Source organism: Myotis yumanensis, unplaced genomic scaffold (assembly GCF_028538775.1).
Source record: "Myotis yumanensis isolate MYYU_CA2020_CCGP unplaced genomic scaffold, mMyoYum1.0.hap1 SCAF_10, whole genome shotgun sequence".
Lineage (NCBI taxonomy): Eukaryota > Metazoa > Chordata > Mammalia > Chiroptera > Vespertilionidae > Myotis > Myotis yumanensis.
Window position 1 is genome coordinate 8,692,726 of NW_027223761.1, and position 124,941 is coordinate 8,817,666.

Sequence of the window (124,941 nt, forward strand, 5' to 3'; positions counted from 1 at the left end):
CGATCCTCTTTTTTAAAAACAAAAATATTTTGATTTCAGAGAGGAAGGGGAAGGAAGACTGAAACATCAATGATGAGAGAGAATCATTGATCGGCTGCCTCCTGCACACCCCCTACTAGGGATCAAGCCCACAACCGGGGCATGTGCCCTGACAGGGAATCGAACCGTGACTCCCGGTTCATAAGTCCACCCTCAACCACTGAGCAACACCGGCCAGCATCCTTTACCCTCTTTCCAAGTGTGACTTCCAGGGCCTCAGAAGCTGGGAAGTTAAAAATTACAGTTCTCTGGCTCCAGTACAGGTAGGGTTCCGGGTGTGAGCGACAGTCAGCCAAGCAGAGGCACTTCCACGATACCAGGAGCAGAGGCCACATTCCTGCAGCTGCCGTCTCTCCAGGCGAGCACAGGCGTAGCCGTATTGGCTCCTTTTCGGCCGTATCCCAATTCTTCTGTGACTCTGGGTGTGTTCTTGGAAGCACTGTCACTAGCAGCCGTTTCTGCAGAACTCCCAGTAAGACCCTTAAGCCACTTATCATCCCTGGTAAGCCCTTTCCTGCGTACACTGGCTTAAACTGTGCAATGGAAGTCTGACGGCTACATGGGGACGGTGATAGCTACTCCGAGTGTTGGGAGGATGAATGAGGTAACGTGTGAAACCTCATTAAGTGGCTGGCCCTCGGTACACTTCATTTCTTTCCAGAAAGGAACAAAACTTCAACTAGAAGACATTGTTAACCTTTCTAGCTTAGGTTAGTCATCTCAGCTGTCTTAGCTCTCACTTTCCCACCTGACCAGGAATTAAACCTATAACCTCTTGGTCCATGGGTTGATGTTCAACCACTGAGCCACACCGGCTGGGCCAGCCAATTATTTTTAATGGTCACTATGTACCAGGCACTATTCTAAACCCTTTAATGCATTGTCTCCTTTAGCCCTGTCAACTACGTGAGGAAGGGAGTTCACAGGTGAGAGAACAGGCACAGAGCAAGGTAAAGTGACTTGCCCAGGGTCACAGTGAGTTAAGTGTAGAGCTGGGATTTTCATCTGGGTCTGTCAGATCCCAAGGCTCTCCGTTCATACCCACTGAGATTGAAGAGAGAAAAGGAAACTAAGAAAATTGCACCCATTGGCTGTGGCTCCTCCCCCATCTCATCATGTGGTGCAGTTGACCTCAGGCATGAGGGACAGAGAACACTGGCAGCACGTTCTCCCAGGTGCTCCCCACGCAGTGCTCAGAAGTGTCAGCTGGGAAGTTTTCCTTTTGATTTCTAGATTTACAATAAAATCTCATCAAGCATCATAAAAAAAGCAGATTCCAGATGCTATGAGGTGTTTGGGACTGTACTGAGCTGTTCACAGATAAACTACAAAAATAGGGTAAAAAGAAAAGAAAACAAATATTTTCCAACTCAACAGAAAATCCTCTGGTGGGGAAGTGGAATCTCACCCTGGAGGGATGGGCATTTTTCCTCACGGAGATGAGGTGGAGGTGTCTTGAATCATACATAAGGTTTGGATGGTCATCGTCTTTGGTTGCCAGTATCTCTCATACTAGCTGGATCAGAGATGGGGGCGGGGGCGGGGGTCTTATTGGAAGGCTGCAGGGTTACATTGTGGTGAGAAGAGAGAGTACAGATGGGCATGATGAGAAAAGAACCATCCGATCCAGGTCCCGCCCTCTCATTCTATTGTTTGTCTCTGCCTCTCTCTCTTCCTTTCTTCTCCTCCCCAAATTCTCTCATTTCATTCTCTCTAGTCTTCTCCTATATGTTTATCTGGAAACTTTCTCTGTATCCATGGGACAAAGAGCCAACCTGAAAAGGCAGTATGGAGCCCCGTGTCCCACGCACAACCAGCAGAAGTGCTCTGTGGCCCAGGGATGCCCTGTTTGCTGGGAGGCCAAGGGTGATTGGCTTCCCCTGGTGCAGGTGTTCACTCTTGGGACAATCAGAATTGGAGCTGGTAGCGAACCAACCTCATGTTTCAGGAGAGGGCATTTCTAGAGAAGGGAGCATGTGTCGGACAGATGCTCAAAAAGGTGTCTTCCACATCTGGACAAAATGATGTCTGTTTATTGGTCATTGACCTTGCACAAGGCTTTCTACTGCTGAAAATGAAAATCAAAACGGCCCCAACTATTTTATATTATTTTATTTATGCCCCAGTCTAAGGACTCTGGACAGGTAGGTGTCCAAGGAGGTAAATGACAAGGAAGATGAAGCTACAGCTCTCTGCACCAGTTACAAGGGTACCTCCCTTAGACAGGGTGAGTCGTATTGCAGTGTGAGCTGCACATCTGCTCCTCGCTGTTCCAAATATCTTTTCTCAAGCACCCAGAAAAGCATTAGAGGCTTATCTCTTTAGAGATTAAACATTAAAAGTAAAGGAAGAATAAACTCAGCAAAACTAGAGTGGTATTTTATGCAAAATCACCAAAAAAATTTTGAAACTGAAAAATTTAGTTTGGAAAATTGGTTTTCCCAGAATGTGTACTGGAAGCAAGCCATGGACCAGTGAATCCTTTACAAGCCTCGTGACTTCTGCAGGTCTGCACTGACCAGTGCTGGTCGTGGTGACATCTCCACGTTCTCATGTTCTGTGCCACCTGTGGAGGATTTCATCAAAAATCCAATCCCCACAAAAGTGAATTGTCTTTTAAAAGAGTTTATTTCTCCCGACTTCATATCATTTGCCTTCATACAAGGAGACTCTAGAGTCGTCTTTCAACAGGCTTTGCCTCATCACTTGCTGGTGCTTTATTTATTCATAGTTTTAGGAGCTCTTCATACACCGCCAGCCAATTTTACAGGCCCGGAATCTTGATCAGACACTGATTTTTCCTGCAGTTGATTTTAAAGGCTTTACCATGTGGGATTTTTAGTAATTTGTGAACAGAAAATGGATGCCATGTTCTCAGGATTTTGCAGCCCAAACGCTAGGGTTGTTGTGCATGAAATATGTGTGGTAGTAAATTAATAACATAAACTTGTTTCCCATTTATTTCTGAAGCTAATCATCAAAGTAGATTTTAAGTAGCCGCTATCTTGTTTAATTTGATCTGTTGCCTAAATGCCTTACTTGGTGGATAAAAGTCAGTACTATATCATTGCAAAGGTTAGCATATTCATTTGGATTTTCTGAGAACATTTGACTTTTAATAGGGAACCACTTCTCATCTCTCCCTCTCCCTCACACACAGCAGTGTTACTGTGTTCATAGACAATGATAAACAACCAGGGTTCAATTGGCCTAACCAGTGGTCACATTTGCTTTCAGGGAACAGAACCCACCTGAGCTAATTGAAGCCAAGTGCTGGTTATATTTTGGAAAGCATGAGGTACCTCACGAAACCCAGTGGTTCAGAGTACAGCTGAGTCCCCCTATATTGTGGAACTGGAGCACCTAACCTCCCTGACTATCTCTCTCAAGGTCACATGGTCTCTTGCCCCTGCTGCTCCTTGTATCTGTCTCATTCTTCTCGCTCTCTCTCTTCAATCGGCATTCTCTGTTGTGGTGTGTATGTGTGCCAAACATGGCTTCCTGCTTGGTATCACATCCCTAGTCAAGCACCCAATATGGAATGACAAGTGTCTCCAGGGCCCAGTTTCAGATTCCTGGGGGAAAGTTCAATTAAACCAGCTCAGACCAGTTATCCGTTCTGGGCCCAAGCGTTTGGTCCACGTTCACATGACCAGTGGTGTGCTCAGCCAAGGCTATGACAGCTCAGGGATGGAACTGGGAGGTGTGTGTGTGTGTGTGTGTGTGTGTGTGTGTGTGTGTTACACAAGTAGATTTTCTCAGGTGGGTGGTGAGGAAGCGTCAGTATCTTTGATTTCCCAGGTGTGGAAAGAGCTTATTTGTGTACCAGTTGCAGCCTGGAAGTCACACCTGTTTGCTGGCCCAGTCCTGCTCAGCTTTTCCTCTTTTCCATTTGGTCCCTTCATCATTGTTTCACCTTCTCCCTTTGCCCTCCTCACTTCATTTTCCCTTCTCTGTCTCCCAGTTGATGCTTCAGAAAAGTAACATGGTACATCTGGTGGTGGAACACTGTCACAGGGAAGCCAAGACTTGCCCAATGCCGATAACCCTTGGGCAAGTCACTTAGCCACCCTTGGGCCTGGTTTTATCTTCTGAAAATGAATGGAGCTAGGCTAGACGCTGGCAGAAACCTTAGAGCTCCTCTTGTCCAGGATGCTAGATATCTGTCCACTCCTGCTTCCATTCTACAATACAGCCTCCATGGCAGATGTAACTAATGGATCCCAGCACACTTACCTACTGATTTGGGATTGTGCTTAGAATCCTCACAACAGTCCAGACAGCCAGCCAGTTGGAGGTGACCCGCCTTTGTAATGTAACCAATTGGCTCTCTCTAAGCAAGAAATCTAGACCCACCTCCAGAGCTTCAGGACCAGGCACAAACATGTCTAAATGGGGAACCCCAGGAAGAGGAGCATCCAGGACTACTGGAACCACCTCTCAGTGAAAAGGAGTTCAGGTTCTGCTGGACATCCTGTAAAGATGACCAGGGCCTCAGCTGTGGGAGGAGGAGGGCATCAGTCCTTCCACCCCGAAACGGGCCTCTTTTCCAGGATTGCAGATCCAGAGTGACAGAACGGAGGAGGATCCAGGAGCACTCACCAGGTTCTGGAGCAAGACGAAGTAGCCATCTCAAGGAAACCCAAAGAGTGTTTTTCCATCTCTGTCCTGTGGGTGGCACTTTATTGCCTCGGAGATCATTGCCAGGCTCCACAGGGCCTCTAGAGGCACCATGAGTGCCAAGAGGCAGATGCCCGAGGCAGATGCCCAACGCAGAGTCTGAATGAAAACAAAAAAACCTCTCATGACAAAGTTGATCTCCTCTCTGCCATTACCACCAACTGTGCGGCCTGGGCAATCCCAGAACTGAAACCAAAACAAGGCAGAGAGAAGAGCGTGAGAATAACTTCTCCATATGGATTTTTGTTCTGCTGAGGTCAGGTTGGTGTGTGTAAAAGGAGGGGATGCTGCAGGTCTTGAACATGTGAGTCCAGGATTATGAGTGCTGTCAAAACTGGAATAGGCAATCAGGTATAGCTTTAAACTCTGCCTGTGAATGATTGATTTAAAGGTGAAGTCGAGCAGACCTGTGTGGCTCAGTGGTTAAGCATCAACCCATGAACCAGGAAGTCATTGGTTCGATTCTCGGTCAGGGCACATGCCCAGGTTGCGGGCTTGATGCCCAGTAGGAGGCATGCAGAAGGTAGCCAATAGATGATTCTGTCTCATCATTGATGTTTCTAGCTCTCTCTCCCTCTCCCTTCCTTTCTGAAATCAATAAAAACATATTTAAAAGACAAAAATAAAGGTGAAGTTGATAATACCATGGAGTCTGTGTATGTGATTTTTCCTTGAAGCATCTAAAACATAAAGACTATGGCAGGTAAAGAAGATACAATAGAAACTCTAAGCAAACAGTCAGGAAATCGTCGTAATTTCACTCTTTCCATCATCCTAGCATTTTAAAAAATGTATGGGCGTGCATATCTGCCCATCATTTTTGAATAGTTCTATTAAGAAGAAACTGTAACTTATCTCTGAACCTCCTGCTGGTCTTCCTTCATCTGTGTCTCCTCCCTTCCTTTCCACTGTATCTTTGAAAAAAGCCTCTTGGATTTTTAAAGCAGAATGTGGCTCTCCATTGGTACAATAAAGCTGTATTTGAAAACTCAGAAATAAAAGTTGAGGTCCCGATGTCTACCAGCTTTCCTCCTACCTTTCTTAGTGGGATGGGATATTTCAAGCTGTTATTTCTAAGTCCCCGAAATTTTGAAGGGAATGTAAATGCTCTCCTCCGCCTTTTCTTTCTAGTTAATCATCCTTTTACATCATGACCTCCATCCAATCCAGCCGTTCATTTCTCCTGTGGCCGAAGAATTGGCAGTTATTTCAGCAAAGATGTGGAATCAGCCACGTTTATCTAAGAGCCTCAGGATTAGACTGGCTCACTTTGCACTGGATGGTGGCAGGCAACAGTGAGAGTTATTTTACTTCTTCAAAATATGTTTTCTGCAGTTATATTTGGACTGGAAAAAAAGATCCTTGCATTCTTAGCTCCAATTATATTCAATGTTCTCATTGCTGTTATCCTCAAATATGATATTGAGTGAGGTCACATCTTTAATTCACATTTCTCATCTATATTTACAAATGATACAGCTTTTGGAACATCTGCTCTGCCTGCGGAACACTCATTTCTGCAGACGACCCAGCTGTAATGGCTGGTGGCAGAATTGTTTCCTCGAAGACGGTGCTAGGAAGCACCTCTCCCTTTCTGCCTCTCCTGCAGGCTGCTGCTTTTTAAGGCGCCTCTTGGAGTTCATTTCCCCAGGAGAGACGGGCTTAAGCTTCTAAGGCGGCATATGTCTATTATTTCTGCTGAAAGGCTGCCTCCTGGAAGAGGTACTGCTGCAGTCTCCACGTGACAGGGCCCCCTTCTGTAACAGCTGTGTAGGTAGGGGAGCTGAAGGTCTAGAAAGAAAGGAGAGGAATGCAAATAGAAGGATGAAGGGAACTTGCAAAGACTGGACAAGGGATAAAACCCTTATCTCTAATGCTTAGGAGCCCAAAGTTGGCTTTCTAATAACAAGAATCCTTGGTGTTGGTAGAGAAGGGGCCCTTCCATTTTATTCTTCCTCAGAAAGGGGGGGTAGCGCTCTCGGCGAATGAGGAAGATTGCGAGACTCCGTTCATACAGACTGCTTTTGTTGTTATGTTCTTCCCGTTTTACAATATTATAAATTAATGAAAATGAGAACTTGAATGCTTCCATTTCTGTCATTTGCAGGAAATGCAGAGAGCATACGCATCTGAGTGTGCATCTGTCCGGTGCAGGCCTTGGGAACGCCCCAGGTTAAGGGGCCCAGGCTCTTTATCAGATGCCTTGTAAAGGAACAAAGGGGATGGAGGGAGGTATCTGGAGATTAAAGGGATTAAAAGATGTAGCAAATTTTTTTTTCTTTGCTGGGCAAGATTAAACTATGGTCTAGGGGTGATAAAACGATTGAAAATCCCTTTCTTGTTTTAAATCATAGTGTAATTGAGGAGCTCTTATGAGTTGACTTGGTTTGATCCTCTCATGTTACTGAGCGGGGACACGGGGACCCAGTCAGGCAAAGTGATTTGCTTAACATCCAAAAGGGAGCAGGTGGGAGAACCCCGATCAGACTCCAGATCCCAGGCCCATGGGTGAGCTTTCTACTGCTACCCTCAGTATGAACTTTATCATCTATTAATTTTATCTGTGTGTTCACTGACATAGATGAAATCGCAGCAGAATTGACTACATATTGGAGACTACTCTGTGTTAATCTGTTCTGTTCATTGCTTTTCAGGCAGCATTGGCTCTCCCTTTGTCCTGTATATAGTGGCAGTGAGCCCAGGAACTGTGACATTCTCTGGTTTTTGGATTCATAGAATAAAGTTATTCTTTTGCTTTCTACTTGATTATTACAAAGTTGGTTCCATTGTTCAGCAATATTCAAATTAAGGCTGGAAAATAATTTTTAACTTTGTTATTGAGTTTCATTTTTCCCCATTCTCCTGACACTGATTAAAATCACTTATGGCTACGTGCATAGCGTTTTTTCTTAGGGAATTCACTCTTAGGTAGACTGGATGCTTTGAAAATGGGAGCTATCTGGTGTAGGTTGTGCCAGTTGGATGACTGTAGAAAGGAGGCTTAGACTGTGGACTCTTGTCTTTCAGGTAGGTGGCAGTTAGGTAGACACACGTGGCCTCTCCTTCCTGACTCCCACCAAACCGTGTCCCAGGCTTCTCCTGGAATCTGTGTTGGATAGGCCAAGTGGCAAGAGAGCCAGCATCCTGGCTCCCTCCTGTGGGCACCCCTAGTTCCAGCCAGGCATCTTGAAACACTGTTGCTAGGCATAGATAGGCCTGGAGGAGACTGGAATGATGAAGGAAAATCCATCGCCAATACTGAAAAAAAATCATGTCTAGTAATTTTGTTTATTACTAGGGAAGCACTGGGAGATAGAAATGGAACTTTTGTTAATTGAATAAATTGAAACTGAATATAGATAGATCTTATTAATGTATACCAAGTGAAAGAAATTGTAGTCTCAGAAATGTCTAAATTATAGAATTTTAAAAAATAAATGCTATGTTGCTACGGCCACATATGTAAACATTAAGGCAAATAAAGTATAAATGAAACTTTTCAAAAATAGATTTTTATTGGTTTCAGAGAGGAAGGGAGAGGAAGAGAAGGATAAAAACATCAATGATGAGAGAGAATCATTGATTGGCTGCCTCCTGCACGGCCCCCACTGGGGATTGAGCCTGCAACCCGGGCATGTGCCCTGACCGGGAATCAAACTGAGACATCTTGGTTCATAGGTCGACACTCAACCACTGAGCACACCAGCTGGGCTAAATGACATTATTTACTATGAACATATTGGCCATCTTTTTTAATTTAGGTGCTTCTCAAAGGTTTGAAAAATAAACATTTTTAAAATTTTAGAGTCAATTTGTTTAAATCATTATCCAGTCCCACTAGAATTTGGTTGATCATTTCTTTTTATAAGGATATGTATTAACAAATCCTGAACTAGTGATATTCATAGGCTTCTGCCTAAATCAGTCATCAATGAATATTCATTAAGAGTTAATAATAATATTTGTTATTAACATTGGCAACATATTCTGCTTTTTTTTGGCTCCCACATGGACACCTGCAGGTTTTCAGTGTCTGATTGTAAGAACATCAGTATCCACGAGGTATCACACAGCCTTTCCCAGTAGAGCATTTTTCTTGTATGTCTCCCGTTAGAAAAACCATCAAGTTATTGATATTATCATTTTACCTAAATTAATGTAATGCCCAAGATGGCATTAGAGCCAACCAGTATAATGATGGTGGTCCTTTACATTTACAACAGCACTTTCCAGTTTTTCTGGTGCTCACCCCGATGCTATCGCAAGTGATGCGCATCCAGGGAAGAGGTCATGCGTACGTCTGATAAAAGACACTGTGAAACAAGCAAACAGGAGCAGAATTTGCCAACCGCATAATGACAAAGAACATGTTTTCTTCTTCCGTAAGGAATCCAGCCCACCCATCAGTTCTTCTCTGGGTTTTCTCTGTGTCTGAAATTGCCCAAGGGCAACGACTTGAAACTCTGAAATGACCAGCTAGAATTTCCTCAAGGTGTTCTTCAGAGCAGCGGCTCCTGGGGACATTAACTGGTATCGTGCAGAAAAAGAAAAGAAGAAAGAGTTCCACAGCCAGCCAGTTTGGGGATTTTCTAGGTTAAACAGGACTTTGGTTTACTACCCGGCTTTCGTACTGTCTGCACTGTCACTCTCCTGTTAAGAGATTTCCTGAATGGTTTCGAATACGGAAATTTTCCTCCTCAAATCATTGCTTAGGGCCAGTATTTATTGGAACAGATGTTCTGACATGGTTATCTTTGCTTAGTCTCAGTTTTAGAGTATGTCAGGCTGTCTGGATGTCCTTAATACAGGTTTGGGTTTTTTTCAACCTCACGAACTATCCTGTGAGATACAAAATGAATGAGAAGGTCCCTGCCTGTTGTGAGCCACACTGTAGATGGTGCAAGGTCGGGGTTGCAAATGATAACCTTCAGGAATACATGAAGAGTTCGGAGTTTGGCCTAGGATCAGACCATTTGGCCCTTAAATGCAGTGAAAAGCCTTACATCCCCCTTTTGTGTGTATGTAGGTTTTGTGTATGTGCTGGTACATGTGTCTGTGTTGACTGTCACAGACTTTATAAAAAGTGTTATCTATTGATAATTTATGCATTGAATAATTTGTTATTATTTACGTATGCACATACATAATTTTTGTGTAATTGCATAAATGTGATCCTGGAGTACACATAAGTTCCTATTTTTTATTACAATCTTCTCCCCTACACACACACATTTTTGCTTGGCTGCCCTGTATTCATTTACATATTTTGATTATTGTTTCATATATCTTTATTGGACTTTGATATTAAAGCAGGACTGGTTTCATATATTTCAAAGGCCTGAATTGATTTAATAACATTAGAGTTACCTATTTTTTAAAAGTTAGATAGAACTCAGTTGAGTATTACCAGTCCTGGTGCCTTTTTCAATAGTGGCTCCTCCTTTATATTTTAATTGGTGTAGTTTTTTCATTTCTGGATTAATTATCAAAAGTATTCTCATCTGATGAACAAAATAGATGCAGAGGCAGAACAGCATTAAACAGACTGTCAAACTACAGCAGGAAGGCTGGGGAGGGTTGCGGGTGGGGGTAAGAGATCAACCAAAGGACTTGTATGCATGCATATAAGCATAACCAATGGACACAAGACACTGGGGAGTAGGGGATGCTGGGAGAAGGTCAAGGGGGAAAAAAAGGAGATAAATGTACTATTCTTTGTAATATTTTAAGCAATAAAAAAAGTATTCTCATATACACATATGAGAATATATATGAGAAGCTCTTGTTCTCTCTCTACTTTCTCCTCTCAGCATCTCAGCTAGAGTTGTAGTTAGATTTGTAAGGAATATTAATGGGAAAGTGAACATTTTGCCACTATACTGAATAGTTATCTCCAAAACCATGTGCTTGCTTGTGGAACTAGGCAGATTTCAGGGGAGAGATCTCATGCAGGAGTCTTTCTAGAGCTAAGAAAGCCAGCGGGATTACCCAGGTACGGTGGAGAATTACAGTCGGAGAAAAGGGATTCATCGTAAGAAATGTGAACTGTTCCCAAGAAGATAGAATACTATACACGACAAAAGTGGGAGTCTAAGAATTTCTTTTTGTCATAATTTAGGACAAAGATATGACTCCAACACCTCTTAATTAGATTCTGTGCTCCTTGATGGTAATATGATAACATCTACTGACTGCTGGCCGCCTACCAGGGTGTGTTTGTTCCAAAGACTCTACCTGGATCAATGCCTTTAAGCCTCAAATAATCGCCTGTGAGACAGCGATTATTGCTTTCTCACGTTAGAAAAGGGGAAGCAGGAACTGACAGGTGCGTAACTTGCCTCAGTTCACACAGCTGGAGCAAGGCAGTCAGGCTATGAACCCATCAGCTCTGACCCCAGATCCCACACACTAGCCCAGTGATGGCGAACCTTTTGAGCTCGGCATGTCAGCATTTTGAAAAACCCTAACTTAACTCTGGTGCCGTGCCACATATAGAAATTTTTTGATATTTGCAACCATAGTAAAACAAAAGATTTATATTTTTGATATTTATTTTATATATTTAAATGCCATTTAACAAAGAAAAATCAACCAAAAAAATGAGTTCGCGTGTCACCTCTGACACGCGTGTCATAGGTTCGCCATCACTGCCTAAACAGTGGCATCAACCACCTTTTCTGTGAGAATTACAGTTTGTTAACCTTTGTAAAGGGGTGACCATCAGATGAAGCATTCAATACGTATTTGTGGGATTCATGTTAAGTGATTGTCCCAATAAGGGAGATAATTGGCTATAACACTAAGCAGAAAGGGAAAGTACCCTATAAATAAAGATTGTGGGAAGAATGATAACTTAATTCTGGGACTATTACTGAGAAGTGGTTTATGTCTAAACCTTTCAACATGGTGTGAAGCCTGGTAATATGCTGTTATTTTGCCCTGTGACTGATTTTCTCTAGGTACAGACTTTTCTACATCTCCTGTCTTTCTTGCCTAATGGGTTTTAATGGCCTCAGCTTCCCTTAAGGCCATTAGAATGAAATGGTAAAAATTAATATGAGAATTTGGAAAGGTTTGCTAATAGGATTGTCCTAGTTATGAAGATCAGTTATTGGTGGTCAATTATGGGTGGTTTTTTTTTTTTTTTTTTAGGTTGAGTTTATGCCATCTTGTGGGATGAAGTTTTTAAACTTACAAGTGACCCCATCAGAAAGATCAGAAGGGCATAGGGGGAGGAGAGAGAACCCCAAGTCCCATTGGTTTACTTCTGATGCGCATGAACTTGTGTGTGTGTGGCGGGGGGGAGGGTTCTAGACCCTAAGAGGAAGTCATTGTGTCTGTCCCACCTGCCACGGAGGGTTTGTGATGACAACATTGGAAGGGGATGAGGCCATTATTTATAACTAGAGGCCCGATGCACGAAATTCATGCAAGGGGCTCGGCGGCTGCCCTTGGCCCTTGCAGCCCTGGCTTTGTCTGGAAAGTCGTTCAGCTGTCCAGTCTAATTAGCATATTATGCTTTTATTATTATAGATACTGAACTTTTATAAACAACTGCACCTTGACAGTTGGGGGATGTTTAAACAAACAAAAATACATACCACATCTTAGCGGAAATAATATGCATCCTCATCCAGTATGGAAATATGCTGTAATATACTGTTCAAAGAGAAAGAGCAGGTGCAGAGTTGGGAATGCAGTGTGGTTACAGGTCTGCAAAGCAAGCAAACCAAAGCTTTTCCAAGGATGAAGCCCGGACGTGCAGTTCACCTCAGTGTGAACCTGGTTTTCTCCATGTGGTGGGCCCTGCACGTGGAGAGCGCTGAGGGAGGACTGGGATTCTTTTTCTCTCCCTTCTACTTTTCCGTCTTTGCTAAGTTTTCTGTAATGATCACGTAAACCGAGGTTTTAAAAAATGAAAGTGACATTGTATATAATGGGGGGAAAGTCAAGTTGATCTCTAAGCCTGTTTCACAAAGGATTCGAAAGCCGTAAACTTCTTACAAAAAGAAAACCTCTGTGAACACAAAAACGTTGAATGTCAAAGCATTAAACAGAATCCTCTTATTTGCTGGCAGCGCTTCAAGGAATGGCAATTTGATTCTATTAACCGGTGCATTTTGTTTTTGAAAAGCCCCAAGAGAAATCATCTTAGGCAGGAATGTCCCCGGCGCCAAGCTTCAGAACTGCGGGGTGTGGGATGGATGCCTCAGCACAGCCATGGCGCTTCTTCCATCTCTTTGACCTTCGGGGAGTCAGAGCCTGACGGGTCTCTGTGATGTGGAGCTGTGCTCAGTGGTGTTTGCCCAAGCGGCGCCAAAGAGGGACACACCATCCAACTCAGGAGGGAGAGGGAGCTCCTGCGTGGGCTCTGGTCTGGGGGGGAGGGGGTCCCCTCTGGGAGGACGGAGCCCAGCCCAGACCGGAAGGTGGAGGAAGAAAGACCTCCTTCCCACGCACAGCACTGGGGAGACTTGGGCTTGACGTCGAAAGAAGTGAGACATACTCGACTATAGAATAACTCTCTGTGTGACCTGGGGCAAGTTAGCACTTGCTCCCCCCGAGCCCTGGTTTCCTCAACTGTAAAATGGGGGTCATAACCTTTCCTCTTCCTCGAGGTGGGATCAGGGTGTGACAATATTCTGCAGACTCTAAGTGCCCCCACAGATGTGGGGGATCGCGACAATGAGTTCTAACTGGCATCGGCTTCTCTGAGGAAGCTTCTGAGTGCGTCCATGCCTGCCTTGGGCTGAACAGATAACCAGTAGCAACACCACCAATAGCTAGCATTTGGGGAGCACTAAGCACTGTCCTAAGGACTTTAAATGCATCACTTCACTTTAATCCTTAAGAGAATTTCAGAAGGTAGGTACTGTCATTGCCCCCATGTTACTAATGAGGAAATGAGGCACAGAGAGGTGAAGTGACTTGTCCAAGGCCACACAGCTAGCAGATGGAGGAGTGGGATTTGAATCCAGGCAGTCTGACTCTGGGATCTGACAGAAAGCTGCAGATGTCTTTCTCTGGCAGACGACGAGGAGGGGTTTGGGGTATTTATTAATGTTTATTAGTTGGTTGGCTTAGTTTCCTACATCTAAGAGCTGTTGGTGGTTGGGTTTGCTTTTCTGTAAGGGCTGCAAGTAAGAAAACCCACAGGTGGGCAGTGAGTGGGACAGAGGGAGGGTCCCATGACCGTGGTTGGAAACCTAGGCTGACTTCTCCTCGGGGTCTCCAGCAGCCAAAGGAACAGCACTGAGTGGGAAGGGACGGCCATTGTCTGGGTTACAGAAGTAGTTTCGAGGAACCCAGGAGGCAACCGAGGCAGCATTGGGAGGCCCTGGCTTCTTGCCGGCTGTTAGCTGGAGCCACCTTCTGCTAGGAGAGGCCACTCATAGTTCCCAGAGACTTCTGCAGCTCCAGCGGCCACCACAGTTTGTGTTGCGTGGGCTTTCTCAACATGGCCTCTCAATTCATCAGGCCATCAGGGAGAGTGAGTCTGCTCGTAGGGACCCCAGCTGATGAGGGGGTGTCTCTGGTCCTAGGTTGGATGGGAACAGTTTTTCTTGCAGAAGTAGCCTAACCTGAAAGAAATCCCCTGTGCTTTTGACATGAACGATAGCATCAGGAATCCTTTCATATTCAATAAGACACATGTCTCCTTGCTGCCATCTCTCCAAACACAGGCAACCCCAGTTATTCTGCTCGAGATGCGATAGGGTCCTAAGCAAAGACCTGCATTTGGATACGTGGTCCTTTCGTTGGGCGGTTTGGGTTTCGGATGAGGTTTGTTTTGGTGTCAGTGGCCATGGCAGGGAGCCACCTTTGTCTTTGACTTTCTAGATTGGGAGTTTCCCAGTCCAGCTGTCATAGGTGGTGTAGAAAACAAAAAAGATTTAAAATACACAACTGTGTCCCACATCTTTGCTTAAACATCACTTCACAGGGACAGTTTGTCTCCATTCCTGCCCTGTAGGTCAGCTGCAGCATTTGCATATTTCTAATTACTGATGCATTGAGAGTGTTTAATGCGTCCTCAGTGCGGGGGTGGAAGAGGTCTGAGCAGCGCCTTCCTGCCCACGCCGTCTCTCCAGGACCTACCACCGCAGGCACTTACTGGCTGATGTCTGACCGCTTGGTGTTTTGTTTCACAGGAACAGACAACCTACAGATAACTGTCACCCCAAACCCGGAGTCGTTTCCTCCCGGGAAATTGTCCCTGATTTCACCAACATGGCCTTTCTCCGAAGTCCAGTCTTCCTCCGCAGTGGATAGAATCAAGGATGTGCTGGGCCCGACCCCTGACAACACCAGCGTGCTGCCGTTCACCCGAACACCTCCTCCCAAGACACACCGCAGGCCTCGGGCTCACGGGGACCTCTCTGCTTCCCCTCACCAAGGGAGCGGATATAGCGCCTCCCTCGAGCCTTCCAAGGATTCCACCGAGTCACCGGTCCAGCCAAGACCGCCAGGGGGAAGAGAAACAGCCGGTGTGTCAGGTTTGCCTCACACTAGCATGCTCCCCACATTGCCCACTGTCCCCTCGGGGACGTCCTTGAGCCCTGTCCTCCCGTCTCAGCCAGTATGGGTAGGGGCTCCTTCCATCTCAGAACGACATTCTCTGAGGTCAGACATCCTCCCGCTTCTCCCTCCATCTCCATCCCCTTCATTGGCTCCTGACTCGCCTCATTCCATCATCTTTTCTAAGCCAACCGGGCGACCCACCACAGCGCCTTTAGTCCCCCAAACAGCTCCAACTGACTGCTCTCCAAGTCAGAGCGTGGCTAAACCCCGAAACCCACTTACTGATGAAAGGAACCATACTCCATCCCCAAATGCCCAGGATTTAATAAGCATCCCTCGTCTAGGTTTCTCTGGATCTTCAGCAAAGCAGTATTCGGAGCTGTCCCCCACGGAGGATCCTCGCACAGCAGGCTCCCCCACACCAGAGTTTCTGAGGTCCGGGCCAGACCTGGCCCATCGGTCTCCCCCTCCCCCAGCACTTGGAAGTCTTCACCTGCCCCATGGAACTCCCTCCTGGTCAAGCTTGGAAGCGGCATCAAGGCCTGCATCCACCCAGCCAGTCACAGCGGAGGTGGCCGAAACGGTGCACAAGGGGGCGTCTCTGCCAGCTCTGAAGAGTGGGGCTGTGCCCTCACTTTCCCAGACCGCTGAGTCGGGGGCAGTGGAAATGACCAACAGGACACTAGCCCCCGCCACTGCAAAGGACTCCACTAACCCGCTGCACCTGTCAGCAGCTCCAGAGAATTCTGAAGGGCCCGTCCTTTCAGCAGAACACACATCTTCCTCTTTGGTGCCTTCTCCTCTGCCTCCCACCACAGCCGGCCAAGGACAAGCCCTCCTTTCTGGGGAGGTTCCTGCATCACCCTCCAAGGGCGCAGTGGCAGATTCTCCCACTGTCTTGCAACCGGCAGGGAACCATGCCTCTCCATCCACCCCGCCCCGAATGCCAACTTCTCAGGGAGAGGGCCACGGTGGACCCCCTCCTACTGCCGCTACCGACTTCCTCCTCTCAAGCACATTTCCTAACCTCCTTGCCGCCTCTTGGATGTTCTCGCTACAGAAAGAAGGTGGCAGGACAGCTGTCCCAAGGAAAAACGAAAGGGCAAATTTGACAGTTGCTCTCCAGACCTTCCAAAGTAAAGAGATTCCGAGTCTTCACACTCTAAATGGATTCACCTCTGCTTTCAGCACTGATCCTATTTCATCCACTGTCCGTACAACGCCAAGAACAAACCTTGCTTCAGAATTATCTCCACGTTCTCTCCCCGCCACACGAGTTGCCCAGACTGTTTCCCCATCTCCCGGCTTTTCCAGCAGCAAGCCAGAGACGGATGCAGCTGCGGCGGGCCATTCGGAGCTGCCAGTTTCAACTTCCAAACAGGTGACGGCACTTCCCTCCTCCACTGAGGTCTATGATTTCTCAACAATGGGAAGCGTGAAAAAGCCAGCGGTCACAGATGTGTTCCGGAGTTCCCTTTCCGCAGAAACTGGATCCCTTTCCACAGAACCAACGATATCTGGCTTGCTGCAGCAAACAAATTATGCTATAAATGGGCACACAATTAACTCCACAAGTTGGAAACCTCACTCAGCTTCCTCTCCTGCCCCCAGTGTTTTAGCTTCAGCTGTTAATACAATAGACCCCCAGAATCTCAAAGACACGGCTGGGCATGTAGCAACTGCAGAAGGCTTTAGCATTCAGGATTCAGTCCTTGATACAGGCACCGACCAGCCCATCCAACAGTCAGATGTTACCATGGTTGGAAACCATACAGCTGTCTTGTCTGCAAGTAATAACCATTCCAGAGACTTCCGAGCAACTGAAGTTGAAGATGATCCATCCACAAGTCAACAAGTCATTTCTCATCCCCATGTACAGCGGCCTGTCCATCCAACATGGCCTCTCTCGCTACCCTCTCCGAGTCTGCCTTCCGCAGCTGGTTTGCAGGAGAAGTTTTCAGATGGAATGGATACAAGTTCCAAAATTTCCAGCAACTTCTACCCATCTCCTGCGGTACATGCTTCCACACCATTCCAGAGTATCCCGAGATATCACTCTACTGCTGAATCTCCTCTGTCAACCAGGGCCTCACTCAGGACCCCATCCAAAGTGCTTCCGCCTTCTCAGCGCCCCAAGAAATGGACAGGTGCAGCCACTAATGCAGGAAGTTTGTTTCCTGGTACCCAGAAAACAGGTATGACTGCTCCTGTGGCCAAAGCATCTTCAAGCTCAACACAGATACCCAGCTTTGCTCAGGAGCAGACACACCCTTCCACGCTGGTGAAAGACTCAGCAGCCCCAAATAGTCATGCCCTTGACCCTCTGCCGACTTGGTGTTTTTGAAAGTATTCAGAATTTAAGTGTCCTTATTACCGACCATAGCTTTGCTATAACTGGCATTCTCATTGTGCTTAATTGACTTAATGAGCCTAAGGTATGTGGCCTGAATTTCAGAGCACAGAGACTTCTCATCCCAGCAAACTCATCAGTTACATCTATTCATCACCTCAAGGGATGTGGGCACTGTGGGCCAGGGACAAACTTTGCTTTTTCTCTCTTTACAGTGGACTTTGCAGTGGCGTCCAAGGCAGAACCAACAGCAGCTGCAGCAGCATCCACGTTGCTCCTGAGGAAACCAAGTCTGGCGGCGCTGTCTGCAGCCCTGGTCGCTAAGGGCACTGGCAGCAGCCCTTCGGCCGTGGCCTCTGGATTAGTCAAGAGCAGTTTGACCACTGCTCTAGCTAGACATGTCACAAACAACACGGCATCGGGCCCAAAGGCGACACCAGGGGCAGGCCACCCAGCCTCCTCGTTCACGCCAACCTACATGTTTGCAAAATCAGCACACACCACGAGCACTCACACAGCCATGCCAGGGAACACGGGCACCGCCTCCGGCCTGTTGTCCACAACACACCTCCCCAGGAAGCCACAAGCCATGCACACGAACCTCCCAAACCCCACCAACCCAGACCTGCCCAGGGCGTCCACCACACGCTCGCTGACAATCACCGCAGCCTTGACGTCCGTCACCGCACCAGTTAGGGCCACGCGGTTGCCGCCTCTGCTGGCAGAAAACCCAAATGCCGCTCTTCCCGCGGTGTCGACGGCTGTGGTCACAACTGGCAAAATGGCGTCCAACCTGGAGTGTCAGATGTCCAGTAAACTCCTGGTGAAGACAGGTAAGACTCCACTCTCCTGACTTGACTTGGAGCAGCAAGCACATGATGGCTTCAGAGAGGCAACAGAATTATTAGATTTCTTTGAGATCAGTGATTTTCACCAGGGGCAGTTTAGCTCCCCCTCCCCCGGGGATATTTGCACATCTGGAGATGTGGGGGGGGGGGGGAGGTGTCTTGAAGGGCAGGGAGGGTGCGTTGGCACCTGATGAGATAGAGACGAGAGAGGCTGCTAAGCATCCTACAATGCCCAGGATGCTTGACGACAAAGAACAGTTCAGCAGCCCAAAATGTCAGTAGTGCCAGGGTTGGGAACCCCTGATCTTTATCCAGTGACGGAGGGTAAGACAAGCGTTTTGTGACACCATCTAGACTCGGGACCAGTCCTGAAATCAGAGGCCCCTCGGAAACCAGTTCGGCCAGGGGTCTGAGGAAGCACAGGTTTTGCCTGCAGTGATGTTTCCCAGGCATGAATGCTGTGTTAGTAAATAGACAACTTCGGGAAGCACCACGGAATTCAGAAAGCCTTTGTGTCATGGGTTTTCTCAATCAGCAGGTACTAACAGTACGGCTACGGTACACTGCGTGGGCACCTGGGCTTTCTTTTGATGTTAAAAAGGAGGCCTTGAAAATGTTGGGTGGTGGGTGCTATCTTTTCAGCCCCACCTCTCAGTGGCACCAAAGCAGACCAAGAAGGCACAGGGTCCTTTTCATAGTGTGGTAGTGTTTGCTACAAAAAGCATCAGATACAGTGTTTGAAAGAGCATGCCAATGTCGAATGCCTGCATCCCTCCTTCCTCTTCACCCCACAAAGAACTAAATGAGATTATTTCTTGAGGCATATCCTATGCTACGGATATGAAACTAGGCATAGCAGAAAGTACAGTATTTCTTCCTATATCTCAAGAAATTATACCATCTGGTTTCCCACTTCCCCTCCCCCTTGCTCTCCAACTCTATGCCACCTCCTCTGAGTGACAACCTCAACCGCCTGGATGCAGAAGTCTGGAACATTCTCCCCCTCCCATCTTCCCCAACCCCCTGGCTCCCCAGCCACACCCTGTCAGTCACCAGTTCCTTTCAGTTCTCCTGGAACACGCTTTCTCTCCATCACAGCTACCACTTCCCTAGTTCACCTTGTCACGATCGCTCACCTAAATTTCTGCAACAAATGGCCAAATTTATCTCTCTGCCTTCAGACTCCATCTCCCTCCGCCCACCAGCCTGTTCTCCAGTCTGCAGTTAAAGGAACCTTCTAAAATGCATGCCTTTATTCAAAACCCTTCACTTCCCGTTGCTCTCAGAACCAAGCCTAAACACATACACTGAAATACTTCACTCTTCTCCCCTGTGCCTTTGCACATCTAGTTCAAGGAACCACACTCCCTCCGCTGGGAGTGGGTGGGAGTGGGTTCCCCCCCTGGCAAGCTCACTCCCATTATCCTTCAGGACTCAGCAGAAGCACCAGGAACCCTTCCTAAGTCCCCACGCCCTTGCCCAAGTCAGGGCTGGATGCTCCTCCTGGGGCCTCCAATAGCATCCTAGGCTTCCCTTCAAATAACACCTGTCAGTCAGTCACAAATGCTCTGGTCTCCATCCCCGTCTCTGTTGCTCTTGTGAGGTGGGGCCTGCCTTCCTGACTCAGGCTGCAGCACCTAGCTCAGCCCCTGCCCCTAAGCCAGCTCTTGGGGATGCTGTTGAGGGAATTCCCTTGTATGCAGACCCACCAGGGGCAGGTCCTGCTGAGCACCCTCTTCCCAAGTCAGAAGCAGCGTTGGTCTGAAATGAAGTGCCACCGGCATGATGGCTGTCTCTCCGCACAAATGGCTGGCAGGGCCTTCTTTCCTTAGGACGTGAGTGGGGCCCGCAGAGCTGCTACCCCAGCTCTGCCCTCATTGGACCTGCACTCACCGGCTTCGCGCAGAACTTGTGGGAGGTGTTGGCCGGGGAGGAGAGGAGGGCTCATGTGTTGGGGCGTCTGCTGCCTTACCCTGATGACCATACTTCGGTTCTGTCCCACAGTTCTCTTTCTGACGCAGAGGAGAGCGCAGATCAGTGAAACCTTGAAGCTCAGTATAGCCAAAGGGCTCACGCAGGCATTGCGCAAGGCTTTCCACCAGAATGACGTCTCGGCTCACGTAAGCCCCTTGCTTTGTCATCCGTCTAATCCGGTCTAGTCTTCCTCGGGGGACCAGAGTAGGTTCAGATCATTTTCCTCCCCCACTGGGTACCATAGCCACGGAGCATCTTTTTTTTTTTTTTTCCATTTTGGCAAATAGTTCATGTGTTGTTGTTGGGGGAAAAGGTCAAATCTTGAGGTGGAAAATTGATTTTTCTTAAAGCCTGGATATACTGTTTTAATCGGTCCTATTATCCCATTGTCTGGGAAAAGTATTTAGTAATTGTTCGTGTAATTCTCCAGAAATCATCCATTACTTCTTCCTTTATCTTCCCCGCCATTGTAAATAGTTAATGATTTATTTCGGGACATTTAAAAATTACTCTGACTTGTAATTGAGTCCAACTTTGCTCAAATTGCCAGCAGCAGACGGGGAAGTAAACACTTTTTTTTTTTTCCCCTCCAAACACTCTAATGCCAAGTACTATTTAACAACTGCTCGCTGTGATGGAAGCCTCACTTTACACGCTTTTGGTTTGATTCCAAGTTTTAAAGCAGTAAATGCAATTGGCAGTCGGTGGGCAACCCTTTGCAACACTTGGAACTGTTGCTCTGGCCTCTTCCTTTGATGTTTTGTTCTGCAGCTGCAGTTGGCTTGGTGGCCCTCTCCCCCCACTACCACACCAAGGACTAGGAATAAGGTTTGGTACATAATTTGCTGGCCGTTGTCAGTCTCTTTTATATAATTTTGAAAGAGAGAAAAAGAAAGAAACGCATTTCATGTGGGGCATCTGTGGTTTCTGTGGCAGAAACGTTATTTCAAAGTGGAAAACGTGGCCCAGCCAGCGTGGCTCAGTGGTTGAGCATCAACCTATGAACTAGGAGGTCATGGTTCAATTCCTGGTCAGGGCACATGCCCGGGTTGCGGGCTCAAAACTCAGTGTGGGGTGGGCAGGAGGCAGCTGATCAATGACTCTCTCATCATTGATGTGTCTATCTCTCTCTCCCTCTCCTTCTCCCTTCCTCTGTGAAATCAATAAAAATATATTTTTTTTAAAAAGAGAGAGTGAAAAATGTGAATGTTTCTATTGGTTGCCTGATAGAGGTTCCACTAAACTTCTCTCATTTGCAAACGACCTTCATAGTTTTTGCCTTTTCTGCATCTCCTCACAGACTGCTGTGACAGAATGTATAGTTTTTTTAATTGGCTCATTCTTAAGAACTTCAATACATACCTTTTGAAAGGATGTTTGATATTACCACCACAAATGGAAGTCCCTAAGAAAAGGGAATCATAAAAGTGAGAATAACGGAAGCAGCTTGTTAAATTCAAGCTAGACATGGTTGGCAAAAATGTGATTGTAAGGATTAGAGGGGTGTTAAAAGTAAGTACTCCCCAAAGTGAGACTCGGTCCTTAGGGTAATGAGAAGGACAGGGGCAGGAGTCACTTTCTCTCTGGCATCCCTACTGCTGTGTCCATGCTCCATCCAGAAGTAGCTTGTTCCACCGAGAGCCACCTTTAAACAATTTTTTTTTTATTTTCCAGTGACAGTTTATATTCAATATTACTTTGTATTAGTGTCAGGTGTACAGCATAGTGGTTAAACAATCATATATTTCACAAAGTAACCCTCCAATATTTCCAGTACCCACTCGGTGCCATACATAGTTATGACAATATCATTGACTATATTTCCTTTGCTGTTCTTCACATCCACGCGACTCTTTTGTAGCTACCAATTTATACTTCTTAATCCCTTTAACTCTTCCACCCAACCTCCAACCCCCCGCCCCTCTGGCAACCATCAGTCACCTAAAGCCGCCCGTCTGGAGCACCACCTTTGGAAACCAAATGTGGAGGAACCAGAGGCACACCCAGCCTGTTGCAAAACCAGTTTTCTTGATCTCTTGGGCAAAAGCATGTGACATTACTAATGGAGATGCCAAAACAAGGGGGGAAAGTGGGTGTTTAAAACACCCTGACTTATAATGAACAACATAAACTGATGAACAAAGACAGACCCAGAGACAGAGAGGCATCGATCAGACTGTCAAACTTCAGAGGGAAGGCAGGGGAGGGTGGGGGTAAAAGGGAGAGATCAACCAAAGGACTTGTATGCATGCATATAAGCCTAACCGATGGACACAGACACCAGGAGGGGGAGGGCCTGAGGAGGGGGGAGGGGAGGGCAGTGGGGGAATAAGGACACATATGTAATACCTTAATCAATAAAGAAAATAAAGAAACCACAAAAGAACACCCTGACTTGTTAATATAAAACACGAAGAAAGCAAAAATAAATAGTAGAATCTAAAGCCTCAAAACCTTCCAGTTGGGTTAAGAAGAGCTCAGATTATCATATCTCTTAGGACTCTCGGCTCTAAGAGAAACTTTCTCCATGGCCCACCCCCACCTCAATCTTGAACCAACTACATGTCAAGAATGGGGTGGCGTCTAAACCATTCTTCTCTCAGCTTCTAGAGAGAGGAAGTCACCTCATATACTGTTTGACCCCTGTCCTGAAAGTGCCCCCACTTGTTCTCTCACTTCTGCCTTTTAATTTCCGTAAATGATGAGCAATATAATAAAGCTATTTTTTAGCATGCCGTTTCCTGGAAATCTGTTTTGCCTGCCATCTTGGGAGATAATTGGTGCTCACAGGAGTATCCTGAATCCCTTAAGGAATCAAAAATGCGCAGATTTAATTCTGTTCCATGTAGGTTCAAAATATAGTTTATATTTTGTTGTATTCTGATATTTTGAGTCTTGCCTATCTATGTCTGCTTTATAGGGTTGTTAGAATATTTGTTGAACGAGAACATCCTCTTCCCCAGACATGCTAAATGGTCCTAGGAAACACCAAGAACTTAAAGTGGAAACGAGCACTGAGTTCTGTGGGTCCGTTTGTTTTGCAGGTGGACATTCTGGAACATTCTCATAACGTCACAGTTGGTTACTATGCCACCAAAGGGAGGCTGGTGTACTTGCCTGCCGTGGTGATCGAAATGCTGGGTGTTTATGGGGTCAGCAACGTCACTGCAGATCTGAAGCAACATACCCCAAGCTTGCAGTCCGTGGCGGCACTCGCCTCCCTGTGGCATCCCCAGCCTGCAGGCCACTTCCAGCTGAAAACAGGCAAGTAGCTCAGGACGAAAGGATTCTATCGGTTCTGGGACCAGGGGCAGTGCCAAGAAGACACCCGTTTAAAAACTCCATTGCTAACTGCTCTGTCATCTCTTGTTCCTTCCCCAAACGGCGTGCTAATCAAATGCCCAAGTGCCCTGCACATCAGCCTAATTTTTTCCTGGATTTACTAGAAATATTTCTTCACAGGAGCCTTTCTTCCTACCGTATATGATTGGTACTTTTGTGCACCAAGTACTGTAGTTTTTATTTTGTTTTTTGTATTATGGGTACTGATAAGAGCTAAGTAGCCATAAAATCTATGCTTTGGAGCAACACATTGCAGATGCCACTGAATTAGAATCTCTGAGCTTCTGCCTTGGGATCTTTCTTCCAAGGTTCCTGCTGATTCCAAGCCACAAGCAAAGAGAAACCATTGAAATGGAAAGACTCAGTCAACTTAGTCATGCAGGTTATTTGATTATTTTCCCCCTCCAAAGAATCAGAAGGCATTTTGATGCCTTGGGTTATTTTTTTAAAGTATCTTGGAGCAGATGTCTCCATACTCCAATCAAATGAAACCACAAAATCTTTTGCACTGGGAGGGCCTCGGGTCTCATCACACTTCCAATTCTTCTTCTAAATCATGTTCAGAGCCACATCTGAAACTACAGCCAAACCTTGTCTCCCTTCCTTGCCTGATTGCTCTGATGTAAAAATTGTGGTTTTATATTATGACGGCTATTAAGCCCGAGTGCGGATTTATGACTCTCGTTCTAGTGCTTCAGTTTGTGAGCCAGTCCGACAACATACAGTCCTGCAGGTTTGCTCAGACGATGGAGCAGAGGCTACAGAAGGCCTTCCAGGATGCCGAGAGGAAGGTGCTGAGTACCCACAGCAACCTGACGACTCAGGTGAGGAGGGCGCTTGAGCCGTGTGGTCGACGGAGGCCAGTCGTAATGCAGATAGATGTTGGCAAGAGGTGACTTGGTCCCCCGTTTCAAAGCTTCCTGGGGTGGATGTTACTTTGTGCTTAGGGCGTGTGATGTAGGCAGGAGACGGTGCCACTCTGGGGCCACGGAGTCGAGTCAGTCCCGGCACCGGTGAGGCTGTCTGGGATATGGGTGCTGTGTCGCTCTCTACCTTCTGTGGTTTGGGATTTTATATCTATTTTCCCACATGAAGATGCCTCAGGCCTTTCCAATTCATTCATTATTTTTAAAAATTGAACTGGAATATACTATATAAGATATGTCAGATGTCTCATATAAAATGAATCATTTTTAATTAACTCACTAAGATGTGCCTATTCTGTGATTTTCATTGAGTCATTTTACAGATATCCATGTGAACAGTCACCTTACTTTACACACACACACACACACACACACACACACACACACACACACAGTATATTTAGGGCTTCCTGTGTGCCAGGACTGTGCTAGGTGTTTAATGAATGCTTTGCTACATAATACTTAAAACTTCCTTCGGGGGTTTATCATCACCATTTCACAGACGAGGACATGGAGAGAAAGGTGAGAAACGTCCAGAAGGTCACATGGTTGGTAAAAAATAGAACAAAGACTTGAGCCAAAGCCCATACTGTGATTCATCGTGCTACACTGGCATCAATGCAATGCAGAAATGGGGCCCTTGGTGAAACTTTCGACAAACACATGGATTATTTCCCAGGAAAATCCTACTCCTGGTTTACTATATTTCAGTTTCCTGGATTTTCAGTAGGTATGCTATGAAAAGTCTTTCTCAGACCCCCCCCCCTTTTTTTTGCAATTGTGTAGATACCATCCCACTAAAGACAGATGCTTCTTAATGGTATTTATCCAGCCACCAAATTTCTCTAATTAACTGAACAAGCCAATGTCTCTGTTTTCACTAAACCAAAAGCCTTTGCAATAAAACCCAGTGGTTTCGAAATTGACATTTAGCATAAGTGAATTATCAGCAAAGCCAAGACGATGTAGAAAGCATTCAATTTAATTTGAATGAGAAGCTTTCCTTTTCTAGATCAATCCAAAGTGCAAGTATCTCATTATGATTTGGTTTATTTTAGACTAAGATTTAAAAACGTGTCACAGACTTACGATTTATGTAGGGAGTATGACTCAGCTCTTTGGTGGGAGATCTTTTTTTCTGATGGGATTTGGAACTCATAGGTACAACCTGCTTAGAGCTAGAATATGCTCTGTTCAGGAAGCACAGACCTACTGAGCACCTGCTAGTCATCAGGCCCTGGGAGGGACGCCGAGATAAAAAAGCGGCCCTTGGCTTTAGCAAGGAAGAGACCTTTCTTGGAAAAGACTACAACAGGCAATTTGAAAATTGTATCTAAGTAGATTTTGAATGCTCTTGAGAGTATCAACAGCTTTTTTTTAAAAAAATATGTTTTTATTGATTTTTAGAGCGAGAAGAAGGGAGAGGGCTAGAGAGCTAGAAACATTGATGGGAGAGAAGCATCATCGATAGGCTGCCTCCTGCATGCTCCCTTCTGGGAACCGAGCTCACCACCCGGGCATGTGTCCTGATCAGGAATCGAACCCTGACCTTCTGGTTCATAGGTAGATACTCAACCACTGAGCCATGCTGGCCAGGCAACAGCTCTTTTTAAAAAATCTTTATTGTTGAAAGCATTACATAGGTCCTCCTTCACAGCTCTAGAAATGAATGGCTAACTAGGTGAATTGGTTTATTAAGCCCATTTCTCTTCTTGCCTTGGCTGATAGGAAGCCCAGAGACAAAGTTGTTGCCTGGGTTTAGTAACCCTCTTAGCCCCTATGTCATGCATAGAAAGCTGTATGATAGCCATTCCCCTGGGATTGTCTTTAATCTGTTTTTCCAGAACCTGGTTTTGTAATTATAACTTTCCATTTCATTGTATTAAATATAATTTGTGAAGCACTTTGGATTCTCTGTGGAATAAGACCATGTAAATATTTAATTAATTTGTTTAGAGAATTATTGAAAACGTGACTTACAATTATTTTTTTTACTTGTATAGCGTTGATATTAGAGGGTAGATTACAGTTGACTCGATTAAGAAATTTTGGTGCAGCCGTAGCTGGTTTGGTTCAGTGGATAGAGCATCAGCCTGTGGACTGAAGGGTCCCAGGTTCGATTCCGGTCAAGGTCACATGCCCAGGTTGCAGGCTTGATCCCCAATAGGGGGCGTGCAGGAGGCAGCCAGTCATTGATGTGCATGTACTTCATGCCACCAAACCGTACACTTAAAACGGTTAAAATGGTAAAGTGTATGCGCTTTACCACAATAAAAATGTATGAAACGGATGTAATGTCATATGACAGTTATACTTCCATAAGAATATTCTTAGCTTAAAAAGGTATAATCGTTATCAGAGGATTACACACACGGGATTCCTCCATTGCAGTGGGACTGGCATTCTTGGGATGCTGCTGGATGAGTATTTCGAGAGGTCCCCACGGGAAGATGAAATGTGGTAAACGGCTTCTTTTCCTGGAGTTACATTCCTCTGCTTGTATAAAGTCCCACGTCCCTTAACTCAGTCCTGAAAACGGAGCAGCTGGGGCTTTCGTAGAGCTGAAAGCAAAGCCGGTGTCCAGAGTTTTCATTCCATGGTGGAGGGGGGGTCTGAGGTAGCATCAGACTAGATTCAGTCCATCAGTCTGTTGTGTGGGTCCCACATGGCCGTGAGCCATGTGGGTGAATGCAGGGTGTGGGAGCCCCTGCAAGCCAGGAGTTAGGCTCGAGCAGCAAGAGGGTGGGGGTTGGGGGGCGGGGAGGCTCCTTTGTTCAGGAGCCTAGGTAGCAAATCTTCTCCAGCTTGCAGTGGCCATGCCTATTCTAGCCACTGACTTGTTCCCAGGTGTGACTGACAGGTAAGCACCTTCCCACGGCACCCAGACCTTACTGGGCATGCGTCTGTTGTCCAGTCCCTTCCCCAGCAATCTGCAGGGGATAGACTTGGAGAATGTTAATTGCAGCTTTCTGGCAACGCTGCATACATGGGATGCCTATATTTTCTAGCCTCCCTTTTACTCCTTTCCTGTTACTAATAAACAGCTTATTGTAACGGTATCATAATTACCTGTTCAAGTACAGTGTGCACAGAGGCACCCGTACTGCAGGCTGTTTGGGACCCAGTGGGTTTTGTTGAAGAGCGGAAAATAAAATGTTCACAATAGAGATAAGGTTGGAGATAAAGGCTGTAAAGTTATTTTAGTGGTTACTTTTATGGGTCACAGTACAGTGAGGTCTTTTGAATTGTTGAGAAAGAAGTGGCTTTCTTTTTAGTAAGTTGAGAACGAGGCATCAATACCTGTGGCTAAAACCACATTCTAAAAATACTTCGCAGAGAGGAGAGCTGTAAGAGTTGACCAGCAATGTTGACTCTCTAGGTCATTAATGATGGGACTATATTATGTACTCTGTGACTATAGAAGAGAATTTAAAAGGAACTTCCATGCATGGGGAAAGGTCGGAAATAACGTGAAGAAGGTATTCTTGACCGTCTTCTTCAAAGTAAGGTTAAAAGGAAAGTTGCAGACATATGTATGTCTGAGCACACAGAGGCCTGGGAAAGACAGAGAGCAGCCAGCCCCTGGCAGGAAGAAAGGGCACACTCAAATGAAGACAATTTGAGGAGAGTTCAATAGAAGGGACCCTTTGCAGAAGCCTGGGCAGGCACTCGGGAAACCACAGGGACGGTGCAGTACCCGAAACAGGAACAATTGGGGCTGAGGGGGCAGGGAAAGGAACCGTTACAGGAAGTCAGAGGCTTGAGTTGCCTAACGGGAGCTTTGACCCCACAGGGATGGAGTCCCCAACACCAATGCTCTGATCTCACTCTCACTCTCTCCACATCCTCCTGATCTCCCTTTAAAAAAAAAAATTCTCACCAGAGGATATGTTTTTTATTGATTTTTTTTGAGAGAGAGAGGAAGGGAGAGAGGAAGAGAGAGAAGCATTGATGTGAGAGAAACATCGATTGGTTGCCTCCCATATGTGCCCTGACGGGGAATTGAACCTGCAACCTTTTGGGGCATGGGATGATGTTCCAACCAACTGAGCTACCCGACCAGGCCCTGACCTCCCTTTAGCTGAAGCCAGAGGACAAAGGAACCCACTGGGGTGGTCTGGCCCACAGGGGTCTGCCTCTGGGGTCGCTGAGCAGGACAAGAAGGGTGGCAAGTGGATGGGGAGGAGGAAGGAGCAGACAAAGGCTGTCTCACCAAGTGGAATGACTTCCTACTGCATCTGTTTTTCAAATCTCATCTGTGGGATATTTTTGTCCGTACCCTGACCCAGAAAACCTCGTTTTCCAGTAACGAAAAAACCGACTTAGACAAAATGCGAGAAGAAAAACACACCATTTCATACTTATATTTGCATGCTCTATATTGAACTCATAGGCCACAAGGAAATGCAATCACTCTCTAAAGAAGCTGTTGATGTTTCTGAATTTCTTTGTAATCGGGTTCAGTCACTGTTTACTAGGCTGGTGTTCATTTCCTGTCCTTCCAACTTAAAAATTCCCCCCAAATTTTACTTGAGCTTTTTCTATCTGAGCACGTGAGTCCTCCTTAAATTGAACATATCCATGCTGCAGAAGTGAGACAATCTAGCCCTTGGGGAAAATACACAGCAGGGGTTAGAACCTGAAAGACTGCCTAGGTTTGAATCCTGGCTCCCTCACTTCTTAGCTGTGTGACCTTGGGCAAGCCCCCTGATCCTTCCGGGCCTCAGCTTCCTCCTCTGTAAAAGGGAATCCTAATCAGGTACACCTCCCGGGGTGGTGGTGAGGGTGAAATGAGATAAGGTGCCCTTCGCACAATGCCTGGCACGCAGCCCGCAGTCAGTGAGTGACGACCGCTGTTATTCTTGTCTCTTCCTCGCTCTTTCCCCACCTCCCTTTCAGTCCTACCCTCAACTTCTGCTGAAACGTCTTCTCCCACGGCCTCCGTGAAACAGACCCTCATCTTATTTGGCATGTCTCCCTCCCCTTTCCTCCTGTGTCGATTCAGATTGTGAGCACATCCAACGCCTCCCAGACCGTCACCTTGGTGTACGTGGTGGCCAACCGGAGCTCTTTCCTCAATGGCACCGTCGCCAGCAGCCTCCTCCGCCAGCTCTCAGCTGAGCTGGTGGGGTTCTACCTCACCTACCCGCCGCTCACCATTGCTGAACGTGAGTATGTCCCCGTCACGCTGGGACTTTGCCAGTTTCCCCGGGGGCCTTTCTCCATTGTGCAAACATCCATGGTGCCAGGCTGCATACTAAATTCTTAGTCATAAAACAACTGGAATATGTGATAACACGAAGATAGAATTGATGACAAATTTATTATTGCACATTGAAAAAAAAGCACTTGCTGGATGCCTTTGCTCTTCACATACCTCTTGTCTCATTTACTCCTTACAACCACCCTATCAAGTAGGTGCAAAATTATTAGCACCGTTTTGCAGATAAGAAAGCTAAGTTTGTTCAGTTTAATAAAGCGTCCACACTTACACGGCTGGTCAGACATGGAATTTGAACCCAAGCAGTCTGCCTCTGAGTTTATAAGCCCGCCTGGCAGGGCACTTGCCCTTGTGGCGATAGGGATTGCTATAATTTCCCCCGCTTCTATCATCAGCAGATGTCCCAGGGCCGTCAGCTCTGGCTATAGATATCAGTGCAGCTAATTTGCCATCAGTATCATGACTTCCCTTGATGAAGTCCCGATAGCCTTGTGGCCTCGTCTTCCGTTAATGCCTCATGCATAATCCTCACCACCATGCAGCAGGTGTAAGGCTTCGAAGACGATGCAACCTACATTCTGTCTCCTGACACTTGCTTGTACCCAAAGGAAGTAAAGGTTTGTGCTCTTAAATGTAAGGATTGATCCTTTCCCAAGGTCACTGAGCAAGCTTTTTATAAAACACACTAGAGGCCCGATGCACGAAATTCTTCCCCCGGGGTGCCAGTACCAGCTCCCCTTGGGCACCTGGAACCGGGCTTCCCTCGCAGCCCTGGCTTCATCTGGTAGGTCATCCGGAAGGATGTCCAGTCTAATTAGCATGTTCCACTTTTATTATTATAGATATTAGCCAAATTCTTTCTATGTCCTTCTATGGTTGCTTTTGATTCTGTAAACAAAGGAGAGGATGTGTGTGGTTATGCTTTAGCACAAGATAGCCATTCTGAATTTTTTTTTGAACCTTTGTTTAATAGCAAGCTTTTGTGAATTTCCGCACAGTGAGGAAAGATAACTGGGTTTAATGGGAAAGGTGGTGTCATAAAGGAAGGCATCATGTCACCTGTCAGCAAGTGAAGAATTTGTTTTCTTTCATCTTGATATTTTGATAATCACAACAGCTAAGGTTTGCTGAGCACTTACTGTGTGCCAGGCGCTGTGCTAAGCCCTTTACATGTATTAACGCTGATGGTCACTGCACCTGTCAAAAGATGTTAGTTAATGAGCATTTGGCTGCTAAACTTAGTCCTTGACATTGGAAAAATACATGCGAGAGAGAATCGTTCCTAAAAATGGTAGTGCCGGTTGGATATTTTACAAGAGAAGGCTCCAGTTAAGACGGGTTCCACTTAAGAGGTTTTGATGGAAAAACTGAAAGAGCAGAAATCCACAAACCCTAGGAAGCTCTTCATCTGAAAGTGAGCTCGTTACTGAGCATTTTCGATTTCTGAACAGCAAGGCTGTTCGGGCCTGTATGTCATAGAGCTCCTACGGATGATAAAGCAGGACTCACCTATGTTCATGTCCCGTCACAGTGTTTACATATAAAACTCGTGAAAGTAATTTGGTGTGTTTCTTACTTGTTTTAGCGCTGGAATATCCCAACCTTGACATATCGGAGACAACCAGAGACTATTGGGTAATTACAGGTAATCTCTTATTTTATTTCCCCTTTCACCCTATCAGGTTGGTTGATTGTTGTGTGTTTTTTTAAGCTGCATGTCAAAAAGAAAGAAAGCTAAAAAATTAAAACTGCATGTTATTCGGAGATAGGATTGGCATCCTTTTTTTGGTCCTGTCCTATGAGTCAGAGAGTTACTTTCACAGAACCAGGAGTGGGTTCTTGTTTTTCAAAAGCCTGACAGTAGTTCTGAAAAGCCAAGAAGCGAGGATTGGCAGCAAAGAGAGAAGGCAGGTGTTTATAGGAGGAAAAGTGAGCAGGCCAGCCATAAACGGAAGGGCCAGGAGGGGAGGTAGTGGTCTGCTAGGGCTGCCATGGAAAGGTCCCCAGACTAGGGTGTGTGGGGGCTTCAGAGTAAGCTGAAACGAGAACACACACACACACACACACACACACACACACACACACACATCACCCTGAAGGTGAACATTAGATAGGCCATTCAAAATAGCAAGTTGCAAGGCCCAGCTAGGGGCCCCCTCTTTGCAGAAAGTGGACCGATCAGAAGGAACAGCATTTACCTGTGGATGTCCAGGGCGTGTCCATGTGAATGGTTGTCTGTGTCAAGACTGTAGGCCTTTCTGCACTGCCCTACAGAATGCCAGTGGGCGTCAGGGGAATGCCAGCGTGCACTCTCCTCTCTCCCCGGGCACGAGGCCCACGCCCACGCTAATCCTTTGGAGCCCCGGCGTGTCCTGACAGGGGGGGTGGGTGGAAGTAGAAGGGTGTTTGGGTGGCATTTTCTTTTTTTCCCTTGACATTTCCCAGCTGAGCTTTATGAAACAGCAAAACAGTTCTTGTTTTTCAAAAGCCTGACAGTAGTTCTGAAAAGCCAAGAAGCGAGGATTGGCAGCAAAGAGAGAAGGCAGGTGTTATAGGAGGAAAAGTGAGCAGGCCAGCCATAAACGGAAGGGCCAGGAGGGGAGGTAGTGGTCTGCTAGGGCTGCCATGGAAAGGCCCCCAGTCTGGGGTGGGTGGGGGCTTCAACGACTCTAGAGGCTGGAAGTCCGAGATCAAGGTACCAGCAGGGTTGGTTTCTCCTGAGGCCTCTCTCCTTGGCTTGCAGATGGGCGTCTTTCCTCTGTGCCTTCACGTGGTCCTCCCTCTGTGTGTGTCTGTGTCCTGATTTCCTCTTCTTATAAGGACACCGTCATATTGGATTAGGGTCCACTTATATGATCTCATTTTACCTCAATTCCTTCTTTAAAAGACCTGGCTCCAAATACAGTCGCATTCTGAGGGTCTGGGGGTTAGGCCATAACAAGGAGGGAGGGAGGTTCTGTAAGTCATGGCAGATGTGCCTGGGCGAGCAAGCCCATCTAAAACCCGCTTCCTCCCTCCCATCTCCTCCCTCACACACTGCGCAGGCGAGATGGGCCACTGCCTACCCACGGACACAGGAGCACAGCCTTGCGAGGGGGCCTGCTCAAGACCGCTCCTAAATTGCAGGAAATTGCTTTTCTTTCTCTCCTGCAGAGATTTTTTTTTTTTTTACCTGCTAAGTCAAACTAAAGAAATGTGTTTAAAAATTTTAAAAATAAACCTCACCAGAGTTTATGCCCAAGAGAGAGACAGTGCTAACCCAGCAACACATTGTCCAAACCAGCAGGTTATGTAACATTTACAAAATCATTTTTTCCTCCACCAGAAACGCTGCTTTTTAATTTGCAGAGGTTTGCCCCCTTCTGTTAACTTTAAGGTTTTCACTCTTGAATACTGCATGTCCGAGACGACCTCCTGTTTCAGCCTGCCCTCGTGTGCCTGTGCCTCTACTGTAGTGACATAACCTTAATAAGGAACTCCACACATGGTCTCGTTCTCAGGATCCTCCTGGGACCTAACGCCTGTCCCCCCCCACCTAGGTAACCCTCATTTCTTATTGCTGCTGTGGCTGTTGGAGATCAGAAGAAACAGTGGCCTCCATCACAGTGTTTGAGGCAGTTGGATCAGTTAGTGCTTGCGGGGGCGAGGGGGGTGCGGGTGGCGAAACCAGCCTTGGGACAATTTCAGGGTTTCTTCTGGCCTCAGCTCTGCTACATATGAACTGAGTGTGTCCTTGAGTCAGTCACTCAGACTCTGTGGGCGTCACACTCTCACCCTTAGAATCAGAAGATATGAGATGAACATTTAGGTCCTTTTGGCTCTGAATGTGTCGGATTCAACCACCAATAAAACAGTTCTGATCGAATACAGGAAGCTGAACCAGGCCTGATCATTGGAACTTTAGGCCTAGCTGCCTCCTAAGGGCGTAGTCTCTTTACACATAGAACAAGGAGGCACTGGGAGCTGTCCAGGTGCTGATTCCATGTAACCCTGTGGGAGGTTCCCACAACCTCCTACACTTCCCCCACCCCCACCCACCCCCCCACACACAACTTTTACAATTGTGGTAAAATACACACAACATGAACATTTCCGTTTTGGCCATTTTTAAATGTACAATTCAGTGGCATTAAATACATTCACAGTGTTGTACCACCATCACTCCTATCTACTTCTGGAGCTTTTTCATCACCTGGCTATCCCTTTCTTTGACGTCCCTGGGATTCTCACAAAGTAATCAACCCATGATGAAGTCCTCCATGTCCTGTGTCCTCTCTCCTACTCTCCTGGTCAGGAGAGGCCAACTCAGAAGTAATCCTTCAGCAGTTGATTATGACATTTTACTAGAGGGGCAGCTCTGAATCAGCAAGAGCAGGGGCTCTCCTGTCTGGGGCCCAGGGGTAGGCTGTGTCAGGGGGGTTCCGGGGGCTTCTGTGGGGCCTGCCCCAGTGGGAACAGCACCTGAGCCTTTTCTCTTTGTTGGCAAGAATTCCGCTGACAGCTGAGCTGGGAGTCCCTTACAAGGGCCCTAGAAAGAGAGCTGCTTTATGCCCTCCACGGAGATTATTCGGTATTTATGGCCTCAAAGAAGTAATTTCTGAGACTCAGCTGTGGGCTTTACTTCTCTCTCAATCAGTTAAAAATAAATCTCTGTATCTCAGTGTCCGTTGCTTGTTCTGGCCCTGAGCAGAATGCAATCATAACGGCACGTTCTTTATACCCAAGCTGTGTCCATATCCCAGTAGATGGCTGCCATTAATGGTCCTTAACTGGATCGTGGTAGATCAAACTCCCCAGCCCACGTAAGTTTTGGTTTCTTTAAGATAAGGATTGTTTTTAGCATTTTTTAATTTCCAGGATGGCTGTGTTTGAAGGCAGTGTTGTGTGTTTGGGATGAAGTGTGCTTCCCAAGGAACTTGGAGGAAAGACTAGATTTGGGGGGTTGACAGCAAAAGACCATCAGTCACTCCCATAGTAAGTGGCTTCGGCAGTCCTAGCCCTGGTGTTCATTAAAATCCTTCCCCAGGCACCAGCCACTGCCTGGAACTCCATCACCGATGCCTTGCCTGTTGATTGCAGATGCCCTGGAGTAGATGAAGCTCTGCCGTGGAGGACAATGGAAAGAGGAGCTTTGTGTGCCTTCCATGTGCTGGGCACTGTGCTAAGCTCCCTATACACCTGGTCTCATTTCACCCATAGGTCTCTTTAGGAATATCCTTGCTGTGATGTGGACTTACGCCCTTTCTACAGAGGAGGACTTGGACGCAGACAGGGCCAGTTGCTTGCTGAAAGTTTCACACTGGCAAGAGCTCTTGCTCTTTCTGTCCCACTGTCCTGCTCTCAGATGGAAGGGTACCCAAGGGGCCTGGGGCAGCTTTGGGGTGGCTCTCAAAGTGACCACACAGGAGGGAGAGATGAGGACATGGAACAGGGTGGTTTGCCAGGTTGTAAGGGGCCAATGTGCAGGATGGAGCTTAGATTCCTCAGCAAAGCTGTTGAGGAGGAAAAATAAAATAAGGGTAGCCCGGAGCCCAAGTTTCTGAGTGGGAACCAGCAGAAAATCCAGTTAGCCAGACCTGTGTCTAGGCTGTGTTCCCGTATGAACTCTAACAACACGTAATCTTCAATAAGGTTTGGATTTACCACAGCAGCATTAGACGTGTCTCAGCCCATGGAGGAGAGAGTCCAGGCTTTGTCTGGGTTTGAACCCTCACTTTTCTAGTTACTAGCTGTGACCTTGACAAGTCACTTAACCTTCCAGCATCTATAACATGTGGATAGCGATTCCTACCTCCTGGGGCTGTTGTGAGGGCAAAGTGAGGTCAGGGTGACCAAGCCCTCACATGAGGTAGGGCCCATGGCGCCCTGTGGCTGGGGCAGGGGTGGAGGGGGTTGTGGTTCTGAGTCAGCAGGGAGCCTGTCCGCTGAGCAGCCCTCTGCCTTCTGCACCCGCAGTGCTGCAGGGCGTGGACAATTCGCTGGTGGGTCTGCACAACCAGAGCTTCGCCCGGGTCATGGAGCAGCGCCTGGCCCAGCTGTTCATGATGTCCCAGCAGCAAGGCCGGCGGTTTAAACGGGCCACCACCCTGGGAAGCTACACCGTGCAGGTGGGTGTGCGCGAAGCCTCTGGGGTCTTCTCGTACCTGGGGGAGGGGGAATGTGCTGCCTGAGACTAAGTCATCATGCTGCGTGCAGAGGAGCAGGAACACTGCAGACGGACCGAGCCATTTAATCAGCGTGCGGGGTCAGGGGTCATAACATCAAAATGACGGGTGAGAGTTAGCTGCTCTCACTACTAGATGATAAGGAAAGGAGGTTTCGGAACAAATGCTGCACACGTGCAGATGTTTATTCAACAGACAGTTGTAAGGAAGCAGGCACAGGCTACTCAGCAACCTGTGAAGTCCCAGCTCTCAGGACTCCCAGGCCCTCTCACCACCACCACTGTGAATGGCAGATGCACCCGTCGGCATTGCAGGTGCCGGGTTCTGTTTTCCTTATTTAGTCAGTTTGGACAAGTAGAGCCTTGCAGGCTTATAACGGCCACTTGGCCACACAGGGATTTAGGCTAAAGAGCCGTAGCAGACGCTGTTGGTGCTCTGCCCAGATCCCCTTTCCGTTTCTCTCAGTGCCAGCAGCCACCTCTGAACCTTTACGGAAGGATTGCTCTTGAGATGCAGGAACCCACCTAGCCCACACCATGGCGGCCGGAAGTGCCTGGGGATTAATTAACCAGTGGGGTGGGGGTATAAATACCCCAGCTCCCTGGTCTCTTAGCTAGCAGATTTCAGAAATGTATCCTTTCCATCACTTCCAGAGCTTTCCCACAGAATTAAGCTTTCATTACCCACTGTGGTGACTGGCTTAATAACACACCCTTTTAAGCTCCCTCCCCTCGCCCCCATCACCCGCTCACCTTCCCACCAGCTCCTTTCATCTCTCAAATAAACTATAAACACTCAACTCTTCCGAGTCTGCTCCTCAGGACCCTAAGGGCAGACAGTAGCCATCCCCAAAGTGGGGACTCTAAGCCTCTAGATCAGGGATGGGCAAACTTTTTGACTCAAGGGCCACAATGGGTTCTTAAACTGGACCGGAGGGCTGGAACAAAAGCATGGATGGAGTGTTTGTGTGAACTAATATAAATTCAAAGCAAACATCATTACATAAAAGGGTACGGTCTTTTTTTTTTTTTTTTTTTAGTTTTATTCATTTCAAACGGGCGGATCCGGCCCTCGGGCCGTAGTTTGCCCACTGGCTGCTCTAGATTCTTTACCTGGTTCAAGCAAGAGTGAGACTGTCTCTAGCGTATTCTAGCCAATCCACATGTCTTGCATAGCCCTAATTTCACCAAAGGAGAGCCCATTTCTAACATTTGTGAGCAAGATAACACATTACAGAAGGGCACTCCTGGTGGCTGCCTCCCGAGTGGAATTCCCAGTTGGAATCTAGCCCACTGCCCTGGGGTGAGAACTCCTGATTGTCAGTTCACCACTCGGCGGGTGTAAGTAAACCCAAACATACATGCATGGCATCTCACTGTCTATGAAGAAGCAGAGAGGAAGTGTTTGAAAGGAAGTTACAGGCCTGACCACAATCTGTCTGCAGATCATGCCCCAGGCAGTCTTGTAAGTACAAAGAGCCCCTCTCCTGTGGAGTCAGCTGTGCCCCCGAGGGCGACTCCAGGCCTCTCGTTCACAGTGGGTGACTTTGGTCCCTTGTCCTGTTGGATGTGGCTTTGCTTCTAAAGGTCTCTGTGGCCTGTGACAGCCTGGTCCTGAGGTAAAGGGAGACAGTTAATTTCGCTGGTTAATTTCGCAGTGCCTGGCTGCTGATTTCCCCTCTGTGGGTTCCGTGTAAACCCTGTAATTCACACTTCTCCCAACAGCAGAAAAGAAGTCGCTCAGAAGACAGTGACATGGGATTTGCCTCCGCTGAAGCGGGAGGCAAATTATTTACTAATCACACCTACAATCTTGGTGTGATTAGCAAAGCTAACAATCTAACAACATTCTCTGCGTTGAAAGGGGCCCCCAGTGAGATGTGCATCTCTCTCTTCTGAGTACCCAGTGTGCTCGGCCCCTCTAGTCGCCAGAAAGGTCTGAGCGAAGCAAGAAGGGATTGATTTCTGCAAATCCCTGATTTGCAGGGGCTGTGGATCACCTTCTAACATTACCCTTGGAGAAATCTTGCTAAGAAGGATTTGCTAATAAATTGAAATGGAGTGAAGTTATTAGATATTTGAAAGCTCATTCACCTTCTAACTGGTTGTACGGACACTCGCCCCACCTCTGCCCTGAGGGACAGGAATAACGTGCCCACATTTCGCAAGTAACATTCACTCCACGTGTAGAGACCTTCCTTTGGGGAGCTGCTTATTTTAAAAGATGAGCCACTTTCATGAATACAGAGATATAGAGGTCTAGAATTTAAAGATATTTCTCTAGCAGGTATATTTGAAAAAGTGAATCCAAAGAAGAAATTCACTAATAAATATTTTATTTATTTTAATCCTCAACCTGAAGATATTTTTTTCCAGAGAGTGGAAGAGAAGAGAAGGTGGGGGGGGGGGGGGGGGGACAGAAACATCGATGTGAGAGAGACACATCGATTGGTTGCCTCCTGCAGACACCCTGACGGATTCGAACCTGCAACCCCAGGATGTGCCCTTGATTGGGAATTGAACCTGCGACCCTTCCATGCAGAGGCTGGCACTCTATCCACTGAGCCACACCGGCCAGGACCAAGAAACATTTTTACATGTTTGACTCCATTTGTCATGAAAGTAATGCAAGTTTTAACTACCACAAGATTACATTTTCACCTACCAAAGATCAGTGAGTGGTACTACCCAGTGTTACGGAGGATGCAAGGAGATGGGTACTTTCTAAGTGTCAGCGGGTCTGACCTTTCCGGAGGGCAAGTGAGCAATTTAGACAAGAACCTTTTAGATGGTCACGGACTTGCTCCTAGAGACTCATTTTGAAGAGAGAGGTAAACACGGAGACCAAAGGGGGAGAGCAGTGCTTTTCAGACGGTGTCCAGGAAACGGTCCCATAAGGTGCCCTGGCAAAGGCGCTCTGGCCCCGTGAGTGTGGGTAAGGCTGCGTCCCGTAGCCCCTTCTTGATGAGTCCCAAGGCATATGGGCAAACCAGACACTCTAAAAGACCAGTAGCAAAGAAATCGCCTTTCCACATATTATGTGGTTTCTACATTTAAATGCCAACAAGACCCTTGTTTGTTTGTTTTTAATATATTTTTATTGATTTTTTACAGAGAGGCAGGGAGAGGGATAGAGAGTTAGAAACATCGATGAGAGAGAAACATCGATCATCTGCCTCCTGCACACTCCCTACTGGGAATGTGCCCACAACCAAGGTACATGCCCTTGACCGGAATCGAACCTGGGACCCTTGAGCCCGCAGGCCGACGCTCTATCCACTGAGCCAAACCAGTTAGGGCAAGATCCTTGTTTTTAGTAATATCTACATTTCCACACTATTATAGAATTTTATAAAAATGGAACCCTATAATATGTTCTCTTTTGTATAAAGCTTTTTTGACTCAGTGCAGTGTTTTTATTGTTGTTTTTAATCCTCATTCAAGGAAATTTTTTTTATTGACTTTTAGAAAGAGAAGAAGGGAGGGAGGGAGAGAGGGAGGGAGAGAAAGAGAAACATCGATCGGTTGCTTCCCATACATGCCCTGACCAGGGACCAAACCTACAATGTAGGTATGTGCCCTGACCCAGAATTAAACCCATAACCTTTTGGTGTACAGGATGGCACTCCAACCAACTGAGTCACCGGCCAGGACTCAGCGTAGTATTTATGAGATTCATCCATGTTGTTGCTTATTTGGAAGTTTATTTTTGTTATTGTATGAATATAAAGTTTACTCATTCTTTTGTTGATGGATACCAGGGCTTTTTCCAATTTTTAGCTTTTATAAACAAAGCTACCATGTTCATTCTTCTACAGGTCTTTCTCTGGCCATGTGCTTTCATTTCTCTGAGGTATATAATGGGAGTTGAATTGCTGGTTCGTGGGTTGGTGGATGTTCATTCTGCCCCATCCTTTCCCGAAGTGTACCGTTTTACACTCCCATCAGCCAGATGTGGAGTTCCAGTCACTCCACATTCCCATCAGCACTTCTCATTTTAGCCATTCTGGGGGGTGATAGTGGTGCCTCAGGGCTTAAGTTGAATTTCTCCACTGAGCATTTTTTTTATATGCTCATTGTCTACCTTGTTTTGTGAACTGTCCGGTTGGAGTTTTTTAAACCCATTTTAATTGGGTTGTAGAAATATCTATTTTTAATTGTTATATATAGCATATATACCAAGGGGTATAAAAGCATGTAGAGTTTAAAGACCACTAATAAAAAGAACCACGACTCAAAGGATGAGAACATTATTCTTAGCTTACCAGAGGAGCTTTTTATGTGTCTTCTTTTACTATACACATTCCCTTTCTTCTATCAGAATTGAATGTGCCTGTATTTTCTGTATATATTTTACCAATCACGTGTATCCCTAGACAGTACGTCATCTGGTTTTGCCTGTTTTTAAATTTTATATTCTGTGATTTGTTTTTTGTTTTGGATTTGTGTGTGTGTTTTGTTTGTTTTGTTTTGTTTTTGCTCAATGTCAGACTTTTGTATTGAGCCAAATTGATGCAAATAGCCAGAGTTCATTTATACTACCCTATAACATTTCATTATGTGATATACCATACTAGAATAGTAGAATAGTAGACTACCCATTCTATTAGTGAATTTTGACTTTTTAGTTTTTTTGCTCTTAACAATGCTGTTGTAAACATTTTTTGCAATATCTTTCAATATCCTGTAAAACTCATAATCTGTAACATATACTTTGGAAAGACACTATACTGTACCATAATGTCTATTAGTTGTTAATTATTATAGTGAAAAGTTGGTAGCAACCTAAGTGTTCAAAATGGAGTTTAGTTAATGTGTATGAGGCATGCATACAGTAGAACATTATGTCAGTATTAAAATGTATGCTTTACTTATTTGCAATGATTTCTAGTTGTTAATTACAGTGCTGAAAAATGAGTAACAATTTAAGTGTTTAGCAATAAAGGATTTGCTAAATAAATGTATGAGGTCTGAGTTAGAATATAGAAATTGACATTTTTGCTTTTGTTATATTTAAGGTCATTTAAAGATACAAGTAAAAATTGCAGTATGTTATACTATAGAGAAGGTGCTGTAAATAATTTTGTAAAATAATAAATAAGAGGTTTGTGTGGGAGAAAACAAAGAATAGAAGCAAATACTCCAAAATGAAAATAGTCATTAGCTTGTGGTGGAGGGAGTACAGATTGTTTTTATTTTGTTTCATTTCTTGATGCTTTTCTGCATTTTCAGATTTTCTGTAGGGAATATGTGTAACTTGTATCATGGGAAAAAGCAACAAAGGTTATTTTAGAAAAAGAACTTTGAGTCTCCAGGTACTGCTTTTATCATCGGTCTTTTGAATTGCAGACATATAAGTTCATTCCCCACCCCTCTCTGGCAATTGCAGGAATTTGTTGTTGTTGTTGTTTTGTCTCCCCCCCCCCCCCCCAACTCTTTTATTTTTCCAAGAAAAATGATTTTAAGTGTAATAATGTTAAATGCAATAAACATTAATGTTTCAAGAAAAACTTTTAAATATAATAATGTTACTTGCAATAAACCTTAGTATTTAAAGAAAAAATGACTTTAAATATAATTATATTACATGCAATAAAAATTAATATTTCAAGAAAGAAGGATTTTAAATATAATATTACCAAAACTGTACTAACATAGTATAATTTTGCAGGAATTAGAAATCTTGCTTGAGAATAACCTGACGTGCCCTGAATTAATGTGCAGGCCTATTTTTAAATGAGGCCAGCGTTCTCTGGAGGCTGGAAGACATCTCCATTTCAGTTTTCTTCTGCAGCCTCAAACTGTGCTGCCCAGATGTTCATATTTCCTCCTCCCTGTCTCCCCCGCCAGCGACAGCAGGGCTTCTTACGGGTTTGGTGATAGGGAGGTACATTAAGGTTGATGTCTGAAATGTACACTGTGGGTCCACTTGGCCACGGAAAGCTTCAGCAGCCAGGAGAGAGCCTACCGATCGCCCGAGGGATTGCAGGGTCTGTGCAAGATGCCCTATAAACATGGCCTCTTTTTTCCTGAAAGATGGTGAAGATGCAGCGGGTGCCGGGACCCAAGGACCCAGCGGAGCTGACTTACTACACCCTGTACAATGGGAAGCCTTTGCTGGGGACCGCGGCTGCCAAGATCCTGAGCACCATTGACTCCCAAAGGATGGCCCTGACCTTGCATCACGTTGTCCTCCTGCAAGCTGACCGTAAGGGGATAGTCTTTCCATTCATTATTTTTAACGCCATGAAATGTTTCCTGCAGATGAAAGTGATTCCCTACGCTCCTGTTAATGGACCCAGAGAAAAACATTTCTGTACTAGAAGCTTTTTAAATCAGTCAGCTGTGTTTGAAGCAATAGGTTTTGGGTAAGGGATATGTTTTCAATATTAGAACGATAGTAATGATATTGCTACACCCAGATTCTACCCGCTCTTCCTCCTCAGTGAATAGCTGGAGAAATCACCGTAGCTGAGATCATAGTCGTCCGCTGGGGAATTGAAGATAATTTGGTTCACTAAGTATCTGTAGAGTCCTTGGTGCTGGAAGACATACAGAAATGGCCAAGAGCTGGGCCCTGCCCAAGAGCAGAGAGGGAACTAATGCAGGATACAAAGGCGTGGACTGCAGGGAAGTGCTACAAGGGGGCAGTGTGATGCCGGTGTCAACCCAGGGAGGTTCGCTCTGAAGGGGCATCTGAAAAGAGTGAACAGAGAAGGGAAATTAAAAATAATAGCTGCCTCTTTGAGTACCTTCCCCTGTGGCAGCTGCTATTTTCTTTTTAAATATATTTTTATTGATTTCAGAGAGGAAGGGAGAGGGAGAGAGAGAGAGAAACATCAAGGATGAGAGAAAATCATTGCTCAGCTGCTCCCTGCAGGCCCCCTACTAGGGATTGAGCCCACAACCCAGGCATGTGCCCTTGACCTGAATCCAACCCGGGGCCCTTTAGTCCACAGGCCTACGCTCTATCCACTGAGCCAAACCGTCTAAGGTGCAGCTGCTATTTTCATTGCTTTATATAGACTTTCTCACTCTTTCCTCTCATTGGGGCAACTTTATTCAGCTGCAAATTACAGGTGAGGAAACCGAGGCTCGAAAAATTAACTAACTTGGTCAGTTCTGCAGAACTAGTACCGAGGTTGCCAAGATATAAACCTGTCTGACTGCAGACGTGTTCTTAGCTGTATCACATGCTAAGATTTCAGCAGAGAGAGGGGAAGAGTTTTTTTTTCCAGAAAGAGGGAGCAGCATGAAAGAATGGAAGTGAAAAGCACCAGGTGTGCTTGAAAAGCAAGGAGTTCAAATAGCCCGGAGTGCAGAAACCTGAGGAGGAGTTGATGGGCTTGGAGATATGTATTGCTTCAGAGTCTGGCCTTGGTGGGAGGGGAAGGAGACTGTACATAATACAATTCATTTACTGAAGATTTTTTATCTGGCTCTCTGTCTCTTCTTCTGCATTGCTTCTCCTGTCCCAGTCCATCCTCTACTCTGACCTATCAGTGCTGTGGCCTCCTCACTTCTGTTGAAGGCCTGGGGAAGGGACAGAAAAGCGAGAGCTGGTTTTATGTAGAGCAAGAGGTAAATGGACTGTCAGGGGGTGTGGTTGAGACTGAGGGGACTTGGCTGATGGCGGTTGAAGGGGAACAGTGGAAGGTATGAGAGCACAGGTGGGAGAGAGATCGTATCAGAGAAGATGCATGAAGCCTTTTGGAAGTGAGAGTCCAGGGGCCATCTAGGGCCATGGTTGGCAAACTGCGGCTCTCCAGCCACATGCGGCTCTTTGGCCCCTTGAGTGTGGCTCTTCCTAAGCCTTAGGAGTACCCTAATTAAGTTAATAACAATGTACCTGCCTATATAGTTTAAGTTTAAAAAATTTGGCTCTCAAAAGAAATTTCAATCATTGTACTGTTGATATTTGGCTCTGTTGACTAATGAGTTTGCCGACCACTGATCTAGGGGACTGCCCAGAGGTGTGGCTACGACTCCGAGAGCCAGACTCCAGACCCTGTTAGCCTGGCTCCAAAGCTGCTGTCCCTCAGTCTTGCTTCTTTGTCTCCTCCGAGTCCACGTGGTCCTCTCAGTTCCCTTCTACCATGATTCACAGTCTTCGCTCCTTTTCTCTGTTTCATAGTTATGTCCTCTCGGACTTCGCAGGTACTTCCCAAATAACTCAGCCTCAGTCACTTTGTCATTAATGCACCGTCCATACCGCAAATAGAATCACTATCTATACTTTGGGAAACACAGATTCTGATCTTACATCTACTCCATTAAAAGGTGTATATCGGACGGGTCTTCGCTGTTCACAGAATAAAATCCAGACCCTGTAACAGGGGTCTCCCAAGCCCTTCACAGCAGGCACTCCGCCAATGTCCAGCTCACTTCCCAACCTGGTCTCCGGGCTGCTTTTCCAGCTGTACCGCCTACTTTTCCCTCCTTCCTGCCTAATGCTTCAGCCACACAGGAGGATTCCTCCCTCACTTTCCCTGTTCCTCTGAAGCCTTCCTCGACCCCTGAAGCAGAGTCCACTTCCCCCAGTCCTTCTTCGTTCCAGAGGCTTCCATTGCCCTCATCACATTGAGCAAACAAGTTGTTGTTGCTCTCTCCCTCTTGAGCCCTTTAAAATCATCTACCACATCTCATTTATCTTTGGACATCCAGCCCCAACAACTGCCTGGCTCTGTTCTTGTGAAGGCAAAAGACCAACCTTTGCTAAATGCCTGTGCCAGGCCCCGAGGGAGGCACACAGTTGGAAGACACCAACGCAGAGCAGTTGAGAGCAGAGACTTTGCGTTAAGACAGACCTGGATTCACCCCACCCACTGCTCTTCCACTTTGTAGCTATGGAGCTCAGAGACCAATGAATGACCTTCCCTGACCTTCATTTTCCTCATCTGTAAAGTGGTAATATAAAAATCAGACCTAGTAGAACTACTCAGAGGACTAAAGGAGATAATTATTGCATGGAAAGGGCTCAGTACAATCCTGGGGCACCTACTAAGCATTTACTCAGTGGTGGGTGAATGTCTCATTTATCCACAAGGTAGAAGGACTAAAGGAGAGAGGGAATGAAGACGGAAAGGTGATTTGAAGGTTAAGAACCCATATAGTAATTCATGGAATAGAGTGCTAGTAATGAAAGTAGAAAGGGAATTGGAGAGGAAAGGCATTTTTAAAATGGAAAAGTAATTTATTCTGTCTGGGCCACGTTGAGTTTAAAGTAACGAGATATTAAGGGGTGCTTTGGGGATATCAAGGAGGTGCTGATAAAATATTGAGGGGGTATTGATGGGATATTGACGGCTGAAGTTAAGAAAGTTGGAATTCAAGCCTGGATCTCAGGAGAGAGGTTAAAATTAACTCTAGATCTTGAGACTGTCCCAGATACAGGATAGAGTTAAAATCCCAGAAACAATCCGAGTCCACGGGGAGAGATATAGCTAGAGGACAGACCCTGGGAAATGCCTCCATGCCCAGGATTGGATGAGGAAGAAGCTGAGGCCAGTGAAGAAGAGAGGAACAGAGATGTTTTAAATCCAATTTTCTCCTAATGGTTTTGAAAGCAGCCTGCAATGTGAATCTGAGGTCAGCACTTTGAATAGTCACAGTGTTGAATGAACACCTTGTCCCTCTGAGGGGGGTGTTAACATTCTGTTCCAGTGTCTTCTTTTTTTAATTTAATTTTTTTCCATCACCATTTATCCCCTCTATGCCCTCATATACCTGCCCCCTCCCCACACCACAATCACCACTCCCCAGTCACCACACCATTGTGGTTGGAGCATTGGCCCGCCCACCGAAGGGTCATGGGCCTGATTCCCGGTTAATGGGCATGTACCTGGTTTGCAGATTCTGTCCCAGTTCCCAGTCTGGGCCCGTGCAAGAGGCAACCGATCGATGTGTCTCTCTCAGATCAATGTTTCTCTCTCTCACTCTTTTCCCCTCTCCCTTATCTCTTCTGCTCTCTCTAAAAATCAATGGAAAAATACCCTCTGGTGAGAATTAACAAATAATAAAATAAAATAAATGGCCAGTTCTGGGCCAGTGTGCAGTGCCCTTCAGTGGAGCGTGCAGTGACACTCGACCCTCACCACCTCTAGGTAATGAGGCAGCAGTGAATCCTAAAGAAGCAGCTGCGTTTCCTGTGAAGGTTTTCACCTGCTCCCTGTGCAGGATCTGGAGTGAGAGGCCTTCGTAGTGGTTATCTAGCTGATGGAGTAGAAAAGATTCTCCCCACACAGACCCAGACCAGAGCAGGAACGGGTTTATCTTACAGGACCATCAGGCATTTATCCCAAAAATGTCATTTACAGAAAGCAAGGGACTCACGATCATTCATTTTTCAACAAATTCATTTTTTTTAGGCGCCTGTTATGTGCCTGGAACTTCCTAGGCACTGGAGATGCAGCAATGAATGACACAGACAAAATCCAACCACGTGGTGCTCACATTCCTCAGTGGGCAGATCAAGTAAACAAAACACATAATATGTTAGATGCTAATAAGTGCCATGGAGAAAAATTAAGCAGGGAAGGGCTAGGGGATGTCCAGGAGATAATGGTTGTGATTTTAAATTGTTGCGGGGAGGGTGTCAAGAAGAGGATCACTGAAGTAGTAACTTTTGAGTGACCACCTGAGGATATCTGGGGACAAGGTTCCGGGCAGAGGGGAGGGTGTGAGACCAGCCAGGAGTCACTGAGGGAAGCAGCAGTGAGGCCAGAGGCCCCCATGAGCCTCGTGGGCCACACCCCGAGTGGAATGACAGCCGTGGGGTGGTTTGGGCAGGAGAGCAACGTGGGCGGAGCGCTCACAGCTGCTGGGCCCTGGGCTCGGCCCTCCTCCCCACCCACTCACACCAGTCACGAGCTTTCACAGCCACAAAAAATGAGCAGGAAACGTTTTTTGAATAGATTTCTTCCCCTTTCAACATTTGTTCCATGTAAGAATAATTTATTTTTAGTTTAGATTATGTGGATCCTTTGACCTCATTCTTTCTGACAAATACGTGTGTGTGTGTGTGTGTGTGTGAACTCAGAACTGACTTCAACTGTGTATTTCAGGGAGATGATTTTTCAAAAGCACCTCACCCTTTGGGACTCAGTTTGCTCACCTGCAAGTTGGGGATAAGAAGAGCCCCAGGCAAAGGTCCTATCACAGGGCCTACCGCACAGGAGAGGCTCAGCGCGTTGTCTCCTTTTCCTGCCCTTCTCTACTGCAGTTCTTGCAAGTTAAATAGCCACTTGTTTCTTTTCACCTCTGTACGTGACTTTGTAGTTCTAGATCATTTTGCCAATGAATATATTGTGTTTGGATGACTTCAGTTGACCTCACTTTACTGTCTCTTTGACTGTTAAATCTATTTATTAATGTACATAAGATCAATCAATTCTCTCCTCATTTAAATAGAGGTGAAAGGATTCTACAGGCTGCTCTGAGAAGGAACGTATCCACCAAAACCATAAAGCTGAGTGAGAGCAGAACACATGTCAATATTTCATTCCTGCTAATGAAAAAAATTAGATGTCTGTTTAGCGTATCATGTTCTAATGCACTATACGTTTTCCTTTATCGGGATAGAATAGCACAGCCCCAAAAGAGGCATATTGGTATTTTTCACAGCGGGTCTAAGCTTTAAAAAACGTTGAAGGCATAAAACTATAAATACCAAATGACTAAAAGCAGCAGCCAATTAAATGTTTAATGTCAACAGAAGCACATTATCTAATGAGCTGTTTTCAGAAGTTAATAATGTGATTAATCACCGATTGACAGAAACCGGGGAAAAGAAGTTCTTCTGCACTAACAGCACTTCAGACCTAAGTGCTGCCTGGTGAGAGGCAGATCTTGGCTGTCACGACACCAGTTGAAGTCAGGAGGTGGTGGCAGTCAGAGAGACAGGCGGGCTGGCTCCCCGGGCAGGTCCTCACCATGGGGCACTTACCGGCGGGTCTTTATATTCCAGAGTCTGGTCCTCAGCTCTGCCAGTCTAGTTCAGCAGGATCAGGAGGGTCAACTCATGCTAACCAGACTTGCCAAGATATTGATGTATAAACCAGATTGGCAGTATGTCTATTTAAAATATCGATTAAAGCGGCCCTAACCGGTTTAGCTCAGTGGCTAGAGCGTTGGCCTGCGGACTGAAGGGTCCCAGGTTCGATTCCGGCCAAGGGCATGTACCTTGGTTGCAGGCACATCCCCAGTAGGGAGTGTGCAGGAGGCAGCTGATCGATGTTTCTCTCTCATCGATGTTTCTAACTCTTTGTCTCTCTCCCTTCCTCTCTGTAAAAAATCAATAAAATATATTTAAAAAACAAACAAAAAAAAAAAATAAAATATCGATTAAAGCTATCAAGGAGGGGGTATTTCTCCTTTTAACTGCCCATTACTCTATCCTGTATGAAAATCTGCATGGGAAGCCAAATTGCAACAGGGGTAAAGGTAATTCATTTAGATTGTCATTCAACTTTAAATATATATATATATTGACTTCAGAGGGGAGAAGGGAGAAGGAGAGAGAGATAGAAACTTCAATGATGAGAGAGAATCATTGATCGGCTGCCTCCTGCGTGTACCCTACTGGGATCGAGCTCACAACCCGGGCATGTGCCCTGACCAGGAATCGAACCCTAACCTCCTGGTTCATAGTTGACGTTCAACCACTGAGCCTCACCAGCCCGGCCAGCTGGATCCTTTTGACTAGACGGAAGCATTTCCAAGTTTCCCCAGCCAGCCATTTGGGAAGATGGAAGGGAGGCTTCCACTGATTACACTTTAATCATTGCTCACTCAGAGGGTGAGTTCACAACAATATTTAGAGTCCTCTCTCTGTGGCCTTTGCCTTCTGACTCCAGCACTACTCTAATGCTCAGATTTATTCTCTCTTCTTCTCTTTTGATTCATGGACATCACCAATGAGGAAAATTGACATGTCTCCATCTTCCTCCTCCTCCTAGTCATAGTGAAGGCTAGCATTTTATTGAGCAGCTACCAAAGCACCATGTGTCTCGTCTCACTGATGCCTCTCAATGTGATAGCCCCATTTTACAGATGAGGAAACTGAGACTCAGAGACCTTGAGTCACTTGCCCAAGGCAAGAGTCTTTCTGATCCCAAATTCTCTTAACCATCCCAAGCCTTGGGACTGGGGGGTGGAGGAAGATTTCTCTCCGGTGGCCTTCCCCTTCACAGTGCTCCTTGTCATGTGCTTCCCGCTGGCTCTTCCCTCAGCCGTGGTGAAGAACCCACCCAACAACCTGTGGATCATCGCCGCGGTGCTGGCGCCCATCGCCGTGGTGACGGTCATCATCATCATCATCACTGCCGTGCTCTGCCGGAAGAACAAGAACGACTTCAAGCCAGACGCCGTGATGAACCTGCCTCAGAGAGCAAAGGTACGTGGTGGCAGCGGGGAGGAGGGGAGCAGGAGCCCGGCCTGCAGGGCGGCTCCGCCTGTCTTCCCTCTCTTGGCTTTGGAGACATTGAAGTACCTTCAGAAACATCCTAACAAGCCCTGATTTTGAAGAAGACCCTTTATTCATTAATTTATGTGTTTTAATGTTTAAAAAATTATGGGAAAATGTATATAACGAAATTTACCATTGTGACCATTTTTAAGCGTTGGTAAGTAGAGTTACTTTATTGCACACCCTTTAATTTTATAATCAGGACACAATAGCTAATGCTTATCTCCTGCTCACTCTTCGCCAAGTGCTATACGTAGAGCAGCTAATCCTCGCAGCAATCCTAGCAGAAGGGCCCTTGTTTTACAGAGGAGGAAACTGAGGCACAGAAATCTGGGTAGACCTCATCTCTGACACCCTCTTCTTACAAAGATGTGACTCCTTCAAGATCGCACAGTTAGTACGTAGCAGAACTGATAGAATTGGGTCTCTTGGCTCATAACACAGGGCTCTTTGGGGCACCTTAGACCCTCAAAATATTCCTTCTTCCATTGGCCAGAGTGGCTTATCCTCACAGGCTGCCATGATGGGCAAGCTGCAGAGCCTCGGCCAGTCCACCGTCAAACTCCAGTGGCTCCAGTGAAGCCTGGCTAGGAGCCCCATCCACGCCCCCAGCCTCCACAGGCCTTCCCTGGCCACTCTGCTGACTGGAAGGGAAGTGGACGGAGGAAATTCCAAAGGCTAATTTTCCAGTCACGTAGCTCCCTCCATGATATTCCATAAAGGAAATATAATAACCTCCAATACCCGATGTTTAAATAATGTCTTACAATTTGTGGGGCTCTTCTAGGTCTGTAACCTCGCTTGCTCATCACAGCAACCCTGTGAGGTAGGTGGTAGTCAGGGAAGGTTTTATTTTATTGCTAAAGAGAGACTGTGGGGGCCCAGCCAGTGTGGCTCAGTGGTTGAATGTCGACCTATGAACCAGGAGGTCACGGTTTGATTCCCGGTCAGGGCACATGCCTGGGTTGCAGGCTTGATCCCCAGTGTGGGGCATGCAGGAGGCAGCCAATCAGTGATTTTCTCTCATCATCGATGTTTCCATTTCTCTCTCCCTCTCCCTTCCTCTCTGAAATTACTATATTACTATATATATATGTATATCTACACTAATAAAAGAGAAACATGGTAATTAACGTACGACCGCTACCCTTCCCATTGGCTAATCAGCATATCCTTATGCAAATCAATTGCCAACTAAGATGGCGGTTAACCGCCAACAAAGATGGTGGCTAATTTGCATACGGGAAGCGAAAGGGGAAGGACTGAAGAATGGTGATCAGCAACCCAGGCTGCAGGTAAGAGCTAGGGGGTGGGCAAAGGCCGCCTTCCCCCACCCCCCAGCCGGTGATCGCTATTGGAAAACCGGGCGGCAACCCCGGACCCCACTGGGGCTGGCCTGCAGGGAGCGATCCCCTTGGTGATCGGAGGGTGGGAGGGCCCGGGCGCAGGCCAGGCGGCAACCCCGGACCCCACTGGGGCCGAGGTTGCAGGCTGGCCTGTGCCCAGGATCGCCATGGCATCGGAGGGCGGGAGGGCCCGGGAGCAGGCCAGGCGGCAACCCCGGACCCCACTGTGCGGTCTGGGGTTGCCGCCTGGCCTGCGCGGAGCGATGCCATGGCGTTTGGAGGACGGGAGGGCTCGGGCGCACACCCGACTGTGTGGTCTGAGTTTGCTGCTGCCTATAAACCGAGAAAAAGTTGTAAAATGAAGTACTAATCTCTAGGGTTTAGGTCAGACCCAGGAGTAGTGCCAGTCAGCCAGAAGCTGGCTCATGGCTGGCCAGTGCGGAGGTGGTGGCAGGAGCCTCTCCCACCTCCATGGCAGCACTAAGAATGTCTAACTAACAGTTAAGGCCCGATCCCTTGGTGGCCTAAGCCTTTAGTTGGACAGCCCCCGAGGGCTCCCTGGCTACCAGAAGGATGTCTGACTGCAAACTTAAGCCTGATCCCCCGGGGAGTGGGCCTAAGTCAACAGGTGGACATCCCCCAAGGGGTCCTGGACTGCAAATGGGCACAGGCCGGGCTGAGGGATGCACCCCCCCCCCCGCCCCACCGAGTGCACAAATTTTGTGCACCGGGCCTCTAGTCCTATCTAATAATAGACAAACATGGTAATTAACCATACCTCCGCTATGCTTCCCATTGGCTAATCAGGGCAATATGTAAATTAACTGCCAACCAAGATGGCGGCCGGCAGCCAGGCAGCTGAAGTGAACATGAGGCTTGCTTGCTCCAGTGATGGAGGAAGCCAAGGCTCCCCGCCTGCTGCAGCCGGGCTCTGAGCTCCGGATGCAACAATGTTGCAATTATAGAAGCTAAACAAACCCAGAAACCTGCTTTCAGCCAGCCGGCCTTGGAGCTGGAGCTGCAACAAAGTTTCAATTACAGAAGGTAAATAAATCCCAGAATAAAAAAAAGAAAGAAAGAAAAAAAGGAGAGACTGGGAGCTTCAGTTGCAGGCTTGGCCCACCTGAAAACAGCCATCAGCCCCTCATCCAGGCTGGCCAGGCACCCCAGTGGGGACCCCCACCCTGAAGGGGGTGCGGGCAGCCTGAAAAACAGCCCTCAGCCCCTCATCCAGGCTGGCCAGGCACCCCAGTGGGGACCCCCACCCTGAAGGGAATGCGGGCAGTCTTAAAACAGCCATCAGCCCCTCATCCAGGCTGGCCAAGCACCCAAGAGGGACCCCCATCCTGATCCGGGACACCATTCAGGGCAAACCAGCTGGCCCCCACCCGTGCACCAGGCCTCTAGCCTATATAGTAAAAGGGTAATATGCAAACTGACCCTAACAGCAGAACGACTGGGAATGACTGGCCACTATGACACACACTGACCACAAGGGGGGAGACGCTCAATGCAGGAGCTGTCCTCTGGTGGTCAGAGCTCCCACATAGAGGAGCTCTGCTCAGCCACAAGTCAGGCTGATGGCTGCCAGTACAGCGGTGGTGGTGGGAGCCTCTCCTGCCTCCTCAGCAGCACTAAGGATGTCCGACTGCAGCTTAGGTCTGCACCCTGCTGGCAAGTGGACATCCCCTGATGGCTGCCGGGCTGCCAGAGGGATGTCTGATTGCCAGCTTAGGCCCAATCCCCTGGGGAGCAGGCCTCAGCCAGCAGATGGTCATCCCCCGAGGGGTCCCAGACTGTGAGAGGGCACAGGCCGGGTTGAGGGACCTACCCCCCACCCCCGAGTGCACAAAGTTTTGTGCACCGGGCCTCTAGTGTATATATATATATATATACACTATATATACACTAGTTTCAATATATATATACACTAGAGGCCCGGTGCACAAAACTTTGTGCACTCAGGGGGGGTCCCTCAGCCTGGCCTGTGCTCTCTCACAGTCTGGGACCCCTTGGGGGATGACCACCTGCTGAATTAGGCCTGCTCCCCGGGGGATTGGGCCTAAACTGGCAATCAGACATCCCTCTGGCAGCCCAGGAGCCCTTGGGGGAGGTCCACTTGCCAGCAGGGAGCAGACCTAAGCTGCAGTTTGACATCCTTAGTGCTGCTGAGGAGGCAGGAGAGGCTCCCACCACCACCGCTGTACTGGCAGCCATCAGCCTGACTTGTGGCTGAGCAGAGCTCCTCCTGTGGGAGCGCACTGACCACCAGGGGGCAGCTCATGCATTGAGCGTCTGCCCCCTGGTGGTCAGTGTGTGTCATAGTGACCAGTCATTCCCAGTTGTTCTGCTGTTAGGATCAATTTGCATATTACCCTTTTATTATATAGTATATATACTTTTTTTTTTTAACTGAAGGACTTGTCCAAAGTCACATAACTCTCAGCAGAGGGGCGACTAAGGCCCATGTCTGAGTCTTTGGGCTCTTTTACTTTATACACCTCTCTGAACCCTGGGCTTTGGCAGGTAGAATCCCCTTCCAGCTCTGAGCTTCCGAGCTTTGTCTATCAGTGCAGGAACGAAGCGGTGAACGGAATTGCACATCCATTGGAATGCATGTCATGGAGATCATTCTTGCCGGGAGTCACACATGCTCATTCTTGCTGGGTGATCAACCCTCACTTCAGCCAAAGAAATGAAATGAATTTGGTTGTTTATTAAACCAATTCACTTGTTGAGAAGCTGCAGCCTGAGCAGACGCCCTGATACGGAAGAGCCAAACCCCGAAGAATGTTGTTCTGATTCTGTTGACAGAAAGCAAGCTGCTTCCCAGATGCATCACGATGTTGGTAACGATCCAAGCAGCGAAAATTGAAACTGTTCCAAGTAGGGGTGCTTCATTTCCATCGGAGCTTACTTACAACCTGAGCCTCTCAGACACAGCAGTAATCACCAGAATGTAATTGCAGCCCAGTCCAGGGATGCAAAACATGCCACACTGAGGTTGTAAATGCCACCTTTGTGTTATAGGTGAAGCCAACATTTTATTAATTTTCCAAGATGACTTGGCCGGCGCATGATTTCAGCATACCTTCTGACTTGCAAGCTACCTGAAGTTGGAACAGATTAATGTTTGTGGGTTCTTGTAGCCCCTTTTTATGTTCCTACCTGGTCATTATGCTGATGCTGAAAGTCAAGCAACTCTCTGTTGCACGAGACGATTGAATTCACATGTGTGTGGTGATGCTGGTTGTTTTCTCCCTCAAGGGGGCTGGACTGTGCACCTTCATTGCCGAAGCCCTTTGATCATGGGGAACCAGGGGGTGGAGATCTTTCTTACCGCATCCTTCTGCCCTTGCGACCCAGCGACACTGCTGTGTTTGCGAGAGGAGAGCCACCTGCATCACTTCTCATGCCCTGTGTGTGAGCAGAATGCATTGAATGCCAAGGGACTGGGTGGAATGAGAAAGTTAGCCCTTGCCACCAGTCCACAGGCCAGGAGGGTGGTCTCCCTGTCTCCTGGACATCACTGCGTCTTTAGAATGCAGGCCACAGTGCCAGAGGGCTCTGGGGATCTGGCTGAGACTCAGTGATAGACTTAACACGCTAACAGGAGGTGATGTGGCTGTCCTGGGCGCTAAGGCCAGGGTGTGAGGCCCGTATCCTTCAGAGACAGACCTGTCACCATTGTTGTCAACTGGGCTTTTGCAGGTAGAATGTTGAGAGGATGATAAACAGGGCCAGGCAGTCACCTCCTTCTTCCTCGCTCGCTTCTCTTTACTCCCTGCCATTGAGTTCACAGCCTTTTCCCAGTCGTTCTCTTCATATACTTGAAGGGAACATGGCTCCGAGGGACAGGCAACTTAGGAGACTCTAGTCATGTACACCGTACACCGTATCCAGGTGTACATGGAGCTCGGGGGGCCTGCAGTGGTTGGCATGGCCATCTGCTCAGGTGAGGTCAGTCACCCCCAAAGATGCCCAGCTGTTTCCCCGCTCTCACATACTCTTTGTGCCCCAGTTTCCCCATCTGTGGAAGGAGGATGGTAGGAGGTTGTGAGGATTGAGTTATGTAAATTACTTGGAGCTGCGCCTGGTATATAATAAATATTATGTACAAGTTGGCTTTTATTATTACAATGCTTTCCTCTTAAGATATCTGGGTAACGCGTCTACTTTTGAAATTGTTAGAGATAATTTGATTTGGTAGTTTTATAAAATTCAATGAAGTAACTATAAAGACTTCATGATGATGCGTTAAAGGGGTTGGGGATCGCTAGCTGTATCTAATGGGGAATTCATCTCGGGCAGTTTCTTTGTTGGAGGTTGAAAGATCACTACCCTGTCGGTCAGAAGAGTAAGGGACTAGGAGTCTTTCACCACTTAGCTTGTGATCTTGAGCAAGTCACTGAACCTTTTAAGCTTTTGTTTTCTTACGTGTAAAATGAAGACTGATGTTCGCCCTACTTACCTCATGGGACTCTGTGAGGACAAAGTGAGGTGTCAGTGTTTTGCAGGCTCTAAGTACTGAACATATGCAGGGGCTGTTATTAACCTAATAACTATGACCACCTCTTGTCATTCCTTAATGTCTTTATTTCTGCTTACCTGTTATCAGCCCAGGCTCCTGAAGTATCCATCAGGGAACTTCAGCCCAACGTGAAGGGTGAGGAGCCAAATCCAGAGAGAGGTTGGGGTAGGGGGAGAGGGCCAGAGACAGCTTGTCCTCCTCACTCGGTTCTTGGGAAGTCTTGGCTGCCATTGGAGACGCCCAGCTACTCACTGACATGCCAGGAGTCTCAGCACAGAAGCAAGGCCAAGTACAGTAGGAGATGTCCAACCAAGATGGCAGGCAGCAGAAGGAAAGGAGAGGCCATGGGAAGAATCAGCAGCAGTGGTTAGGTATTTGGGCTCTGGCTCCACAGACCAGCTGTGTGAGCCTGGGTGGTTGCTTAACCTCTCTGAACCTCAGTTTCTTCATCTTTAAAATGGGGAATCATAAGAATGCCTACCTCGCTGAAACCGGTTTGGCTCGGTGTATAGAGCGTCGACCTGCGGACTCAAGGGTCCCAGGTTCGATTCCGGTCAAGGGCATGTACCTGGGTTGCAGGCACGTCCCCAGTGGGGGATGTGCAGGAGGCAGCTGATTGATGTTTCTCTCTCATTGATGTTTCTAACTCTCTATCTCTCTCCCTTCCTCTCTGTGGAAAATCAATAAAATATATTAAAAAAAAAAAAAAAGAATGCCTACCTCTTTGAACTGTGGTGAGAATAAATGACAAGTTTATGTAATGTGTTTGGTACTGTACCAGTAATAGCAAGTGAAGCTGCAACTGTGGAGTTCTTGAGGGTAGGGAGACAGTTATTATTTATCTTTCTATCTCCAGCAGCAAGCCACTGCTAAATAACTATAGTTGGGACAAAATCAAATAAGATAATAGTGGGGAGTGGGGGAGTATTGCAGAAAAGGGGCCAGCAGGAGATGAGGCTGGGCAGGTGGGTTCAGCCAGAATGGGAAGGGCCTTGAATGCCTTGTCGTAGAGATTAGGTGCCATGAATCATTGTTAATGACCTGATGTGGTTCAAGGGAAATAACTTTGAAGGCTTGTTAAGGGCAAGCCGGCAAAGGAGCAGAATGGAAGTGTTGAGACCAAGGCAGGAGTCAGTAAGACAGTGGACTTGGAGAGCAAAGATCAGCTTCTAGAAACATTTCAGTTGAATGCAATTGGTGACCAGTTGGTTGTAAGAGCTTCTAAGAACACTGTCAGTCATCCAAAAGCTCCATTCTGTTTCACGTGGCCCCACGGATGGGGAGGGAAATGAGTAGACAAACACTCGTGCAGAAACATTCCCACATCCTGGCAGAGAATGTCAGTGGCTTGTCAAGGGCGGGCTACATGGGTCAGAGTGTGAGTGTCTCAGAGAAGAGGGAGGGGTGAGCACACTGCCCAGAGAGACTGTCCCAGGGAATTGGGGAAACTGTGGAAAAACTATAGACAGCTTAAAATAAGGAAGCTTTGCTGGGCTTAGCAATAAAACTCCCTTCTGTTCTGAGATTCGGTTGCTAGATTTGACCAGTTGGGCCACAGCCCTAGAATATTAAATCTAGCTGGAGCCTTCCTGTTTTATTTCTCAGCTAAATTAGATGCTGAAGGAAGAGCTTCTGACCAAATCAAGTTCTGTCAGAACTCAAATGGTGGAGATTGAGTTTCACCCCCACATTTTCATGAAGAGAATCACTGATGTCCATTCCATCTGGGCTAAGATTTAGTAGCAAGGCAAACAATATTGGCTAATAATTGATTGGGCACGTACTGTGTGCCAGGCACTTAGCTAAATGCTGGACTTAAATTTACTTATTTAATCCACACCGCATCCCTTCAAGGGTGGTTGCATATCACTCTCACACCCAGGCACATTTTATCCTGTTTACACTGTTACTATCTCCGTTTTACCAACGAGGAAACTGATGTGCAGGGAATCTCAGTTACTTACCTAAGGTCACCCAGCTAATAGGTGGCAGAGTCGGGATTTAAACCCAGGCAGTCTGCTTTCGGAGCTGTCGCTACTAACCACCCCGTTGTCCTGCTTCAAATGTGTATTGTGCTCCTTTGGAGCATAAAGCAGGATGGAGACACTCCCAGGAATTGTTTTAACAGGCCTCTTGGCTTTTTATTAGCGCGCTAATAGATGTCTGTTGGGTTTTGCTCACGGCTGCCCTATTCACTTGGGCTTTCAGACATGGTGCAGTAAAAACCTTGCTAATGTCTCCGGAGCAAACGGTAGGACAGCCAGCTTGCTTTAGGCAGTGCTCTGGATTAAATAGTGATTCCGTAAGTGCCGGCATGTTTCTCTCCCTGTTTTCAGATCTGTGATTCATTCCCCTTTAATACTGAAGCGTGGTGGAGGTGAAGCAGATAGGATCGTCTTCGTTTCTCAGATGAGAAAATTGATGTTCAAAGTTCAAGTTACTTGGCAAAGTCAAGTGACTTCAAGTCACGCACCTTTTATTGTACGGGAGTTAAGGGATGATGGAATAGTCCTAGGGAGGAGATGGCAGGACCTGTTTAACGTATCAATGAAGAATTTCTAATTAGTCGTATCCAGAGACGTAAAATGAGTGGCCTAAAAATCCTTAAATGAAGTGTGTTCCCACACACGTTATTTGCATCTTGTTTTCGCTATTCATTTTTTCTGAGTAAGTCTTGTATAGAGATTCCGAAGCTTGGTGGAATCCACACGGACTCTGATTTTGCAAAGACAAATTATGATGGAGATGACGGAACTCCTGTTGGTTGGAAAGCTAAGTAGGGTCCTGACACATGCACTTTCCCTCCCGACTTCTCCTAAAGCCGCTGTTAGAGTCACCCTTTACCAGAAATGTGACTGCAGATCTGTTTCCTCTTTGCAGCCTGTGCAAGGCTTTGATTATGCCAAACAGCACCTGGGCCAGCAAGGGGCGGACGAGGAGGTCATCCCTGTGACGCAGGAGACGGTGGTCCTCCCGCTCCCTGTCAGAGATGCTCCTGCCTCGCAGGAAAGGGAAGTCGCCCAGGACGGAAGCACCATCAAGACGGCCAAGTCCACCGAAACCAGGAAGAGGTAGGCATGGGGCCAACTTTGGCCTCTCCGTGTCAACAAGAGAAATAATGGATGGTGAGAGGAACCAAAGCCCTCAAGTGAATCCCACTGTCCTCTTTACAAATTCCCCTTGACGCTCATTTTGAATATTTGAAAAGGAGACTGAAGGAGATGAGGAGAATCATAATACCTGCTTCTCCTGAGCCACCCTTTGTAAGGTTTTGTGTTGCAGATCAACCACGACAGCAGAGCTTTAGCTCTTACATTTATTATAATGAATTTGGCACTGATGTCACCCTTACACGTTTTAACTTACGGTAAAAGCAGTTGCTTCGATTTTAGCACGCGTAGTTGTAGTTTATCAGGCAGTTTCCCCGTGGTTTATGATTTCAGTTCAAGACCATTTATTGAGATTTCACTATGAAGAGAGTTCATTGACATGCATTGGGAGGACTACAAAGAGGTTTACGATTGATCCCTGACCCCAAGAATCTTGTGATGGAGAGACAGAGAGATAAATAGCTGGAATCCAAGCATGATCTGCAGAAGCCCACCGTGGAGTCTGAACAAAGTGCTATGGAAAAGAGAGGAGGAAGAACTTAATCCTGAGGAGGGAGGGCATCGTGGAGGAGGTTGTGTTTTAGCTGAGCCTTGAAGGGTGTGTGGAGTGTCAATAGGTGGAAAGAGATGAAGGCATCCAGGAGAGATAAGGCACAGCCACGTTCACTTAATGGTGAGTTTTCTTGAGTTTAGAGTTCGTGGGGGCCGGGATGTAGTGAAGGATGAAACCAGAAGACAGATTAAAATTGTAGATGGTTTTAATTTGTGCTCTAGCCAATGGGAAGCCACGGAAAGTTCTTTAGGACGACAGTAATGTCCAGCCTAAAAGATGACTCAGGTGGTAATGTGGAAGATGGAAGGGAGAGTTAGGCTAGAGGCCAGGAGACTCACTAGAAGGACTCTGCAGTCGCCTTGTAAAGAGGTAATGAGCCCTAAGGCAAGCCCTGTTGGCTGGCTTAACAAACTCCCATTGCCAACCCCCTTCTCCCTTGCCTCGAGACCACAATGGCTGGAAAAGCTACGTCCTGCCTGCCTCCTTCCCTCATTCCTTCCCTTCACCTCACAGTGCTGTTTACCAGGCACTGGGGATACTGCAGGGAACTAGACAAATTTCCTGCTCTCTTGGGATTTACAATCTAGTGAAGAGATAGACAACAAGCAAACAGAAAGATACATAGCAGGTCTAGTGGTGGTGAATATGAAGAAGAAAACCGAAGCATGGTAAGGACACAGAGGGCTGGAGAGGGGGCCATGATGCTCTTTTAGCAGGATGTCAAGGGAGGCCTCTCTGATAGAGGGACATTTGAGAAAGACCTGATGGAAATGATGTGTGAGCCTCAAGGCTATCTAGAGGAAGAACGTTCTAAGCAGATGGAACAGTATATGCAAATCTGAGGCAGGAACTTTTTGATTTGCTTAAAGGAGAACAAGAAGTTCAAAGAGGCTGATATGAACCTTGGAGGAAGTGGTAGTGGATGAGTCAGAGTTTGAGAAGTTGTTATGGTAAAAAGAGATCTATAGCAAAATAAACTAGAAAATGCTGAATTAAACAAAATGCGATGAGTCTCTTTATGACAGGGCAGACCTGAGCCTTTGACGTGCTCACGTGCCTTAGGAATAGAGTAAACATTTCCCAAACTTATGCTCATCTGTGAAACTTCGACAAGAGCATCCCACCTGGACTATGTGTTCCGCTCTTGGTAGATTCTGCCTTGGCCCATGCATGGCGTGAGCGGGCACTTCCAGTGTTCATGATTTTTGGGGTGCTGAAGTACGTGGAAGTGTACAGAACTGAGAATTCCAAGTTCCCACAGGATGAGGAGGGAGCAAGAGGAGCATCCACTAGCAAGTGCTGCATTTTATCCAGTCAATTTCCATGGATAAAGGGGTCAGATGCCATTAGGTTCTGAATCTGGACAATTGACAATAGATGAACAAGGGGTTGGATGAGGCCTCTGGATACCTGCCCCCCCGTTGTCTCCCTGTTGTCTCTGAAAGCAGTTGGTCTTTATGCTCAGCCCACCCACAGGCTGGCGTGATCTAAGGCCCCAGGGAGCGTGAACTCACTCAGCAGGGGCTCTCCAGAGCCCATTTTCCCACTGGGTCCAGAAGGCCAGAGTCCAGCCGTAGGGAAGGCGAGAAGGCCCTGTGGCTTCCCTTGTCTAAACGCTTGCCACAGCTGCTGCATTGTAGGAGAGACTGTGAAGAGAAGGTGCTGCCCTAGCCCGTTTGGCTCAGTGGATAGAGCGTCGGTCTGCAGACTGAAGGGTCCTAGGTTCGATTCTGGCCAAGGGCACTTGCCCAGGTTGCGGGCTCGATCCCCAGTGTGGGCGTGCAGAAGGCAGCTGATCATTGATTCTTTCTCATCATTGATGTTTCTATCTCTCTCTCCCTCTCCCTTCCTCTCTGAAATCAATACAAATAAAATAAAATTTTAAAAATAAATAAATAAAAAAGAGAAGGTGCTCCAGCGTGTGGGGAAAGCCACTACCTGCAGGGGGAGTTCCGGCTTCCAGGGCTGATTGGCCACCTCCCTCTATACGTGCCCTCTATACCTGTATACCTGGCACAATGCCCAATACAGTGGGTGCTCATTTCCTGAATGAATGAAAATAGCTCAAATTGATAGTTTCAAATGAAAGTAGTTAGCAGTTAGCACAGTTAAGAATGTGTGTGTGTGTGTGTGTGTGAGAGAGAGAGAGAGAGAGAGAGAGGGAGAGAGAGTTAGAGTGAAGAATTTAATGGTGGAGTGACTTCATCTTCAGTAGCTAAGGCATATTCTGTATAGAGAATAGCCAAAGAGAACTGTGATCCCTACATGTCCCTGAAGATGCCCTGTGAGTCAGACACTCGGCAACATCTCCGAAGTGCTGTGTTTTCATAAGAGGGCATGCTTAAGCCATTTCCATAGTCACTGGGGGTTAATGAAAAAGAGATGGGAACTGAGGGCTGCGCTCACTGAACTTCTCTGCCGAGCTAAGCAGCGGTCAGCACACTTCAGGACAGCCAGCTACATAACCCCGGCTGCAGTACGGGTGTTTTTTTAAATTTCCGAATCATTTCTCTTTTTTTGTAGATAAAACTGAAAAGAAAGGCTACAGACATAAACTGTGCAAATAAAATAACCTTGAGAGGAGGCTGTGCGAGTCGAAACTTACCATCTCCTTGTTGCTATGGTTACCTCCAGCAGGTCACCCAGTGAGAATGGCTCTGTCATCAGCAACGAATCAGGGAAGCCCAGCTCAGGGAGGCGCTCGCCCCAGAATGTAACGGCACAGCAGAAAGTGACCAAGGAGGAGGCACGGAAGAGAAATGGTGAGAAGCCTTCCCTGCCAAGTACCGCCCTCGAGCCTGTCCCACATATGCGTGCACACACCCGTGCACACAGGCCTGCACACACTCACACACCCCAGTGTGCCACCCTCATTTCTTCTTTCTGTTTTGTCCTACAAAGACCACGAGTCAGTTTCCTTCCTACCTGTTAGAGTATTGCCTGACCCCTGTCTCTGAATTATCCTGGCTCCTGTTTTTATGGAATTGTGCAGGGCCTCAAAAAACTCTAATGCAGAATGAACTGATGTTTGCTTAGAGATTTTTCGATTCTGGGGTGAATCGGCATTTCTAGCACCACGTCCTCTTGGGTGGCAGGTCCTGAAGATTCCCCCCGTTTTCTTTCCCTGACTCCCCTGATAGGTTCCAGGGGTTCATTTTAGGCCAGTGAGTCCAGATGCTGTAAATTCCCCTCTCCCAGGAAAAACAGCACCATGATAAATATTATCATAGACATCAGCCTATGCTCCTGCCTCTGTTTTCCAGGGAAGCTTAACGGTTGAGTTTCTCAAACAGATCTTCTCCCTCCTTATAAAGGTTTGGTGTTGGGGTTTGTTGGTAAGTCCTCGGAGCCACCTGGCTGTGCTGTGCACCATCTATGTATAGCTCACATCTGCCGGACCCCAGGGTGCAGCCTCCCTGTCTTCCCAGTCCCACCTTGGTTCTGATCCTCCTCTCCACTCTGTCCTTCCATGAGTGATGCTGGCGTCCTGAGATCAGATTCAAGTACCCCATGCCGCCACCCGGATCAAGGAAGGTACCTTTAGGACAGTGGTTCTCAACCTTCTGGCCCTTTAAATACAGTTCCTCATGTTGTGACCCAACCATAAAATTATTTTCGTTGCTACTTCATAACTGTAATGTTGCTACTGTTACGAATTGTAATGTAAATATCTGATATGCAGGATGGTCTTAGGCGATCCCTGTGAAAGGGTCGTTCGACCGCCAAAGGGGTCGCGACCCACAGGTTGAGAACCGCTGCTTTAGGAGTTCCAAGGGTTGCAGGCAGAGTCCTACAGAAATGCCAGGGGGAGAGCCCAACCATCTGGCAGTCTGCTTAGTTGTGCTTCCTTTTTAGAGGAATTGGATGAGGTGTGGCGTAGGGGCTCTCTCTGGAAGCTAGTGCCAGAATATTCCTTTGCTTTCAAATGTCGCTTACTTATTTCTTTGTTTCTGACAAAAGAAAGAAGAGAGAAAGAAAAGAAAGAATGCCACAATAGACCCCATGCCCAGCTATCATATAAAACACTTGTTTAGAATGTCATGCTGATTTGATCCTTGAGTTTTTTCTTCTCCTGAACTCCCCTGCCCTGTAAAACGGAGACTGCTGTCCCCTCCAGAACCAGGCTGTGACACGTGGGTTTTCCTGGGACATCGGTCCTCCTTGGGGCCAGAAGTCCTGCCCAGAATCCGCTCTCGGCCAACCCAGCTCACAGAGGGCCCGAGCTCCGACATGTGAAGGGGGATGTGAACTTAGCAACTTTCTTCTCTTCCTTCCCAGGGCGAGGTGCTAAGAACGAAGGGGAGAGGGAGGGAGGGAGGCCACACAGAGACAACGGACAGTGAAGACACAGGGGAAAGTTGTTTTAACCAAGTGCAGAGACTGCCATCACCACCCAATCAAGGGACCCTCTCTGCTTCTCTACTCCCTCCCAACCTCCCTGCCTGCCTTCCTTTATATTCTTCCTAGAAATATATAAGGTCAAGTCAAAGTCCACCCTCATCCAGATCCCCCATCACCTACCCCAGTCCTCAAATGACCTTGAATAACTTAGCGTGTCTTTTTTATTATGCATATGACAACACACCGTATCTTTGTCTTCTGTTGTGTAGCTTTGTTTTGTTTTGTAAAACGGGATCAATGTACATACTGTTCTGTGGCCTTTTTCTTGCAAAAGAATGTGCAGCCTACAGACTCCTCTGTCAGTAAATGCACACGTACAACATGATGCCTTTCCCCGTCCCCTGCATTTATTTCATAGACAAGGAGGAGCAGGGCCGGTTTCAGATCCCATCGCTCCCCATGCCTCTGAGGAAACACTGACGTGCTCGAAAGGTCCCTGCTGACCTCCCCCATCCTTGTTCTGCCACCTCCTCTGCCTGCCTCCTTATTCTGTTTTGGTCACTGTGATTATTTAAACATCAGGTTCAGAAATGACAACAGCATGGTGCACAAGCAGAATGCAATTACCGGCCAGGTTGAGGTTTTCATGCAATAGCTTTATCTAAACGCCATCCTTTCTCCCGGTTCCCAGTGCTTTGCTGCGTTGTCTTTTTGCCAGAAGTCAGCCCAGTGAATTTTCAGGGTTGGTGGCTTCTGTCTTACCACTGGTTCCCACCCAGTGAGGTTTCCGTTTGAAATTTTCAAATAGAAGCGATAGCACCAACACATTTAATGAAAACAGATGCTGAAGCACATCACAATTCTAGGATGGACCTTCAACGGAACCCACACTTGTCCTTTTTATCAAAGGGCTCCACTTTATCATAATGCTAGGTTATAGTCTACCCCCAAAAAAATCAGTAGTGTATTTTATTGGATTGGAAGATGAACCTAAGGAAGGGGAGAAAAAGAGGGAGGGAAGGAGGAAGGAAAGAAATAACATTGAAATTGTGGAGAAATATAAAAAGGTATATTGTCAGCTTGCGAAAGGTATTTTAATGTGTGACTGTGGTCTCTGAGAATGGACTATTGTATGGAATATTCAGATACTGTTGTTTCATGGCTCGGTATCCATTCCAGAGGTTAGAGTTACTAAGGTTAATGAACAAATGTTAACGTTCCAGGCTGTCATTCTGAAACTGTTTGGTTCCCACCAGTTTTGTTGCATTTGTACCTTGTGATTTTCCACTTTCTCGAAAATAAGACCTTTAAAAGGGAAAGACATTATCCCTCCAGGAATGCGGCTGGGTGGGTCCTTGTAGCTCAATGGCCTCATTAGCTCCCTGCTTTCGAGTCTGTTTCACGATGATGTTTAAATACAAATGGGAAAGACAGAGAGGACAGCTAGGATTTTGAAAGCAAAAGAATGTGGAATTTTTTTCAACCAAATACAGACATTTCAACTTCTGAATTAAAACTAATATCATCCAGCCAGTGTGGCTCAGTGGTTGAGCGTTGACCCATGAACCAGGAGGTCACAATTTGATTCCTGGTCAGGGCACATGCCTGGGTTTCGGGCTCAATCCCCAGTAGGAGACGTGCAGGAGGCAGCCAATCAATGATTCTCTCTCATCATTGTTGTTTCTATCACTCTCTCCCTTCCTCTTTCCGAAATTTAAAAAAAAAAAAAAAAAAGAACCAATGTCACCTTGGAAAAAGTGTTTTCTGGGAAACGAGTTCAAAATGAGTTCAAAATGAGGACGTAATATATATATTTAAATGTTCAGTCATTTAAAAGCAAAAATTTCCATAAACCCTTAATTGCACACCTTCCTTTAAGACACTGAGAGACAGGTCAGATATTAGCTCAGAAACACAGCTTCAGTTTTCATTCTTTCTGTGCCTTCTCAATGAGAGGTGAAGACTTGCTTGTTATCTGATAAACACCAGAGGGCGGTGACGCTAGTTATAAATCTTCTCTGAGCTTTAAGGGAAATTCCAGAAAGAAAGAGCGTGCATTGTTCAAGAGCATTTTCTGCCTCAAATGGGAGGGCTTGCCCCCTCCCCCGCCATGCCAATGTAAAATAAACATCAAGAAACGAAATCTCCCTTCCTAGCCTGATTTGCAGAAGTTCAAACCAACACAACCAGATCCGCATGGCGGCATTTACTGGGATGACTGCGGTGGTATCCAGGACACTTCAGCAGTTTAACGGTGGCCCTTTTGTTTAGCATTCTCTGGTGCTTTTTCTTTCAGGACTGATTATGAATTAAATATTCCCATGAACCTGCTGGGCTTACACAGCATTTTAGTATTAATATTTAATGTAATGCCCTTTAATGTATTTTTCCATATAGTCTTTTTTTGAGGGTGGGGGGAGGATCACTAATTATTTTTCTCTTAAACCAAGAGGAATTATTGTGCAAATCTGAATCTGACCATTCTGACAGTGAGAATGAAAAATGAACTGTAGTTTGTACATCCTTTTTCTGTCTCCTCAGAGTTATGCTCCTCCCCTTATCCGGTCCATGGGGCGGGGAGTGAGGATGTCACAACCCAGAAGCAATAAAAGTATTAAGTACCATCTCTTTGCATGTTTACCTGTTCTGCAGGTACATCTCCTTTCCAAGTCAGGAAATTTTAGTCATTCCTTTATTCATCACTTATTCAGCAAATCCCTATTGAAAGCCAGCTACCTATAAGATGTTATTAAAGGCAGTCGGTATTGCCTTTAAAAATATGGGCAAGAATGGGGCTCATAGTCTAGTGTCAGCACACAAATAAAGAGCATTGCATGCTGTGGAGAAAATATAACGGGGATGAGGCAGGTTGTTTTAGGCGGGTGGACAAGGAAAGTCTTTTTTCAAGCAGCAACTTGAAAAATAAGAAGGAACGAGGCATGCAAAGACCTGGGGAAAGAGCTTTCTGAGCAGAGTGAACAGCTAGTACAAAACCCCGAGGTGGGAACAAGCCTGCTGTGTCCGAGAAGCCGTTGTGGCTGGAGAGGGGATGAAGGGGAGAGGGAGGAATGAGCTCGGTAAGGTCGCCAGGACCAGATTGTACAGAACCTGGGCGGCCTGAGTTTTATTCTGAGAGACATGAGGCCTTCAGAGGGTTCTGGTCAAGGGAGTACTGTGACCTGGTTGTCTTTTAAAAAGATCCATCCTGGCTGCTGGGGGAGTATGCATTTTAGGGATAGGAGGACAGACTGGAAGCTTGGAGGAGGGAGTCGTTTAGGAGGTGTATTAGTTACTTATTGCTGCGTAACAAATCACCCCCACACCTAGTACCAAAAGCGACAATCTGCATTTATGGTGTTGGATGATGTCTGTGGGTCAGGAATCCAGGAGTGGCTTAGCTGGGTGGTTTGGGCTCAGAATCTCATGAGGTCACAGTCTGGGCTATAGTCATTTCTGAAGACTTGGCTGGGCCTGCCGAATCCACTTACAAGATGGCTCATACGTAGCTGGCCATTTCTGCAATTTCCTTGTGGTTACACAGGTCGGTCCTATTTATGGTGTTTGTGACTCTGAGGAGGTAGCCATCCGGGCGGGTGGCTACCAGAGATGGCGTTCATAGCAGGTGTCCAGGTGGGAGATAATGGGGGTCAGACAGGAGTGCCCCACAAAACTCCTATGCATCCGGTAACATGTCTGAATAGAGATTGTCCTCTGTCATTGGCAGTTCGGTGGCCTGCTATTTGCCAGTAAGTCCACAGAACCGAAAAATACTCCAATTAGAGCCATTGTTGGACTCTGAAGCGTTTTAGCCACAATTTACTTGGCTTAATTTGACAAATGTTCGGTGATTATGGCAAGCGACAGAATGATACAAACTATGTGTTTCTCAATGATTTAAATAACATCCCAATCTCTTGAGCAGACAGGAGGAAAGATAAATACACTTCTATTACATTCGTATTTTAATAACACCTATTTTGTTCCTAAATTGCCTGCTGGTTTAGTTGCTTGAACAGGCTTAATTTATCTCTCGCCCAGCCATGCTCAACAAACTGTCATTCTTATAGTCAGTTAATGGGAAGATGCTTTAAGGAGAAGTAAATCAGCAAGTACCACTGGCCCTGGAACTCCTCCTGTCGGCTTAGTTCTGGAAGCAATCACAGTAGAATTATCATCTGTCAGAGGCGAGAATTAATGCAAAAGAGTGTGGGTGAAAATTGCTCTATTTAATTAGGGGAGTTGTCTGTGGCTTTAAATTAGTTTTTCTGGTGGTTATTTCTTAGCTTTCTTTTGTTTTAGACTGAACTCAAATCATTGAGAAGCAGCCTTTAGGGGGAAAAAAAAAGTGTCAGCTGCAATTACTATGGCTGGTTGACCAGGGAAGACTAGTCACCTTAACATCGTGCAAAAATGGGTAACTCTGGTGGCAGAGACTGAACTGAATGCTGTTACTCAATGGATTGTCATATTTTAAGAAGAGTTCCACGTTTGGCCAAGTGGAACTTGCAAACATAGCAAATATTTTCCCATCTCTGACTCAAACTTGGAGAAAAAAATTTACTTTTTTTTTTAAAGGTTTTTTTCACAAGTTTGAAAAAAAAATGGTTTTTACCATTTACATTCAGACTTAAAATTCTTTCCTACCCATGGAGAACACAGTAGGCCTTACGTTTAAAAGAAATGCATGAGTAGCAGTGAGCCCTTGGCACAGAACTGTTGCTTCTGAGGTCGTTTTGAGTCAATGTCCTTGGGCTGTTAGCATCACACATAAATCCCCCATGTTCCTGAGGCTTCCCTCCGGCCATAAAACCGATGTACTTATTTGTGCTTTAGTGCCCGCAAGTGATGAAGAGGAAGGCGCAGTTCTGTTTGACAGCTCTGGCAAGGCGGCTGCTGATCCCTTTGACTCGTCCTCTGGATCCGTGCAGCTCATCGCAGTAAAACCCACAGCCCTCCCCGTGGTGCATCCCACCCCGGACCGGAGCCAGGAGGCCGCAGCGCTCAACGGTGAGGTGAGCACCTGAGCACCCAGAATGGGAGGGAGCCCAGGCAGCCAGGAGCACCACCTGGGGACACCGGGGGCAGGCTGCGTCCAGGTATATAGGGCTCCTTCAGTCATTTTCACCTCTGCGTGCACAGGCCTCAGCGGAATGAATCAGGGCACAAGTCACCCAAAACAAATTTGTTAGGTGATGTTTTCAGAGCATCTTTTTTACCTTCATTCTAGGAAGTCTAGAAGGGGCTTTTTAAAGACTGTAGTTATGAAGAGAAACCTCAGAAACTCCTCCCCACATACAGTCTTACCTTTCTTGATAACGCTCCTAAACTGTTCATTATCAGATGCCAATTGCCAGGGGCTTAATGTGAGAGGGCACTGGAGAGGATCCTGTCACTCGAACAGGGATGTGCCCACTCTACAGGCTTTGAAATGAATTTCACTCCTTGGAGCAAGATTGAAACAACCCTTTCCCTGCTGTTAGAAGGATATCTGTGGATATCATGTGGTCATTAATTTTCCTAAGAGTCTGAAAAAAATTGTAACATATATAGGGAATGATGGTTTCACAAAGATTTTTTTTCTTTTCTTTTTTATTTTATTTTATTTTATTTTTATTTTTGCTAAAAGTATTACAAAGGGTATTACATAAGTGCCCTTTTTATCCCCGCCCCCCCTTGACAAACCCCTGCCCTCCCAAGAAAACATAGCAACATAGAAAGTTCAGAAAATAAGAGAGAAAAATCACTGTAATTTCACGACTCTAGCATATCCTCTGTTTTCACTCCTATACCTTTTCTTCAAGCTTTTGACCAAACTCATTTATATTTTCGAATCCCATCATCTTGAATGTTAGACATTGGCTGTGTTGCTCTTGTCTTGCTGATGATCATTGTTAATGACTTAGTTGAGAAGGTATGCCGTGGATTAAAAAACTCACCTCCCATTGTTCAAACCTTCCAGGTATGTTTTTGTTTCCAGTTTTGGTTTTGGTTATTATAAATATCACTTCAATTAATAATTTCAAAAGCTTTTTTAAAAAAATATATTTTATTGATTTTTTACAGAGAGGAAGGGAGAGAGATAGAGAGTTAGAAACATCGATGAGAGAGAAACATCGATCAGCTGCCTCCTGTACACCCCCCACTGGGGATGTGCCCACAACCCAGGTACATGCCCTTGACTGGAATCAAACCTGGGACCTTTCAGTCCGCAGGCCGACGCTCTATCCACTGAGCCAAACCGGTTCCGGCAATTTTAAAAGCTTTTATTTTGAAATAATTTTAAGCTAAAAAAAGAGTTTTAGTAATAGTACAGAGTTCCTATACACTTTTTAAATTTTTTTATTGATTGATTTTGAGAGAGAGCGGGGGGGAGAGAAGGGGAAAAAATATATATCAACTTTGTTGTTCCACTTGGTTGATTCTCATATGTGCCCTGATCTGGAATCAAACCTACAACCTTGTCATATCAGGATGATGCTCTAACCAATTGAGCTACCCAGACAGGGCCTCCTATACACTCTATACATAGCTGCCCTAATGTTAACATCTTATAGAACCATAGAATAATTATCAAACCCAGGAAACTAACGTTGGTACAATACTATTGACTATGGACCTCTTTGAGTTTCACTCGTTTTCCCACTGATGTCCTTTTCCCATTTCGGGATCCATCAAGGATCCTCCATGGCATTTAGTTCTCTTCTTAGTCTCTTCCCGTCTGGGATAGTCATTCTTTGTGACCATTCTTTGTGTTTCATGACCATTACTCTTCTGAAGAGTACTGGCCACTTGTCATGTAGAACGTTTCTCAATCTGAGTTTGTCTGATGTTTTCTTGAGACGGGACTGAGGTTATGTAATTTTTGGCATAACCAAAATCCCACAGGGGTGATAGGCCTTTTTGTGGGCGCCATATCAGGAAATACCTGATCCTGATATGTCTGATTACTAGTGATATTAACTTTCATCTCTGACTTTGAACCTCTCATGGAATGTTGCTTTAGTTGAGATTCCAGAAATGGGATTCCTGGCCCAGAGGATGTTACTTACCCTAACTTCCTTCTTTACTAGTTTTTGCAGTGGCAAGCAGAATGAAGGAACAATGAAGACTTGTTAAATTCTTCCAGTCTAAAAGTAGAATTAGGGCCCCAATTGGGGAAATCCTTTGCAAAAGTTAGGGGAAAAAATGTCTTCCAGTTTTTATTTCTTCAAACATTGTAAAACTAAAATATCTAAGATAGTGAACCTTGGTCCTCATATTGTGTAGGTTGATATATGCACCAGGTGAATTTTCCTTTTATGAATTATAGGAAATTCTTTTAAAGATTATTTTAGCCCTGGCCAGCATTGCTCAGTTGGTTGAGCATTGTCCCATACATCAAAAAGTTGTAGGTTCAATCCCCAGTCAGGACACATGCCCCTGTTGCTGGCTCAATCCTCCGTGGAGGGCGTGCAGAAGGAAGCTGATCAGTAGTATTCGCTCATCGATGTTTCTCTCTCTCCCTCTCCCTTCCTCTCTCTGTAAATCAATAAAAACATATTTTTTTAAAAGATTATTTTAAAGAAAGCATAATAACAGCACTACACATGGTTATATTAATATAGTCAAGTCTGATTACAAACAGCACTAATGGTTCTCCATGTCATCCAGTAAGTGTCGGGCAGATATCACCATTCAGTTTCATTCATGGGTGTAACATCTTCATCCTTTGTTGTTTATTTAGCATAATCATCTGTTTGTATCTTTTTTGAGTATATTTTTTATTTATTTCAGAGAGGAAAGGAGAGGGAGAGAGAGATAGAAACATCAATGATGAGAGAGAATCATTGATTGGATGCCTCCTGCACGACCCCTACTGGGGATTGAGCCCGCAACGCAGGCATGTGCTCTTGACCAGAATCGAACTGGGACCATTCAGTTTGCAGGCTGATGCTCTATCCATTGAGCCAAACCAGCTAGGGCTGTTTGTATCTTTGAAGGTCAAAAGGTATGTTCCTTTTTAGAAGACCAGACTGGCTTTGCCCTTTAGAGCAGAAACTGGTTGGCATTAGTGGCCATACAAGGCTTCAAAATTCCTTATCTCTTGAGAAAAATATAAATTGACAAAAATAAGCACCCAAATGCAGATTGTTAGTGTGGAGAGACCTTGGGGGCAGGGTGTCTGCTGCCCCTTCCCACCCCATTCATCTCAATTCAGCCTCCTCAGGAACCGCCTGTCTTATCCAGGTGGGCACCAACTGAATGGCCAAGGGAGGTTATTGGGTTCCTCAGGGCTGCACCTAGAATTGGGCACCAAGATCCAGCTGGGCTGCTCAGTCAGAGGCTCTCATGCAGGGGGGACAAAAAAGGTTTAGGTGGGATTAAGGCCCGTGCCACAAAGCTAAGAGTGGACTCAGGCCTATGTCTGAACAGACTCGGGTAGATTAGGGAATAGGAGGCTTTGGTGGAAGGTCTCAGGCAACGTAGGTGTGGGCCAGACTCCATGTTGTCTGTGGCCCACTGTCCTGAGCTGGTATTGGAAGGGATCACAGTTGGGTCATGGCTGGCTCGAAGGCCCGGACATGAAGCCTAGGATTACTTCTCCTGGAGTTGTGACCCTCCGCTGTGCAGGGTTAGGTGTGGACTTGAGACGATCTCTCTCCCCAGGTGAACAAAGCCCTGAAGCAGAAGTCAGACATCGAACACTATCGGAACAAGCTGCGCCTCAAAGCCAAGAGGAAGGGGTATTACGATTTCCCTGCAGTGGAGACAAACAAAGCTCAGACGGAAAGAAAAAAGATGTATGAGAAAGCTTCAAAGGAAGTCGAGCACGTGTTGGATCCAGACCCAGAACTGTGCGCCCCATTCGCCGAGTCTAAAAACAGGTGCGGTCTGTAAGGGAATTATTTGAAGGTCGCTGCGCCATTGGTGGGATGAGGGTAGCGGGTGCCTTGGGCAATGCAGTCCTGGTCCCTTGATCTGTTAGCTTAGGACTATCATCTCTGAAGGCCGCTGAGCCAGACCATTCTCTTTTGTGTGAGCATGTGCTCCATAATGAGTCTGAAAGAGAATAAAATTGAAGCCACAAATACTTGGGTAAACAACCATAATTGTCCTTTAGCTTAGGGATATTTTCAAACTTTAGCTGTTTCAGAGCTGGGTGAAGATATAATTATCACCTACCTGGTTATGCAACTTCCAGATCAAAGGACATGGTATTTTTCAATTATTTTAGAGGCTCTTGCATAAGAAAAGCAAATTTCATGCCTCACCTTTTCATTCAGCTGCAGCAAGTATTTACCACATGGCTACTCGGAGCTCCGCGCTGGGTTCATCTCTTTAATTCATAGATTTGGTCATGTATTTGACATTTAGTGTCACCTACTATGTATGAGCCACCACGCAAGATGCTGAATACTGTCACAGTCCTGTTGCTTTTTCTCACTCATTTATTCACTCATCCGTTCAACTCATTCAACATTTTATGGCAGACCAGACAGCCCAATTGCTGCTCTTAAGGTCCGAAGTGGGAGAGAAAGATAACCACCTCAAAAGTTTATTACGCACATGTGTGATGGGAGTTGGAATGTGAGGTGCTATAACAGTCTATCAGGGGACCCGGCCTCCCAAGGGAAGGTTAGGCCCAGGGATTTGAATTAGCATCCTCCCAAGCTTTGTTGCCAGCTAAGCAGAGGGTGATCTCACCGCCTGGGTAAAGGAAGAGAGGTTCTAGCAGAGCTGTGCACGCCCATCTTTCTTCTTTTCCTCCCCACCCCGAAGCACTTCTTCAGAAACACTCCTTCATGATTTGAGACCATGGCTTTCAAATACACATTCTCCTTGGTGACGGCCCCTTGGCTGGGAGTATGCCAATGCTCTGACCCGCCCCCTAGCCTTGGCAGACACACTCTTCCCAGACTGGGTGGGACAGGACCGTTCCCTGCCTGAGTGGGTGTTTATTAAAAGCAGACTTGACCATGTGACAGGCTTGGATGGGAGACACAAAATCCAGCTGGGAGGTGAGGCTGAACTTTTTGAACGGAATTGACAGAATTTATTTTCAACAAAGAAACGAGGGATTTTTAAACCAGTGCTTCATTTCACATGCTTCTCATTAGGCTCGGGAGGGACAGCAAGCTATTGATGTGAAACCACACTGTGACAGGGAACACAATGCAGGTGTCACCATGTTGATAACTGTAGAAAGAAGAGAAGGTAGGGATTTTATGGGGAGGCTGGGGGCTTCTTTAGAGTTTACTTAGCATGTTGAGACCTTTCAGTTCAGCAGTCTTTTGTAGACAGGGTGGGAAGTTGTTTTTTCTGGGTTTCCTGCTGACACTCAGAAAAGGAATTGAAGATCATGTGCCAATGAGAACTTAACTTGGAAGCTATTTGAGAAATTAATAAGACTTTCAGTTGAAGCTTTAAAACTTTTTTTAATTTTTCAATTATAGTTGGCATTCAGTATTATATTAGTTTCAGGTGTTCAGCCTAGTGGTTAGACATTTATTTCTATAACTTGTGAAGTGATCCCCCTGATAAGTCTACTACCCATCTGGCACCATACATATTTATTCCAATATTACTGACTGTATTTTCTATGCTGTCACTCAGCGTCTAAGCTCTCACCCACATCTGTGGTTCCTGAAGGGGCTTCCACAATCTCACTTTGTATTTCTAATGCTTCCAAAATAACCTACTTTCCTAATCCTAGGGTTTTATCCCCAACCACCCATCTTAGTAAATCTTTTCTAAATGGGCTAATTGGCAATCTCAGGGCAGCTGTGAAATCTGCTTTTAAAAAAAGTCTATAATTAGGTCAAGGAAGAGAGCTTTGTGGGGTCTCAAAGTGTGAATCACTCAGGACGGATTCTGTTTTACAAAGTTGTGCTCCATTCCTAAAGGAAGCCCCTCACTGCAGACAACTCTAGGGCACGTTTCATTATGGTAGGTTTAAACTCTTACATTAGTCAGGATTCTTTTGGTTGCAAGTGATGGAAATCCAGCACAAATGGGTTAAGTAAAAGGGAATTTATTACTGAACATAATTGAAAGGTCAAGGCTTCCGGTGTGGCTAGATCCCAGGGATCATGCCATGTCTCCCATATTTATCTTGCTCTCTCTTCACTCTTTGCTGGCTCCTTTTCAGGCAGGCTGTTACCTCTTAGCGGCAGCAGCACCTCTAGGCTTGTAGTCTATCTTCTTAGAAACCTCCATGCCGAGAGAATGCCTGTTTCCTGGTTGCTCTAGCAAAAGCCCTGGGATTCAGTGTCCTTGGACCACCTCCCTCTGACCAATCAGTGTGGCCACGGGGGTGTGATTGTACAGCCTGATTCTCATGCCAACCCCTGGAGCCAGCGAATGCCACAGAGAACAGCATATGGGTACCAGGCAAACAGAGATCACAGGTGCTCTCTACATAGGTGTAAGCCCTCGCGGTGAGGGAGTAGGTCTGTTGGTGTCTGTGTCATTCATTCCCTGGGCTAATTGCAAGGGTAGTGTTTTGCTTTGGGAGTCCTAATGTCTGTTCTAGACTAACAGGGTGTGGCTGCCATGCTGTGACATGCTGGGTGTGTGATCCTGAAAAGGTGTGTATACCTGCCAGATTTCTGGTTTCCCACAGAGCCACTGAGAACAAATAAAGCAACTGTTTTACCTTCAACCCGTGAGTAGATAGAATGTTAGAATCAAGACATAAAATAGGTGGTATTTGGGGAGTTCGCTCAAGATAGATGCTCTGAAATGCAAGTTATTAACAGGGGGAAACTTCTTGTTGGATGAGAAGGAAGTTGGTGATTTTGTCATTCAAAGGATCACGTGAAAGTCGCCTGTCCCCACTGGGCCTCACTCCCCACTTGTGTTACTTCCTGTGGAAAAAGCAAAGCAAAGCCACAACCTTCCTTCGTTGCTGTTGTTTTCCTCCTCAAAAAGTTCCTCTCATGACAAGCGGAAACAGGACAGTGTTGGCAAATGTTGGCGTTTCCGAGGGGGAACTAAGGGGAGCCTCTGACCGTGCTGCTCCCTGGGACTGACGTGCTTGGTGCCCAGGTGGGCATGTGGCTGCCCGTAGGTCTCGGCTGAACTGTCACCTCTCCTGGGAGGCCTTCCCCGCCGTCCTACCTAAAGTTGTCCCCCATCATCATCACCCTCGGTCACATCCCCTTGTTGTTTTTCTGAACATTAACATAAGGCTTTTATTGACAACAATACTATACTTTATGGTTGATTAAACACACACATATGAATATTACATATAGAGGGTGACCCCTCCCAAAATGTATACATACTAGTACACTGAATAATTATAAAGGCAGTGTTTATTAAAATACATTTCATGTTCAAAATTGAGCTATCAGCTATTGAAGTGTGTGTCACGTTTTTGAAGTCTAGATGAACAGGTGTGTGTGTGTGTGTGTGTGTGTGTGTGTGTGTGTGTGTGTTTATTTTGGCTTTAAAAATTTTTTCAATTACAGTTTATTCGATATTATTTTGTGTTGGTTTCAGGTAGACAGCATAGTGGTTAGAAAATCATATGCTATATAAGTGTTTCCCCTGATATTTCCAGCACCCAGCCGCTACCATACATAGTTATTACAACATCATTGACTGTATTCCCTAGGCAGTACTTTACATCCCCACAACGGTTTTGTTGTGCTTCTCATCTCCTTGTTTTTCTTACGCAAGGGGCTTACACTATTTAGAGAGCACTTATCACTCTGAAATTATCATGTGGTTTATCTGTCTCTCTCATTAGAATGTAAGCTCTGTCTTGCTCACTGTGGACCTTCATCATCTTTCATGGTGACTGGAACATAGTAGGTCCTCAGTAAATATTAGGTATGATGGACGGATGGACCAATGGATAGAGGAGCCCCAAATTGCCTCTAGTTTATAACTCCTTAGGCCAGAGGGGAAACCACTGTGGTGAAGGTAGAAAAGAAAGTCTATCCAAGTGGTAGTATTAAGCATCCCATTAGCCTCCGGGTTTATTAACACATCATGGAGCCCTGCCTGCAGGATCGGAAAGATGAATAAGAACAGGAGGCTGCTGAGTCAACAGTCAACAGAAGCAAGTTTGTTCTTCCAGTGTTAGCTCTTTTCAAGGGTCAAGGGAAAGCCATTGGCCTAGCCATCAGCAGGATTTTAGATGAGGTTGCAGTGTTGCAATTGATTGTAGTTACCAGATGAAAAGAGCATTTACAATTCAGCCAAATAGTTACAGCATCTGGAAAAAAAAATCTTTATTCCACTATTTCTATGGCCCCTGGTGACTGGGGAGCAAATGCCATCAATTCTGAGATTTGTGAGTCAAATCCAACCAGACCCTTCATTGGTTGCCTGTATTTTGGATCAGTGGAGAATTCCATCTGTCAGGGCATTTGCTGCATCATAACAGTTGTTGGATTTTCTACAGGCAACAGACGAAGAACTCTGTCTACCGAAGCCGGCAGTCTCTGAATAGCCCAAGTCCGGGGGAAACGGAGATGGACCTTCTGGTGACACGGGAGCGACCCCGGCGTGGAATTCGTAACAGCGGATATGATGTAAGTCTCTGTTGGGCCAAGCTTTTCTTTCCCTGAATGCAAAAGGGATAGAGTATCCCATATGTTTCAGTTTAGTGTATAGCTGTGGAATTTAAAAATGCAGTAAAATCTTTCCTGTTTTATTATTTCTTATTACCTATTTGCGAAGTAAGACTATTTGGAATGGCCAGAGTAAGAATGATTGGTACAAGGGTCTCAATTTCCAAATGCAGTCATTTAGAAATAGTTCAGTATCGGCCTTAAACTCAGAGATTCTACACTCTGTTCTTTCCCCCTCTGTTCTTAGAAACTTAGTATGAGCCATGGCCATGGGTTAGGACTCATTTGAGGACAGGCTGCTTTTCATCCATAGCAATGCTGAGGAGTTGGATTTGTTGGTTGCATAACTTCTCAGTTTGCCATGGACACGGTGAGGTGTCAACAGGGAGATTGGGTGATTTCATGTGATGAAGTACATGTGATGTGCAGTGATATCTCCAAACTGCAAAAATTCTGCCAATCCCATCAAACTTCCCCAGACGATCAGTTATGATTTGGTGCCTCCTGTCACATTGTGCATCCTGTCGCATGTCACTGCACCCGTTGAGTTGCGCTCATGTGAACGATACCCTGCTGAGATACTCAGTAAGCTTTACCCAGCCCTGGAATGTCAAATGGTCTTGAATATATTCTTAGGTCTTATGAAAAGTGTTTCTTTCCCATTCTTCTAAAATGTTTCTCTTATTACAAATAAAAAGTTTTCTGTAATAGAGCTATGATTGAAATATGTCTGGATAAAGCTTTGTCATAATTTGTGAGGTTGTCATTTGAAAATGACACTTGATTTCTTAAACATACCATACTAATTTAATGGCAAGAATATTCCCTCCTCCCCCCCTCCCCCCTCAGGATTGGTCATTGTTTTCTACAGTAGCTAAAAATGGAGTTCTTTAATGGTCCAATTAAAATCAGAGATAGCCTACCTAATTTGAATTTTTAATTACCTTCCTTATGTTTAAACTTAATGTTTGTGTTGGTGGTGATATCCTTCTCTCTTATTTCTTTTTCCTTTTTTAATATAAGATAGTTTCGTTTTATAAAATTCTAGATGCTTTGGGCAAATCATTTTTCCCCTCCAGATTAAAGTGTTCAATATTTTTTTTTTTAAGTGTTCAATATTAATTTTTCTCCTCGTAAAAGTATTTCTTGTACTAAACTCAGTCATCAATTGAATAATCAGCCTGTGGTTGACTATTGGGCATTGGACTTTTCCTGTTCATCTCTCCCTACCGACAGTGCATGTTCTTTCTGGCTGCTGGTAGCTGGGGGAGCTTTTTCTTCTGCTAGGCCCTAGGGCATCTCTGAGGTATGACAGGATTCTTAAGTTATCTCAGGTTTAGTATTTATAGGTTTCTTGTGAGATTCGAGGCACATAAATGTTACTATTTGAGGAAATAGGCCAGAGGTTTCCGTATTTTGAAAAGAGAACATTGCAGATTTTTTTTAACCACTGTGCCAAGAGCGAGTACTCACTTTTGGAATGTCTTGTTAGTAAATTACCTGGAAGGAGAGAGATGATTTTTAAAAGGAGGTTGCTCACCCCTCACAAACATGTATAAATATCCCAATCATCGATTACATTAGGAAGGCACTAATAGATTTTTTTTAAAATATACATTTCTTTGCAGTGTGCATATGATCTCAGAAATAATAAGCAAATACGTTTCCTTAAGAGAAAATGATCATCTAGGGAACGATTTTTAAGAATATAGAACTCGCTCCTGTTGACTATGAGAATGAAATTGCTTCTTATATCTCCTCCTGTGTTTTTTATTCTAATCATATGAAAAGTAGCTATCATTTACTGACTGCACCCTGTAGATCAGGCCCTATGTCAGTCTTTCCATGTGTGTTGTCTAATTGAATCTGAAAAGTCAATAGTCAGTTAGGTATTCTCATTATGCCCATTGTCCAGATGGGAAAACCAGGGCACAGAGCAGCCACATAATTTGTCTGCCCACCTCCAAAGCCCATTTCCTTTTTTTTTTTTTTTTTTTTTTTTTTAAATATATTTTATTGATTCTTCACAGAGAGAAAGGGAGAGAGACAGAGAGCTAGAAACATCGATGAGAGAGAAACATCGATCAGCTGCCTCCTGCACATCCCCTCCTGGGGATGTGCCCGCAACCCAGGCACATGCCCTTGACCGGAATCGAACCCGGGACCCTTCAGTCCGCAGGCCGACGCTCCATCCACTGAGCCAAACCAGCCTCGGCAAAGCCCATTTCCTTAATCACCATGCACTATGACTTCTATCTACACCCACCCTACTAAACATCTGTCCTCACCTAAATATAGAGCATAATAGATATTCTGTATTTCTGAATCTCTCGAAGAGGCTCAATGTCAGGTCTCCCAAGAATTCTTGCATAGATATTCACACAAGCAAAAAACGGATCAGCAGATAAAGTAGAAAAAGAGAAGAGTCATCGTTTTTAAACAATGCATTCGTTCTCTGAGCTCTTGATTTTCCAAAAATGTCGAGGCCTTCCTGGCAAAGGAATCCATTAGCCCAGCAGTGAGCAGGTCATTCAGTTGGAAGCTTGTCAGTCTTTCTGCTGGGACTGGGGAACTTGAAGCTGGGCCAGGATTTCCAGTCATTTCTGCCAGATTGGGAAACACCAGGGGGACCTGCTCCTTGACATGGCAGAAACAAAAGCCCTGGGAGATTGATTCAATTGTGTATTTTCCCAAAGGTGACTACTTTAGCGTCCCAGCCGAAAAGCCTGCGTGTAAAAACAAACAAACAAACAAACAAACAAACAAACAAATACGTGCTCCACAGGCAAATCTTAGCGCCAGGGCTGATGGAGGCCTGGACTGTTGCAGGTTTTTCCACAGGCTCCTCTTCGGGCCTGCACAGGAGAGCCTCTTAGCTCCAAGGGCTTTGGGAATCAGTGTGTTTTGCGAGAATTCTGAACCTCCTACTCAAGCTAACAACTAAGGGATGTAACACACTCCTGGCAGTACCTGTGGCTCATTTGGGTAGTAATTTTCTAGGAGGAAGCACCCCCTATAGAAGAATGCATGATTTTAGAAAGATGTCCAAGACTGATCACTCCTCGATGGCCAGACCGCATCATCAAATTAAATTGTGGCATTGACATGAATTCCTCCCAGTGCATAAAGTGGGTACAAGCGATCATGTCAGCCTAATATTTAAAAGCAAAAAAGAAATCTGTATCTCAAAATATTTTTTAAATGTTCTTTTCCAAATGAAAGTCATAGAAAACAATGAAGCAGCGAGGAAAAGAAAATGGCCCAAATGTGAATTCTGGGGCAGAATAAAAACCCAAGTGATTATTCCCCCGTCGGCCGAATTAATAACCTCTGCCTGTGGCTGATGAATCAGACTTTGCTTCCAAAGGGCAAGTAATTAATTCGATCGTTCCCCAGAAATAAAAACCAACCCGGATCTGTGTTTGGAGTTTAAAAATCTACGACAGGAATGGGGTCAGCTATGTGCCTTGGCTGTGAAGGAGACCGAATGGATTGTCTGACTTACAGCTTCGCAAATGAGCGCTGACGTCCCAGAACGAGACGCCTTTGCAAGCCCCTGCCCTTAGGTTTCTCTGGGCACCTTGTCCAAGGTCCCACGCCCTGCAGGCACTCAGAGAGCACTCGAGGCAGAATGGCGGGCTCAGACCCTAAAATGTGGGCAGTGGGTTGAGACCATTAAGAAGGATGATGGGTGCATCGATGCACCGCAGACGGGAGATCGAAGGCTCTGCCACGGCAACCAGTCATTGGTTCTCATCCCAGAGGCTTTCTTTCAGGGAGATGGTTTGAAATGTTCGGGAACACCAGCTGCTTCTCCATCTGAAAAGTTGATGTTAATCTACACAAAAAGGGGTGCTACACCAGAGAAGGTTCAGCTGCAGAAAACATGAAGCCATTTAAATAGACAAAACACGACTATGAGGAATTGGATGCTCCTCAAGTCGTCGGAGGACTGGAGCAATGTTCCAGAACATTCCTGAGGAGGGGCCGCTGCCTCTGCCCGAAGCAGGAAGATAGGGAAGCGGCCGCCCTGGGTCTGACGAGGAGCAGAAAGATGGGCGCTGCCTCATGTCCTCAGCCCAGACTGCACACTAGTGCACGTAATTACCAGAGCTGACGTTTCAGCCACGGCCACCGCCTCATGGAGGGCCTGATGTGCATGTAGCTTAACCATCTGCCTCCGCACTACAGGAGTGCACGCTGCAGAGAGGTTCCAAAGGCCCGTCCACTGTCCCCAGCACGCACCACGTGAAAGGGAGACGAGGCAGCATTGGGAAGCAGTTGGGGGAATCGGTGGAGGAAAGCAAAGGGGGAGGTGGGAGCATAGCTCAGCGCTCAGGCCCCAGCTGCCTGCCGAAGGCCGGGTGCATTGTGCTGTGTGTGATGGGGTGTTTGTCTTGCTGGCCTCTCTGGGCTGACAATGCAGCCGGTTTCCCTTTGATCCAGGTGAGCAGGTGGAAGGAGGCCAAGGAATCGGAACAGTTGTTTTGATGGGTTCCATTTGCAGGGGGATGAAATATGATCTGGAAAGTTCCTCCCCCCACCCCCTTCTGCAATAGCCTATAGCAAGTCTGGGGCCTTCTAGATACATTTGTAAATCCCATTATTAACAGGACTCTCTCTTGCTCGCCCACTCCCACCCTCCCCCAGCATCTTACCGCTTCGGCATGACGGTCGGTCGGAGGCCAGGGCAAAGCACAGGAATGTCCTGGCAGCTCATGGTGTTCCCGGTACAAGGTACAATCAACTTCTAGTTTCATTGAGAGGCAAATGGTTGGATTTGGAGGCTTTGTCCTTCGCCTCAACCTGCTGCTGCCCTAAGAACTGGGTGCTCTTGTGTTGACCCCACTCCCCTCACCGTGACGACACCCCCTCAGCATCCCACCTAGAACCATGTTACATGTGTCTCCCATCTCAGCCTTCAATTTCTTTATCCTACCTCTGCCAGCTGGTTCAGCTATTAATAGCCCTGGCTTCATCTGTTATCTTAAGTTAATTTATAGTACATTGTATTTTTTAACAGAGGCTTTTAATCCAAAGGAAATGCATGATCATCGGAAATCAGGGTTCGTCATTGAGCCTGATGTGGAGGTGTTTGGTGGTGAAGGGGGCCTTTGGGCATAGGCAGTATCTCACCTGCCTCGTGGCTGCCCACAAAGATGGAGGCCCCTTGGCAAGTAGGGGGAGGAGCAGGAGGCAGGTTTAGGAGGCAGCAGGCCAGGTTTCAGGATGGCCCACTGGCCTCACTCAGAGCCAGGCCTTCCCTGCAGGCCCAGGACCTCCCCCAACTCGGGCAGATTCCCACTGGACAGGAGACAAGCAGCTTCCTTCTGTCGTGAGCGCACAGTGCCATCTGCCTGCTCGTTCTCTGATTCCTGGGATCTGGATGCCGCCTGCTCCTACTCTTTACCGACCTCCCCTCCAACCCTCCCGCCCCTTGACCAGTGTAGCCGCTTATTACAGGCCAGGGTCCCCAGCGTGCTCTTGGTATGACTACCTGTAGGGGAAGGGAAGGAAGCAGGATTGGGCAGAGTTCAAAGCTGGGCCATGCACAGATACTACAAGGTCTCAGCTGCCCCGCGGGGAGCTCTGGAGCTCGCATGGCCCTGCAGAGTTGTCCTGAGTAACGAGGTCAATTCCCAGTCGATAGCGGAGCAGCTGGCAGTGTGCCCGGAGCTGGGGGAGTGCGCTCTCCGGTCCTGAGCAGCACAGCACAGTGTCCTCTCTGCGCTAGTCCCCCAACCCTGGTTCTCCTTGGCCCACGTGTGGCCTCCAAACCCCTGCAGGAGCCAGAGGCCAGCAGCAGGCAAATGAGAACACCCCTTGGGAACTGCTCTCCCATTCATTTCCTCCAGCAAACATGTATTGAGTGCAGTGGAATCATTGCATCATATCTGCAATGAACATAGGAAAATTCAACAGCATAAGCCCTGAAAGACAAAGGAAAAAGATCATTTAAATATTATTTTTTTGCATATTTCTTTTAAGGTTGTAACCCTGAGCCTTGTATGTGTACTGTGTGGCCCCTTTAAGGATTTTCAAAGGTTTTACTATACATGATAATATTTACCTCTCCGCTGGCATTAGCATCTAAGCCCCACATGTACAACCTGTGGGAGGCTCCATGGAGGAGAGAAAGATGGATTAACTCTAGTGCTTGACCAAGGTGCTTTTATGGACAGACAGGTACACACACACACACATACACACACACACACACACACACACTCTGCTGTGGCAGTGACCTGGGGTGGGAGCAGGGAGTCCTTCTGAAGGTTCGAGCCTGTCTGTCCCACAGCCTCCGCTGGTTCCAGTCCCCAGTACTCACCTGCTGAAGCCGTCAAATAACTGCCAGAGGAATTCAAAACCATACACCCTCGTATAACATCCTTCAGTGGCTCCCACAGCTTCGGGGAATAGACTCAAACTCTAAGCTAGTGGCTCGGGACTCACCTGCTCTGGCTGGCCAGGGCCTGCCCTTCTACCAAAGCTCACCACCTCTTGGCTCCAGCCCCACGTGCCCTTCCCAGACTCATCGTGTGGAGTCCCGTCTGTGTATGTGTGTCTTTGCACGTGCTCAGAACATTCCCTCCAATCTGCTCCATGCAAACAAGGTTTCTCAGCCTCGCCACTATGGACATTGGGGCTGGATGATTCTTTGTCTGGAGGGCTGTTCTGTGCATTGTAGGATGTTTAGCAGCATCCGTGGCTTCTACCCACTAGATGTCTGTAGCACCTCCCCATTGTGACAACCAAAACTGTGTTCAGACCTTACCAAGTGTCCCCGGGGGCAAACCCCTTTCCCAGGTGAGAACCGCCTGTCCAGGCATTGCTTTCAGAACTCGGCTGAACATCATCTCCCCCAGAATCTTTTCCGACCCCTTATCTCCGTGGGTCTCACTTAGATGCCTGTCCTTTGTGTTCCAGTAGCTCCTGGGACTCACTCCAGTCAAATCTCTCACTCCCTGTCTTCCAGCTGGGAAGCAGGTTTATGTACATGACTGCCCCATCGGACTCCTCAAGGACAGGAATCATGTTTTATTCATGCTGGAAACCTCAGCACCCGGAATAGGAACTGGCGCGTAGGAGATGCAGTGTCTGTCTTTGCTGAGCAAATGAACAAACAAGTGTGTCGGCCAGAAGAGGTGACTCCTGTACTGAGACCTGAAAATAGGGGGCAGATTTATAACTCTGAACTATATATAAACATTTGCTTTGACTGGCCTAGGAAGAGTATAGACAAGAGGATGTTACTACTGTTTAGAGTTAAGTCTAAATGGTGGTTATCAGTTAGGATGCTTTGGCTAAAAGAACAGAAAGCTCACCCAACTCAAACTATCTGAAGTCATTAAGGGAATGTATTGGGCACCGTGACTCCGGGCATGGTGTGGTTGGGGCTCCGTTCATTTCTCTGCCTCAGGCAGCACTGTCCTCTTCATGTGTTGGCCTTGTCTGCAGGTTGGTTCTCTCTGGTGGGAAATGGCTGCACAGGCTCGGGCCTCACCTCTACATTCTGCTTTGACCAACGCAAGAAGAGAATTTCTCTTCCCAAATGTGAAATAAGGTTTATGGGTTTTACTCTAACTGAGCCACTGTAGATCAACGGCCCACCCCTAATCAATCACTGTAGCAGTGAGGGTAAGGGGAGGAGGAGGCTTACGCGGATTGATTTAACTCAGTCAGATCTCACCAATGGAGCTGCACCAGCTTAGACCCCCCCGAGACACAGGGAGAAGAGTGGATGGATGCGGGGGCCGTCCACAGGGCCCCGTACTTGAAGAACATTGGTAGTTGGGCTTATTAAGGGGCAAAACCACATTATCCTCCCTGTCAGTCCTCCCTCCATTTCAGCCTCTCATCTTGGGTCGACCCTCCCTCCGTAAAGGGAAGGATCAGTGTGGTGATGAGCCAATGACCACTGTTCCCGGGGGCTTGGGAAGCCCTGGCTGAAGTTAGAGATTGTGTTTCAGAGGCAGAGAGAATGACAGAGAGGGGTTCTGTGAGTCTGTGGATTTTTCAAAAGGAGAAAAAGCAGGTGGGAGTTGGCGGTGGGAGAGGCTGTTTGGTTATGGAGCAGTGCTGACGCTCAAGGTTGACCCTCTGTCTCCAGCCACCTGCAGTGCCCACTCAGCTAAGAAGACGAGAAAAAGCAGGTGATGACTCGCGTCAAAACCAAGAAGCAAAATAGCTTCCTGCGAGAGAAGCCACTCTTTTGTGTTTACTTTCAGGTTGATTCCTTTTTAAAAGGTGTTTTTAATTAATGGACAGTGGCTCATAGATTATTCTCAGCGTTCACAGAATTACTATGGGACAGTTATGCTCCTAGCCCCTGGAGCTGGGCTGCGTTCAAGTTCCAGCTCAGTATAGCAGTGTGAACTTGGGCTAGTTACTTCACCTTCTGCACTTTACTTTCCCATCTGTAAAGTGGAGATACAAATGGTACCTGCTTATAGAGTCCTTGTGAGAATTAAATGAGCTGTCACACTCTGGCTAACAGAATCCATGGGGGAGAGAGAGGGATTCACATTTTTCTTTTCTTTTCTTTATCAGATTTTTTATTCACTTGATTTTTATTTTTTATTTTTTTACTTAGTTTAGTTTAGTTTTTTTAAATGAAAGGTGGTGTTTGTGCAAAGGGTGGTGTGTGAGTGAAGGGTGGTGTGTGTGTGAAGGGTGGTGTGTCTTCACTTGATTTTTAGATTAACTTTTTGATAGATGTGTATTTGTTGTTCATAATTTTTATCTTTACCTTTTTCTTCTTCTTCCTCTTCTTAAAGAATACCTTTTAGCATTTCATATAATACTGGTTTGGTGGTGATGAACTCCTTTAGCTTTTTCTTATCAGTGAAGCTCTTTATCTGACCTTCAATTCTGAATGATAGCTTTGCTGGATAAAGTAATCTTGGTTGTAGGTTCTTGCTATTCATCACTTTGAATATTTCTTGCCACTCCCTTCTGGCCTGCATAGTTTCTGTTGAGAAATCAGCTGACAATCGTATGGGTACTCCCTTGTAGGTAACTGACTTTTCTTCTCTTGCTGCTTTTAAGATTTTCTTTTTGTCTTTTGCCCTTGGCATTTTAATTATGATGTGTCTTGGTGTGGATTCCTTTTGTTTGGGGTTCTCTGCGCTTCCTGGACTTGTAAGTCTATTTCTTTCACCAGGTAGGGGAAGTTTTATGTCATTATTTTCTTCAGATAGGTTTTCAATATCTTGCTCTCTCTCTTATTCTAGCACCCCTATAATTCGGATGATGGGACGCTTGAAATTGTCCCAGAGGCTCCTTACACTATCTTGATATTTTTGGATTCTTCTTTCTTTTTGCTTTTCTGGTTGGGTGTTTTTTGCTTCTTCATATTTCAAATCTTTGACTTGATTCTTGGGATCCTCTTGTCTGCTGTTGGATCTCTGTATATTATTCTTTATTTCAGTCAGTGTATGCTTAATTTCTAGTTGGTCCTTTTTCATATCCTCGAGGGTCTCACTAAATTTATTGGCGGTTTCTAGAAAATTCTTGAAAGACCTTATAACTGTGGTTTTAAACTCTATGTCCAGTAGTTTGCTTTCCTCCATTTGTGTCGTTTGTGATCTGTTTCTTTGTCTCCGCATTTTTTATGCTTCCCTGTGTTGATAGAGTGGCTTTCTTGCTAGGTGTCCTATAGGGCCCAGTGGCTCAGCCTCCCCAGTTACCTGGGGTGGACACTCTTGGTGCACCCCTTTGTGGGCTGTGTGCACAGTCTTGCTGTAGTTAAGCCTTGATTGTTGTAGGTATCACTGGGAGGAATTGACCTCCAGGCCAATTGTCTGTGAGAATCAGCTGTGTCTGCAGTGGGAGAACTTCTGTGCTGAAGACACCCTTCTGGGGCAAGACTTGCTTCAGTGGGGCTTTGGTGCTCACTGAGTCTGCCCCCTGAGTGTGTCCCTTATGGATCTGAGGAGTTGAAATCTGGATGGTCCCAATCTGACCACTGGGTACACTGGCTCTTGGATCTCTAAGGAGGTGCTAATTTAGCCTCTGCCTGAGGCTACCCAGCTGGAGCTAAGGAGAGATCTGCAGGTTCCTATTCCTTGTTTGGGTTTTGGAGGTGCCCAGATGAGGCCCGCTGTGAAGCAATGCAAGCTGCTGTGGGGCCTTGGGCCTTCTTTTGGATGTTCTGGGTCTTTCTGACCCAGCTGCAGTTTGTTAGGTAATTTTAGGTCTCAAAGGGCCAGCCCATTCATATGCAAAAGCCTCTGCTAGCAGCTTGGGTGGGGCGGGGACTCAGGAAATCAACAGGGCGGAGCAAACAGCTATGGCTGATCCTCAGTCCTGCCCTAAGAGGTCCCGGGTCTCAGTGTCCTGGTACTCGCTGCAAGCACCTTTGAGAGAAAGCCACCCTTGAGTTCCGCCCGCTGCCAGACAGTCCAGTTTCTCCCCGTATGAGTCTGGGTCCCCAGAGACTCGCCCGGAACTGGAGTCAGGGCCATCGAGAGCTTGTGCCTCCCTCCTGATTGCAAAAGACACCGGCATCCTCCGTTGCCAGCCCCTTTCCACACGCGCTCCACCCTCAAGCCTCCGCACCTCTGCACTTTACTTCCGCACCTCCTCTGAGTCTCAGTGTGCTTTTCTCTTTCCTTCTAGTTGTAGAATTTCCACTCAGCCAGCCTTCCTGTGGTTCTGGATGATGTCTGCTTTGTCTTTTAGTTGTATTTTTGAAGTGGTTGTGCGAGGCAGCAATTTCAGGTGTTTACCTATGCTGCCATCTTGGTTTCTCTCGGGATGCACATTTTTCTGTTTCTTTTCCATTCTAACACTTTCGACATCTCAGAACTGATATGAATTTTGTCTCGCGCCAAAGAGAGGATTGTATTTTTCAACTGGTGCCTTTCTCCAGCATGATGGGACTACAGAAGGGCTCTGCAAAGTGTGCCAAGACCTTCCCCTCATTGCCCCCACACTGGCCACACTGCCAAAGGTGATCGCTAAGGTCACACAGGACAGCCAGTCATTGTAACTTAAGTTAAATGGGACGTGGGGACTTGCTCAGTAATTGAGTTCCCACCGCTCTGTGGAGGGCGGCAGGTTAAGGGGGACAGACAAGAGGACGGAGCCTGATGCTCCTCCTGCAGGATGGAGAAGGTTTGCTTGGGGAGCAGTGAGTAATGCTGAGACTTGTCCACTTGCCGAGGACATGGAAACACGTTCTTTTACTCTTGACTGTCCACCCCTAATCTCAATGTGATAAAAAGTGCCCCTCTGCTTAGAAATCTACGAGAGACCCTGTAACGTCATTTCCCTCACCTAAGATGCAGAAACAGTGTGCTGCTTTCACGTCCTTCTAGCTTCAAAGTGGTTGTGGGTCTTCCTTTGGAAAGCAATCAGAGTGAAATTAGAAAATTTCCTGAGAGTTTTTAAAATTCCATTTGCACACTTGTGGCGGAAGGAAAGTTGGCCTCCTCCCTGTTCTGAGAAGCAGTTTCCGTTTATTGTCAGAGAAGCTTTGAGATGCAGGCTCGGGAGGAACTGCTGAGTACCCCGGTGCCCTGAGAGCTCCTCTCCCTACAGAGGAAGTGGAGACTCCCTGAAGCTTGGTTTCCACAAGCAGCTTTGTAAATATGTCTCTGCTTTCCCAGTGACAGGCAGCACTTGCCAGGAGGCTGTTAAGCAGCCCGAGCGGGCATTCAAGGCAGAGAAGCAGCACTGTTTTATGTTGCCCAAAGGACCTTATTTGGTGGGGAGAAAAATGGGCCTGGAGCCAGAGCCATCCATCATGGCCAGATGGGCCAGAAATCTATCTCGCTGAAACCCCTACTTGGCCTTTGCCGTGAAGTGGCGGAGTTTGTTCAGAATCTGTTCTCCTTGCTGGGTGAAACTGTGGTTGACACTGAGCTGAAAATCACTGCCTTGAGGCACATTTTGGAGAGAGCCTTCAAATTCTTGTGCTTCAGAAATGAAGTGCCTGGGTGAAGCAACTTGATACTGCACACACGTGTGTATCCTGGAAAGGAGGCCTGTGTAAGACATCGATCTACTTTGGGGCTCATAACTCAAGAAATTCTAGAATACATGGCTTCAAGAGTCCTTCATTCCTCCTCTTTAACTCCATCCTATATAATAAAAGCCTGATATGCTAAGTGTCCGGTCGTCCATTCAACCAATCAAAGTGTAATATGCTAATGATATGCTAAGGTCGCTCAACCGCTCGCTGTGATGTGCACTGACCACCAGAGGGCAGACAGTCGACTGGTAGGTTAGTTTGCTGCTGGGGTCTGGCAGATTGGGACTGAGCGAGACAGGCCAGACATGCCCTGGAGCCCTCCTTCAGTCCCTCCCCAGCTAGCCAACCTCCTGCATCCCTCCCCAGCCCGTATCATGCACTGGTGGGATCCCTCGCCCTGGCCTACACCCTCTGGCAACCTGGGACGCCTTGGGGGATGTTGGAGAGCTGGTTTCGGTGCGATCCCACAGGCCAGGCCGAGGAACCCCACTGGTGCACGAATTCATGCACCAGGTCTCTAGTTTTAAATAAAATTGTCTCATTCATTTTAGACACATATAAACATCTTTTACTATTGAAGACTTTTGAGCAGAAATTCTCCAGGCTGTATTTTTAAAAAATATTTTTACTGATTTCAGAGAGGGAGAGAGAGATAGAAGCACCAATGATGAGAGAGAACCATTGATCAGCTGATTTCTTAAATTCCTGGGTATTTGCCATTCTGAGATACAACAGGAAACATGACAAAATCCCTGTCTTCATGGAATTTATATTCCAGTAAGGGGACAGATAATAAACATGTGGACACATTGCTGTATTCTGCAATGTCAGAAATGCCATGGAGGAGCATAAGGCAAGGCAAGGCGGTAGAGAATAACAGGAGGTGCTCTTCACAGGTCGGCCAGGGTAGGGCTCTCTGGGGAAATGACTTTTGAGCAGAGACCTATAATGAGGGAGCCAGCCAGGCTGACCCTCGGGGGGAAAAACATTCCTGGCAGAGGGAACTGCAAGTGGAAAGGCCCAGAGGAAGACCTATGCTTGGGGAGCTCAGAGAGCATTAGGAGACCCATTGTAGCAAGATACCTGTTCTCAATAAAGGGTCTCAGCCTTGACTCCTTTTTTTACTTCATCCCCACCCCTCATCTATCCTCATCTACTGAATCATGTCAACACTCTTCCAAAATATATTGTGAACTCACCCACATCTTTGTCCATGTCCATCTCACCCAAGACCCTGCCATCTCTTCTTGCCTGAATTACTGTAAGAGTCTTCTCACTGACCTCCCATGAATTTCAATCACATTTCTCCTCTGCTCAAAATTCTTCCAGAGATTTCCACTGCCCTTTGAAAACAGTTGAACCTTCTGGCCATGGCTTTTAAGACGGTCTGTAATCGGGCCCCTGCCTGCCTCTCCAGCCCCATCTCCTGACAGCCAGGGCTTCAGCCACATGGTCCATGTGTTCATCAACTCAGGCTGCTGTACCAGAGTAATACAAACCTGACAATGAAAACAATTGAAACCTATTTTCTCACAGTTCTGGAGGCTGGAAGTCTGAAATCAAGTCAATGTTGTGCTGGCAGATTGGTTCCTCCTGAGGGCGTGAGGGAAGGTGTGTTCTAGGCCTGTCTCCTTGGCCTATGGATGGCCGTGGTCTCCCTGTTTTTACACTGCCTTCCCTCTTCATATGTCTATGTCCGAATTTCCTCTTAGAGAACATACTTAATTAGGCCATACTGATGACCTCATTTTAACTTAGTTACCTCTGTGAAGACCCTGTCTTGCAATGCAGTCACATTCTAAGGTGCTGGTGGTTAGGACTTCACCATATGAATTTGGGGGGGGGGGACACAGTTTAGCCCATAACAGTCCACTTTTCTCTTTCTCAGATGCTACAAGCTCTTTCCCAATTTGGGATTTTTCATAAGCTAGCCTATGATCATCCACAATGGTATCCACAGGCACACTTGGAATGGTGGTGGATGAACTACTCTCCCACAGCCTCACCATTAGGTGGTCACAAAAGCCAGTCTCAGACCAAAACCTGCCACAAATGAAGACTTGTTAAATAAGCATTCATTAACAGCCTCCACCCACGATCCAGGCCGAGTAGCTCAGTTGATTAGAGATTCATTCCAAAACACCAAGGTTGTGGGTTCGATCCCCAGTCAGGGCACATACAAGAATCAACCAATGAATGCATAAATAAGTGGAACAACAAAAATTGATATCTGTCTCTCTGGCTTTTCCTCCCTCCCTTTTCTCTCTGTAAAAAAATCAACCATTAAAAATCAACCATAAAAATAAGCATTCATTGACAGGCAAACACAAGATAGTCCATGCAGCCTGTTCTGGAAGCTGATAAAGTCCTAGCTCTCTGCCCATGTAGATACCATGGCTACTCCCTAAATGAAAGGTTCCCTGGAGAAAGGCAGGAGAACATTCTAGATCGTGGGTCTCAAACTTCACCAGCGTCAGGATCTCTGGGTGGGTTTGTTAAGGTACAGATGCTGTGTTCTGCCCCCAGAGCTTCTGATTCAGTGTGCACACCTTGACATCGGTGATCTAGAGGCAGGTTTTATTATTCTTTCTGAAATTGGCATCAGGCAGCCAGCAATTTTCTAACCAATGGCTGGACCCAGGACCATTTAAAGAGTTAGTCTAGAATCTAGAGTGCCAATCCTTGGTGTATAGACTGCAGAATGCTCTAGATTCTCGTACCTAACAGGCATGGGGGCAGAGAATGTCTCTAAAAGCTTTTAGAGAATACCATTCATGTCAATGAAAAGCCATTTCTCATGCTCATTATGCTCATTAGTAAAGCCGTGGCACTGCTCGAGCTCTGGATAAGTGAAGTGCACAGGGATAGCTGAGTGTGGCCTTACCGATGCAATGATAGCTGACTATCCATCATGTGAATTCCTGGATAGGGCACACATGCCTGATATCACCGGTCCAACCTGGACAGTTTAGAGCACGTTACAGGCAGCATTAATGGAAAGGAAAGTGAACTAACAAATCCGTGGGCATTTGTTTGATCCCACAGACTGAGCCTGAAATCATAGAGGAAACCAACATTGACAGAGTTAACGAGCCGCGGGGCTACGCCAGGTCGCGGCAGGTGAAGGGCCACTCTGAGACGTCCACGCTGAGCTCCCAGCCCTCCATCGACGAGGTCCGGCAGCAGATGCACATGCTGCTGGAGGAGGCCTTCAGCCTAGCGTCCGCGGGCCACGCGGGCCAAAGCCGGCACCAGGAGGCCTACGGCTCAACACAGCACCTGCCCTACTCGGAGGTGGTGACCAGCGCCCCGGGGACCATGACGCGGCCCAGAGCTGGGGTGCAGTGGGTGCCGACCTACCGCCCAGAAATGTACCAGTACAGTCTGCCCCGGCCGGTAAGTCAGACACCCTGCCCGCCGGCTATTATCAGGTCAGTCCTGCCCCGGGTGTTCCAACAGGGGTCTCCAAGGGGGCGCATCTAGTGATAAGTCATCTTGGAATTTGGAGACGGGACTTTGCTGGGCCTTCATCCTGTCCTCCACCCATGGTCCAGGCCTAAGCCTTTGAGTCCTCTGGACATACCCGCCCTTATATCCAACTGTAATACACTTTGGGAAGACCTTCCTTTGCTATTGTCCCTCCTGTGAAGGGCTGACCTCATTCTTCGTGCACTGATGGTTTCCTACATTTCCAAGTGTGAGGACCCATTTTAAATGTCAAATGCATCGCAGAGCTGCATGTTAGGGGTCTGTGTAGCCTGGTGAGTTGGAGCAGACGCTCTGGAGGGAGGGGGCTGGACTCTGAATCCCAGCTCTACCACTCACTGGCTTTGTCACTTGTGGATGTCGCTTAAATTCTCTACAGATGAAATCAGCAAATGAAAATAACCTACTTCCTAGGGTTATTGTGAAGAGTAAACCAGTTGATATATGCCAGATACTAGAAGCATGCAGGCACACAGTAAATGCTATAGAAGTGTCAGTTGTATTTATTTCATTATTTGGTAACTGCACTTTAGTAGCTGAGAAAGCACCCAATGACCAAAGCTTCCATGAATAAACAACAATTTTAATTCGTTTGCATTGTGTTCATTATCATAGTATCTCACATATCTTTTTATTTAAAAAAAGACTTAGTTTTATAACTCATACACCATAATAGACGATGCCTTGTACATGTATAGATTCCACCTTTGTAATATTTCATGGCCTATCCCCAAGGATTACTCATTAATAGAGTTTTATAAATCGTCATTAGTGACATGTAATTACATAATAAAAGCTAACATTTGTTGGGTTTCACTGTTGCGAGGTCCTGATCTAGGTGTCATGTGTGTGTTAGCGCATTTCTTTAGTTCTTACTACAAGCCTCTGACACAGGTACTAGTTTTATCCCTATTTTACAGATGAAGAAACTGAGATTACAGTTTGTTCAAGTCACACAGCCAGAAAGGGGGCAGAGCCAGGGCCCAAGGCCAGGCAGTATGGCTCCAGAGTCCATATTCTTAACCAGCGTGTTTTTCTGCCTTGTGCTGTGTTGCAATGCCATTCATATCACTTCTCTCATTTTCTGTAACCTGTGGACTTGTAGAGCCTTGTGAAACCATCAAACATGTTAGCATGTCATTCCTAGCATGTCATTCTCCAGCCTAACCTTTCCCTGTTGATTAAGCATTAGCAGGAGAGACCAAAGTTTATTTGAAACTGAACCTCTGAGACTGTGCTTGGGTGAGGTCATCATCTTTGCAGGTACAGAATTTCTGTTTTGTCCATTTGCTCCAGCGTGGTCAGATCCGGGGACTCTGACTCATGCTGATTAAGCTCAGAACAATTATTAATTCACAAACCTGCAAGGAGAAGCCAGATGGGCCAGAATACTTGTTTGCTGGTCCACAGGGTCTTTTCATTAGTAAAAGCCAAGTTGGGCAAAGTGAGACATTATCAGAAGAACTGGTAGGTGTCAAAGTCATCTTTCTTAGTCTGCAATATGCAAATCCAGAGAGTATAGTCAATAAAGGAAACAGGATGAACACGGGGCATCTTTTTTGCATCCCATTTTCTGAGAGATGGGTGGAGTAATGCAAAATTTTTTATATAATTTTTAAGCTAAAACAGGGCTTTAGGGCCATGTCCAGATCTCAGGAATACGACTTCGTCTCTGCTGTCAGGAAACCTTGCTGGCTACGGTCAAGAAGCGCTGCCTTCCGGAAGAGCGACACAACTCTGGGGCCACCACTGGCCCAGCTCCCATCGTCTAGGAGTCCCAATCCTTTTTTCAGAAAATTTAAAAAATTATCACTCAACCTTACAAACCTGTCACCTTGATATATTTTCCCATGGTAGTCATATTACAGTTTTCTACTAATTGAGCATTAAATTAGTACCCACTTTTATGGGGTAAGAACGAACCTCCTCACTGAGATTTAGCAAACACTAATCTTATCACACACAGGGTGGGGGCAAGTAGGCTTAAGGTTGTGAGTACTCAAAACACTCACTTAATTCTTGTGTTATTATTTCTTCATGATAGTGTTACTTTTCATACAAACAACTGTAAACTTACTTTTGCCCCACCCTGTATATACTACCTCTTAAGTGTCTGTCCCCTGAGAAAAGTTACCTGTACCCATTCTGTAGTGATTCACACTGACTTTGGTTTCATTGGTTCATCCCTCCTGAGCTCCATGTCCCAGGATTCGCCCCCGAGTCCAGAGTAGAATGGCACTCCCCAGCTGACTGACCTTAGCCAGTGACCACAGCTCTGAGCCTCAGATTCCTCGGTCATTAAGTGGTGAGGACAAGAGGGCTGCAGGGAGGATGAAATCCAGGCACCGTGCTTAGCACAGTCCCGGCACCTAGTCAGCATCAGTAGTCATTTGCCGATATTCATTAAAGTGCTTTACACGGTTCCTAGCACATTGAATTACTCGATAAATGCTAGTCATTAATATAAAAAATATCCTCTCCTTTGCAGTGGGTCCTACTAGTTATATCCCTTTCCCCCGACAGTTCTGAGATGATGTCTTCTCCTCCGATTCTGTGAAATTCCTTTCAGCACATGCCCTGGGTGCCCCAACTCAGAGTTCCAGAGAAGCTGCACTTATGTCTAAAGATGATTCTCAAGAACAGCGGGACCCCTTTGGCCGGAGGCCAGATTCTGGGAGTCCATGCAGAGATCTGGGTTTCAGAGAGAAAAGCTTAATCAACAGGATGAGCCTTAAAACCAGTGGCGGCCAAGAAGATGCCACAGACCACATCCGTTATGCTCGATTTAACAAAATCTTCTAAAAATTTCATGGTGGGACATATAAACACTTAGATGGTTCCCTTTGTCATAATATGGGGTTGGCAGTTGTGCCAAGAAGGGCAAAAACATCAGCATGATATACTTTAAAAATGACAACACTAAAAAAAAAAAAAAGAAGAAGAAGAAAAGGCTTGAGAAATAACACAACGGAGAGGAAGGCCATCCAACCCATAGGATATCAAAGACAGTGCTTTTGTTATTAAGGTTTTCTTTTCTTTTCTTTTTTCTTTTTTTTTTTTTTTTTTGCTAACAGCACATGTGGCCCCTATTTTCATGAAAGGAGAAAACAGCCTACAATGCACAATAGCCTACAAGTCAAAATGATGGTTCTTAACCCAAGTTCTTGTGGAGCCCCCTTGCGCTATGATAATGAGGAAATCAATAGGAAAGATGGCAATTTAGAAGGATAACGGTGATTACTTTTCAGCTTCCCAAAAGCAAGGGCTCTGCGCTCTGCCAGAGGATAATTGGAGGCTGGTGGTTTTAAATGCACAGGGCCACGCTGATGGCATTTATATCGTGGAAAAGGTGACTGCTGGCAGCGTGGGATTTCTTTCTGCCCTGCATTTTAGGAGACTTTTGACCATATTTTACCCCTTAAGTCTCTGAAGAAATTGGATTCGACACCTAATGACCAATCGAATTTGGCTAGCAGCTGTAATGGGTCTGTGCCAAGGGGAGGGAGAACATCCCTCAGCCTTCCTTGGGTGTCTGAGAAGGGGTTTCCATGAAAGGTGGCAGGTGAAGGCATCTCCCTCTACAATTACTAGAGGCTTTACAGATGGAACTGACAATAGTAATAATGATTAATAATAATAATAATAATAGCAGTTGCCATCTATTGAGCTCCCTGTGTACCTGACACTGAGCTAAGTGCTGTGTCGACATTATTTATTACCATCGAACAACCACCCTATGAGGTCAGTAGTATTACTCAATGAAGAAACTGAGGCTTGGAGAAGTAAAGAAACTGGCCAAGGTTACACAGCTATAAAGGGAAGAACTGGGGTTAGGACCTCGAGCTGTCTAACTTCAAGGCCCACTCTCTTTCCACCCTGTGGCCAGGCCGGTCATAGGGATGCCCTCCAGGCTCCGATGAGAACTCGAATGTCCAAAACTTCAGTGAGATCTTCTCATAAGGAGGCGTACCCAGTTTGAGGGGATTTTGTCCATTCCTTTCATTGCCCCTTGTAAGGAAGACATGTCTATTGGGATGAAATTGAGAATTGTACATTCTTTTTTACTCCTCTCCCCTCAAAAACAGAACAAAATAAAAAGACCCCTCCCAAACCTTTGCTTATGGTGAGATATAAAGAACATTTCTTGTGTTCAAAAAATGTTACATTTCTCGTGTTTCTCTAAATCAAATGTGAATCTGTCCTGAGTTCCCATCTGCCCTGGTGGGTGGGAAATTCAATGTCAGTTGTTACCGAGTTCCCTTCACCTCTGGTTACACCAAAGTCATTAGCTCAGTGGTTTGATGGAGTTGGATCATCAGGAGAGGGTCCCCCGCCAGGGTGGCTCTCATGGGGCATTGTCCCAAATCAGGAGTCATTGAAGGTGGGTCACTGTCATTCCCGGGCCAGCCTGAGCAAGGGATCTTTGCCTTTGGACTGTCTTGAGAAATTCCTTTTGAAAACCAACTGAGCACCCAACATCTGGCAAATGCATGCCCCTCTGAGTTTAGAAACATCATTCGCTTGAATAAAGACCCTTAGTCTACACAGGAGGGCTCCGTGGGAAGAGAGAAGGAGGGAGAGAGGAGGTCCGGAGAATACTTATTTCAGTCCACAAACTCAGGTGTGTAAGACACATAACCTTCGATATTTTTATGTCATCTTCTCCACATGCCAGAAGCTTACTGTCCGTCAGGGCAGTCTCCCTCCATATCCCTGGGTTAAGCTTATTGGGGTTGGGGTTCCAAACCATGCTGAGGGGGTGGGGAGAAGGCTTCAGTATCGGGCCCCAGTTTGTCCTCATCTCATGCTCTGGCTGGTGTCCCTGAGAAGTCCTTGTTTCCGCTAGTCTCCAGGCAGAAGTCCAGGTAGAACACAGCTGTGCCCTGGTCCTCCTGCTAATACGCTCTCTCCAGACCTTTCCATTTCTTCCTCCCATGCTCATGTTGTTCTGGGGGAGGTGGGGGAATTCTGTGAATTCTGTGCTGCTGCTGGTTCCTGGGCTTTCCTAAAAGTGGGTACAGGTCCCTTGTCTTTAAGATTCCAAACATTGCTATGGTATTTGTGTCCTCTCCTCCCCCTCCCCTGCCCCTCCCTCCAGAGCGAGGCAGGACACACAGCCCCTTCATCAGACCCATCAGCATCTAAGCTCTCTTGCTTCCTTCTAACTTTCCTCTCATCTATCCGAAGGGTGTTTACCTAATCTAGGGGCAGAGTAGTCTAAATGTACCTCACTTCTCCCAAGTCTCTTGTTTGGGCATCAACATTAGACCTTGAGCACTTTGGGGCTTAGATTTTTGATAGAATCCTAAACTCTTGCAGTTCAATAGCTCTGACTTTTGAAATACCAATAGGAACTGGCTCTTAGACCATCTTCATTGGCTGTGGCCTTCCCTGGTGCAGGAAGATGGGATGTCCTCACTGCTTGGAGCAGGGGAAGAGCCCTGGATTTAAGAATTGTGTGTGTGTGTGTGTGGCGGGGGGGGGGGGGGGGGGGGGGGGGGGGGCGGGGTGAGGACCTTAGTTGCTACAATTACTATATCAAAATATCCTGTCTCAGCCTTAGCCGGTTTAGCTCAGTGGCTAGAGCATCGGCCTGCAAACTGAAAGGTCCCCGGTTCGATTCCGGTCAAGGGCACATGACCAGGTTGTGGGCTCAATCCCCACTGGGGGACTTGCAGGAGGCAGCCGATCCATGATTCTCTCTCATCATGGATGTTTCTATCTCTCTGTCCCTCTTCCTTCCTCTCTGAAATCAATAAAAATATATTTTTTAAAAATCCTGCCCTGACCAGTTTGGCTCAGTGGCTACGCTAGAGCGTTGGCCTGTGGACTGAAGAGTCCCAGGTTCGATTCCGGTCAAGGGCATGTACCTTGGTTGCGGGCACATCCCCAGTAGGGAGTGTGCAGGAGGCAGCTGATCGATGTTTCTCTCTCATTGATGTTTCTAACTCTCTATCCCTCTCCCTTCCTCTCTGTAAAAAACCAATAAAATATATTTTTTAAAAAATCCTGTCTCAGAAGGAAGGGAATATCACTTATCGAGTACCTACTATAACATGTGAAATGAGTCTTTCAAACAGCCTTTGAAATGGAGATTTTATACTAGTACCTTTATCACCTAATGAGAAGGTAAGTTGCTCAAGGTCAAACAGCTGGTAAGGATCAAAGCAGGACTCAAGCCCATCTTTGACTCCAAACTCCTGCCACTGTACCATGCTACCTTAGCTCAGAATTGCAGGACAGTGCCCTGAACTGGCTGTGTGATTTTGACGAGACAATTTACTTTTCCGAGTTTTAGTGTCCCTTCTGTTAAGGTAAGGGGTGTGGTCTCAGTGTTTCCTGCTCTCTTTCCACTTGAACCTTCTTTGACTGCCAAGGCCTTAGAAGCCTCAGATATTCTATCAGTAGCTCTTGGTGAACTGACGGAACTACCAGGGTGTAAAGTTATTTATAGCTGCATGTGGCTTTCAGTGGACACCTGTTCTGCCTGGCGCAGTATTCTCAGGGTCAGCACAATGCAGTGGAAGGGGTACCATGAGGTGAAACCCAGTGTTGTCAACAGGTATGGAAAAGATTGGCACATCCACTCTGAACTGGACAAGGGCCTCCAATGAGGGTGGGTTGGCGTTGGCCTGTCCGTGCTCCTCCCCCCACCAAGGAAAAGCCTGAGACCTTCTGACCTGTTCCTCAGTCTAGCCACAGGCCGCCCCCTTTGACTATTACCCCTATAGTGCTACCCTTGACGTTGCTCTTGACCAGATTCCTCTTCCTGGATGCATGCACATGCACAGGAGGGAACAGCACAGGTGGGTCTCACCTGGACTCACTCTCTACTGCAGTGGTTCTCAACCTTCTTAATGCCATGACCCTTTAATACAGTTCCTCATGTTGTAGTGACCCCCAATTTCATTGTTACAAATTGAACATAATTAAAGCATAGTGAATAATCACAAAAACAATATGTAATTATATATGTGTTTTCCGATGGTCTTAGGTGACCCCTGTGAAAGGGTCATTCGACCCCCAAAGGGGTTGTGACACACAGGTTGAGAACCGCTGCTCTACTGGGATTGCTAGAGGGGTTGGCCTTGACCCCTACTCCCCCCCCCAGGGGCATCAGGACTGAGACTTGGACCAGACTGTGCACCTTCTTTCCCTCTACTTTACAACCAAGCTTCCGGTCCCAGGGTGTCTGACTCTAGTCATACCCAGGCTCCTTAAGACCTATTTACAAAGGCTGCCTTGAGTCCTGGGTCTCTGAGCTCCTTCCTAGGAGAGGGCAGAGATTCCAAGAAACGGTGTCCTTGGTCACCAAGCTGGGCAACCTGTGCCACCATCATGAAACTTGGAACCAGGCAACAGTTTTGAGCAATAGCTTCCAATGGGATCCCAGTCACAAAGCAGCCAGCAGGGAGCCAGGTTCCAAATATATGAGACGGGAAGCCAGTATGAGAGCCTGGAGGACTTTGAACCACGGGGGATTTGCACAGAGGGGATGTAGGAAGACGCTATGTGGGACGCAGGACCCAGGACCCAGGTTGCCTGTTTGAGGCCCTGAGGATACAGCCCAAATGGGGCTCTGATCTCCTCTACGGTCTTGCTGTGAACCTGGATACTTCTTTCCAAAGCAGGGAATTCCCTTAGTACTTGTCCAAAGTTCAGAACTTTTCATTAGTTCTCCTGGTGAACTGGTACAGGACAGCCATGGACATAGAAAGCTTTTTCTTGGCTGGAAACTGTATTGACTAGAGAACAAGCCTTCCAAGAACCAGGGACAAACATAGGTTGCCTGTCTCCTCTACTGGTTGTGAGCGGCCAGAAGAGAGAAGAGGGACTATCAACCCCTTTCTCTCTTTTGGGAAAGGTATGTCCTTACTTGTTGGTTTATTGATAATAATGGATTGCAAAGCGGGAAGGACATCCAGGACAATGATTTTTAAATTCTCAGCAAAACTTAAGGGTTCAGGGAAGTCCCCAGCTGTCATCGTGCAGGTAAGCGAAGAGCCAAATTCACCAGGGTACCCCCCCTTCCCCCGACACACACACACACACCTCAGGAAACTAAAATAGAACCACGGGCTGAAACCAGAGCTGGAAATAGTGAGGAGTAAGCAAAAACGAAAGGTGGAGTGGAGTCCTTGAGATTCCTCTTACATCTTGCAATTGCCACTGTGCTTAAAATATACGTTTTATCCAGGATCAGGTTGTTATTTAGTGGATTGGCCCTAGTGAGTATACAATCTGCCATAATGCTGAAGGGAGGAGACTCATTCTGTTTAAAAGATTCCCTCTACTGCTGCTTTTGGTCCTGATGCCTTCAGTTTAATCTTGTCATCTGGTCGTCGAGAGATCTGGCAGGCCATGGTACCTAAGGAAAAAGATGAATGAGAAGCACAAGTTAAGCTCTGTCTCCCCAGAGAGCATTTCTAGATTTGCTCTTGCTAAGAAAGCTGTGGCCTGGCTCTCTGATCCTGTCACTGACGCTGTCTTCTTATCCCCTCAAGTGTTGATTAAAGTCTTCACTTTGGTGACAGTTCCAATCATTTATCTTTGAATAGTGCTTTATAGACTGAAAAATACTTCACACATACACTCACTTGCCTGATTTTCGTAGTACCCGTCTGAGCAAGGCGTCTTTTCTCCATTTCAAAAGAGGACACTGAGGCCCAGAGAGATCACCTGCCTTGCGTAGGGACATAAAGTCTATTCATCGGCAAACTAGGCCCTCCACCCATACCTCCTGATTCCAAGCCCATTGCTTTCCCCCATTAAACCTCATTTCCATGAGTGAGAAAGTAAAATGCAATCACTGGCTCATTCATCTAATATTTATGGATTGTCTTTGATATACCAGGCATTGTTCCAGGCTCGAGGAGCTAGCTGGCAACAAAGTCCCTGCCCTCATTACACTCTAGGTTGGTGGCAGATAATAAATAAACAGGCAACATTAAAAGCACACCAGGGAGAAGGAGCAACACGTACAAAAGCCCAGGCGGGAAAGAACTGGGAGTATTCAGTTGCCAAGAACACCTTTGCAAAGAACAATTGAAGGGCTCTGTGACCACAGTGGCCTAAGCAAAGGGGACAGTGATAGGAGATGAGATAGAAGAGGGGGCTGGGGAACATCTTAAGGAATATCTTAAGGGGGGAGTTTGAGGAAGGAAGAAAAGCCTGCCCCTCCAACATTTGCTTCCATTTTAAAAAGAATCTGTGTGTTGGTTGGCCCTGGGTTTTAACAGATCTCCCTCTTTTTGCTTGTTTCTTTCACAGGCCTACAGGTTCTCCCAGCTTCCTGAAATGGTCATGGGCTCTCCGCCTCCGCCTGTACCTCCGCGGACTGGCCCTGTAGCGGTCGCTTCTCTCAGGCGGTAATGCTTTCCTGTGTTTGCTTTGTTTAGAATATTTGGGAAGGAGTTGTACCTGTGTGCCCCAACCTGACAGATTTCCTTCATGCCGTGCCCCATTCTGGTGCATCACTCATACAGACAGCCATGTGCCTGGGGCACCTGAGTACCGTGAAGGATGTGGGGGCCATACAGGGCTAACCGACTTTCCTGTCATTGTAAATAGGAAGTCCTGGAGAACCCACAATTGAAGAAACCCAGTGTCATTGCCCCATGCCCCGAAAGCTCCGTCTTTGACCAAGAACGTGTAAAAATTACCCCAGCTGGGGCCACCACAGCAGCTGCCTCACAGCTGGCTGCCTCCGGTCATGTGTGTACAACCAAAAGCCCCTTTGTTATTAGGGGTGGTGTCCCAGAGGCCAGGGAGCAGCGTGTCTCAGCGCTCACCCCAACTCGTGACTTCCAAGAGGGAGAGGCTGAAAGCACATGAACTCAAATATGTCCACTGCGAGGCATATTCACTTTGCTCTCTGATATAAAAGGTACATGTTTTTTTTGCTTTTCTATCCTCCCACAAGGATAGTTTTTTCTATTGATTTTTAGAGAGAGTGGAGGGGGGGAGAGAGAGAGAGAGAGAGAGAGAGAGAAACATCAATGCGAGAGAGACACATCGATTGGTTGCCTCCTGCACTCCCCAACCGGAGCCAGGAATTGAACTTGGAACTCAGGTACATGCCCCTGATTGGGAATCAAACCCCCCTTCAGTCTGTGGATTGACACTCTAACCGCTAATCCAAACCAGCCAGGGCAGCATGTGTTTTTAATAAAAATAGACAAGAAACACAAAGGCCAGAAACAGTTGGTCCTAGGCGTATGTACTGGCCATTGCCCTGGCCTTCCGACCCTAGCCTCTCCCAACACACTAGTCACACCCTATGTGTGGACCACAGGATTGAATTTTGTGAAAACAGTAAAGAAAAATGGCTTTCCCTCAGGAGCAACCCTGCCCTCAATCCCAGCGGTTTAGAATCCCCGGCTGTGTGTAGACCCCACCCCTTGGCCCCAGCCCAGCTCTGGGTCGGCTGAGAAGCAGCAGACCAGGGCTCCATCTGACTTGCCAGTAACCTGCTGTGTAACTCCAGGCAAACTGCTTCACCCCTCTGGTCCCTGGTTCCTTATCTGTAAAATGAGAGCAATACCCTAACTGTTCTCAGAGGCTCTGGGATTCCTCAAAGGGGACCAAGTGCAGGCGTTCTCCTGGAAAGGGTTTTCTGAGGGAGTCGCAGATGCTGGGAACAGTATGAGGGAGGCCAGGGCTGGGGAGTGAACAGGCCAGAGAAGGAGGGAGGGATTGAGAAAGAAAGGGAGACCCACCCCACACTGCTGAGCCTCCAGCAGCCACCCTCCCTCAGTTACTCCCCAGGGTTCTGGCTGGGCGGAGCGCCACATCCACGCTTTGTGGTACGTTTGCCAAAGCCCAGCAAGTATTTCATCTCTTCTGTCAACCAGCAGTCTCCTCCCATGTCCTTCCGCACTGTCTGCCATCCTTGCCAAATAGGAGGTCACCGCCCACTCCACAAGCCCAAAGGTTTCGATCTCTGCTTAGAGGGTGGCCTGAGGGCTGGCGGCCTGCCACCTGCTGTGGCTGCCTTTGCCTGCCTGTCATGTTAATTGTAGGGCAGCCTGGCATCTCTATGGCTAACGCACACTTATAACAATGGGAGAGGCCCCTGAGCCCAGGCTGCCCTCTCGGCTTTCTGAGCACTTGGTGGAAATATGATGTGTGAAATGGGCCACATTCTCTGCCTGCCTGCCTGGGACAGAAAAAAAATGTGTTCCTATTCATAATGCCCAGGAAGTGCCCGAGAGCTCGGCTCCTGTGCCTGGAGCTTCCCAGGGCCTTGGGCATCTTGTTCCTGCCAGTAACTAGTCCTCAGGGCCCTCTGACTCACCCATCCTGGTGTCAGGAGGGGGGAGCACCCTTGCACTTCAGATGGAGCCTTCTCATTGGCTGTCGATGATGTCATCACCTCCCAGGTTGACCATCCCCAGCTAATACTCAGCGCTAATTGCTTGGTTTAATTTTATGTAGAAATTAAGCACTGAACTCCCCAGAGACAGAAGAGCCACCCTCAAGGGGGTAATGACCTTGAATTTTTAATAATGTCTCCAGCACCTGGCCAGCATGGCTCAGTGTTTGAGCCTTCGACCTAGGATTCAAAAGGTCATGGTTTGATTTCCGGTCGGGGCACATGCCCAGGTTGTGGGCTTGATCCCCAGTGTGGGGCATGCAGGAGGCAGCCAATCAATGATTCTCTCTCATCGATGTTTCTTTCTCTCCCTCTCCCTTCTACTCTGAAATCAATAAAAATATATTTAAAATAAAAATAAAAATGTCTCCAGCTTGGGCCACCACGATGACTGTTACTGGTCTGGGCGTGTTGTCCCCGTTTGTTATTTGGGGTTCCCCAGGGTGACTGCCCTGCCAGCCATGGTCCAGAAGTGCTTAACGTAGCCCCTCTGCCCGCCCAGGTCCACCTCTGACGTTGGCAGCAAGACCAGGATGGCCGAGTCCACTGGGCCCGAGCCGGCCCATCTGCATGACAGCGCCTCCTTTACCCAGGTGTCCAGAGGCCCCGTGTCCATGGCGCAGTTGGATCAGTCAGCTTTAAATTACTCAGGTGGGCAAGAGAAGAAAAGCCTGCATCGGACCCTGATCCCAACCTCACCCTCCTCCACCCCGACATCCACACTCCACCTTCTACCTGCTGCCCTCAGGAATCCAAGAGCCACTCCTTTTATTTTTCAAAAACATCTGAAATCTGACAAAATATTAAGATATGCTTCAGTCAGGGTATATGTTAACATTTTGCCAGATTTCAGGTTTTTAAAAATGATATATTTTTAAAAGCATTACAGATACAACGATCCATCTCCATCTAAATTCCCTTCTCCCCAGAGGTAATCATAGTCTTAAACCCTGGGCATTAACCTTTTGCTACATATGTATGCATATAACAGTATATATCAGCAATTTTTTTTTCATCTCATGGCACACAAACTAATGACTAAAATTTTGCAGCACACCAAAAAAACGTATTTTGCTGATTTTGATTCATTAGCACCAGACAGCTATTTTTGTGTTGGCTGTCGTCATTTCTTAATTTGACCATCTAAGGGAAAAGAGGTCAGTGCTCCTGACTAAGTAGTCAGGTTTTGCTTGTTTTAAGCATTCTTATAGCACACCCGTGTGTTGCAACACACCGGTTGAAAATGGCTGGCATATATGAATGCTTTATCTATTTTACATCTACACCAGCGCTATCAAGCTATACATTTCCTTTTGCACTTTGTTCACTTGAATCAGCCCCCTCGCCTCCAGGTTGCTGGAGACACATAGATCTAGTTCATTCCTTTAAACTGCCATGTGATCTGCTCTTATAGGATCTGCCACAGTTGATCCTTTCACCTAGTGAGGGACATATTGGTTGTGTCCAGTTTTTTACTATTACCAACAACGTTGAAATGAACATGGAGGTCTATACATGCCCTGATTGGTGTTTTGTCTATTCAGACCTTACCTTTTAGGCTAAACCTGTAAGCACCCAGTTGTCAACGCTTATTAAAGCATTCACTGTGCCCAGAAATGTCACGGGGGGAATCCATTGCTTTTGGTTTCTTTTCTTGGCTCTTTAAAAATACCCTTCCTTTTGGGAGGGCGACACCTGGACACTGAGGTGCCCTTTCCTCTTGTCAGCAGGTCTGAGGTGTTGGGCTGGGGGTGGGGGAGTTGGTGAGGGCTCAGCCAGGGGAGTTGAGCGATCATTTCTCTAGAAAGACAGGCTGAGTCGGCAGATCAGGCCTTTCACACTGACTGGGCAGTGAACGAGGCTGAGGCTACAGGTGGAGGTCTGCTGCTCCCCCATTACCAACTCCCCCAATGCCAGACCTGCCTTCCTCCCCCCCTCCCCCCCGCCCCGTTTCCCAGCTTCCTCCGCTTGTGCAAACGCCAGCTGAGTGGGTGGGGTGCTGGCCTAATCTCTCCCATCCATCTCCTCCATGCCAGGCAATACGGTGCCCGCAGTGTTCGCCATCCCAGCTGCCAACAGACCGGGCTTCACCGGCTACTTCATCCCGACGCCCCCCTCGTCCTACAGGAGCCAGGCCTGGATGTCCTATGCGGGAGAGAATGAGCTCCCGAGCCAGTGGGCCGATTCGGTGAGACCCTTGCTGATTCCCCACAACGTTACCTGCTTGACACGCTTCAGGGAGAAAAGGGGTGAGAGGTTGAGAGGAGTGTGTCCTTATCTCACTCCTCCCCCCACCAGCCAGATGGCTAAAGTCGGCCGCTTTAAAGGAGACGTGGGAAGATGGGTTGTCCTTTGACAGAGGAACTTGAGACCTGCCAGGTTCAAAGAAATGTGTATAATGGCTGCCATTTGGGGGATATTTTCCATGTGCTAGACACCATGAAAGGTATTTTATTTATATGATCTTATGTAATCTTCACAGCCATCCTATCAGGGGTTACTAGTCCCATGATGCGTCCCATTTTGCGGATGAGGAAAACTGAGGCCTAATCTGAAGCCACACAGCTTTTGTAAGGTGCTGAGGCCAGGATTCAAACCTGCCTCTGTCTGGCTCCAAAGTGTTTTTAAAGATGTTCCTTTTAGCTTTAAAATTCTGTGAAAATTTATTACATGAGATACCAGAAAATGAAGTATTAGGAACTCAAGGCTGAATTACTTTGCATGTACCTACTAAAGCTTCTTGCGTGACTTTCAGCCAAGGACTGTCTTGTCATCGTCCACTGGTTTCTTCCATCATTACAACTAGGAGTTTGTGGCACAGATCTTCACACCCAAACCTGCCTCTGAGCCACCTGTCAAGGGCTGCTAAGTGGAAAACACAAACAAACCCAAGGGGAAAAAAACCGCACATGGATGGCCCTTAGAGTGGGGAGCCCCCTTTGGGTGAGTCCATCCAACATGGATAAGAAAGATTGTCTCAATTTAAATTAAAAAGAAAGAAAGAAAGACTGGCTCTGCGGGCTGGCCCTGAGGGCACCCAGTTCTGTATGCCACTTTAGGGTTTGGTCTCAGCATTCTAGAGTTAGGAAACATGTTGACACCCAAGGCCTGGGTCACTCCTGGGTCCATACTTGCCACCCCTATAGGTTCAGCTCAACCTCAGAGTTAGTGTCTGTTCTTATTGTAGCGACGTCTCACCTAAGGGACATCATCAGGGATGAAGTCATTCTACATATATTAATTTTCCTGGTGATCAGAGCTTACCCCTTGAAGTTCTAAAATGTTTTAAAATATATGCCATCTTGCACTTTTAAAATTTTGGAATGAATTTTATCCTTCCGCCTTCTTCTTTAAAAGAGGAACATAATTGAATTTGTCTTTAGCCAATAATTCAGTATCATTATTATGCCTCTCTATACTAAAATTACATCTGTAAGATGGTCCCTGGTGACTTGTAGGATCATTTCCCCCATCAGATACCTCCAAAATACTATAAATTTGGGATTATAACATTTCTGTTTGCTGGATTCTGCTTATATTAAAAAGGTAGCCATGTAGATTCGTATGTAGACGCAGGTATGTTCCCACCAGCATATCCAGTGAGAATATTCAAATTACCTACTTTCTAACCAATCTGACTGCAGGTCTTGTATCTGTACAGTGGTATGTGGCCTCCGTTTTCTTCCTAATGTCTTCCCTTGCCCTCAGACCCCTCCTGCCTCTAGTGTCAGGTGCATGCTATGACTTGAGCCCCTTCCTAATCCCAGGCCCCTCCCCTGTCTCCCAACATCCTCTGCAGGTCCCTCTCCCAGGGTACATCGAGGCTTACCCCCGGTCACGTTACCAGCAGAACTCCCCCTCCAGGCTCCCTCGGCAGTACAGCCAGCCGGCCGGCATGCACCCCAGCTTGGAGCAGGGCCCTGTGCCCTCCGCGGCGGCCTCCCAGCAGAGCCTGGCAGAGAACGACCCTCCCGACACTCCCCTGACCAACATCTCCACGGCGGCCCTGGTGAAGGCCATCCGGGAAGAGGTAGCCAAGCTGGCCAAGAAGCAGACAGACATGTTCGAGTTTCAGGTCTAAGGCCTTAGCCCCGGGGGCTTCCAGACTCTGAGGAAACAGTCTTCGGGCTTCTCAAGCCTAATGCGTTGGGACTTGAGGCATAGACAGTGGGTGACTCTTCCCCAGCCTTTGTTTCTGAAAAGGTGAACCGTGGGGCTTCTGGGAAACAGAGGAAACTCTTGAACAACTGGATTCTCGGCCTATTCAACTGATTGTATGTCAAGAAGTCCCTGCTTGGGACCGTATGCTTGATGTTCTGTTGTATTTAAACTGCCGGTGTATTTCCCTACGGAGCCTTAGTCGGGAGAGACACTAACCTGCAGATTCCTGTCCAAAGCCACATTTCAACAAGTCGCCAGAAGGTGGAGGACACAGCTCTATCTTTGGTGACTCCTGCATGTTAACTGTTTCTGTGTTAAAGGCAATGCAGGCGTGTGATTACGCACCAGACTGTACTCTCTCTCATTCAGCCGTGACTGTACTCGTTAAGATCACCTCCAGTCTGGAAGGGAGGCACTGACTCCAGGCAAGAAACCTGAGTTCTTTTCTTTTAGAGATTGCTATTCAAGGTCAGGTGCATCGGCTGAAAACCAGTGCTGTCAATGACTGTACCTCTCCCCCACCCCCCATTAAGCAGAGGCCAAGAAAGAGAGAAGATGAGAGGGAATGGTTGGTGTGTGTTGACAGGTTTTTGAAAAGGTGTTGTTATTTTGGAACCGGAGTACCCTGTGAGCTGGGATCCAGCTGAAAGAGCAGCGGTGCTAAGAGCTTTGAGGGTCCTCCAAAAGAAAAGCAGTTACTGGTGGAGCTTTTTCTTTGCCCTGCGATGAAGGTGGCCTGAGAATGAAGCTTCTCTCTCTATTGGGATAAGAGATACATCATTGATTTTATGAGAAACATCTCTGTCTTTTCAACAATGACGTCCAGCCTGGGCTGCCGAGTGACACAAAAGGAGCTAGTAATTGATGCCTGCTAGAAGCAGGAAGCGTGGGTCCAGTCTTCCCAGCCTGCAGCCTCTGTTTTCTGAATGTAGAAAATCGGTTGATTTACGTTTAAATGTAAATAACATTTTAAAAAGTGTATGGAGGTAGCCAGTCCCCTCCCTCCCCCACCCCCTGTGGTTAATGGACACTGGAGGACATTCGCTGAAATGGCCGGGCTGCTGACCTTGTGAGGGTGATGTTGCGAATCACCTGCCCTGCCAGGGCGAGTCGGCCTCCAGAGCTCTGGGTGGGCAGCGCCTCCCAGCCCCGAGTCACCTGCCGCACAGTCAGCGCGAAGCCGAACAGCTGCTGACCTCATTCAGGCGGCCTCGGGGAGAAAACTCGGGTCCCCTCACCACACTGAGGGCTCACTTGGCGTCTGTTGGAGAACGAGGGCCTGTCCTACCTTCACCCAACACCCATCTCGCTTCAGCTGTCTCCATTCCCTGAGCCCATCTTTCCATTCTCCTCACGAGTTTCTTTGGTCTTTACTGAGAGAAGGTGGAAATTTCAAAGTTGAGAGAAGAGTAGGAATGGAACTGATTAGGATGAGAGATTCGACTGTCAAAGCACAGACTTTTCAAAGAAGCGGTTTTTATTTCCCAATGGCCAGTTGCTCTTTCTGGGATGTTCCGAGGAGGACGTGTCATGGAATTCCCAAACAAGCCTCTTGTTCGGATGATGTTAGGTAGAGTCTTTTGGTATGCTGGTTGATCTTTCATAGTGTTAGCTTTTTGTTACTTAAAAAAAAAAATCAGCTATAAATAAAATGTATTTTTGTAATTTCCATGTGTATATATATGGTATATTTCTACCAATGGCTAATTGTTGTAATCCAAAACCTAAATCAGCTTGGAAAACCCTATGGACAGTGTAAGATTTTTATCGACAGATTAACACAATGCCTAAGTCTATCTAAATTGGTATTCAATGCACTTGAATGAACAAAGAGCCAAAGAAACTCAGCCTTTTCATGCAAACGGTATGAGTCTGATAGAGTCAGCTACATTGTCCCGCCTTATCAATAATATTAATATTTTCATCAGTGCAATGACATCAGCCCAGTACTTTGTCTGCTTGGTAAATGCCTGGAAATGTTATATGTGGAAATGAAGTTTTAAGACCTTAGTGTAATTAAAATATATGCACATGCTTCAGAGACAGTGTCTGAGCTGTAGACGTGCCAGTAACTTACAGAGAACGAGCCTGCGGCCCCAGCTTGCTAAGAGATTGAGAAACAAATCGTTGTAGTCTTTACAGAACCCATGAAATATTGAATTAGTCAACTGAGACAACTAAACATGCAGCATGCTTAATCAACCCCTCCCTTAAACTAGACACCATCGGTTTAAGAAAGTACATGGGTGGAAAAACTTAAATGGAAAAGAGGTCAGTCTGTCCATGGTTTCCCACCGATGGGCTGACATCCTGTGACTAAGATGGGGTCCCTTCTCTGGAGAGCCTTCTGACCTCATGGACGGGACACATACCTGGAAAGCTGGCTCAGAGAAAAGGCAAATGTTCAGAAGTGCCTCGTGGAAGTTAAAATATTGCGTGAGAGCCCAGAGGCTCTGTGGTCCTCACGACCCTCCAGACAGTGGGAGAAGCCGCAAGACGGTGGTGACCTTGGAGAGGGAAGCAGCGTCCCGAGAAGTGGAGTGACCTGCCCAGGGCTCCAGCCCAAGCCTGCTGACTCATGACCCAACTTGCTTCCCATTTCACCGTGCTGCCCGCATGCTTGTCTGTGGTTTCTTGAACTATGCTAGGAGGTTTAAAAAGTAGACAAGGGTCATCTGAGACATTCCCTAGGTTCCTGTGAAGGAAAACAGATGATGGAATGTGTAAAGAACTTCAGATAAAGTGTAAAGAGGACAATGCCTTTGTAGCATAATAAACATTTTTTTGGAACTCGTTTTGACGTGAGTTTCCTGCAGTCTGAAAAGAGATGCATTTTGGCTTTTCCTAGAGAATGCTGCCAAGGAACTGGTGTTCTCAACTGCTGCTCAAGACTAGGGCTGTGTTCCTCTCAATGCCATGAACCCAAACAGGCAGCCAGAGGGGCCATGACAGCTTGTCACTGGGAGGCAGCAGATTCCGTGCTCTGTGTTGGGGAGGCAATCCCGAGGTTTAGGAAAATGTCTCATCGTCCGTTGTGTGTCCTGGTACCTGTGATCTGAGATGGCAGTGTTACTGGAGCGGGAATTGCCTCTTCCATGGTGTGCTATGGACTGAATGTTTGTGCCCTCTCCCCACCCAATTCATATGTTGAAACCCTAACCCCCAATGTGATGGTATTAGGAGGCGGGGCCTTGGGAGGTCCTTAGGTCATGAGGGTGGAGCCCACATGAATGGGATTAGTGCCCTTATAAAAGAGATGCCCTCTTTTCTGCCTGTGAGGATAAAATAATCAGTTGGCAGTCTGCAACCCAGCAGAGTCTCTCACAAAATCCAACCATGCTGGCACCCTTGTCTGAACTCCCAGCCTCCAGAACTGTGAGAAGTAAATGTCTGTTGTCTATAAGCCACCCAGTCTATGGTACTTAGTTATGGCAGCCCGAGTGGAGCAAATCAGACTGGATTATGTAAGACTCCATTCTCTGGACCCAAGACAAATTATATGGTACATTTGTTAATTTAGGAATTCAACAGAAGGACATGTAATTTCTGAGCAATCTTGATGGAAGAATGGATAGAATATTGTTAGATTTGTGATTAAAAAACAACAACAACTCCTGAGAGTGCAGATGGAGGTGGAAAAGGATTTAAATACCTGACTAAAGGAAATGCTTCTCTAGCAGGCAGAAATTTGGGAAATGGATCAAAGATTTAAATATTGATTACAGATAAATAAGCTGCTTTTTTCCCCCTACACAACACACAGGTATTCAGTGTTTAATAAATAAAATAACAGATATTATCTTCAAATGTGAGAACAGAAGTTAAACTTAACCCATTCCTTCAGCCACACACCAGAAAGTAGTTTGGACTTTCCTTGGGTCAGGTATCTATCCAACCAGCTACAACAAGGAGGCAAGGTCATGTAATACGAGCATGGTTCCCTGGGCCAGCCCTGTCAATGAGGGCTTTTGTTGGGGGCTAGTACCCAAAGGAGGGAGCATGAGTGGACAGGACCTTCAAAAGGAACCTGCTACCAACTGGAATTGACCAGAGATCCTAGGATGCCAGCCAGCAGGTGAGCAGTCACTACAGATATTGCCACAGAGAGAAGTCATCCTTGACGTGCACATCAGTGAGAATGCATGAGCTTGAAACTTTGGCGGACTGGCTGGACCCGCCCCAACCACCTCCCACTCACCACCAGTGCTATTGATACTGCTGCTGGGCCTCAGAAGTGATTTCTGACCAAGGCCCAGTGAGCACACTGTCTTGCTCAGCAGACAACAAATACATGTAAATCAAAATGCATCATCTCAGCTCAGGTGCTATTAACGTGGCTCACGGCTGCACACTTACAGGAATGAGAAAACTGTGAGCCTCTCAGCAGTGTCTTTTGAAACAAAATTGGTTTCAAGGGAGATTGATATTCTTGTGGCTCTGACCTTCTACATGTAATAAATTAGTGTTCCCAAGAATTGATAGGTCTCTTGATTTCTTAAGGTGAACAGTTACAGAATCCTAGCCTGTGTTAAGTGCTAACATTTTGGAAAGGAATATTTACAAAATAGAATGAATAGTGCTGGAAGCAAATTCTTTTAGAGGATATTAAGTTGCTTTGATTATGCAGGTTTCAAAAAAAGGGGGAAATTCAGAAATGGCAGAATTTGTCTCCATAGGTCAAACCCACACTTCAGTGAAAGCCATTATATGATGAAATCTAGAAATTAATTATTTTCATTCTCTGAGCTTGGCCAAACCGTGGCCTCACTTTATGTTCCCTCATCTGTGCCTGACGTCTAAATGCCATGACCTTCGCAGCGGGTTCAGGATCTGAAGGAGGGGCCAATGCACAAATGAAAATGCTATACAAGAAATAAGAATTTAGAAGGCATTAGAGGCCAGGGGGAGCCTCTTTCTTGAAGAGACACACCAACTTCTAGCCTGGTCTGCTATTTATTTACTTGAATACACATTTGCCCTTTAGCAACGCATACAGGCATATCAAAGGCAAAGTTTGATCAACAGTAAAAGGATTATCAGGTTAGGGAATTGCCTTGAGCTATTGAACCCACAGCAGGGCAAGATTATGTTGATTTTCAGCCCTGCTGGATATCAAAGTCCAATGATTCTTTTTGCATTAATATGCTAACTGCTGTTGGCTTTAGACTCTGGCATCTAAACTCACCCTCAACCCACACACAAAATGAGAGAAGGTTTATAGCACACAATAGAGGAGTATCATTGTCTGGGGATTTTGAAAAAGGTGTAATGAATGGTCAAGGCCTAGGTCAACTCACTATAAACCAGCCTCTGTTTCCTTACCTGTGAAATGGGTATAACAGCATCAGCACTTCCTACCTCCCGTGGTGTTGGTGAGGAACGCGTGGCCTAATATATGTGAAAATGCTTTGAAAAGTGTATTCTTACTAAAGTATTAGCTTCCTAATTTAGTTTTATCAAGCAAAATATGTTAGCACCTTCTATTCACAGAACTAATTTGTCACATGTTCTATAAAATTTTTATATTCTGTAACATTAAAAAACACACCAAGACTTTTTCCTAAGTGTGGAAGTGCCCACCAAAGCCAGCCTCCCCTGGAGCTGTATTTTGCTGCTCCTATTGTTGTCAATGATTTGAAGGGTATGTAACCCAGACCGCGATTCCTTACCCTTACCAACCGCCCCCCCCCCCCCTCCCCGAGACACATGGTGCAAACACAGGCACTGAACAGGCGCTCTGGCGGTGGCTATTGTCATTTAAGGCTTTGCTTTCTAATTAATTTTGTACATCCTTGGCCACTGCCGGGAACAGAGTGTTTTTGTGCTGTCAGAATTTTTTATTGTGAAATAAAATGGCAAAGGCCTTCCTACCCCAAAACCCTCCTGCTTCTCATTCTGCCTCGGCCAGATGGTGAGATGGAACCCCCTTCACAGCCCAGCAGGGTCTGCTGGGTGCTGGTAAAGTGCACTTGCAGGCGTGGCAGACCCTGTGTGGTCTCAGAGGCTGGCCCAGCCTGGGGCATGAGCCGATGGGCCATCCGCAGGTCCCAGAGAAGCAGCCTATCCATGGCTGTGTGCATGGGGCCAAAAAGCCAATGCCGGCTCACATGCCTTTCTCAGAACAGAAAGAAGCCCCATCTAGGTTAGTGGCTCCCAGGGATGACGTGGTATGGACACAAACTCCCCAGACCACCTGCCCCTCCCAGCATTCACAATGCCTGCCCGATGTTCAGCCCGTTCCAGAGACCATGTGTTACGCTCCATGCTCAGCCTCTGGCCTAACCTGCACGGACAAGAGAGACACCCGACCCAAGAGCCACACACATCCATAGGCTGAGCAGCCACAAAAACCGCGGTTCCGCGTGTGGGAGGTCAACTGGATTCTCTGTAGGAAATACCAAGAAACAGAGTCTCTTAGCAGCAGAGGCTCTGAATGGTCAGGACTCCAAGAGGCCATGATGGGCTGTATTCAAAGCAAAAATCTAGGAAAGCAGAATATTGAGTAAGAAGTAGCCTTGAGGCCAAGGAGATTTTTGAGTACAGGAAAGAGGGCCTGTAACCAAAATCTATAATAATAATAAAAGCATAATATGCTAATTAGACCGGACGACCTTCTGGATAAAGCCTGGGCTGTGAGGGAAGCCCATGTCCTGGGTGCCTGTCACCGGCGAGAGGGAAGCCCAGGTCCCAGGTGCCAGAATGAAGCCGGTGCTGGCAGCTGGGGGAAGGAAGGCCTACTCTTGCATGAATTTCGTGCATCGGGCCTCTACTAGACAAGTAAAAACCAACTCAGTGTTCTCAGGAGGCCCTGTGCCCCGACGGAGAGCCACCGTGGGGCTTTTGTGGCCCCATTGAGACATGGGCAGGTCAGGCAGCAGTGCAGGGTGTCTCTCACGGGAGTGTAATCTACTGAAGCGCTCTCTGCAAGCACTTACAGAATCACCTAGAGACCAAAGGAGCTATTTTGTCCACCTCTGTCCCTCTGTAAAGAGGGCTCAAATATGTGCAAAAAAACACCCCTATAAGCCAGTCTCATTGCAGAGATGAGAAATAAACTTGGAGTTTCCACAAAAAGCTTTGGTGGGATATCATTGCAGAGAATCGGCCAGGGGGCCCAGGAACGAAGGGTTTTCTGCTCCTCCACTCTTTTTTTTTTCTTTCCTCCTGGACCCTGGCTGCTCTTATTTTTCAGGACAAATGAAATGATCAAGTGAAAGGAAGGGCTGGTGCCTATTTCAGTCCCAGGAGTGGCAGACAGACACAGACCCAGGGAGCTGGGAAAGACATACGGCAAACCCAGACTCTCCTTGCTGGGTCCCCCCCAGAAGCAGGAGAGCAAAGCATTCCAAGGGACGACCTCCGACACCTGTGCATAAACGTCGTGCATCCACCTCATGAGCTCTGCTGGCGACTGGAAGTCAGGAAGAATGTGCCTAGGAAGGCGTGTGGAACCAAGTCATGGGAACATTAGTGAGGGTGAGTTCGATGGCCTGTTACCTGTAACATGCGCACAGATGGTTAGCTGGACACACAATTGCTTTGGATCTCTCTCTGACATCTGTGAGGTGCGCTCATGACAAATACAGGTCTGCACAGTGGGTACTTTATCTTAACATTTCAGTGTCTGTGTTTGCACATGAACAAACCCACATTTATGGAGAAGCCATCTGACTCCTTGGACCCGAAATAAAGTTCTGTTAGCATAATAGTTGCACCACCAACCTCTCCTCCAAGCCCAAGAGCTCTGGCAAATGCTTGAAGGTAGAAGCACTCCTGGTTACCTGGTCTCTGAAATCGCTACCCGAGCTGGCTCTGGACTCTGATGGGCCTTTGCTGAACATATTAAAGAGCTTTATTTTGCCCGGCCGGCGTGGCTCAGTGGTTGAGCATTGACCTATGAACCAGGAGGTCCCAGTTTGATTCCCAGTCAGGGTACATGCCCAGTTGCAGGCTCGATCCACAGTGTAGGGCGTGCACGTACGTAGGGCATTTACCACGAATGGAGCTTGCAGGATTGGAAGTTGCTCTGGGTGAGTTGTGAGTGGTGAGTGAACATGAAGGCCTAGGATATTACTGGCCACTACTGTAGATTTTATAAACACTATACAACAAGCCCTCTCCCTGCTTCCTTCTGAGAGGGTCAGAAATAGACCATGCTGCTCCATGAACAGGGACGTGGGCTGGATTGATCGGAAATATTGAGGAGCACTGGCTGGGTAAGGCATAGATCACCATTATATATATATATATATATAATAGAGAAATATGCTAATTAACCGGGACACCGTAACGGATAGACAGACAGGAGGAGGTTGTGCGTGCAGCGTGGGGGGGTGGGGGGTGCGAGGGCCTGATCAGCAGCGGCCATGGCTACTTCAAGGGTCAGAGAGCGAGGAAGAGCCACCCTCCTGGCTGGGCTCCTAGTAAGAAATAAAGATGGAGAGAAAAAGGAACATAGGGGATTGTCATGGCAATGTGGTTCTGGCTATTGCATAGTGGAGCATTGATCAGATTAAGGAATTTTGTGGTATTCCTTAAGAAGAGGGATTTTTAACATGTAAGGGTTTTAGAACTGAGGATTTAATATTTTGACTTTGGAAATTTGTTCTTGGTTCACTGACCCTATCAGGCACAAAGGCTTCTCTCTGGCATTGAATTGACGGAAGAAAGAAAACTTATCTATGCTTTGCATTGTTAGAGTCTGAAGATATTTTCAAAGTACGGGACAGGCTGGCTCCACACGACCACAGGAAGCTTTTACAAAAGTGGCAAGGACACTTAATACTTGTTGGGGTGGCTCCTGTGGACCTGTGTCCTCGCATGGGGTCTGAGGTGTTCAACAAAGAGTTCACAGCAATGTTCTCTGAAGACCAAGTGAGGACTGGGAGGGCTGCGGCGCCCTCGGAATAGGTAGCAGGGGTGGGACAACTGCCTCTGTGTGAGACCGGCCCATGGCTGGCTGATTGGGATGTAATCTGTGCACTCAAAACCGAGGTGCTGTGAGTGAGAGGGGATCCGTTGCCAAGCCCCCAGAGACATTGCTCCCATCAGAGGAAAAACAAATCACTCCCGAGCCACATACGCTTTCATTTCTTACAGGATGTTCAGCTCCATTATAATCTTATGGAGCCACCATAATGCAATACATGACTATATTTTTCTACTGAGTAATAGGAACTCGGTAGAAAAATAACAGAAGAGCCCTGATGGTTCTGTGGTTAGAGCATTGGCCTGTGCACCAAAGGGTCTTGGGGTCGCTTCCCAGTCAAGAGTAGGTACCTGGATTGCAGGTTCAATCCCCCAAACCCAATTGATATGTCTCTCTCAGACTGATGTTTCTCTCTCACACTGATGTTTCTCTCTCACACATCGATGTTTCTCTCTTCCTTCCCTCCCTTCCACTCTCTCTAAAAAAAAAAATGATGGAAAAAAATATGCTTAGGTGAGGATTAACAAAAAAAGAAAAATAACAGAAGAAAGAGGAATAAGTAGGAATTCATTGTAAATAATACCATGGACCAAATTGTCTCTCCCCATCCATCCCCACCCTCACACATTGAAGCCTTAATCTCCAATGTGCTGGGATTTGGGGTTGTAGGTTTAGATGAGGTCATGAGGGAGGGTCCCTCCTGATGGGATGAATGTCCTTACAAGAAGAGGAAGAGACACCAGGCTTGCTCTGGCCCTCCCATGTGAGGACACAGCAAGAAGGCAGCCGTCTCCAAACCAGGAAGAGAACTCCCACCAGGAACTGAACTGGCCGGCGCCTTCATCTGGGACTTCCCAGTCACTGGGTCTGTGAGGGATAATTGTCCGTTGTTTAAGCCACCCAGTCTGTGGTATTTTGCTATCACAGGCCAAGCGTGTCAATACAAATAACATATTACTGAGTTCAGCCCAGCTTGCTTACTCCTGGGAACTGGAATTTTCACCTTGAAACTGGTTCTGGGAGAGATTTTTCCTTATTCACGGTTCCCCAAGGGCAGCCACCTGCAGCCCCTGAGAAAGGTGGGGCTGCACTTGTGTTTATCTTTCACGAAGGCTGTTAATCACAGCAGTGTCTCCTCCTCCCGGAAGGTTTCTAAATTGGATTTTCTTCTAGAAGATAATACCGAACACGCTGATAAGTCAGCCCTGGATGTGAGAGGACTGGGAAGGGAAGGGGCTGTTCCATCCCTCTTCTACATTCATGCTGCCACCTGGTGGATCCCACCTCAAGAGAAACAGGAGGATTTTGTGTTCAAGACCAGAAATCTTGATGCAAATTTGTCCCGCAAACCCTAAGGGGCAAAAGGATGGTGAGCATCGGCTGTGTGTCGGGTGGTGAGCTGAGCAGTTGGTTACTTCCCAACCACCCGGGCAGGGGGAGTTCGGGCACATTTCCACGTGAGTTAAGGGCCTCCGAGAAGTTTAGGACCAGCTTGTTGAAAAAAGCAATTGGATGGATAAATGAATGAACGAATGAGTACATGAATGCAGGCTTCATTTATGTGCACTGTGTCGGTGACAGAATGTTTGTGCTGCATGCAGATAAACTCCGAGATGAGAGTGATGGTCCTGGGTGAGTTTGTGAATGGATGGATGGGATAGCTCATCTTTTTTCCACGTTTCGGAAGAATTGTCCCTCAGGCCCCTGTTGAATCATCAGCTGATTATGTGACCTTTGCCGCTCCCTCCCAACTCTCCCTGAACTTGTCACCCAGCTGGAAGCCAGCTGGGTGAGTCACTCCATTCTGCTCTTAGGAACTGGACCTGAGAAAGAGTTTGTTCTGGAAATGAACGTGGTTCCCATGAGTCACTTAGTGGCTAAGTTATGAGGAAGCCCCGTGGGAAAAAAACAGGAGAGGCGTCAGGTGCAACAGGTATATGTAGCAAGAAGGAGGTAAGAGGGCAGCTGCCCAGGCTCCTGGAGGCTTCCAGGCCCTGGTGCCGATTGGCATGAGGGGACATGTGGTGTCTTTGTCTGTAGCTGCTCCCCGGCTCCTGGTGCCTCTGGTGGGGCTACAATCACAGGACCCTGGCCGCCTGTCCCAAATGGACAGACAGGGACATGTGGGCCAGGTAAGCAGGTCACCGCTCCTCTCCAAGGGATGCTAGTTGGAGCTGAGTTGTCCAGCGGCAGCACCTCCTTCTTTCCTTCTAAGGCCTGAAGGCCTCCTTTTTGTTTCTCTTACAATAGTTTCTGTGCTTCTAGACAAAGAACCCTGCTGTTGGCCACTCTTGTTATTTAAGCAGCTAGTTCGAGTGGCCTTCGTTTTCCTCTCAACCAGCTGTGTCATCAATGCATTTTCTGCATTTCTCTCTGGTCACTTTCCCTCCCTCACTGCACAGTTACCTTCTTGGATGTGCTGATGTTCTGGTGTGGACGGGATGAAAGGACCAGGTGATGACTAAAACCCTCTTTGGGGCACCAGCTCCGGGGAGGTCGAGCCCCTGGCCTTGCCTGCCTGCTGCGGGCTTTTTGATGCCGCCTGGGAGAAATGTGGTTGGCCCGCCCTAGCAGAGTCAGCTCACCCCCCGGATCACTCTTGGGCTCTGCAAATTCAAGGCTTCTCCCCACCTGCAGCTCGGGCCTCCCTCCAGTTCATATCCTGTGGTCTCCACCCCTCCAGGCACCAGTAGCTCAACAGTGAGGGCTGTGTCCTAAACGCACTGGAAAATAATAATGATGATGACTCCCTGTCGGGGGAAGTGTCACATCTACCACTTTGTGGTCCCCCACCCAACCATCCTGTGAGAGCAGTGTCTCCATTTTTCAGATGAGGAAACAGGCTCAGAGAGGCCAGATAACTTTCCCAAGGTCGCGTATCTGGTTGGTTACAAAATCAAGACACTGATGAAAGGAAAGGGGCTGTGTTCCATGAGTCACCCCCTGGTGTTCCCCTCCAGGGAAACAGAAAACCTGGAAGTGGTGACCAGCTCTCTCTTCCTTGTTCTCCAAGGAGCCAGGCCTCTGCTGGCACTGGGTCCTGCTTGACCCCCTTGGCCACAGTGTGGGGCACAGATCACTTGGATAAGGTAGTTGGAGGTTTTCCCATCACACTTGACATTTCTATTTCTCTCGGACTAGCAGATCTTCGATGAAAGGGTCATGCTATTAATAGCTGGCTACATGTGCTATCAGGTTTCATAATCCATGCTGGGCAAAACAGTTGCCCCTGGAGAGGAAGTGAGAGAAGTTAGAGACACCTAGACAGAAAAGGACAGGGATCAGGTAGAAAATAACTAGCGACTAACTTCACATGAAAAATAACTAACAGGCAGCTTGGCCAAACCTTAAAGGCCAAACGTCAGGCTACAGCGGGATGTTCTCAGAGTTTTTAAAAAAGAAAGATATGCAGCCAAAACCGGTTTGGCTCAGTGGATAGAGCGTCGGCCTGCGGACTGAAAGGTCCCAGGTTCGATTCCGGTCAAGGGCATGTACCTTGGTTGCGGGCACATCCCCAGTGGGAGATGTGCAGGAGGCAGCTGATCGATGTTTCTCTCTCATCGATGTTTCTAACTCTCTATCTCTCTCCCTTCCTCTCTGTAAAAAATAAATAAAATATATTAAAAAAAAAAAAAGAAAAGAAAAGAAAGATATGCAAATGGGGAAATGACAGGAAAGGGGGTAGGCAGAGTGGCTTAGCTACATGGCCAGAGGAAGAACAAGGCGGAAAGAAGCGAGGGGCCTTGAGAACCAAGGGGGGCTTATTGGTTAGCAGGTTTATATACCCCCAGACCAAGGAGCCTCATTGGCAACCCTGTTCGGGACCCCTGCCCTCCCCTGCTGGCAGCTTCGTAAGCTTTGTGCTTGCTTACCAATAACTCAGCTTCCAGGCACAATCTCGCTTGTCCGTGATTTCAGTCCTCAACTTCACTAAACAATCCCGGGGAAAAAAGATCACTTCTGAGATCCCGTCCTGAGCTCAGAAGGACCTCAGTCCTACCCCTGCCGGCTGGTACCTCTGCCCTCCCTTTACCCTAATTTCCCGAAAGTAGAGGCTGCTAATCTGATTGGTCAGAGTCCAAGACATTCCTTGGGCCCTGCTTCCCCAGTGACCAGGCTTTCTCCATCTGTAAAGCCAGTGCACCGGTGCTCCGTGAGGGCCTGGTGCAAAGAAAAGCCTGCCTTCCTGAGCAGACCTGGCCGGCCAGGTGCTCCCCTCTGCCAGGTGTGGACTGAGGGGGCACATGAGCTAGAGGCAGCGAGGAGCTTCATTGATACCTTCAGCTCAACTTGCCAGGCTCCAAAGCAGCTCACCTTTAGTTCAGTTATCAACAAAGCGGTACTTTTATTTCCTGTTTTGCTGGTGGAGCGCTAGTAAATGTTTAACAACCAACGCTTTGGCTGAGGCGGGTGGGGGAAGGAACAACTCTAATTTGTACATTTGTCAGGTTCCGGGCATGACAACTCCCACTGCAGCCAGTTGCTCGTCACCAGCAGGACATTATTAGGAAGTAAGGCGCCCTAACCACCCTCATACAGATACCAACAGAAATAACCTCAAGGACATAGGTCATTGTAAAATGTGGCAAAATACTTAGGACGGGATGGATTTTGAGTATCTGTTACCTTAGTTTTAAATAAAGCTTCATTGTAAGTTGATATAGTGTAATTTTTAATAATGGCAGTCCTTAACAGCCGGCTTACACATTTCATGAAAATTTAGCTACTGGCTCTCGGGAGCTGTTCAGGCTGGCGGCATGCCCCTGCGTTCATCTGTTATTCCTGCATATGGTGTTCTCTCAATGGTGACCCTTCTTGCTTCCATCTGTCAAACATCCTTTTTGTTCTGGAGGGGCTGACAATCACATGACCTGCCTCCCACTGTCCTGATAACAGGACCTGGGCCGAAGCCATGCGAGGAGGGAATAGGTGATAGGGTTGGGTGTGGGCATTCCTGGGACCTTGGCTGTAATATCATAATACTGTCAACCCCACTCTCACTTGCAAAGTTGTGGGAAACGACCCAGCCAACCCCAAAACCATGCCCTACCAGCATTGAGCCAGGTGCCTCTTGCCTGGGCTTCCCCCGAATCTGTGCCTCACCCAGCGAGAGAGCCTGGGGGATCCGTGACCGGCCCCCATCCCAGGCCTGGCTCTGCCTTTCCCTAGCTCTGTGTCTGCGGGCAAGGCCCTTCATCTCGTGGAGCCTCTGTTCCCTCATTTGTAAAACATGGCAAACCTACTTCACCAGATGCTGGTGAGAATTAAATGAGGTTGTTCATGCCAAGGCCTCCCTCTGTGCTCAGCACAGGGTGTGCCCAATCTTATGAGCATGGTGGGGGGTGGAGTGGAGGCCACTGGGACTCTGGGGAGGAAATGGGAAAGGCCTTGTTGTCCCGCCCCCACTCCCCACCCCCCAACCACCCTGTGAGAGCAGTGTCTCCACTGGGACTCTGGGGAGGAGATGGGACACAGGCCCACTGGATATAGGCGCTGGGTGTCCCTGATGCCTGGTTTGTTCTCATTAAGATTCTCCAGCCCGCCCCTCACTGGCCTGGCCAGCCTGGAGTTTTCTGGAAGAACAAAATGCTCTCTAACAACCACCAGCCTGGGCAGCAAGACTCTGGCTTCTTCCTGGGGAGGGGAGGCAGAGCCTGGAGTCCCCGCCCACGGTGCTTGGACTCCCGTGCGTCCAGCAGAAGTTGCAGACTCTGAGGGACCGTCCCACTTGTTTTATTTGGCCTGAATTGTGTTTGGAAACCTTTGAATTCATTGCTGATTTAGGAAACAAGAGCTTTCACCTGACACTGTGCCCACCCTCCTGGCTGGGCCACAAGCAGCTGGAGCTGGTTAACAGCTACCCCCAGAGTCACGTGTGCGCGCTGCCCTTTGCCAGGTTCCACCTGGCTCCGCACTCACTTCCGGGGTTTCCAGCCGGACCTTGTCCCAGGGCATGAGCACTTGGAGGACGCTGCAGACTTTGGGGCACGTGTGTGCAATTTCCAGGGCTCCCACCACCACATTTACTCTTCTACCGGCGTCTGCACCCTCATTGCACAGATGGGGCCTCCTGTTAACATAGACCAACCATTTCTATTGCCATCTGTAGTCAATCCCTCGCAGTGGTTCTCAACCTTAGCTGCAGATTAGAATCACCTGTGAATCTTTTTAAAATCCTGATTTCTGGGCCCCATCCTCTGGAAATTCTGTTTCTTTGTTACTAATGTTGTGGCCCCACGCCATAACAAAGAAACGGAATTTCCGGAGGATGAGGCCCAGAAATCAGGATTTTAAAAAGATTCCCAGGTGATTCTAATGTGCAGCCAAGGCTGAGAACCACTGCTCTACAGTAAACTAGATCCCACCCCTCCCGTCCACTCAAGGACAACATTCCAGCACTTCTAAGACATCTGGCTCATTGGCCAACTCCTTTTCATCCTCCTTTTGCCAGAAGCCCAAACTTCACAAATTCTCTGGCTACAACCTGCCATTGCTGCTGGCATAGTGAAGGCACAAGGGCATCTAGATGCCAAGTATCAAAATGTCATACTTGAGCCGTCTGGTGTGGCTCAGTGGTTGAGTGTTAACCTATGAACCAGTAGGTAAGGGTTCGATTCCTGGTGGGGGCCCATACCCAAGCCTAGTGTGGGGCATGCAGGAGGCAGCGGATCAATGATTCTCTCTCATCATTGATATTTCTTTCTCTCCCTCTCCCTTCCTCTCTGAAACCAATAAAAATATATATTTTTTAAATGTTATACTTGATTGAAGATTTGTTTCACAAAATAATGTTTTCTTTATTTTCGTGCTTGTGTCCCAGAGATCTCACTCCTCCCATTTATTCCTCACCAGAGAGACAGCACCTGGCAAGTGGGCGGCAGGGGCGGGGGGGGGGGGGGGGGGGGGGGGGGGATGGTTGGTGGTGGCAGCAGGTGCCCCACAGACACCTCTCACCAAGCAAAGGGGAAAGGAAAGATGAGGCTGCACCGTCACTTGTCATTCAGCTGGATTATTAATTACTGCAGCCCGAACTGCTTTCCCTGCTTCTTCCTTCCTTCGTCTGTTCTCAACCCAGATCCTGTCTCTCACTGGCTGAAAATCCTCTACCCACGCCCCCTCCCACTTGGAGTAAACCCTGGAGTCCTTACCATGCGGGAAGGTCTCGCATGAATGGACCCTCTCTGCATTAGCCCTTCCACTCTCCTCTGACTCCTCCTCCACTTAAGATGGTGAATTGGCCAAAACCGGTTTGGCTCAGTGGATAGAGCGTCGGCCTGCGGACTGAAAGGTCCCAGGTTCGATTCCGGTCAAGGGCATGTACCTGGGGTTGCGGGCACATCCCCAGTAGGAGATGTGCAGGAGGCAGCTGATCGATGTTTCTCTCTCATCGATGTTTCTAACTCTCTATCTCTCTCCCTTCCTCTCTGTAAAAAATCAATAAAATATATTTAAAAAAAAAAAAAAAAAGGATGGTGAATTGTGTTTATCTGCCATCTGGCTTTTAGCAGACCCTGCAACATCCCAGCAGGCTCCCACCTTCAGCCTTTGTACTGGCCCTTCTTCTGGAACATTCCCAGGATGCCACATGGCTATCACCCTCAACCACCTTCAAACCTTGCTTACACATTAACTCTTCAGGAAACCATATTTGAAATTCTACCCTGCTTTCTGCTGACCCTCCTGACCATTCTTACCCTACTCTTCCCCCACCACTTAGTATGTTATCATCTATGATACCATATTATGATTTCCCTATTTATAACAGCATCTGTGTCTCCCTGGTCACAAGAGCCCTGGGGGCGGGGGCGGGGGGGGACGGGGGGTGTCTGGCACAGAATCAGCTCTCAACTACTTCTTGAGCAAGTTAATTTCTAGAAAGGACCTTGGCTTTGATCAGATCATCACAAAGTTTTATGATCCAAAAACCACTAAAAAACGAAACACTTCCAAGGAAGAAAGCTGTTGGAAAACAAACACATCCAGTATTCCTGTCCTTCAAGAGCCCCTCTGAGCAGGGACACAGCAACAGGACCAAATATATA

General features: G+C 46.9%; 1 protein-coding gene across 2 annotated transcripts; it reads left to right on the forward strand.

The window, feature by feature from the left end:
* Positions 1–15,232: 15,232 nt before the first annotated feature.
* On the forward strand, positions 15,233–113,779 carry KIAA1549L (KIAA1549 like). 2 transcript variants are annotated; one of them, XM_070427759.1, is made up of 20 exons: positions 15,233–17,435; positions 17,806–18,423; positions 20,443–20,558; positions 23,457–23,676; positions 24,445–24,578; positions 29,686–29,848; positions 31,487–31,546; positions 35,857–36,008; positions 42,101–42,272; positions 49,294–49,457; positions 58,287–58,477; positions 61,704–61,831; positions 68,244–68,422; positions 72,057–72,274; positions 76,804–76,933; positions 91,995–92,345; positions 101,706–101,803; positions 104,312–104,460; positions 105,846–105,997; positions 107,609–113,779. In XM_070427759.1, the coding sequence occupies exons 1-20, from the start codon at positions 15,233–15,235 to the stop codon at positions 107,888–107,890; spliced, it is 5,880 nt and encodes a 1,959-aa protein (XP_070283860.1). In that variant the 3' UTR covers positions 107,891–113,779. The 2 variants fall into 2 exon arrangements, with proteins under 2 accessions (XP_070283860.1, XP_070283861.1); XM_070427760.1 differs by having other exon boundaries at positions 61,707–61,831.
* The last annotated feature ends 11,162 nt before the right edge of the window (positions 113,780–124,941 follow it).

Bases quoted from the DNA above. Each gene is read 5' to 3' on its own strand.
- KIAA1549L (XM_070427759.1), top strand. From the start codon at position 15,233: ATGCTCCCCACATTGCCCACTGTCCCCTCGGGGACGTCCTTGAGCCCT. The intron at 20,559-23,456 runs GTAAGCCCCTTG...TTTGTTTTGCAG, and splicing joins AGAATGACGTCTCGGCTCAC to GTGGACATTCTGGAACATTC. The intron at 105,998-107,608 runs GTGAGACCCTTG...CATCCTCTGCAG, and splicing joins CGAGCCAGTGGGCCGATTCG to GTCCCTCTCCCAGGGTACAT.